The sequence below is a fragment of the Rattus norvegicus genome, chromosome 5 (assembly GCF_021556685.1).
Source record: "Rattus norvegicus strain SHRSP/BbbUtx chromosome 5, alternate assembly SHRSP_T2T, whole genome shotgun sequence".
NCBI lineage: Eukaryota > Metazoa > Chordata > Mammalia > Rodentia > Muridae > Rattus > Rattus norvegicus.
In genome coordinates, this window is record NC_141538.1 from 85,929,859 (window position 1) to 86,074,037 (window position 144,179).

A 144,179-nucleotide genomic window follows, 5' to 3' on the forward strand; every position below is an offset into this window, starting at 1 on the left:
GGATTCCTGGATTTAAATGAGATTTTATTTTTATACAAGTTCCATGTGTATGCTATACTTTGAAAAGTGACCTGGGCATTGAAATCTGCTCTGTGTGCCTAGTCTGGGCCAGGTAGGTATACAAAATCTACCTGTATAACATTTTTTTTTCATAATAATGAAAAAAAGAGGTGTAAAACAAACCAAACTGAACTGGAAATTTATAGCATGATATGATACAAGTAGTATCCACTTGTTCAAAGAAAGACATGATTACATACAATTTTAGTGACGTAGAAAATGGAATCACTAATAATTAAGGGAGATAGGATTTATGGCAAATAATATGTGTGTGTGTGTGTGTGTGTGTGTGTGTGTGTGTGTGTGTGACAAAATGAAAATCAATTATTGCTACACATGTAGCAGGAGCCATGGGCTGATCCATGTTTACTCTTTGGTTGATGGTTTAGTCCCTGATAGCTCTGAAGTTTCCAGTTAATTGATATTGTTGTTTTTCCTATAGGGTTACAACCCCCTTCAGTTTCTTCAGCCCTTTCCCCAAACTCTTTTGTTGGGGTCCAGGACTCAGTCCAGTGGTTGACTGTGAGTATTTGCATCTGTCTTAGACAAGTGCTGGTAGAGCATATCACAGAACAACCTTACCAGACTCCTGCCTGCAGGTACATCTTGGCATCAGCAATAGTGTATAGGTTTGATGTCTGCAGATGGAATGGATCACATGGTAAAGGTGGTTTCTGGATGGCTTTTTCTTTGGCTTCTGCTCCATTTTTGTCCCTGCATTTCTTTTAGGCAGAGATAATTCTGGGTTAAAAATGTTTAGATTGGTGTGGCCCCACTCTTCCACTGGAGCTACGCCTATCTACTGGATGTTGCTGTTGGGTATTTTAACTAATATCTGGTCGCTTGGTCCTGTGGAGGCTTGATACCCCAGAGCAGAGAATTGCTAGAGGGGTGAGGATGGATTGGGCAAGGGACCCACCTTCTTACAGGCAAAGGGGAAAGGGATTGGGTGGGGAATTCGTGAAGGCATATTGGAAGGGGGATAACATTGGAAATGTAAACTAATAAAATATTATAATGTAGGAATATTTACATCTTTGGAAATAGTCTATTATATGAATTGTTGCCAATCCTAAAGAATAGCAAAAGATTTGTCCCCAAATCTACTAACACATAGAAGTTTTAGCTTTGTCAACGGATTATTTTTAGATTTAATTTTATTTGGGACAAGAATCTAACCAATACCTGCTTATTATACAGTTATGTGAAACTATCAGGAGCTAAATTCAGAGTCCACCTAAACAAATGTCATCCACTATTAATTTAGCCCTTTTGTATCTGACAATCATTTCTTGTGAATTACTTTATTCAATGCTTGTCACTGTGAAACAAGGTTGGATCGCAATATCTTCTATTGGAGCAACTAAAGTTTATATTTCAAGAAAAATAAGTATTTTTAGTATCTGATTGGCTAAACTGAAAATCTCATTATTTTCCAATTTATAATGACTTTGCTCATAACGGTAATAGCAACATTAAAAATATGACGTCAAAGACACTTACAATATTTCTCTTTCTCCAGACAAAGCTAAATTCCCTCTGAGAAAATGTCTGTATTCTGAATTTTTACAAATAATATCTGACACTCTTTTTGCTCTGTGAGATCTTGACTGCTCCTAGACTTGAAAATCATTCTTCAGTGTGAACAGTACAGCATGTAATAAGTGAGCAGAAGAGCCACAAACATATACCTGGGTGTTTCTTATATTGTGCTGAATGTCTCTGAGACCTTTGGAAAAACGACATGTTCGTCAGTGTTTTCACTGAGCAAATAAAACTACAATGCACCTCCTGTCTGCCATGTTGACAATTAAAAGTGAATAGAAGTGAAAACTGTTTATAAACTACAAAATGCCTTAACATTTTACATACGATTAAGTTATTGCCAGCATCATAATTGAGTCACTAACTTAGTTGAGAACCAATATCTTTATGGGCAAATTTTAGTTTTAATAGTTAGGTGTAGAGACATTCATTACCAGAAGTGAATATACCTGTGAAATGGCTTTTAATATAGACCGAACAGACATAAATTATGTCTTCACATATGACAGTAACCACTGCTACATCTGGTAGGCTCAATACAAAGTCTGTCCCCAAGGTCTTTAATTACCCAGGGTTTTCCTGAGCAATCTGCAGTCCACAGCCATCAAAACATCTCCCAACACTGGCTGTGATGCTTTTTTTTCTTTCTTCTAAGAAGTCTTTATTAACTCCTCTGCCTTGGCTGGGCCCTGGAGGCCAGGGAGGTGATTAATGGTCCCTGAATTATGATCCAACCAGAAGGGCTGTTGGTAGAAATTTATACTCAGTGTGGTAAGCTAGAATTCTTTCAGCCCAGGTAGTCGACATTCATTGCAGGATTTAATTGTAAGAGTAGTAGTTAATGAGTGCACAGGGGAAGAGGGTAGCCCAGGAGCTGAGAATCTGGGCTGAGGGCCAGTGCACTAGCAGGGAAGTTCCTGGGGGAGGGATGAACCACAGAGTGGACAAACTGCTGCTGGAGAGTAGGCTTCTCATCACTCTGGTATTTTATCAAGGAGGAAATTAAAGCACACAGAGATGATAGGTAAGGTTGGAGGTGATGTGGATGATGATTATTTTGTGCTAAGGACCTCACCTTTTATGAATTAATCTACACGTAGAAAACTTTGCAGGCACCAAAGCTAGTTTTCAAGACAATACTCTAGCATTAGATGTTAGCAACATATTTTACAAGTGAGAAGGTCTGAAGTTAAGGAAGGGCAAGTGACTTATCCAAGATCATATAAAATCCCTCCGTTTTCGGGTTCTGCACAGACTTTAAAAGTCAATGCGGATGTCGCTGAAATTGCTTCAACCAATATTCTTGGCTTTTGTAGCTACTGTATAGCTATCATATGCCTGATACTTACTGTATGTGTGTGTGTATGTGTGTGTGTGTGTGTGTGTGTGTGTGTGTGTGTGTGTGTGTGTATCTTCATATTACAATCCAAGTTTCTCAATGAACAAGATGTGTTTTTGTTTAAGGAATGTTCCCAAGGTTCTGTGGCCAACAAGAGTCAGGCCACAAAGATTCAAACCAGTCTCTGTGCTAGACAGAAAATTATTGCAGCTGCCGTCATGACTGGCTATATATTTTATGAATAACCAACACTATTACTCTAATGCTTAATGCTGTGATCTTATATCATTTTTAACCAATATTCAAGGCTGATGAAATATTGTATGATTTGAACATAATGGCTATTTAGTTTCAATATATTAGAATTAAGGAGTTGAGGCAATAGAATGAGAACATTAAAATGTGTGTATGTATGTATGTATGTATGTATGTATGTATGTATGTATGTATGCATTAGTTTTCCTTAAATCAGTCCAAGAGGATGGAAAAGACCTTGTTTTATTAACTGATTACAGCCTGTATTGATCAACAAATTCAGTAGGGATCCTAAGTTCAATGCTTTATACTCATCCACTGTCTACACTGGAAGAATTCAGGAATCAATGAAACCATATTGTTGAATTTGACTAAAAAATTAGATGAACCTGGCTGCCAAGATGCATGAAAATGTCTCAGTAAACAAATTATAAAAATAAAGTATCAGTTTTATTAGCCTAAAAAAATCAAGCAAGCGAATGTCTTTTGTATGACTGCTGCACAGACCCAAGCAGCCATTATCATTTGCAATTTCATATTTCAATAAAGTTTTATTTATTTTCATTTGCATTATTTGCTGTTGTGGAAACAAGACTTTTCTGACAGCACCAGGTGGTTAGAAGGAGATTATATTTCCAGCACTAGCCTTTGTGCTGACCAGACTTCTGAGTGTGCCTTGTCTTTCCCAGTGCTTCTACCTGGTTATTAATATATGTGTCATTTTCTTTCTAATTGCCAAATTATCTTTTTTCCCAAGTGAAAATAGAAATGTATTCATGCATTCAATAAAAATTTTCTGAATACATATTATGTATCAAGAACTTTTCTAAATGCCAAAGACACGGAGATAATGAGTCAGACACTGAATTCACTTCACAGAATGAGGGATCCAAACAAATTTTTGAGGGTGCATATTTATATGTATGCAATAGAGGGCTAGCAACTCTAAAACATTTCACAGCAGTTTTTAAAAAGGCATACTTTAAAATTTTCATGTGGAAACAGTCCCAAGCCTTTATGGAGTAGGGAAAAATATAACTGGGGTGAAGTATACAGGCAAAGAGGTATGGAAAAAGAATCTAGAAAAGAAAGAAGTCAGGTAGATATCATGGAGAATTTTGTAAGCTACCCCAGGTGTCTGATAGTGTGTTGTAATGGAGCAAGTACAACCAACCACAATAAAAACGTATGTGGCTTCTGCAGGCTATGTCTTTGACAGAGTAAACTAGATTTGTTTGGAAAGATGTTTGGACACCATACAGATTTCTAATTCTATATTACTTGTATACACATAGCTTCTGGCATGTGTACATTGTATAACAAATTGTGGTAATGTATGTAGCTCAGTGTTCTTTATTTTGAAGCTCTTTTATTGAACCATTCAGTGCCTGAAAGAGGACCAATAAAAGTATATTCACAAAAGGAGGAGGGGGAGTACTGCACTTTGAATGTTGTTTATTCAAAATTCCAGGGCAATTCAATACTGAACTGAGCTGAACCATATGGGTGACCACTTCCCTCATACCCATATGTTACCACTGCAATGACAAAATGCCAGTGTGAGGAGAAACTCAAGCAAAGACCCATCAGAGAAGAAGTATTTTCTCCCTGGGGCTATGGGTTTAACTACTACAATTTGTCAACACAGAAGATTGCCTCAGATCTATGTTGTTTTGTGATGGGGAAACAATTTTCACCATGGTCATTTAAGGAGAATGATACAAAAATGAAGACATTAAGAAATGGAGGAAGAAGGGAGAAGGGTATGAGAGAGACAGAGAAGGACAGAGACAGAGGTGACACAGAGAGACAGAAACAGTAAGAAAAGAGAGAAAGAAAGAGGGGAGAGGGAGAGAGGGGGAGACAGAATATGAGTTTTCCCTAGGGTCACAAAGAAACCCACTTACCCATATCCTTAATGATGAGGCAAATAGCACAATACTGGCAATGGGCAGTTTCCGATAAATTCTCCCTTTGGAGCACTTACATTTTGTAGCTTCTGGTTAAATCAGAAAAAGTGAGACATCTCAAAGTATATGCAATATGGAAATTCATTAAGATGAATGGGCATTTGGTAAAGTTATAAGAAAAACATTTACAATTTAGTTTATTTTCACTCTAGTTTGTGCCTTTATTCTCTCTTCTCTCCTCTCCTCTCCTTTCCTCTCTTCTCTCCTCCTCCTCCTCCTCCTCCTCCTCCTCCTCCTCCTCCTCCTTCTTCTCTCTCTCTCTCTCTCTCTCTCTCTCTCTCTCTCTCTCTCTCTCTCTCTCTCTCTCTCTCTCTCTCCCTCTGCCAAGATCACGGGGTTAAGGACAGGTAGGAGGTAGGGTATCTAGACAAAGCTGGACTCTAAGTGGACCATACTAAGGACTGTTCCAATGCAGTAAGAGGCAGCTCGCCAGCGTCCAGGCTCTGGGTTTAAGAAATGCTGAAAGAGACATCAAGTGGCAATTATATCTCCTCCTGTCTCAGTTTTAAGGGTGAATACATTTGTGACATATAACAACTGAACTAAAGCCCAGCTGCTTCTGATTCCACATGCAAGGCTGTGTCACCACCTTTCCTTCCAAGAAAGCCAGGACAGAAGGCATGAGGCATAGTGTTTGGAGTTCTTCCAAATGGTTAGGAGCTGGCTCAAGCTACCTCAATATGCTTACCTGGTGATGAATGTTGTCACTGATACTCATGGCACTTACTGTCTGGTGCTTATGAGAAAGGACAGTGATTTATAGCTGAGTTATGTGTCTGAATTGGGTCGAGAAAAGGGTGCCCTGTGCAAGGCCTGAAGGTTTGGTTTTCTTTGGCTGAAGCAAATTGTGACTATTTTTCTATCCTTGAACCACCATCAGATTTCCCTCTGACTCATTGCTCCTTTTTTCCATTTTTTCCTAATTACTTCTTAAATCTGGCCTGGGTAGTTTTATACCAAAGGAAAAGAAGAAAGAAGAGGAAGAGAATATTTAAATAGGTACCAACACCTTCTTATGGTTTTCCTGTTCATCTATAAAATCATAATCACAGGTAATTTATCTTAATTCACAAATCATGACACTTACCCAGTGTTCATAGGGTTGGTAGGCAAGAGAGTTACAACTAACATTCAGGTCCACCTGGCTCCCAAAATTAGTCCTTTGTATCTTTCTTTACACCACACTTTTCTATATGCCCCATAGATCTCCCTGCTCCTGTCCTGGATACATGTAACAACATATTCATTAACTGGACAGTAATTTTCCATTGTGCTAGAAATTAAAGAATCAAAACTATATGAAACAGAATGCTTACTATGAAACTGATTCCAGCCTGCATTTCCATGTGTCCTGCAGGCTTCGTGCTGATAAAGACTGCACATCAGTAAGTACATCATGAGACAGAACATTTATGCATTCATGTATTAATTCTTTCAGCAAATGTTTATTAAATACCTATTCTGTGCCAAGCATTATTCTATGCCAGCATTTATTAATTCTGGCTGCATATTAAAATAACCTGGTGCACTTAAGAAAAATACTGATCCTTAGCTCATCCAAAGAATTCTATTTAAAACTCACTGGCTTGGGTTCTGGCATCAATATACTTTAAAAACATCCCCAGGAATTGTGGGAGGAAGCTAGGGCTGAAAAACACTGTTCCGGGACCCAAAGGAAATAGCAGTGAATAAACAGGATAAATACTGACCGGATTCATAGGCTTTGTGTACTCCTTTGTCATCTGTAAGATAGAATAAATGGAGAGAGGGAGGAAGATGAGACTGGAAGTCTGGATTGCCATTAGTCATGTTGAGCCTTAAAGGCATTTTGAATTTTCTGAAGGAGGTAGATGATGTGCGAACAGAGATACTTTCTTAATCTTCATTTCAGGAGTCTATCCTGAATAAATGTGGTTTCTTCTGTGAGAATAAAGGATGCAGGGCTTGCAAATATATGTGTGTGTGTGTGTGTGTGTGTGTGTGTGTGTGTGTGTGTGTGTGTGTGTGTGAGAGAGAGAGAGAGAGAGAGAGAGAGCGAGAGAGAGAGAGAGGAGTTAACTTCTAATCTAATGTGTATAGTGTGTATGTGGAAGAAGGGTTATAAAGGGAAAGCTTTGATACAATAGTACACACCAACTCAAAAGAGATGCAATGGCCTGTGAACATATGACATCTGCTCTAGTGAAGATGATGTCATGGGGTCAGATCAAAGAACATATATAGAAGTAGAAGGATCATACAGGGAGATGTTATTTGCAAAATAGAGATGAAAAATCAAGAGTTGTTCTATGTTCTTCACGTAGTTGAATCTTCTTGAACAAAAATGTGAGAAGAAAAAAATTGTGGAGATTCATAATTAGAAAAGGCAGCTAAGCTCAAGAAGCATCCCCGGTCCTGAGAAAAGGTGTCTTTAAAAGTTGTCTTAATTTGAAGCAATGCCTTCCCCTTTGTTAAAAAGAAAGTTTCTTTCTTGCAAAACTTGATGTTCTTGTCCTACAGAACTTTCACGTTTGGTTATTTTGTGAAGAGTGTTGTTTTCTATTTTCTTTCTCATCCCACTTATCATTTAGGTAAAGGAAGACTACTGGCTTGTTTAAGTTACTTTTATATCCAGCCACTGTCAGTGTTTCGGTTCCTGGATTAGAACACCAAGGGTCAGCAGGGCTGAGTGGTTACGTTTATCGGGCATGCTTAGAGAAGGGCAGACAGAGCAACAACAAATACAATGACAATCTTGCTTTACACACATCCATGACATATGTTTCTTTTCTAGAATACCACCATATTTTGAAGATTTTAGAATAGATAAGCAAGACTTGTGTAAACATTAGCCTCTTCAAGAAATCCTTTGCTCAAGTAAATGAGTGTTTCTGTTCCTGGCCCTCTGTTGCTTCTATTACCTAGGATTCTGGCTTCTAGTGCCTTCTGACAACCATCCTTGTCTAAATCCTCATGTAACAAAGGAACCACTCCCTTGTAATTATAAATGTGATGCTTCCATCTATCCATCCATCCTTCCTTCCTTCCTTCCTTCCTTCCTTCTTTCCTTCCTCCCTCCCTTCCTCTCTTTCTTTTATTACTATTGTATTTTTTTACTAGCCTGTCATTACTACCCACCCAGCTCTCCCTCCCACAGTTCTTCATCGCATTCTTCCTTCCCTCTTTCTCCAAGTGGATGTCCCCCCTCACCCCCCCTCCACCTCTAACAGGCCTCCTTACTCCCTGCAAAAACCAACCTTCTCTTCTCCTATGTCTCTGAAGGATATTTCAAGATATTTCATATTATTTTGTGAAACTGTTAACCTATTATAACAACAGATGTAAATGGAGCAAGGAGGGCAGAGCAAGTCAGGAACACCTCAAACTCTTTCAAAGTCTCTAATTCAGAGTTTGCTGTGATGACTAGTCAATTTCTAATTCTGGGCATGTTAAAGACAATTACACCTGTTTTACTTATCGTGTTCTTCCTCTAAGTTTCCACTAGATGTCACACAGACATCCCAAAGACTTATTAGGAACTTGTATCTCTAGCCCCATTTTATAGGTATTGAAGTTGAAATTCAGATAGTGGTTTTACTCCTCTGTGGACTAAAGGCTCAGAGATGTCTCCTGCCTTAAGACACTTAATTCTCAAGAAATGATATAAGGTGAGTACTAGTACTCTGACAAATGCTGATTCCAATGTTTTTTCAGATAGCATCCTTAAATCTTGCTCTGCTGGGCCTCCCTCTGGAAGTAGAATCTTTTTGGCTGACGACTGACTTGGGAAGGCAAAAATGTCAGTGGAAGTGACAGAAGCATTAGAGGCTGGAAGCTTTCAAGTTTTGAGTCTGCTTTGTCATATCTCATTTTTCTTTGCCATTAAACTAACACAATCTGAGATTGAGGCTGTTCAGTCAGCGTGGTATCTGAATGAAAATAACAGAGGGAGAGTCATTGCACTACACAGATATGTAGAAATGAATCCTGACATGTAAGGGTCATTTGTTACACCTCTTGAAGTGACTAATACAGCTTCTGAAGAAACTGAAAGAGGGTGAAGTTGGTACCTAAAAGGGTGAAACTTTATGTCTAAATTATTTTGATCTTCATGATCTTGGCCTTTGTGTTACAACTCATTTTTGAACCATGTTGTTTTTTCTGTATTTTACAGAGATTGCTTTTTTAAAAAATAGCTGTCAACTACTTTTAAATAAATTGAATAGTGTGTAAATTCTCAGGAGTGGGGAGACAATGGGTTAGGGCAGTGACTGATGATTTTAATTGGCCTATGATTTCTCCATAGTTTTCCTTAAATTGTAAATACTATCATGATTTGATTAATGAAAATCGACATTTTCATCCTACAAGGTAGCAGAAGAAGCTCATAGTGGTGGTGGTTGTGCTCCCCTTTGAGTAGCAATGGTCTCCAAGATGCCTGTCCCATTGACATATTATTGATAGAAAGGTGTAATAACACACTTTTGTGTAATGTTTAGAAATGGTTACATAGAATTGGGACTAAGATTAAACACAAAAAGCATTGTAGCAATAAAAGATGAAAGGACATGTACATATTGTACCTGTATAGTAAGGAGGAGGTTTTTTGCTTAATTTTTTTGTACTTCATTTTTTTGGTTTCTTTTAATAGCTGCAAAAAGACTACTTCATCTGGCATCAACAGCAGGGGAGGCACTTGGTCCTGTGGAGGCTTGATGCCTCCAAAGAAGGGTGATGCTTGAGGGATGAGGTGGGAGTGGGTAATGGGTGAGCACCCTCTTAGAGGCTAAAGGGATGGGGATGGGATAGGGGGTTCATGGAGGGGAGATCGGGAAGGGAGATAACATTTGGAATGTAAACAAATAAAATAGTTAATAAATAAAAAGAAAGCTGAATGCATACAAGGAATATGGTAGAAGCTTCCTTCATATCGAACCTAATGCTATTGTGTGTGATAAAGCTATATCATGGAGGGAGTTCATGAGTAAAATTACATACATGTTTTTAACTAAAACATATTTAGACGTTAAAAATCATTTTATGATTCAGTGAGCTTAGTTTATTAAACATTACACTTTTGCATGTTTGTTTCTCTAATTTATGTTTATCTTTTTCTCCTGTGTTCTGTGTGTTTATCATAACTTCCTTTTTATGAACTTTCAATTGCTCTTCAGTGTCTCTTTAATCATCCTCAACAGTATAAGCGATCAGAACATAATTCCTCTTAGAATTTTGTGTATTATGCTTCAAAACTGAGATTCACATTGCCTCAAAAAAGTTGGATGAAAATTCCCTATTGTCTAAATTATATCCAAATCCCCAATCTGAAGATATCCTAGGCCATTCACATTCTAAAATGAAAGCGAAGGATGAGACCTGATTTATCCATTGATCACTTGTACTTACCAAAATTAAACAGCTAGTCTTACTGCAGACACTACTACCCTTCTTCCTCATTCCTCAGTATACAGAAAAGGACCAGAGTTGTTGAACAGGACAGGAGTTATTACTTGTGTTGATACATGGGTTTCCCTTATTTTTTCATGACAGAAGGAAAAAGAAATTCTTTACCTCTTCCCAATCTAGTAGTGAAAATGCCAAGAAAGTATATCAAGTATTTGTAATGTCTTCAAGAGAAGCCTGATAGTTGCCCTCCTTAATCGATAAAAGCCACAGAACCTGGAAGAATACTTTGTAATGGATCATTTCGAAATAGCTTCATATCTGTAAATTATCGGGCAGACTAATTTCTTCTCTAGATAAAATCCCTTCCAGAAATACTGTGCTTCAGTAGTTAAAAGACCAGTCTGGCTCTAGAGAATGCTTGATTTTATATACATACATATATATATATATATATATATATATATGACACTCCTTTCATTTTTCCTTTTCTCCCTCTCTCCCTCTTTCCTTCCCTTCCTCCTTTCCTTTCTGTCTGCCTCTCTCTCACTCTTTCCTACCTTTTCTGTTTTCATTCTCTAAAATTCTCTTAGCAATTCTGCAACTTCCCATGGAAATAGTGCTTACTGGTCCAGTGTTGCTACAACTCTAATGGAAGTAACTAGCTGATTTTTGATTGGATATATCTGAGATCTGCTTTTTAGTATGAGCTCATAATGAGTACTGTGGAACTGATCAAAGGTCCATAACTGGTATGTTCCTAGGTGCCAGTAGTAAATCTCCCACTCTTAATTTCTTCATAAACAAGTTGTTGATATGGTTCCTATATATTAAGGTTTATTCCCACAGACCACTGCTCTCCTCCACATTTGCCAGAGAAGTTTCTCTTTGCAGTGAACAGATGACACATGGCTACTCAAGATGCTGAAAGTCATGCTTAGATGGTCAGCTTTGAAAGGACACACATGTCACTTGTTCCAAGGCCCAAAAAGGGTAAAGAAAGAGTAGAAAAAATGTAAGAGCTGGGTGAAGAAAAGGAGGATCATGAATCTCTGTCTTATATGCAAGACAGACAGAGTTATGAAACGAATGAACTTACAGCATCTGCCATTGCCTGCAATGAAATCTGTACAGTACTGATCCCAGAATCATTTATCATTGATTAGAGAGTGTATCATTGGTGGCCCCATTGTGTCCAGGGAAGCTAATGATAGTTGTAGAATTCTGGGAGAATAAAGAACTCATTGTCTTTAGTGATATTGTTACAGGTGAGTTACTAATGCTCCAGTGCGTGAATTCACTACAATGCCCATGCTAGTGGTCCACATTAAACCCTTGGATCAAAACAGAAAAGAAAGAAAAGAAAATGATGTAAAAGTAAGATTCATTGTAGATGTTGTTAATGAGGGTTGGAGTAGGAAAAGTGAGTGTGGAGGGAATAATATGGCCATGATGTATCAGAAACATCCATAAAATTATCAAAGAATAAATTAGTAAAATACTTCTTTCCATTTTCAACAATCTCAGGAGCAGAAAGGAGCCTGATGCCTGTTCTCTGTCTCCAGTGTCGAGTGACATGTTTCTTACATTACATCGTGTTTTTCTTCTGCACTCTGATGTTTACACATATTACTTGCTGTTTTATGCCATTTTAAAGGCAGAGCGATTAGAAGGAAGAGGCTGAAGTTAAAAAGTTTACAATCCTGATTTCAAGCCTGGCTTTCTCAGTAGTAGCTGGATGATCCTGGGCAACATTTATTATTTACTTATCCACAAAATGTGCATAACAGTAGTAAGAATAACAATGGCAATATTAATGAGGAAATTGCTTATCGTAGTACCAGCATCTCTTACTGAACATTTCAAACAACTCCCTGCGTTATTAATGAATGTAATGAATGAGTATTCAACTCCTACTCTACACCTGGTATTCAAATATGTACTGAGCATTCTCTAGTAAAGAAAAGAAATATTATCTGTGGCATCCTGCTATTTATGGTATAGTTCAGGGTTTGGAAAGATAAAGTACAGATGGATGCCCGAATTAGTTCCTTTGCCTGTTTTTACAGTGTCCTTGTGCTGGAACTGGTTTTACATTTTTAAAGAGTTAGGAGGAAGGTATAAATACAGCAAAAACTCCTATGTGGCCCACAAAGCCTGAAATATTTACCATCTGTCCTTTTATAGAAGAGTTGGCTGGTTTACTGGAACACACAGGCAACACTCAGTAAATGCTTTCCCCATGCCATTTCACAATCTGAAGTTCTTTGCATGGGATTCTGATTAATTTCTATATCCCCTCAATTCACATGTAGGGTTATCATCGGCCATGCAATAAAAATCAAACTTTTGAAATGGACATAGGTCCTGCATGAGTGAACCCTGGGCTTCTCCAGCTTCATCCAATTATACTCTTATCCTGCTGCCCCACTGGATTTCTTTCTGTTCAGCAAATATTGCACACATATTTCAGTCCAGGGCATTGTAGCTTTGTGTTCTACCTGTCCTCTGCCTTTTTGATAATGAATTTTCAATGTGTCCTTCAGGAGGAAGTACCAAAGTCACTTCTCTTGGAAAATCTCCTTGTGTTCTCTTTACTGTATTGCTAGCAGTCTCTACACTGTATCTGCTCTGATTTCTGATACTTATGGCAATCTCATATTCTTCTCTGTGATGCTATTACTGTCACCTTCACAAGTCAGTTTCATGAGGACAAAGGTTCTCATTATCTCTTATTATTTTATAGCATCCTCACCTCACGCTTAATAAATACTAGGTGAATAGATGAACGAATGGATAATATAGTGTCACGTCTGTGAGCCAAATAGGGTAGACAATTTAGGGTAGTCTTTCTGTATGAAAGGGGTGTCCTTTTTTAGGAAAACACATTCCCAGTGTATTTTCTGCAACTGCATTTAAATACCCTCTTCATTCTCCCTGTATAATTAATGGAGACCTAGTGAGCTGTTTGTGTTGATACATCATCTGCACTATATAGAAAATGCATTTGTTACAGAGCTATCTAGGCCAAAGCTAATGAAATGTTTGCAAATGTCCTGGTTTACAAAGAGAAAATTGGTTCACCTGAATGACAAGGTCTGTGTAAGGAGAAAACATTTTTCTTTACAATTTTTGAGGGGTGTTCTGAGAATTTTCCAAACCCCAGAGAAACACACATCAACAGTTCCATACAAGTGGCAAAGACAAGAGGTCACCTTGGGGAAGACAAAGTTCCAAGATCAACATTACCCATGACAGTTTTCATATGAACTTTAGGGTACCTATAAGCTCCTAAATCTGTCCACAGAATGAATCCTTATGTAGTTGCAGTGTCCTAAAAGGACAGGAAACTCCTCACTTTCTCAATGGCATCTGTGGGCAGTCTAGATGCAGAACATAGACTCTTAAGAATTCAGAATTTTATTAACAATACTTGACTCTACATTATAGTTTTGTAAATATCTCTCTTTCTCTCTCTAACCGCATGAGGGTGAGGAGTGGGAGTGGGGGTGTATGCAAGGGTGTAAGTCAGAGAAAAACTTGTGAAAGTAGGTTCAGTCTGCATTGTATAGATTCTGGGACGGAAGAGAAAGTGTTATGTTTGGTTGTGAACACCTTTATTTTCTGATCAGTCTCACTTGCTCAATAATCAATCTCTGTCTCTCTGTCATTACCTTTTTTTCTTTCTTTCTCTCTTTCTTTCTTTCTTTCTTTCTTTCTTTCTTTCTTTCTTTCTTTCTTTCCTTCCTTCCTTCCTTCCTTCCTTCCTTCCTTCCTTCTTTCTTTCTTTCTTTCTTTCTTTCTTTCTTTCTTTCTTTCTTTCTTTCTTTCTTTCTTTCTTTCTGCCATCCTTCCTTTCATTCTAAATAGATTCTCACTCTATGGGCATGGCTCATAGATTTTGATTTACAGAGATCTGTCTGACTCTATCTTCTCCGTGTTACAGTATGCTATTTTCTTAGGATTCCTATTGATGTGAAGAGAAACCATGATCACAGAAACATCTTGAAGGAATATATTTAACAGGGCTTGGATTACAGTTTCAGGGGTTTGGAATCATGACAAGAAACACAGTGGTATGCAGGCAGGGATTTTGCTCAAGATGCTGCTGAGAGTTCTACGTGTTGATATGCAGGTAACAGGAAATTGATTGTCACAGTAGTTGTTGCTTAAACATATGAGACCTCAATGCCTGCCCCTAGAGTAACATACTTCCTCTAAGAAAGCCAGACCCACTCCCACATGGCTACATCTCCTAGTAGTGCCATTTGTTATAAGCCAAGCATATAAAACATGAGTGTATGGGAGTCATACCTACTTAAACCACCACAGCTAACATGCCAAAAGTATTTATTAATTTGTTTAAAAACAATTAATAATAAGGAGCAGAGATCCATGTAAGTTCTGAATAGATAATTCTAACTTCTATCAATAATCTAAAGTGATATGAAGATTAGGTGATTCAAATCCATTATAGAGCTAAATGCCAAGGGCTTCATAGCAAAACATACATAAATAAAAGACTAAGCTCTGACAACTGAATGTTCTTCCTAGCTCTCTATGTTGGACAGTGGGAGGACAATCATTTACTTATTTTTTCTTACCTTGTCATATCAATTTGCATACCTCTTTAGTTTCTTCCTATATGCTTCCTCACTCTCTCATACTATCTTTTTCCTCAACTGAACTTTTACAAACTATTTGTCATATACTATCAGAGTATATCTAAGAAGAGTTTTGAACTCAGTAAATGTCCAACAGGGCTGTTAAATTAGAAAATGAAACTCAAATAAGAGTGTACATTTATCATTTACTTTTCAAATGTATCTTTCAAGGGATAGTGAAGTTAAAAAAAAGCATCTACAAAACCCCAAACAATGGCCAAAAAATAGTCAGAAAATTCAAGAGTGGGATAGAACCACAAAAATACACGCCTATAGAGGGACACACCAAATAGAATAAACCAATTGATTCTGAGAATATAAAGTAGATATCTGAGGATAATGTGACTTTTTATATTCTTCATATTCTGAAACACTTTTATTAAAAGTTTAAAAAAAGTATTGTAAAATAAGTGTATACTTTGAACTCCTAGACAGTAGTAGAAAGAGGTTGATCATATGAGATAATTAGGTTTTCCTGCTATCAAGCTATTTGAAGTTTTTTCAAACCCAGTGACCTGGAGAAAAACAATAAATGCTACCAGATATTATAAGCAACTAAATTATGCTTAACTATATTTATTTCTAGCAGTGTATCTTATCCATAGGAAACTGAGACTTACAGTAAATGACCTTTGCAAAGTATTTGACTTGGAAGTGATTCAACTGGACGCTAAGGCAAGGGATGGAACCATGGCTCTCAAACCCATGATAAATGAATATGCCAGGGATAAGACATTATTAAAATATTTTCATTTGTTTTTTAAATAATTTTCTATATTTTTATTGGATATTTTCTTTGTTTACATTTCAAATGTTAACCCCTTTCCAAGTTCCCCCCTCCCATTCCCTCTCTCCCTGCTTCTATGTACCCCCTCCCAACCACCCCCTCCCACCTCCCTGTCCTGGCATTCCTCTACAATGGGGCATCTACCCTTCACAGGACCAAGGGCCTCTCCTTCCATTGATGCCCAACAATGCTGTCCTCTGCTACATATGTGGCTGGACCCATGGGTCCCTCCATGTGTACTCTTTGGTTGGTGTTTAGTCCCTGGGAGCTCTGGGGAGTTTGGTTGGTTGATAGTGTTGGTTTTCGTATGGATTGCAAACCCTTTCAGCTCTTTCAGTCCTTTCTCTACCTTCTCCATTGGACACTCCATGCTCAGTCCAATGGTTGTCTGCAAGTATCCACCTCTGTATTTGTCGGACTATGGCAGAGCCTCTCAGGAGATAGCTATATTAGGCTCCTGCCAGCAAGCACTTCATATTTATCTATTGCTAGCATCAGTCCCCTTCTGTCCAATAAATTCCATCTCCTCCAATGAAGTTCTTTTCTCCACACTGAGATATGATATTCATCTTTTTATCATTAAGTGATATTTCATCCTTTTCAATGAGACTCCATGTTCTGCAAGGAGAGATTATCTTCTCCAATGAGATGCCATATTCTTGTATGCTTTCCATCTCCAGTAAAAATCCCCACTCTTGAAGGTGATTCTATCCATTGTAGTGATACTTCATTTTCCTCACTGAGATCTCAAGACAGATCTCCATTATAATGAGTTAACTAAAGGCCTGGGGGCTTAGCCAATGAAGCTTTCCTTCTCAGACACTCCTTTCTGCAAAAGGTATTTAATCTCAGGCCTACTCTGAGAAGGGGGGGGCGGTTTTACTCACCCACTTTCTGCCATGGCAATATATGCCTTGAAACCATGGACTGCCTCTTTTTTTGGTGGGGGGATCCACTGAGGAGCCATAGAGAAGCTCTTTACCTACAAAGACACTGCCAAATCTCCCACAGAAGACCTCCAGGCGCTCTCAGTGGCAGCAACTGCCAAGCTCAATCCCACAGCAGTCAAGCCAAGGACTCTCCCTATCCTAGAAGGCTCCTCCTTTCCCCCTTGGGTCCAGGGACCAGATCCAGGCGCACGGGTCCCATTCCATTCTTAGCTCTTTAATGGTGTCCGAGCGGCGCCTAGATGCACAAGAGTCAGAGATGACCCTGGCCTCCTTACGGGCCTGGGACCCTGGAGCCAGCTCTGGCTGTGTCCAGTGCTCAGACCGAACTTCCCCACGCCTGGAGCAGTGTCCGTGTTGGGTAGGTGTGACCAAACTTCCCGCATCCAGCCTCCCCAGTGTACGAGCTGTGTGGTAGAGTGGACACAAGACCCCACCATTAATCCTATCAAAGGTGGATATCTAGAAAATATCCAATGGAGAAACAGAGAATAGATTTATATAGTAGGAAAAAAAGCACAGCTATATAACTTAATGACATATTTATTTATATGTCCAACAATTATATGAAAAAGAAATTCTAGAAGACCTATTGGATTATGCCTAAAAATACCAGTCAGTTCAGAATGGATGTAAAAGGACATGGTGGTTCTGTCAGTTTGGGTTACCAAAACAGTAACGGTAAAACTGACCAGCCAGGCAACTGAAACAAAAAACCTCAAAATAAGCATCTATTGAAATGATAGATTAGGTAAGAAGAATAATTGTCATATGCTTATTATGATGTTAATTGACAAAATAGTTAGAAAGTAAAGATAAACAATTATTAACCAGTAAAAACAGAACCCAAATATTCAACAAAGCAAAGGCAAATCCATGTTCATTTATGCAAATATGGTAATATGGAATCTGTGCTTTGTTCAAATTAACATTTTCATTTTGTTTGCTTAATTAAAGGACCCAAGTATGGAGAAAATCATGCATAAAGTTGGTAAATTAAACAACCTAGTAGGAGCATAATCTTTGGAAAAATAATGTGAAACATTAGAAAAGAATGCATGTATTGATTTTGGAGTAATGTGATTACTTTTGTGAAACAAGGGAAGAAAGGGGAGTTGTAGAGTTCTTTTTGTTTCCTACTTAAACCTTTCTTTTACATTTAAAAATCAAACAAGGGTTATCTTAGATATGTTAAGCTATGAAACTTAAATATACAAACACATTCACGTTTAAGAGATACTGAAATTATGAATGAAATAAACCAAAAAAAAAATAATTAAGGACAGGTTTCATTCAACGAGTACTAATCGTAGTATAGTGACTCTAAATATTATTAGAGTTAAAATATGACTCATTATTAAGTGTCTACTCTAATTTACAGAAATGTTTATGGAATAGAAACACCTTTCCTTGACATAAATGTATCCATTATTAATAAAACATAATCTGTTTTCATATTTACTTTTAGGTAGGTGTTTCCATGTGCTTAGAATCAGTTTGTTTTAGTCAAGGTTACATCTAGAAAAATAGTTCTATACTTTTGCCTCATAATGTAAAACTAACATAAACAATCACTTAAATAGCGATAATTGCAATGACAAAGATATTACCATAAAATCTTAATACACACACATATATGTGTATATATACACACACACACACATATATATATATATAACTGTCAGACCAAAATAATTTGTATCAATAAAATTTATCCTTTTCTTCAATTGCTGAGCCATCTATCCATCCCATATCAATATATTCTAAATCATGATTCTTAAATTCAAATTAATAAAAGCTTCTAATATAGAGTACTTTGTAATTCTGATCAATAACCAAGTTTCCAGCCACATTTTCGAGGACTGAGTTCAGTAACAAGTATTTTGATGCCTACTGCAGTCTGGGAATTGGCCTCTTGTGAACTGAGTTCAGCCATTAGCATACAAAGTATCATGGGATGTCCAGCAACTCAGAGGCTGCAGTGGCTAGAAACAAGAAGTACCAAGCCTTTATAAACTAGTCATAGGTTTATACTTCAAACAACTACTATAACTCTACCCAAATGGACATAATGTGCTAAGCTCACATTTTGTTAACCAAGTTCAACTTAAACCTTGCATGTTTGCTAAATATTATTGCACTAGAAACTATAATTTTGCTTTTGATGTTTTGTGTTTAATATGCTTCGATCAATATCCCATAATGACACAGAGAGAGAGAGAGAGAGAGAGAGAGAGACAGAGAGACAGAGACAGAGACAGAGACAGAGACAAAGACAGAGACAGACAGAGGCAGGCAGAGGCAGATAGGGTTAGAAAGATGTCTTTGATCCTGGCTATGCACATATATAATTGAGTTAGGCAGATAGATAAGCTCACACATATTCACAAAGGCATGTTATCTACCATGGTTTAGAAAAAGTCATTTGGCTGCATAGAATATGCTCTGGTGTGAAGTTAATCCTGCAATCATGAGGTTATCATCTGTGTCAGCATCTTCCACTCTTTGTGCTGGCCATAGCCTTGTCTCTTTTTATTTTTTATTTTCACTATCTATAATGTGAAAATAACAAACAGATCCCAGCCTATTCCTACAGATCCACTTTGATGAGTCTATAAATGTGGGAAAGCAACATAGAAATTGTAAGATCCTCTGCTGCCCTTTTTGGTTGACCCGTGTGGCTTTACAATGACTTTTGAAAAAAGAACCAGATATATAATAAATCAGAAAGCTGGTTATTGTTTGTGATGGCCTGTGTACTTACTTGTCTGCCACCTGTTCATGTCTCCTTGCACAATTCTTCCTGTTCCAAATAATCTCTACTTTACAGCCTAGTTTAAAACATCAAAAGGCACTTTGGTATCCCCCATGTTATCAAATGGTTGCCCCTTGCTGCATCTTTCATGTCATTTCCAAAGCTGAGTTCAGTAACTGAGTCTTTTTTGATGACAGATGATCTTAAAGCAGGATGAACAGTCAGAAGAATGTTTTCCCTGTCAAGATCGATATGTGTTTAACCTTCCTTCTCTCTGTCCTTAGGGGAAGCTCTTTTCTCACCTCATTGGTGGCTTCTGTCCTCACACTTCTTTTCTTTTACCCTTCTACTCTCTGACCTCCACCACTAGGTTAGAATTCTCATATCTTCAGAATTTTTTGCTAGTATGCATCATAACAGGTTATATTGAAATGCTTTTCCCAAACACAGAATTTGATATTGCTGTGGACCAAAGAAATCAAGGACTTACTCTTATAGAGCCTTGGAGGCAAAACACACACTTCAATTCTATTCTGTGGTGACAAGTAATATGACCTCAGGGAAATGATGTCAGATCTATAAAACTTTCTTTTACTTTCTGTAAATTAAAGACAATAATAGCTACCCTGATCATCTTTTAAGAATATGCTTATAAAACTTTAAGTTTGAACAGGCTAGTTTCAAGTAGTATTTTATTTTTTGTTTAAATACATATGCAATTTAAAAATGCGAAGAAGTACTATAAAATTTAAATAGTAGTCTAAAAATTTTAACCTTAATTATCCTTAAAAGCTATCTAATATGATATATTCCTATATACATATGGCAGATTGAATGAGAATGGACCCTAATGGATTATATATTTGAATACATGGTTCACAGTTGATGGAATTATTTGAAAAAGATTGAGAAGTATCACCATGTTGGAGAAGATGTATCACTGGTGATAGACTTTGCAGTTTCAAAGGCCCATGCCATTCCTATAGCTTACGGTTGTTTTCTCAAAATATAAGTTCTTAGTTACCGATCTAGTTTCATGCCTGTCTGTCTGCCCTCTGCCATGCTTCCTGCTCTGGTTGTTATAGGAATGAAGATGTTCTTAAGCAACAAGCAGGCACTCAATTAAAGGCTTAATTTTGCAGGTTTCCTGGATCACTGTGTAATCGCATAGCAATAGAAAAGTAACAAAACAACACATATTTCTGTGCCTCAGTCAACACTCCCAGGAGACAGTTTTCCTTTGAGTAGACAGTAATTGACAGAAACCCAGAGTTAGAATAAGTGGGGAGACCTTGGGATATTTATACCTAAATTAGGTCTCTTTATTGCACCCTTGCCCTCAATGCTCAGGATTTATGTAGAAGATGAGGTCAAAAGATTGTGCTAAAGGTGTTGAATGACTCCACGGAAACAGCATTTTCTAGATTCAACAGGACTGAGGTAAAGATACACTCATGGAGACCATGACAACATGCACAGTCTGTACAGATTCAAGCCCGACAAACTCCCAGTAGGGAGAAGAAATAGTAGGCATAAAAATCACAACCCTAAAGAAGACATAGTGCTATATAGCAAAAGAAATACAATGTGATAAAAATAGTTTCACTTGAAGTTAAAATATGTATAAGGAAACAATATATATTTTATAATATACTCAAAGTATAAAACATACTATGAACACTAAAATATATATATATATATATATATATATCACGTTTTCTCCTTTCCTTAATTCCTTCTTTCTTATGTTCTTTAATCTAATATCAGAGGGGGAATTGAGAGGGGCACAGTAGATGGGAACAGGAACACAGGGACTATATAAATTAAAAAGGAGTCAAGTGAAGGAGCTTGCATGGATCAGTGAAGACCATAAGCCATGAAATGAGAAGTGTGATTAACTCAAACCTCCAAAGCAGAGGTTGGCACACTGCAGCTATGCAGCTGACTTTGGTCCACTGACTGTTCTGTATACAAAGCCTTTACAGAACACAGACACATTTGTTTGTTTACATCGTGCCTGGGCTTGTTTTTGTGATACATGGTAAAGTTGAGTATTTGCAATAATGACAGCTTGGCAGGCAAAAGAAAAATGACTTAATATGTGGCTTTCTCAAAAAGGGGGCAGGGAGGGAAGGAAGGAAGAAAGGAAGGAAAGAAGGAAGGAAGGAAGGAAAGAAGAAAAGAAGGAAGGAAGGAAGGAAGGAAGGAAGAAAGAAAGACAATCCCCCTTTTAAAACAGAGAATATAGATAATACTTTTTGCCATAGTTAGGGTTCTGTCAGAACAGAAAGCAGTAGACTTAGTAAGAGGACTCATTTTGTAAAGGAAGAAGTAACCTAATCACATGAAGCTATAGGAACAATGACAGCGATTGCCTTAGTAAAATCTACCTTGAAACAGAGGTGTGGGTCTGTTGGTATCCAGGGAATCACAGAAATACATGGGATGTTCTTCCTACTCGTTTCACCTGTTTTATCAAAGCTATGTCTTTACTGACTAATACTTAATCTTGAATTCTTTAATTTAAATGTTATACTCATCAATGGTTTACATTGAAAAGATATTGGCATACATTTAGTACACATAGTGATGGGTTCTGTGAATCATATCATGTTCTTAAAATTCATTCACTCATATACTCCTTTTTCTCACTTATTCTTTCTAATTCTCCTTATTTCCCCAGTCTCATTTCTACTTTCATGTTATTCATATGGATGTGTTTGTATACAATGTCCTGAATACGTGTGTGTACATACATATGCATGTGTATGTATAAAACATGTGTATTTTATGTATCATTGTAAAATCTAGGATTTACAGATAAGAGAAATTCTTCCTGAATTTGACTTAAATTAATGTAATCATTTCCAGTTACATACATTATCTTTAAAATGACAGAATCTGTTCTTCTCTGTAGCTGAAGAATACTCTTCTGTATATCTATACTATACTGTCACTGTTTATCTGTTGATGGACACATAGTCAGATTTCATAATGTGGCTACTGTGAATTAATAAGTATTAGACACACCTGATTTGACCAGCCTAGATAATAATGGATTTCCTATATAAGTAATTGCCAGATGTAATTGTCATCTTAGAGACGTACTGTTGAATAAATTAATTCTTTCTACCTCTTACTGAACTTTGGCTGGCTGGGTCAACTCAGCTGTTCTGGCTAAAACTCCTCTCCAAGCTGCCTGATTCAATCTGACTTCTTTGGGTTGCTCACTGAATTGCTCTGCTTGGCCTCAACTCTGACAATTTGTGCTAATCTTGTGGTTTCCTATTCTCTAGTTTTCATCTGCCTCTGCATTAATTCAACTCCACTATAATGTACACACTGCACTGACTTCTAGCTGAATATTGTACCAAACTCCATTCAACGGAACTGACTGAACTCAACTCTCTTCCTGCACTGTGCTTAAATAGATTTTCTTCTCAGAATGGGTATCCTAGCTTTGATTTATTTTGCCAAATCTTTCCCTGATTCATTATTGTGTCTGCCTCTCAATTAGAACTTATTGTTTGGGATTAAGAGTTTGTACTAACAGATTTCTGTCATCAGGATTAAAGGTGTGTGCAATGTCTGCATTCCAGACAGATTCCACAAACTATGAAGACTTTTGGACGTGATTAGAGCAACTGGGTTTCTTAGTTAAAATTCCTCTATATTCTTTCTCATTTGCTTTGCAAATCTATAGTCTCACTGTAAGGCAGTTATGTAGGTACACGCTATGGTCAAAGTTTCTGCAAAGTGAGACTTTCATGTCCTATAGAGTGTTGGAACTTAGAATGGGTCCACAATGATGTCAGAATTTAGCTATCAATGAATTTTACTTTCACGAACCTGAATATTCTATGACTGCTGTAAACATTTTTTTCCTCCCTTGTCACCCATGGCCCTTTAGTCTGGGGCCTGTGGACTTTTAAGATATGCAGCAGAGAGTCTGAATATATGTGGTCCTCTTAGAGCCTACTCATAGAATGAGTGTATATACATGTGTGTGTTTGTAGGATGATATGGCTCCTTTGGTTTTGTTCACTTCTGGAGATGTTCGATCACTCAGATGTTTAAGATCTACCCTGGTATATTGTCTGCCAGCCTGTGTTTTCATAATGCAAAGGGTTTTGCCCTTTTTACATGCTTCAGGTTGGCACATGATGTCTAATACAGAGACAACTTTGAGACAATGTTTGTAAAATTGTCTCAAAATAATGAACTTCACTCTGAGATGAAAATGGAGACTGAATCATCTTTTAATATCTTAAAAATATCCATAGAAAATAATACACTCAAGCCTCACATAAATTCTTCCAAATGTATTCTAGTCAAGTCTATTTAAACACCAGGTATTGGATGAGATGAGACAGTTCTTCACATAACAGAGAAACCACCCTCATTCTTGTTTGGAAACATATCAAAAAGAGTATTGAGCGTAATTCTGTCTTCCTGGAAACCATGAGAACAGGCTTGCTTTATAATTATGGGCGTGTGTCTATACAGCTTCCTGACTGCCTTTTTATTGCTCTTTATGTAATCCTGTGATCCAGCAATACCTAAGCAGTTATAAATCAGAACAACACCTTTTAATTCCTCCTCTCGTTAATTCACTCCTTGATCAGAACCTCTGGGAATCACTGGAGGCTGACCATGTGGGTACAAATCTAGTAACTGCTCTTCCTTTTTATGTTCGCTTGGCTCAGGCACCTTCCATGTCTGATCTTGGTTTTGCCTGGCTATACAATGGACACAATGCAAATAGGAAAACTGATGCAATATTGCTCTATGTAATGCTACATATCAATTATATAAATAATGACAATAGTTGTAATTACAGCACACACTTTATGATTCACAGTTTTTCAGAAGCTAGAAGTTGTAAATCTTATAAAGCAGCTAGGAGCTAATTTGAAGAATGACAAAGTTAATAGTTATAGAACAGTGGGTTTAACCAATATTCCCACACAAATTGAAATTCAAGCCAACACATTTTTATGAGTTTAATAGATTCTGATTAGCTTGCTTTCTCTCATATATTTTTCTACCCCATTTCCTGAGTTGATACAACTTCCTTTACAAGCTAAATTAAATCCCTAAAAATCTGAGCTGAGTATGCCAGGTGCAAATGATGGCCATAAAGACACCCAGGGTTTGTTAAAGTCTCTTGTGTCTGAGCTAACTGTTCCCCCATTTGCAATTCCTGAAAGCTTCTAGACAGTCATTGCTTCTACTCCTATCTACTGGAAATGTAATCAGTCTGAAAGGAAAGACCACAGAATGTGCAGAAAACCAAAATTATACAAGCAGATGAGCTTGCTCATTTTCTTTACTTCATCATTTTCAAAAGTCTCTCTTCAGACTATAATTTCCCCACCTATAAAATAAAGATAATTATTAGCAACTTTTAGTTGGGGCTGTTAATGGTTGATCTTATTGCCAACTTGAGGTGTAAAATTGCAATGGAAATAATCCACTGGGAATATCTATGAGGGACCTTCTAGATTAAGTTTACCAATGGAAGAAGAGCCATCCCAATATGGATGGTAATATTCTATAAGCATGTGTCCTAGACTAAGTAAAAAGAAATTTGTGAGCTGTATATTGGAGAACATCTCTTCTTCATGACCATAGTACAATGGGAGCACTTGAGACAAGCTCTTGTTACCATCATGTTCCTTCCCTCAGTGATAGTCTGTACTATCATACCATGAACCCAAACCACCCTTTTCATTCTTAATTTGTCAGGTAATTGCTTTTATAACAACACATAAATAATATATATATATATATGTATATGAGAAGAATACATATTTTCCCCTTTTGGGGTATTGAGAAATGTTTTGTCATTCAGACATGAAGATCTGAATAAGAAAGGAGTAATTGGGTTGGAGACATGACTCAACTCTTAAAGGCAAAGTTCACAACTAAAATATGAAAGAGTGATCCCTGATGGAATGCTATTGCACAGGGTTTTTTTTGGTATTTATTATACTGATTATTTTATGTATTTACATTTCAAATATTATCTCCCTTTCCAGTTCCTTCTCCACAAACCTTCTATTCCATTTCTCTTTCCACTTCCTCAATGAGCGTGTTCCCCAACCCATCCACCCACTCCTATCACAGCAGTCTATCATTCCCATACCTTGGATCATTGAGCCACAACAGGACCAAGGGGCTCCCTTCCCTTCGATGTCCACTAAGGCAATCCTCTGCTACATATCCAGCTGGAGCATTTTGATGTTTTCTGTGGATAGAACCTTGACTACCATAATTAAAGAAGGTTGGTAGGGAAAAATAGCAGAAATCAAGGCATGAAAATTCTACAAAACAACAATACATTCAGATAAGAGAATGCATTTTAGGACACCTGGATTTTCTATGGTAGAGAAATACAACAGAACATTAAATTAGAATATTGGTACAAAGCCAATATGCAAATAATCTTGAATGCTATTTTAGAGATTTAGAACTCACAGTGCACAGGAGAACTGTATAATAATATGTGTATTTTTACCTAGTGTAGAAATTACTTCAGAAGTCATGTGAAACATGCAATATAAAGTACCTTTCATAGAGAAATCCCCAGGTTCAATTAAACTGGGTATTAAAAGTAGTCATGTACACATACATACACAGGACTGTCACAAATAATAGTCAGACAAAGTATTTTCAAAGAATGAAAAAAATAAGGTTAAAAAATTGAAGGCTAATTTAAAGCAAATTCTTATTATTGATTTTGATTGGATTATTTAACTGTAGAACTCCCTAGGACATTAAATAAACTAATGTTTTTATATGTTCCAAAAAGGCAAAGGATAAACATTATTTCATAGTTCCACATGCCATGATACTTCTTATACCACATAGGATCCATGTTCCATTGAAAATTCTCTGGGACATTATTGCCTTATAAGAGACATGAGATACATAGCTCTGGAGAGTATGTGCTGCGCTGCCCTACCACAGTGCTCACTGGCTGAAGAAGAATGAGGAGTTGGGAAGCAGACCTTGAAAGTAATGTATGCTAAGAGTTAAAGTTGGGACAGTGGAAAGAGTCAAAATGAATCCAGAAATTAATAGTCATTTTCTAGTACTTCTACAAATTTATCCTGAAATTATTAATGTATAAAAATTGACTGGCACTAAATATTTTCTTTTCCTATAATTACTGGCAAGAAATACAGCAAGAGAAGTAGAAAGAGTGAGAATGTTCTGAAATTTACATTTTTCTGCTTCTATGTATATTCTCTATATTTCACTTCTTTTCTGTCTTTTTCTCTTTGTCTATCTTATATATTTTTCATGTTTTCTCATTTATTCAAAGATTTGATATAATGTATCCTTCTCAAAGTTATCATAGATTCATACACATGTTTAATTCATAAAATATTTATAAGTTAAATAAAACAGCAAATGTCAGAAAAAAGGCATTTACAAGCATGCTTTTCAATACAAATTTAAAATTCTGTTAAAGAAAAAAGTCTCCAGTGCTATAACTTAAATGTAGAAACGAAAGAGTTTATAAAACAGATATACTTGTAAATTATTTGTTAAGGAAACCATTTGCTGCTATACATAAAAATAATTATATGGAAATATATTTAAATGCAATTTTAAATTGATTTTGAATGAATTTTAGCTTCGCTTTGTCTGCATTTGAATTTTCCAAATGCCCATATGATACTTAATAAGCTGACAGAATAGGTTCTGCAGAACACAAATTTTAGTATTATATTACTAAGATTATCTAATTTATCTATCTATCTATCTATCTGTCTGTCTGTCTGTCTGTCTGTCTGTCTGTCTGTCTGTCTATCTATTATTAGGCATCCATGTGGTATGAGTAAGTAACACCATTCTTGAGGGTTGAGGTATAGGGAGAGGAGGTTCACTAGGGTTTGCTGCTCAGCTAGTCCAGCTGAGTATGTTCATAGCAGCCTTATTTATAATAGCCAGAAGCTGGAAAGAACTCAGATGCCCTTCAACAGAGGAATGGATACAGAAAATGTGGTACATCTACACAATGGAATATTATTCAGCTATCAAAAACAATGACTTTATGAAATTCATAGGCAAATGGAGAGAACTGGAAAATATCATCCTGAGTGAGGTAATCCGATCACAGAAAAACACACATGGTATGCACTCATTGGTAAGTGGCTATTAGCCCAAATGCTTGAATTACCCTAGATACATAGAACACATGAAACTCAAGACGGATAATCAAAATGCGAATGCTTCACTCTTTCTTTAAAAGGGGAACAAGAATACCCTTGTCAGGGAATAGGGAGGCAAAGATTAAAACAGAGGCAGAAGGAACACCCATTCAGAGCTTGCCCCACATGTGGCCCATACATATACAGCCACCCAATTAGACAAGATGGATGAAACAAAGAAGTGCAGGCCGACAGGAGCCGGATGTAGATCTGTCCTGAGAAACACAGCCAGAATACAGCAAATACATAGGTGAATGCCAGCAGCAAACCACTGAAATGAGAACGGGACCCCCGTTGAAGGAATCAGAGAAAGGACTGGAAGAGCTTGAAGGGGCTCGAGACCCCATATGAATAATAATGCCAACCAACCAGAGCTTCCAGGGACTAAGCCCCTACCCAAAGACTATACATGGACTGACCCTGGGCTCCAACCTCATAGGTAGCAATGAATATCCTAGTAAGAGCACCAGTGGAAGGGGAAACCCTGGGTCCTGCTAAGGCTGAACCCCCAGTGATCGTTATTGTTGGAGGGAGGGCGGTAATGGGGGAAGGACGGGGAGGGGAACACCCATATAGAAGAGGAGGAGGGGAGCCTGGAAACTGGGAAAGGGAATAACAATCAAAATGTAAATAAGAAATACTCAAGTTAATAAAGGAAAAAAAAAGAAAGTTACAGCTTCCATGATTAATGCTGTTTCAAAAGATAGGGGAAGAATAAGTGAGGAAGACAGGTGACCTCAATCTCTGGCTTTACAAACAGATGAAAACATATGCCCACATAATACCACATCACATATACACATGGGTAAGATTCTTACCAAAACAGAGCTAGATGTGTAAGGAGTAAAAACATTTACATAAATCTCTTTATGTACCTACAGTGCCCAATATATGAACTGAAAAGGTAAGAGCTAATGTATTGTGGCAAGTAAGGAAATAACATATTGATCATTGTGTGAATAAATATCAAAAATCAAGAATTTAAGAACTCTAAAGAAAATTGAGGGTAACTTGAAAAGTTAATCAAATCTTAGAAAATAAAAATAATTTGGTAGAGAGGATATGATAATTTGAAATTATAGGTCCAAAGTAGGTGATAACAGTGGGAAGTAATTGTGTATCTGTGTGCAGTTGAGTGTATGTGAGTGTGCATGCGTGAGTGTGAATGTGTGTTTGTGCATGTGTGTGTGTATTGTGCAAATGTATGTACGTATTACGTGTGTGGAAGTAGTTTGGAGTAGTACAGTAAACACATTGAAAATGACTTGTTTCACAAATGATGTTGACTATGAAAAATGATACCAGAAATGTCAAACACAAACAGAAAAATGTTAAAACAAGGGCAAATGGATAATTCTAAAGCTTTGGGTCAGGATTTATTTCACCAGAGTGATATGAGAGATGAGAGCTCACAAATCCAAACAGAAGTGACGACATGAAAGGACTGTGCTTTTGGTTTACCAAATAGATATTTAATGTGGATCTGTAAGCAAAACAGCATAACAATGACCTCAAATTGCAGTGTCATCAGAGTCCACAAGGAAGTTATTAGAGAGGACACCTACAACAAATTTACATAACGAGTATAAACAAAACCATTCCCTTCATCCTGCATGAGCACGTAGGATACCGGAGCCAGAATGCTCTAATTGAACAGGAAACGTATCCAGAGGCTCAGGCTGTTGTGAGGAGATTCTGTGACCAGGGTGTGTTGGGGCAGACAATCCTCATCGCCTGGTGTCCTAATTCATTCACTGGGCAATAAAGGTGATTAAGTCCAGATTACAGACATTACTGAAAGACACTCTGTTGAGGAGGTAATCTGTTCAACATTCATCTTAAACATGAAGTTTTGAGAAGAAAGGCTGGGAGGGCAGTGCCTGCATTTCCTTTACTCTCTTACTCTACTTACTTAGGGTTTCTTCTGAGTTATGAATGAATGAATGATCAAGTTTTTATTTTAAACATCTGGAATAACTTTTCTGTTTTGAAATTGCATATTCTAAGACAAAAATGTCTTATTAAAGGAAGATTATTATTAATGTGCATATTAAAGAAAGAAATATTATATACAAAAGAGACCCTGTCAGTTTAGTTCAAATAGCCATAAAGTGTTTAGGATTTAGACATATAAAAAGCAAATATTTTAAAATGGCCAGCATTTTCTTTATGTTTTTCTTTTTCTATCAAAAATGAGAGAAGTTTATTATCTTGAATAGACTGTTCTTTTTTTCCAAGTGAGTAGGTGAAAGGGCTGTTTCATTAAGAGATGATAGCAGACTCCTTTTCTTACCATTTGTATTGACTACAGTTATTCTTGCCTATAGATATCTCATGCTAATACTCCCAAAGATAAGTTGCATGAATTCTCAAGAAAGGTGACATCACAGACAAACATATCATCAACTAGAACTGCAGAATGTACTTCTTGTCAGAGTCCCAAAGATTAGAAGAGCCTCATCAGAATCTAACGTATTTTTGCCATAAGTAATTCTGGGTCTCAGTGTAAATGCTTACAGGTCAGTTGGCACATAACTCTTAGAAAAGACAAATGAAGGAAGAAAGGAAGGAAGAGAGAGTAAGTAAGGAAGGGAGGGATGTACGGAGAGATACAGAATGAGAGAGAGAGAGAGAGAGAGAGAGAGAGAGAGAGAGAGAGAGAGAGAGAGAGAGAGAGACTGAAGAGTGGCATCCTGGCCTAGCTATGTGAAACTACCAAGAGACCTTTTAGGTATGGCAGTCCCATCTGCATATTGTGAAGTGCATCTTTGGGCTGCCTGTGACTGTCAGCATAATTTGCAAATTCAGGATAAATCTCCCTAAATCTCCAAAGGCCATTCAAAAGAAGGGAAAATCAATCAGGTGTACGAGATGGATTACTCTTTATCAGTAACTGAGCAACTGGATTTGAGGATAAACTTGCCAGAATAGTCACATCTAGATGAGGATCAAGCCTTCTTTATAAGCTACACATGAGGTAAAGGACTAAGACAAACATAGAGACTCTAGATCATTATTCAACCCCTGAATGCACACCTTCCTTTATCCTGGGGTACCTGCTTTGCACTTGACAATTAGATGGAGTTAAACGAGGAGGTTGTAGGCTAGTCATTATTCTCTGTCCCACTACAAGACCATACTACTATCCATGAAAGTAAGACCAGTTCTTCTTCAGTTATATATGTTTGCATCATCTGTCTTGGAGGGGGACATTGGGAGCAAGAAAGTGAATAAGGTATTCACTAATGCCTGGGGCAATAGGACAAAGGTATACTTGGTAAAGTCCTTGGAAGGGTTCTACATCTAGACTTAAAGAAGAACAATCACGTTCACCGTGATAGTAACCTCTTTCAGGGTCAAAACCACTTTCCAGAGTTGCTGAAGCGAATCTTTGTTTTTTCCTAAAACTCAAAAGACAAGCGTCTTCAGAACCTAATTTGATTTTGATTGATTTTTGAAACTTGAAACACTTCTAAACTAATTTTCAGTATATTACTCTTGTCAACGCTTAAAGATTTTGTCAAGAGGAATTTGCTGAACAGACGCAGTAATTTTGTTTCTCATTCTGGCATATCACCCTTAAAGAGGAAACCCGGAGAGGGACTAGCTCTGTTACTACAGCTGCTTCTGTTAGAATATACATTGCAATTACTTGGCTGCTATTCTGGGGGCCGTCTCAAGCAGTTTATGATGCAACTCACAGGAGCTGCAAGTATTGAAATAAGAATCCTTGAATCGTCAGCTTGTTTTGACCTAGACATGGGCTGTAGAAAAGAGACTTGAGGCCCTGAGATGTGATTGATCCAAGGTCATACAGAAACTTAGTGGAAAAACTGGGACGGAAGCGTACATCTTTTAGTCTATTCTTCACCCCAGTTTATCAAGAAACTCAGAAGCCAAATTCTCCCTGCAGTGAACGTGGACCAATTTGAGATAGGATTTATTAATTAAATATACCACGGACTACTTCAATGGAAGAAGAGGCCTCAAATTGCAGTCAATATGTCAATCAATAGATGGTAAAAAGCCACTCTAGAAGTCTAGTCTAAAGCTGTCTCTTACAAAATGCAGAGCTGTGTTAACAGTGTCTGTCTCTTTGTCTTGCCACAGTCAGAAGATCCACTGGGGGCTGTTGGAAGTAACAGTGACATTACAAGATAATAACCTCTGCTCACACCAGTGCTGTGCCAAGAGGGCTGTCCGAGAGTGCTTGCCTTTTATTGCTTTTTGCCACCCAGGGTTTGTGGCATTCGGACAGATGGACCAGCTCATCTTAACAAATAAGCAATAGGGACACACTGTGCTGGCTCCATCATTTGGTCTTTGCTTAAGGCAGGGCCTTCCAAATGCCGAGCTGCAGGTGCCTGGATAACAACATCAGCAGATGCAAAGCAGATCATTATTCAGGCAAGAAATAAAATTGATAAAGGCCTTGCCTGTTATGTGGCCAAATAGCTCAAGGATTTTGATCTGCTGTTAAAAATACCTTGATGCTATCTAAGTTGGCTTTAAACATTAGAAACAGAGGGAGGCAGGAGAGTAAAGAATATTGTTTTAGCTGTTTAAATCTGTTTGCTAACACAGAGCAATCTATAAATGAATAATAATGGATCAAATTAATAAGCATTCATTTGCATGCCTTTATTTATAAATGCATTGTTAATACTTGCCTATGTGTAAAAAAGGACCATTGTTAAAACAGAACTAAAGTTTTTGTTTTTGTTTTTAAAATTTTTGATAAAGAGATCACGAGGAGTAAGCAGCACCCTCATAGCCTACATCAGCTCTAGTCCCTGAGTTTCTGCCCTGTTTGAGATCCTGTCCTGACTTCCTGTGATGAACATCAACTTCCGGGATGAACACCAAATAAACCATTTCTTCCACAGCTAAAAAAAAAAAAAAAAAAAAAAAAAAAAAAAAAAAAAAAAAAAAAGAGAGATACTGAAAATGTTTTTTCAATTAAAAAAATGGTGAGGATAGAGTTACAAGAACTTTCTCTTCCCTTTCCTCATTTAATCTCTCCAGCATTCCCTGCTCCAACCACTTCTCATGTCCTTGACTCACTCTCTCTCAAATACTCTTTTGCTTTAATTATTATTGTTATTTTTTAAAAAATGCATACATATATAAATGCAAGTTGTTGGGTCCATACAGTATGGCTCTTTTGTATATGATTTCAGGACTGAACACTTAGTATTGGATAATCATTTGGGGGAGTCATGCCTGGGAGAGATTAATTCTCTCTCAGCAGTCATTAATTTCCTGTAGTCCTATGCGAGTTATAGGGCATCTCCACAGGTTGGAACCGTGTGAGATTTCTCTCTTACATGGAAGCACATCTATGCTTACTGGTATTGTCATTGTTTGGGTTTTTTTAGACAGCCATCTTGTTGAGGTACTATTGTTGGAGCGTTCCTGTAATTTCTAGAAGATAAAAATCTCAAAAAAAGACTTTCTAGTCCCTAGCTCTTATAATATTTTTGCTTCCCCATTCCTTTTTGTGATGCTCCCTGAGCCTTGAGTCCAGGAATTACACTATAGACAGAGGTTGCTTAAAATATGGAATAGTTAGTCATCCAAGTGTTGTTTTGATGCCCAGTTATTCAGAGTATATGGAAGAGGTCATGAAACCAAGCCATTTGTATAGAGGCAAGGCTGACACCAAAAGAACTGGTTCATTTGCTTTGAGACCCCTAGAAGAGATGCAAGTGGAGACACTGATGCTTTGAAAGTGGACCTAGTAACCTGGTTGGAGAGGGGTAGGCTTTCTTTCTTGGTCTTTAAGAATCCAACCAGAAAGTAATGGATTAATTCCAGTGAGTGACAGGACTTAGACACGGATAAACTCCCTGGAGACAAGTCAGAAGTCCAGGAGTCTAGTCTCCTCTGAGTTTGAGATGTAATTATGAATTAATCTTTTTCATTAATTCCTTCTGTATGGCATAACCCTTTAGACAAATCTCTCATTTCATTACAGCATATTCTTCATTACTGTAAAAACAAAGGAAAAGACGGGACTTAATTATAGGACTCTGTAGGCATACGGCATACCTCTTTAGACAAATCACCCATTTCATTAAGGCATATAGTTGGCTACTGTAAAAAATTAAGAAAAATAATGAACTTAATTGTAGACTTTCTAGAAAGGAAAACTGGGAGGTATGGAGAGGGCAAAATCTCCACTGGCAGCAAGGTACTAGTGGTAACAGAACAGACATAAAAGGCAGCTGTGACAAGTGGAAAATGACCCTCTTGGACACACAACAGTAGTGAGGGGACATGCATGTTAGCCAGAACAAAAGAATGCCCAAGGCCTTTCTTTGTTTTCCTTTGGGCAGAAGCGTAGAGTATCTTCAAAGTCATTCAAGACACAGGCTTTGGTGGAAGGAAGTTGGAAGCAGTAAAGCAAGTTCACGCTTTATTGGTCTAAACAGACTTGTACAACTAGTGATAAAGAAACGTACAAAACTTCATAAAAGCAAAGTCTCAAGAAACTTTCCAGCCTCTCTGGGAAGGCAAGGCAAATACAAATGTAAAGATTTCTAAAACCAGAAATCTGATAAGCCTCACAGGATTCAGGGAGAAATGCACAGTGTAATAGTTTGGGGAAATGGGAGCTCCCTGAATAAGGGTTCATTCAGATACTCCCTAGATGACATAGGGAGTGAATTATACCTTAAATATAAACTATGGGACAGATGGGTGTTCCCAAAGTAATGCCCTTGGCCTTGGGAACTTGTTAGAATGATTCTCTGGCACCAACTCAATACTCAGGGATCTAATCTTGTGGGCGGGGTCAAGCAATCAGTGTTTTAATAAGCTCTCTTATATCGTAGTCCCAGATTATTCTGAGATTGATTAGATATAAACATAACTACGTGGGAGAATTTGGTTTAAAATAAGTAATCACAACTCAGTTAAACATACTTCTGGATGCAGCCACTGGACTTTGTGATTCTTAGTGTTTAATGCAATACTGTTATGTTTTTCCATATCATCACAGACTCCACAGTGTATTCTCTAACGAATCCATTTTTGAGAGAGAGGAGAGAGAGAGAGAGAGAGAGAGAGAGAGAGAGAGAGAGAGAGAGAGCCCATGCCGATGTCCAGGAAGGCCACAGAGGAAGTAAGATACCCTACAGCTAAAGCTGGGTTGGTATGAACTGTGCAACATGCAACATTGGTGCTGGGAATCAAATTGAGTCCTGTGGAAGAGCAGTAAGAAATCTGAATTATTGAACCACCTCTCCAGCTACCACTGAATACATTTTGCTATGCTGGTTACAAAAGTATATTTGGCATAATTTCCTTACTTTTGAGGATGAAGCAACTGAGTATGAGTTACTACTTATAGTCACCAAACCACAGAAATGGTAATTAAGAGAGAAGACAAAGGCATAGGCTTCCGACTTGCAGCACACTCTTTTCTCTATACCTTGTCCTTTCAGCCTTGGGTAAGAACTCTAACTTTCTGACTTTCAGAATTTCCCTGCCATGTGACTAGCATCTCACAGTGCATCCGGGATATTAAGAATGATTTTTGAAACCTTCTGTTGAGGAGGATTCTGGGGATGTTTGTTCAGTCAGTGGGAAAGTGGTGCAGATTAATGAAGTGAAGGCAGCTCATGTGTAATACCTATTATATTCCCCAATTATAAATATGACCTTGCTTAGGTTTCACTCATTATTTGTCTAGGTCCTAAGAAATAGGAAAAGCTATAGAAGAGTAACTTCTGCTTAGGATGATTAAGGAGGGGTGGGCTGATGAAGACAGTTATGATTATTCTAACTTGACTTCATATTATCTCATTAGCCATTAGTGTTCAGGAAAATTCCACACAGCCTTCACCAATTTGCAGAAAAGCTATCAACAATAAATGGAAATATTTCATCTTTGCCCTGACTATGCTTCATTGCTTTATAAGTCCATAGCTAATATACTGGACATATTAATAATGATATATCTATTTATTTCAGCTTCCTAGAAAACATATATATATGTATATATATATGAATATAAATAATCTATCAATCTTCCTGAGTTACTCCAATTCAGTCATATTCAGAGTGAATGGATACTCCTGTTATGCTTGGTTTACCTCCTAAATATTTTTGTTACCTCCTTCTCTAAACCAACAATTAAAGGCATAATTTAAAAAAATATAATGTCAAATATTTTTAAACATCCAGGACTCATTTATAAACTCCTCCGACTTACCACTTCACTCTCAACAAACAGAGCAAAGCTTTGTCCAAATTGTGTTAGACAGCAATATTTCCATTGCCTATAATATCAGCAACTACCATTACTTTCCCCCTAATTTCCAGGGAATTTGCTTCCTTTAGAGAAAGTCATCTCCCCATGGAGGCCACAGTTCCCAGCCTCTGTTGTGTTTCTGACTCTGCTTCCTGCTCACCCCCCTACCCACTGTTAATATCAGATTTGCAGTAATGACTCCATTTTACTGTGATTTTAATTAGAGGGTACGAAGTATCTTTTAATATTCTTCTGCACACTGGAGCTTCCAAGCACTTGTTACCAACCAATGCCTCAATATAATTTAGAAGCTGTGGCTTCATAAGCAAGTCCTCCAGTCTTTAGATATTAAATTTTCAAATTAATATCTGCTGTATGCATCATTGGCGAATATCTTGGCCTAAATTATGCATCCTTCTTAAAGTGAGAGAACAACAACACTGGCTTCTGACAGAGAACCTCTACAGATGAGTTTATGTCTGAAAAGACACCGTTTATTCTTAACCCTTTATTGTTAGAATGGGGGACATCTTTGAGTCCAACATTGTTTACAGGAATATCACAGATGCCAACAATAAGTGCAAAATTGCTGCTATTGATAGTCCTTTAAGCGTTTTTGTATCTGTGTATAGAAGAATATTTTGGAGCACATTATGTTTCTCAAAGTATAAAAAATGTAAGTATGGGGTTGAAGAGATGGCTCAGCAGTTAAAAGCACTGACTGCTCTTCCGGAGGTCCTGAGTTCAATTCCAAGCAACCACATAGTAGCTCAAAACCATCTGTAATAGGATCTGCCCTCTTCTGGTGTGTCTGAAGATAGCTATAGTATATATATATATATATATATATATATATATATATATATATATACACATATACATATATATGTATGTATAATATATATTATATATATATTAATGCTGATTGCATTAATATTAGTTGATATATACCATATTATATATAACATATATTATAATATATATAATAAATAAACCTTTTTAAAAAAAGAAATTTAAGTATGAAGTTAAAGCGACAGAAATCTAACTGTATTAAAAGAAAGAAGCACATGGAGTTAACTGATAATAGCTGCTGTTATTTCTCAAAGAGAGTTTGTACAGTAGATTTGGGAAGATTCAATATTTATTACTTGACTCCATTACAGGGCTGCTATGACAACAACCCAAGGTTTCCAGAGCAAAAATGTCCTTTACTTCTAACTTCCCTCAGTGGGAATATGCTTTTAGAAGCAAACTTTAATGGTTAAGCAGTTTAATTTGAACATGACCAGTTAGCTAACATTAAAAAAATAATAATGACATTTTTGTAGCTTTATTTTTTGAAGTAAGATTTCAGGAAACAAAATATTGAATTACTACTTGAATTCCCAAATAAAGTTCTGAAGCTTTCTCTAGTGGGAGATGGAGCCTATGCTTTTAGTTTAATTTGGATTTAATGGCTTCTGGTTTAAAATCAAACCCTTCACAATATTTTTTTAGCAGCTGCCACACAGATCCCCAATGTAGACATTTCCTCATGTAATGAGCTGACAAATATCTTCCATAAAAGAACAACAAAAATAAATACAAATCTAAAAGCAAATTAAACAAATAAACCCCAAAAGTCATCCTGTAACTTTGTGATGTCACAATGGTGACCATTAGTAATGGAACATGATGAAACAGCAGACCGCAGAGGAGCACTTGGTCCGTCACCTCTGCAGACCGCAGAGCCTTTTTCTGAAGTTCAGGCTAACACATTGAGAAAAGAATTGCTCTCAGAAAATTTCAGAGTATTCCCATTCCTGGGTTTGATCACTCTACGAAAAGGTGCCATTCTTTTTTTCTGTATTCTAAATGAATTATAATTATACCTCTTCTGACACTCAAGAATACTGGAAGAAGACAAAAAAAAATCCAATTGCATTTAAAAGGAAATATAGGTTCCTGAAAGATGAGAGGACAGAACAGCTGTTCTTGCTTGTCAACTTGACTTCAGTCAGAATTAACTAAAAGCCAGGTGACTAGACAAACTATGGGAGGTATTTCTTAATTAAATCGTATGAAGTGGGAAGACCTTCTTTTAATCTTTGAGGTGGGAAGATACACCTTTAATCCAAATCATTTTTAGGTAGGAAGATCCTGAAAGAATAAAAAATGCAGCTAAGAAGTCAGAAGTTTAAAAAAGCCCTAAATACTTCAAATTCCAGACCCTGCCCTCTACCTGTACTAGCTGACCATAAAGTTCGAATAAAATCTTAGAGAATAATCTTGAGAATCAGGAAGCTTCTCCCAGGATCTGATGGACCATAAAGTAAACAATCTTGAGAAACAGGAAGCTCCTCCTTGTGATTTTTCACTGGTATTCTCGACATTTTTCCAATGACACCCTCCCTACCCGCTGGGGTTGAGGTTTCTTCCTTTAAATTCCCCTTGTCTTAGTTACTGGGGGTCGAACTCCACTGCCCCTGTGTGGGATACGAGTCTCGACCCCGGTGCACTAGTTCCTATCAATAAACCTCATGTTTATTACAGCAAGGATGGTCTCACGTGAGTTCTTGGGGGGTAGCATCATCCCAAGACTTGAGTGAGGGTCTCCCCGTTTTGGGGGTCTTTCAATCCATTTTATTCTGGGCCACATTTTTGAATTTAATTACCTAATTAATTATTTATGCATCCCAATATTGCCCCTGTCCTGGTTTCCCCTCACAGAGTCCCTTTCCTCATCCATCCTCCCGTTCTTCCTCCTCCTGGGTATCTCCCCACCCTAGCACATTAAGTCTCTGCAGGGTTAGGTATATCATCCCCACTGAGGCCAGGCAAGGGAGGCCTGTTGGGAATCCAGTTCCACAGACAGGCTGAAGCTTCAGGGACACCACTCTCCAGTTGTCTTGGTACCCACATGAAGACTGAGCTTCACATTTGCTACATATGTGCCTGGGGTCTCAACCCATTATGTACATGCTCCCCCAATTGACACTAAGTTTTCACTACAAAATGAGTTAATTATATTTAATTTTTTCCCCAAAATCTATGTCTCTATTTCTTACTCTTTTCATTTATTCTCTACAAACTATCAAATACTAGTAGCTCTCCTGGAACTAAGGGCAGACTACTTTTACCTTCATATATTACTCATTTACTTAGAATAAAATATAGTTGGCAAACAAAATATCATGATTTTGTGATAAGTTGATAAAAAATTTCAAATACCATGAAACCATGTTCAAAGGAACACTGTATTTGTCTTCTAAAGAAGATAGACACTCCAAACAATGAGCAGAGCATCAGAGAAAGTAGCTCAGGTAAGATGAGAAGTTTAAGTGGAGAAGTGCCACTGTCAGAAGTGATTGTCCAGTGGCACAGTGTCAGAAGGTGCTTGACTTGTAAAGACAGAGAGAAAGCCCTACAGTTGTAATTCATCAGTGTGAGGGAATTGGGCTAGGAACAGCAGGGCTTATAATGCTCAGGCTTTAGTAGCCAGGTTAAGTAATTAATTGTGTTAGCTGATTTCATTAATATTAGTTGATACAGCCTGTAGGTTTTGATTTTTTCTTTTGGTTATTTTGTTTATTTATATTTCAAATGTTAACCCCCTTCCCAGTATCACCTCCCAAATTCCCCAATACACTCACCCACCCCCTGTCTTTACAAGGGTGTTCTCCACCCACTCACCAATTCCTGCCCCACTGCCCTATCATTCACCAACACTAGGGCATCAAGTCTTCACAGGACCCAGGGCCTCCCTTCCTACTGATGCCAGACAAGGCTGTCCTCTGATACATATGCAGCTGTAGCCATGGGTCCCTCCCTTTGGTTGGTGGTTTAGTCCCTCAGAGCTCTGGCAGGTATGGTTGGTTTCTTCCTATGTGGTTGCATACCCCTTCAGCTCAGTCAGGCCTTCCCCTCCCTCCTACACTGGGGTTCCTGTGCTCAGTCTGATGGTTGGCTGCAAGCATCTTCATCTTTATCATCAATAAGACTCTGACAGAGCCTCCCAGGAGACATCCGTATCAGGCTCCTGTCAGCAAGTACTTCTTGTCATCAGTTAGTGTCTGGGTTTGGTAACTGCACATGGGAAGGATCCCCAGGTGGGGCAGTCTCTGGATGGCCTTTCTTTCAGTCTCTGCTCCACTATTTGTTCCTGTATTTCCTTTAGACAGGAGCAATTCTGGGTTAAAATTTGGTGAAGGGCAGGTGGCCCCATCCGTTAACCGAGGATGTGCCGTACCTCTGGATATGGTCTCTACAGGTTCTCTCTCCACTTTGTTGGGTATTTCAGCTAATGTCATCTCAGTTGGTTCCTGGGAGCATCTTGCTTTCCAGGCATATGGGACTTTCTGGTGGCTACCGCCAGTTACCCACCTCTCAATTGTTACACACTACTGTTCAAATTCCTGACTGTCACCTAATCCTGCCCCCAATTTTTTCCACTCCTCCTTCTCTCTTCCTCTCAAGTCCCTTTCACCCCCAATGTTCTGTGTTTATTTTGTTCTCCCTTAGTAGGACTGAGGTAATCACACTTTGGTCGTCCTATTTCTTGATCTCCAAATGTACTGGAAGATGTATAATGGGTTTCTGAGCCGTTTTCCTAATAGACACTTAACAGTGAGTCCATACTATGTGTGTTCTTCTGTGACTGTGTTACCTCACTCAGAATGATATTTTCTAGTTCCATCCATTTGTCTAAGAGTTTCATGAAGTCATAGTTTTTAAGGGCTGAATAGTAATTCATTGTGTAATGTACTACATTTTCTGTATCTATTCCTCTGTTGAGGGACATCTGGGTTGTTTCCATTTTCTATAATAAATATGGCTACTATGAACATAGTGGAGCATGTGTCCTTATTACACCATGCTGCATCTTTTGGGTATATGTCCAGGAGTGATAAAGCTGGGTCCTCAGGCAATAATGTGTCCAGGTTACTGAGGAACTGCTAAATTGATTGCCACAGTAGTTGTATCAGCTTGCAATCCCACCAACAATGGCAGAGTGTTCCTCTTTCCTCACATCCTTGCCAGCATCTGCACTCGTCTGAGTTTTTGATCTTAACTATTCTGACTGGTGTGAGGTGGAATCTCAGGGTTGTTTTGGTTTGCATTTCCCTGATGACTAAGGTTGTTGAACATATTTTAATTATTTATTTACTTATTTATTTATTTATTTTTATATTTTATTTTATTTTATTAATTATTTATTTTTTTATTAACTTGAGTATTTCTTATATACATATCGAGTGTTATTCCCTTTCCCGGTTTCTGGGCAAACATCCCCCTCCCACCTCCCCTTTCTTATCAGTGTTCCCCTCCCCATCCTCCCCCCATTGTCGCCCTCCCCCCAACAATCTAGTTCACTGGGGGTTCAGTCTTAGCAGGACCCAGGGCTTCCCCTTCCACTGGTGCTCTTACTAGGATATTCATTGCTACCTATGAGGTCAGAGTCCAGGGTCAGTCCATGAATAGTCTTTAGGTAGTGGCTTAGTCCCTGGAAGCTCTGGTTGCTTGGCATTGTTGTTCATAAGGGGTCTGGAGCCCCTTCAAGCTCTTCCAGTTCTTTCTCTGATTCCTTCAACAGGGGTCCTATTCACAGTTCAGTGGTTTTCTGCTGGCATACGCCTCTGTGTTTCCTGTATTCTGGCTGTGTCTCTCAGGAGCAATCTACATCCGGCTCCTGTCGGCCTGCACTTCTTTCCTTCATCCATCTTGTCTAATTGGATTGCTGTATATGTATGGGCAACATGTGCGGCAGGCTCTGAAAGGGTGTTCCTTCTGTGTCTGTTTTAATCTTTGCCTCTCTATTCCCTGCCAAGGGTATTCTTGTTCCCCTTTTAAAGAAGGAGTGAAGCATTCACATTTTCATCATCCGTCTTGAGTTTCATGTGTTCTAGGCATCTAGGGTAATTCAAGCATTTGAGCAAATAGCCACTTATCAATGAGTGCATACGATGTGTGTTTTTCTGTGATTCGGTTACCTCACTCAGGATGATATTTTCCAGTTCCAACCAATTGCCTACGAATTTCATAAAGTCATTGTTTTTGATAGCTGAGTAATATACCATTGTGTAGATGTACCACATTTTCTGTATCCATTCCTCTGTTGAAGGGCATCTGGGTTCTTTCCAGCTTCTGGCTCTTATAAATAAGGCTGCTATGAACATAGTGGAGCACGTGTCTTTTTTATATGTTGGGGCATCTTGTGGGTATATGGGCAAGAGAGGTATAGCTGGATCCTCAGGCAGTTCAACGTCCACTTTTCTGAGGAACCTCCAGACTGATTTCCAGGATGGTTGTACCAGTCTGCAATCCCACCAACAACGGAGGAGTGTTCCTCTTTCTCCACATCCTCTCCAGCATCTGCAGTCACCTGAGTTTTTGATCTTAGCCATTCTCACTGGTGTGAGGTGAAATCTCAGGGTTGTTTTGATTTGCATTTCCCTTATGACTAAAGATGTTGAACATTTCTTTAGGTGTTTCTCAGCCATTCGGCATTCCTCAGCTGTGAATTCTTTGTTTAGATCTGAACCCCATTTTTAATAGGGTTATTTGTCTCCCTGCGGTCTAACTTCTTGAGTTCTTTGTATATTTAGGATATAAGGCCTCTATCTGTTGTAGGATTGGTAAAGATCTTTTCCCACTCTGTTGGTTACCGTTTTGTCCTAACCACAGTGTCCTTTGCCTTACAGAAGCTTCGCAGTTTTATGAGATCCCATTTGTCGATTCTTGATCTTAGAGCGTAAGCCATTGGTGTTTTGTTCAGGAAATTTTTTCCAGTGCCCATGTGTTCCAGATACTTCCCTAGTTTTTCTTCTATTAGTTTGAGTGTGTCTGGTTTGATGTGGAGGTCCTTGATCCACTTGGACTTAAGCTTTGTACAGGGTGATAAGGATGGATCGATCTGCATTCTTCTACATGTTGCCCTCCAGTTGAACCAGCACCATTTGCTGAAAATGCTATCTTTTTTCCATTGGATGGTTTTGGCTCCTTTGTCAAAAATCAAGTGACCATAGGTGTGTGGGTTCATTTCTGGGTCTTCAATTCTATTCCATTGGTCTATCTGTCTCTCTCTGTACCAATACCATGCAGTTTTTATCACTGTTGCTCTGTAATACTGCTTGAGTTCAGGGATAGTGATTCCCCCTGAAGTCCTTTTATTGTTGAGGATAGCTTTAGCTATCCTGGGTTTTTTGTTATTCCAGATGAATTTGCAAATTGTTCTGTCTAACTCTTTGAAGAATTGGATTGGTATTTTGATGGGGATTGCATTGAATCTGTAGATTGCTTTTGGTAAAATGGCCATTTTTACTATATTAATCCTGCCAATCCATGAGCATGGGAGATCTTTCCATCTTCTGAGGTCTTCTTCAATTTCTATCCTCAGTGTCTTGAAGTTCTTATTGTACAGATCTTTTACTTGCTTGGTTAAAGTCACACCGAGGTACTTTATATTATTTGGGTCTATTATGAAGGGTGTCGTTTCCCTAATTTCTTTCTCGGCTTGTTTCTCTTTTGTATAGAGGAAGGCAACTGATTTATTTGAGTTAATTTTATACCCAGCCACTTTGCTGAAGTTGTTTATCAGCTTTAGTAGTTCTCTGGTGGAACTTTTGGGATCACTTATACTATCATGTCATCTGCAAATAGTGATATTGTGACCTCTTCCTTTCCGATCTGTATCCCCTTGATCTCCTTTTGTTGTCTGATTGCTCTGGCTAGAACTTCAAGAACTATATTGAATAAGAAGGGAGAGAGTGGCAGCCTTGTCTAGTCCCGGATTTTAGTGGGATTGCTTCAAGTTTCTCTCCATTTAGTTTAATGTTAGCAACTGGTTTGCTGTATATGGCTTTTACTATGTTTAGGTATGGGCCTTGAATTCCTATTCTTTCCAGGACTTTTATCATGAAGGGGTGTTGAATTTTGTCAAATGCTTTCTCAGCATCTAATGAAATGATCATGTGGTTCTGTTCTTTCAGTTTGTTTATATAATGGATCACGTTGATGGTTTTCCCTATATTAAACCATCCCTGCATGCCTGGGATGAAGCCTACTTGATCATGGTGGATGATTGTTTTGATGTGCTCTTGAATTCAGTTTGCCAGAATTTTATTGAGTATTTTTGCGTCGGTATTCATAAGGGAAATTGGTCTGAAGTTCTCTTTCTTTGTTGTGTCTTTGTGTGGTTTAGGTATAAGAGTAATTGTGGCTTCGTAGAAGGAATTCGGTAGTGCTCCATCTGTTTCAATTTTTTGGAATAGTTTGGATAATATTGGTATGAGGTCTTCTATAAAGGTTTGATAGAATTCTGCCCTAAATGACTGCTTCTATTTCCTTAGGAGTTATGGGGTTGTTTAACTGGTTTATCTGTTCCTGATTTAACTTCGATACCTGGTATCTGTCTAGGAAATTGTCCATTTCCTGAAGATTTTCAAGTTTTGTTGAATATAGGTTTTTATAGTAAGATCTGATGATTTTTTGAATTTCCTCTGAATCTGTAGTTATGTCTCCCTTTTCATTTCTGATTTTGTTAATTTGGATGCACTTTCTGTGTCCTCTCGTTAGTCTGGCTAAGGGTTTATCTATCTTGTTGATTTTCTCAAAGAACCAGCTTTTGGTTCTGTTGATTCTTTCTATGGTCCTTTTTGTTTCTACTTGGTTGATTTCAGCTCTGAGTTTGATTATTTCCTGCCTTCTACTCCTCCTGGGTGTATTTGCTTCTTTTTGTTCTAGAGCTTTTAGGTGTGCTGTCAAGCTGCTGACATATGCTCTTTCCTGTTTCTTTCTGCAGGCACTCAGCGCTATGAGTTTTCCTCTTAGCACAGCTTTCATTGTGTCCCATAAGTTTGGGTATGTTGTATCTTCATTTTCATTAAATTCTAAAAAGTTTTTAATTTCTTTCTTTATTTCTTCCTTGACCAGGTTATCATTGAGTAGAGCATTGTTCAATTTCCACGTATATGTGGGCATTCTTCCCTTATTGTTATTGAAGACCAGTTTTAGGCCGTGGTGGTCCGATAGCACACATGGGATTATTTCTATCTTTCTGTACCTGTTGAGGCCCGTTTTTTGACCAATTATGGTCAATTTTGGAGAAAGTGCCATGAGGAGCTGAGAAGAAGGTATATCCTTTTGCTTTAGGGTAGAATGTTCTATAAATATCCGTTCAGTCCATTTGGCTCATGACTTCTCTTAGTCTGTCTACATCTCTATTTAATTTCTGTTTCCATGATCTGTCCATTGATGAGAGTGGGGTGTTGAAATCTCCCACTATTATTGTGTGAGGTGCAATGTGTGTTTTGAGCTTTAGTAAGGTTTCTTTTACGTATGTAGGTGCCCTTGTATTTGGGGCATAGATATTTAGGATTGAGAGTTCATCTTGGTGGATTTTTCCTTTGATGAATATGAAGTGTCCTTCCTTATCTTTTTTGATGACTTTTAGTTGGAAATTGATTTTATTTGATATTAGAATGGCTACTCCAGCTTGCTTCTTCCGACCATTTGCTTGGAAAGTTGTTTTCCAGCCTTTCACTCTGAGGTAGTGTCTGTCTTTGTCTCTGAGGTGTGTTTCCTGTAGGCAGCAGAATGCAGGGTCCTCGTTGCATATCAAGTTTGTTAATCTATGTCTTTTTATTGGGGAGTTGAGGCCATTGATATTGAGAGATATTAAGGAATAGTGATTATTGCTTCCCGTTATATTCATATTTGGGTGTAAGCTTATGTTTGTGTGCTTTCATTCTCTTTGTTTTGTTGCCAAGACGATTAGTTTCTTGCTTCTTCTAGGGTATAGCTTGCCTCCTTATGTTGGGCTTTACCATTTATTATCCTTTGTAGTGCTGGATTTGTAGAAAGATATTGTGTAAATTTGGTTTTGTCATGGAATATCTTGGTTTCTCCATCAATGTTAATTGAGAGTTTTGCTGGATACAGTAACCTGGGCTGGCATTTGTGTTCTCTTAGGGTCTGTATGACATCAATCCAGGATCTTCTGGCCTTCATAGTTTCTGGCGAGATGTCTGGTGTGATTCTGATAGGTCTGCCTTTATATGTTACTTGACCTTTTTCCCTTACTGCTTTTAATATTCTTTCTTTATTTTCTGCGTTTGGTGTTTTGACAATTATGTGACGGGAGGTGTTTCTTTTCTGGTCCAATCTATTTGGAGTTCTGTAGGCTTCTTGTATGTCTATGGGTATCTCTTTTTTTAGGTTAGGTAAGTTTTCTTCTATGATTTTGTTGAAGATATTTACTTGTCTTTTGAGCTGGGAGTCTTCACTGTATTCTATACCTATTATCCATAGGTTTGATCTTCTTATTGAGTCCTGGATTTCCTGTATGTTTTGGACCAGTAGCTTTTTCTGCTTTACATTATCTTTGACAGTTGAGTCGATGATTTCTATGGAATCTTCTGCTCCTGAGATTCTCTCTTCCATCTCTTGTATTTTGTTGGTGAAGCTCGTATCTTCAGCTCCTTGTCTCTTCTTTTGGTTTTCTATATCCAGGGTTGTTTCTATGTGTTTTTTTCTTGATTGCTTCTATTTCCATTTTTAATTCCTTCAACTGAATAATTGTGTTTTCCTGGAATTCTTTCAGGGATTTTTGTGACTCGTCTCTATGGGCTTCTCCTTGTTTATTTATGTTTTCCTGGAATTCTTTCAGGGATTTTTGCGATTCCTCTCTGTAGGGTTCTACTTGTTTATTAATGTTTTCCTGTGTTTCTCTAAGGGAGTTCTTCACATCTTTCTTTTAGTCCTCCAGCATCATGATCAAATATGATTTTAAATCTAGGTCTTGCTTTTCAGATGTGTTTGGATATTCAGTGTTTGGTTTGGTGGGAGAATTGGGCTCCGATGGTGCCATGTAGTCTTGGTTTCTGTTGCTTGGGTTCCTGCGCTTGCCTCTCGCCATCAGATTATCTCTAGTGTTTCTTTGTTCTGCTATATTTGACAGTGGCTAGACTTTCCTATAAGCCTATGTGTCAGGAGTGCTGTAGACCTGTTTTCCTATTTTCTTTCAGCCAGTTATGGGGACAGAGTGTTCTGCTTTTGGGCATGTAGCTTTTCCTATCTACAGGACTTCAGCTGTTCCTGTGGGCCTGTGTCTGGAGTTCACCAGGCAAGTCACTTGCAGCAGAAAATTGGTCTTACCTGCGGTCCCGAGGCTCAAGTTTGCTCGTGGGGTGCTGCCTAAGAGCTCTCTGCGGCAGCAGCAACCAGGATGATCTACGCTGCCCTTTCCGGGAGCTTCTGTGCACCAGGGTTCCAGATGGACTTTGGTGTTTTCCTCTGGTGTCAGAGATATGTGTAGAGTGCAGTCTCTTCTTGTGTCCCAGGCGTGTCTGTCTCTCTGAAGGTTTAGCTCTCCCTCCCATAGGATTTGGGTGCAGAGAACTGTTTATCGGGTAGATCTGTTCAGGTTCTGGTGGTGTCTCAGACGCAGCGGTCCTGCTGCTCTTGGGCCTTCATTTTATTTTATTTTTATACTCCAGATTTTATTTCCCTCCAGGTCACCTCCCCCTACAGCTCCACATCACACACCACCTCCTACCCCACCCCCATGTGTCTCCACAAGGATGTCCCCACCCTACCCATCCTAGTAGATCTCTAAACGTTTTTGGTCCTTCATTCTCTTGTGGGTTAGGTGCATCTTCTCTGATTGAATACAGACCTGGGAATCGTCTGCTGTATATGTGTTGGAGGTCTCAATTCAGCTGATGTAAGCTACCTGGTTTGTGATCCAGTGTCTGAGAGATCTTGCAGGTCCAGGTTAATTGAGACTGATGGTAGTCCTACAGGGTTGCCATCCTTCTCAGCTTCCTTCAACTTTTCCCTAATTCAACCAGAGGAGTAATGAGGTTTTGTTCATTGGTTGGGTGTTCATTGGTTGGGTGCATCTGACTCTTTCAGCTGCTTGTTTGGTCTTTTGGAGGGCAGTCATGATAGGCTCCTTTTTGTGAATGCCCCATAGCCTCAGTAATAGTGTTAGGTCTTTGTGCCTCCCCTTGAGCTGTATCCCACTTTCGAACTGTTGCTTGACCTTATTTTCCTCAGGCTTTTCTCCATTTCCATCCCTAAAATTCCTTCAGACAGGAAAATAAGGGTCAGAGCTTTGACCGTGGGATAGCAACCCCATCCATCACTTGATGCCCTGCATTTCTGCTGGAGGTAGACTCTACAAGTTCTCTCTTCCCACTGTAGGGCATTTCATTTAGGGCCCTCCCTTTGAGTCCTGAGAGTCTCTCACTTCTCTGGTACATTATAAAGGGTCCTCCCAATCCCCTTCCTCCTAAAACCTGTTTATATAATTTTAGCTGGCCCGCAGGACTTCAGTCCTTTCCCCACCCAATAGCAGATCATGTTCCCTTTTCCTTCTACCCCCATCCCCTTTCTATTCCCTGTCCCTCCTTCCCTCCCCTCTTGTGATTCCTTTCTTCTCCCTCCCAAGTGTGTTGGGACTGAGGCATCCTCAGTTTGTTGACCTTTTTGAGTTCTGTAGACTGTATCTTGGGTATTCTGTAGGTTTGTTTGTTTGTTTGTTTGTTTATTTATTTATTTATTTATTTAGCTACTATTCACTTACTAGTGAGAAGTGAGAACATAGCATACATGTCCTTTTGGGTCTGATTTACTTCACTTGGGATGATATTTTCTAGTTCCATCCATTTGCCTGCAAAACTCAGGATATCCTTGTTCTTAATAGCTGAGTTGTATTCCATTGTGTAAATGAGCCATATTTTGTATAACCATTCTTCTGCCATGGTGTTGAACATTTTTTAAGTGCTTCCCAGCCATGCAGATTCCTCAGTTGAGAATTCTTTGTTTAGTTCTGTACTGCATTGTTTAATAGGGTTGTTAGCCCTCTGTTGGACATAGGGTTAGAAATGATTGTTTCCCAATCTGCATGCTGCTGTTTTATACAGTTGACAATGTCCTTTGCTTACAGAAGCTTTGCATTTTTATGAGGTACCATTTGTCGATTATTGACCTCAAAACATAAGCCACTGGTGTTCTGTTCAGGAAGTTTTCCTCTGTACGCAAATACTCAAGGCTCTTCCCCTAATTCTCTACTATTAGATTCAGAATTTCTGGTTTTATGTGGAGGTCATTAATCCAGTTAAACTTGAACTTTGTACAAGTAGGTAAGAATGGATTGATTTGCATTATTTTACATGCTGACTGCCAGTTGAACCAGCACCATATTTTGAAAATGCTATCTTTTTTCCACGGATGGTTTTAGCTTCTTTGTCAAAGAGCAAGTGACCATTGATGTGTGGGTTCATTTCTGGGTCTTCAATTCTTTTCCTTTGATCTACTTTCCTGTATCTGTATCAGTACAATGTAGTTTTTATCACTGTTGCTCTATATTATAGCTTGAAGTCAGGGATGGTGATTCTCCCAGAACTTTTTCTATTGTTGCGAATAATTTTCTCTAACCTCTGTTTTTTGTTATTTCAAATGAATTTGAGAATTGTTCTTTCTAACTCTATGAAGAATTGAGTTGCAATTTTGGTGTGGATTGCATTGAATCTGTAGATCGCGTTTGGCAAAATACTCATTTTTACTTTATTAATCCTGTCAATCCATGAGCATGGGAGATCTTTCCATGAGCATGAAGATCTTCTGAGATCTTCAATTTTTTCCTTTAGAGACTTCACTTTCCTGTCATATAGATATTTCTCTTGCTTAGTTAGTGCCACACAAAAGTAATTATGTTATTTGTGATTATTGTGAAGATTGTCATTTCCCCAATTTCTTTCTCAGTCCTTTTATCCTTTCAGTAGAGGAAGACTACTGATTTGTTAGACTCAATTTTATCTCACCACTTTGCTGAAGTTGTTTATCAACTGTAGGAGCTCTCTGGTAGAATTTTTTGGGTCACTTCTGTATATTATGGTACTATCTGCAAAAATTGACATGACTTCCTCTCTCCCAACTTTTATCTGTTTGATCCCTCTTTGTTGTCTAATTGCTCTGACTAGGATTTTGAGTACTATAATAAATAGGAAGGGAGAGAGTGGCAGCCTTGTCCTTAATTTTAATAGGACTGCTTTGAGTTTTTCTCCATTTTGTTTGATGTTGGCTATTGGTTTGCTGTATATTGGTTTTATTATATTAAGATATGAGCTTTGATTTCCTGATCTCTCCAATACTTTTAGTCTGAATGGGTGTTGTATTTTGTCTAAGACCTTTTTAGTATTGATTGAGATGATCATATGTTCTTTTTTCCTTGAGTTTGTTTATATAGTAGTTTACATAGATGGATTTCCATACATTGAAACATCCCTGCACTACTTGGATGAAGCCTACTTGATTATGGTGGATAATTTTTTTGATGTGCTCTTGGAATCGATTGTGAGAATTTTATTGCGTATTTTTGCATTGATATTCATAAGGGAAATTGGTCTATAGTCCTCTTGATTTGTTGGGTTTATATTGTAGTTTATGTATCAGTGTAACTGTGCTTTCATACAAATAATTGGGTAGTGTTCCTTCTGTTTCTATTTTATTTAATGGTTTGAGAAGTATTGAAATTAGATATTCAAAGGTCTGATAGAATTCTGCACTAAAATAATCTGACTGCGGGTGGTGAGACTTCTAATGATTGCTTTTATTTCCTTGGTAGTTTGGGGACATTTAAATGGCTTATTTGATCCAGATTTAACTTTGGTACCTGGTATCTGTCTAGAAAATCATCCATTTCATCCAGATTTCCAGTTTTGTTTAGTATAGACTTTTGTAGTAGGTTCTGATGATTTTATGAATTTCCTCACTTTCTGTTGTTATGTCTCCCTTTTCATTCCTGCTTTTGATAATTTGGATACTATCTCTGTGCTCTCTGGTTAGTCTTTTTAAGGGTTTATCTCTCTTGTTGGTTTTTTCAAAGAATCAGCTTCTCATTTTCTCAATGATTTGTATAATTCTCATTGTTTCTACTTGGTTGATTTCAGTTCTGAGTTTGATTATTTCCTGCCATCTACTTCTTTTGGGTGTATTTTCTTCTTTTTGTTCTAGAGCTTACAAATGAGCTGTTAATCTGCTAGTGTAAGATATCTCCAATTTCTTTATGGAGGCACTCAGGGATATGAGTCTTAGCACTGCTTTCATCGTGTACCATAAATTTGGGTATTTTCTGCCTTCATTTTCCTTGAATTCTAAAATGTCTTTTATTTTTCCTTATTTCTTGCTTCTCCAAGTTATCATTGAGTAGATAGTTGTTCAATTCATGTGTATGTGGGCTTTCTGTTGTTTTCTTGCTATTGAAGATCAGTCTTAGTCCATGTTGGTCTGATCGAATACATGGGATTAATTCAATGTTCTTGTATCTGTTGAGATTTGTTTTGTGTCCAAGTATATGATTGAGTTTTGAGAAGGTATCATGAGGTACTGAGAATTTAGATTCTTTTGGGGATATGTGTGAAATCTTCTGTAGATATCTGTTAAATCAATTTGCTTCATAACTTCTTTTAGTTTCACTGTGTCTCTGTTTATTTTCTGTTTCCTTATTCTGTCCATTGGTGAGAGTGGGGTGCTGTATCCCCTACTATTATTGTGTGAGGTTCAACATGTTCTTTCACCTTCAATAATGTCTTTGTGTGTGTGTTTGTTTGTTTGCTTTTTTACAAATATGGATGTCCTTGCATTGGGGAAGTAGATGTTCAGAATTGAGAGTTCATTGTGGTGCATTTTTTTTTCTTTGATGAATATGTAGTGTCCCTCCCTTCTTTTTTAAATAACTTTTGGATAAAAGTATATTTTGTTGAATAATAGAATGGCTACTTCAGCTTGTTTCTTGGGACCATTTGCCTGGAGAATTTTTTCTCGGCTTTCTACTTTGAGGTAATGTTTGTCCTTGTCACTTAGGAGTGATTCCTGTATGCAGCAAAATGTTGGATTCTGTTTACGCATCCAGTCTGTTAGTCTATGTCTTTTTATTGGGTGAATTGAGTCCAATTATGTTGAGAGATATTAGGGACCAATGATTGTTGTTTCCTGTTACTTCTGTTGTTAGAGGTGAAATTATGTTTGTGTTTTTCTCTTCTTTTTCTATTTGTTGTGAAAAGATTAATTTCTTGTTTTTACTTGGGTGTTGTTTCTCACCCTGTTTGGACTTTTTGTTCTATTATTCTTTGTTGGGCTGGATTAGTGGAAAGATGTTGTTTAAATTTGGTTTTGTCTTAGAATACTTAGTTTCTTCATCTGTGGTAATTGCAAGTTTTTCTGGGTATAGTAACCTGGGCTGGCATTTTTGTTCTCTTAGGGTCTATATGACATCTGTGCTGAATCTTCTGGCCTTTAGAATCTCTGGTGAGAGGGCTGGAGAGATGGCTCAGTGGTTAAGAACATTGAGTCTTCTTCCATCCATCCTGAATTCAATTCCCAGCAATCACATTGTGGCTTACAGGCATTTCTAATGGGATCTTATGCCCTCTTCTGGTGTGCCTGGAGATAGGTACAGTGTACTCATAAATAGCTTCTCTGGTGAGAAGTCTGGTGTGATTCTGATAGGTCTGCCTTTATATGTTACTTGACCATTTTCCCTTACTGCTTTCAACATTCTTTCCTTGTTCTGTGCATTTGATGTTTTAGTTATTATGTGATGAGAGTAATTTCATTTCTGGTCCTATCTGTTTGGTGTTATGTAGGCTTTTTTTTATGTTTATGAACATTTCTTTCTTTAGGTTAGGGATGTTTTCTTCCGTAATTTTGTTAAAGATGTTTGCTGGCCCTTGAGTTGAGAATCTTCATTTCCTTCTATAGCTATTATTCTCAGGTTCAGTCTTCTCACTGTATTTCTTAAATATTTTAAGATTGGAGCTTCTTGTTTTTTGTATTTTCCTTGACTGTTGTGTCGATATCTTCTATGGTATCTTCTACTACTGATATTCTCTCTTCTATCTCTTGTATTTTTCTGATGACTCTTGCATCTATGACTCATGTTTTCTTCCCTAGTTTTCCATCTCCAGGGCTGTATCCCTTGTGTTTTCTTTCATGTTTCTATTTCCATTTCTGATCCTGGACAGTTTTGTTCAATCCCTTCACCCGTTTGATTGGTTCTCCTGTATCTATTTAAGGGAGTTCTTTTATGTGCTTCTTTAAGTCCTCTATCATCTTCATGAAATGAGACTTTAGAGCTAGATCTTGCTTTATAGGTGTGTTTGGGGATCCACGGTTTGCTGTGTTGGGAGAACTGGGTTTGGATGTTGCCAAGTCAAATTGGTTTCTGTGGTTTATATTCCTAAGTTTGTCTCTTGCCATCTCTTTATCTCTAGTGTTATATGGCCTCCCTGTCTTTGACTGGAGCCTGTTCTTCCTGTGAACCTGTGATCCTGTGATCCTGAATATGTCAGAACACCTGAGGATTCAAGCTGCAACTGGGTGGCGTGCTGTGTGTTTATGGATCCAGAGCTTAGGTTCTAAGGCTGGGCTGGCACAGTTGGAAAAGGCAAGGGCAGGGAATCTGTGTACATGCCTCACAGGGGTCCTAGTATGCAGGTTATTGGAGCAGGTTTTATGATCTTACCTGTGATCCTGGATGTGCCACAATACCTGGGGAGTCAAGCTGCAACTGGGCTATGGGATGTGTGGATACAGGTCCTGAATCGATGCTCTGCTCCTGTCACTGGTGGAAACCAGAAGGTGTGTCTGTCTCTTGCTGGACCGAGAATCTGTGTCCATAGGTTGCAGGGGTTCAGGTAAGTGAAGTATTGTGGTGGGGTTTGGAGTCTTGTCTGTCATCCTGGATATGTCAGAATACCTGGAGAGTCAAGCTGGAAATAGGATTAGATTTTTTAAAAATCTATTTTTAATAAACATTTTAAACTGTTTTAATGATTCTTTTAGTCCATCACCTACCAGAGTTAGTGGGAAGAAAAGGTTAATAGAGCAAAGGTTGCTGTGAACCTGTTTAGAGATATATTTTTAAAGTAAATCTAATATGCCTTGTCAGAATATCATCAGTTTAATAGCAGGAATAAGCAGTGGCAGCTTGATCTACTTGGAAACACTATTTTTACAAATCAGCAACAGCAGGTGGATTCAGAGGAAACTTCAAGGCTTTGCTAATGGGCTCGAATCAGCAGAAGCAGCAAGAAACTACCAGAACACCACCAGATGATTTGGGGCATTTATTTTCTATGAAGTCATAACAAACAGTGATTAACAAAGAGTAATAAGGTATAGTAATACCATTTAGCATTCTCAGCACATACCAGTATTAGCAAAGACCGAAGATGACCAGTAAAGAGTGCGAAGGCTTTCCAACACCATCTAGCATTGCTTACTGTCTTTTGGGCTAGATTTATAGTCTTTTCAGATCACATGTTCTTTCAAACATCCACTCTAGTAAAACATCACATGTCCTTTTTTCCAGGTTGCCTCCAGATAAACATTGTGTGTCCATTTTTAGTAAAGTATCTTCCCACATGTCTGCCTCAAGAAAAAATATTTTCTCATAAAATAGTTTCTAGAAAGATATCACATGACACAACTGAGTCTTTAAAGTGGGAATGAACCAAAAATTCCCACTTTAATAGCTTGTTTCCCTGATTCTGATACAATGATTATGTTAAGGTGTGTTATATGGCTTTACCCATTGTCTGAAAATTATGTACACAGTAATGTCCACTATTGATCTCTCTTCCATAACCATCAGCTTTACTCTGCACTTTTACATTCTATCTTAACAAACGTCTCTACTTTATTCTGTTTGTTTGATTCCCTTCCCTGTTGTTGTGTGTTATTTAGGACACGACCACTACAGCTTATATTATGCCCCAGTTGGAGACTCTTCGCGAATGAAGTGTTTCTTGCCTCCATGGTGTAAGTCTTCTGTAGTGAACCTTTAACAAGACAGTCAATGAACTCTTTCTATATTTTAAGTAACATAATGTATTATTGACTTTCCAGAGTTCAGGCTTCCACTGCTGCCATCACTAATGAAGGAAGTTTCCTAGCCCATAATCTTAATTGGCTTCTCATCTTGTTCAGCTTATTCCTGGAGCGCTCACTCGCTGTGAACTGGCATGGATTGACTCAGCTGCATTTCAAGTTTGAGTGTAATTCCTACTTTAGTAACAGAAGGAATGTGCCTGCAACTTATTTGTGGCACACTTGACAATCTGTCATTTTGTAGATGCTCGTATACTTTGAAGTTTTATTCTCCCCACCATATTTTGACATTTTATATAACAAAATTTAATGATGAATTATAAAACTATATTATAAAAGCCTGAAGAGGTGCAATCTATAACACAAACAAAATCAAAGAAGTTGTTTGGACAACAAGAAAAGTACTGAGTGCTGATGTATTGACTCACTGCTAAGTTCTGCTTATACCCTCAAATCTTTAAAAGACCCTAAGTGCAAACAACTTTGCTTGGCACTTGGTTGTGGCAATAGAGTCAACAATACAAGGTACAACCATCTGTCTTAGGCCATTTGGTCTGTAATAACACTATTCTATATGTTTAATAACATAAGCCTGGAATTTTAGCACACCGTAGATAAAGGTCACTCAAGGACAGTGGGTTTGTATATATTTTAGATGCTAGCATGGCCAAGGCCTTGTCGCCAGCAGATTTACTGTGTGTAAAGTTCTACTCCCAGGTATACAAAGGGTGTCTATTTATTGTGTCTGTACAATGGCACCAAAGATAGGGGTAGTCTTGGGTTTTCTTTAATGAAGACACTACCTTCATTAATGAGGGATCTAACTCCATGACCCAATCCAGCACATCTCCAAAGCTTCACACCTGTTGTCATTTTGTTAGCAATTAAGATTTCAACATGTGAAGTCACAGTCTTCCCTAGTAAAAATATTTAGATATTCTCAATATTATTATGCAAATATTTTGGAAAAGAAGAGCTCACATGTTAAGAACAGAGGGAAATCTTGCAGCACCATGGAAAATGGAGTGCAGGTGAAAGGTGAGTTTCATAAGTGAGGTAAGAAATCCATACTGCAGTGTGGTGAGAGTGAGTCGTAAACTGGGAACTAACAAGGGTAACCCATATGCAAAGGTGTGTGACATCTTTGGATTTACCACAGAGAAAGATGAGACTTGGCCAGATGTTTAATGAAGTAGAACTTCTCTGTAGAACAAAAAAGAATATAAGGCAATCCCTCAGCATAGAACAACAGACTCAAGGAAGCCTCTTCTCTGTTTAGATTCTGAGAGAAAAAAAAAAATCCTCCAAGAATCTGTGAAATTAAAAGCATAATCTTGTTTCACTTTAGTGTGTACAGTTTGAATTTAAATTATCCTTATGGTTTGTAAAACCACATACTTTGCTATTATCATACAAAGGGATCTTGGGTCTCTGGACGTTTTGGGCTCATGAAAAATTCCAACACAACTATTCTATATGGATGTACAAGAAAATAAAATTACTATTTCAAATAAAAAAATCCAAGGATTTTTTTTATCATGAACAAGAAGTTACAGATTTAACCAATAGTACATAGTTATCTGCTGCCATTCCCATCATAGGAGCTCAGGAGACACACGGTAAAACCAGGTTAAAAATCAAGGACATAACTATGCATTCAGATCATCATAAAATCCAAAACAGAGGTAACAGAGCAAAAAATGAAAATTACAAAAAAGTTATCATTTGCAATCAAAATGCATTGCAGTGCTGGTGTGAAAAAGTCAGTTTACAAATAACCTATTGGTCACATATAAAAAACCAAGAACACCCCAAAATAATGATGGCAAAAAAAGTCCAACTTGGCAAACTAAAAAGTTGACTAGAGTTAATTACAGGGTGAGGGGTGATATGCTACTTACAGGAACAAAGCCAACTCAAAGGGAATGGCATCTCTGAAGAGCCTGCCTGAGTCTGGGGATGGTTTAACTCAGGAGAGATGTGTCTCTGGAGCTCCCTGCTTATTTAGCTTACAAGCAGCTCTAGTCAGAGTGAGACTTCCTTTAGCAGTCATTTCCAGCTTTCCTAACCTGTCAAGGTGGCTTTGTGAATTTTGATCATGTAGGGAATTTTCTGGAACTTGTGAGTTATTTAGTTCCTTGGGGCAATGCATTATGATTTGGATATCTTTTACATTCTAAGAGAGAGGAATTTTTGCTGGAACTTACAGCCAGAGTTAATAATATACCTTGAGGTCACCTACGACTTAAGATGTATATCCTGCTGTGTTCTCAACCTGCTTATTTAACCTACTTTTAAGAGAACAATGCAACAACCAACAATGCTTGTTTTGAATTCCCTGTGTCATCAAGTTTTACAACATAAACTTGCACATAGTTAAGTCTTAAACTATGTGCTTTTCCATGTCCTGACCAAATAGTAACCAATAAGTGTTTATATGCATGTTTTGATAATCATTTGCTAAAAAACAGAAAGTAGGCTCATTGTAGCTCATAAATGAATATTCACAAAAATGCCAAATATTGTACATTATACCATGCAGCATTGTACATTATTGGGGAGTATTTACTCATTACCTGGTCATTCAGGGTCAAGTGGAATCAGTGACTTCGTTCTTTGTTATTCTCTGTTTAAGCCTTTGGTAGGATGTCCTTAATACCCTCTGTTAAGTCCTTTGTTAGAGATGATGGAAGACATAAGTTGAAGAAAGCAGAGAATTTAAATCTTGACTCACTCTTGGTCAAACGATGCTGAGGGGAAATACTTTGATTTTTGTGCTTGGACACATTATTGGTGACTTCATTTGTTAATATGTTCAAGATTATCCTTCCTGAGTCTCATAAACTTTGTTTCTTCTTACAAGAAGGAAATGAAAATCAGCAAAATTGCTGTACAACATCAATTCCATTACTGTAGTATGTAAGTCAACTCAATATATGCTACCTCTCTTTTCCCCATATACTTTACAAAATAAAGTAAAATTAAATTAAATAAATTAAATGGGCATAGGATGGTTAGATTGCAGCAAGCATGCCTATCTTTCTACAAAGCTTCCTTCAATTATTCATTTATCATGACAAAGTTTAATCCTTCCATAGAAGCAAATAGCCATCACCAAATGGCCCCTGGAATATTATTAAACTTTATTAAGATCGAGTAAGATTAATTTCTTTATTAGCTCTAGTATTTCTTTCTTTGGAACATATTATGTACATGGAAGAATAGAACTTATTTTAACAGCAAATGGGTAGAGAAAGCCAATGGAAACATTTTCCATTCTAGGATAGCAATCTAAGTGTTATAAAATGGATTAAAGTCTAACACATTCGTATATTTTGGAAATGTAGAAACACTTTAACAACTAGAATAGCAAGCACTGAACTGTATATATATTGCACTTGCTTAATTATCTTAATGTTCATTTTTTTGTTTTTAAGATCACCCATAAGGAAACTGAGGCTCAAAGAGATAGACTGTTTTATCCATAGACAAGCTATCTAGCACCGGCGGCATGAGGCATACTCACTGTATAATTACATTGTGTCATATAGCTGCACCTGCTCTACTAATCTTTATTAATTGATATGTAATGTAAACCCCGTGCTGTTAGTTGTGAAACTTGATGCAAAATATGATTTAATGACACATTTTAACCCTTTTATTTGTATTCTTTAACCTACTTGTAGCATAAAGAATATAACTCAAATGACATTCAAGCCTATCAATCTTTGCTAGGATTATCTGTCCTATCAAAACCCAGCTACTATGTGTTTTCTATTCAAATGTGATGCCATTTTCACCTCATAGAAAAACATGTTTCTCTATTCTCCTCTGGGACATTCTTAGTTGCATGGAACAGTAGTAAGATTTCAGAAAACTAACAGTTCATCACTGAGAAAGAGACAAAGCAGCCAGAAGGGTATGACGGTTATAGAAAACACCTCTCTTTTCAAAGGAGGTATGAGATTAAGTGGGAGTAATGATTTGGGAAATGTTGAAAGACGTTGGTCAAAGAAGTTGGATGTAGAGAGGGATCCTTTGAAAGAGTAATGATAAAAATTAATCCTAAGCAGTACTTGACTCCTTTTCCTTGCTATCCTCAAATCTTTTCATTTGATAACCACTTATAAACATCTGTCTAAAATTAATTCCATTGTTCAAGAAACAGATCACTATTGTAGTTTTGAGCAATATTTGAAGTAAGTTTGATTTTTTTTATTAACTTGAGTATTTCTTATATGCATTTCGAGTGTTATTCCCTTTCCCGGTTTCCAGGCAAACATCCCCCTAATGCCTCCCCCTCCCCTTGTTTATGGGTGTTCCCCTCTCCATCCTCCCCCCATTGCCGCCCTCCCCTCAACAATCTAGTTCACTGGGGGCTCAGTCTTAGCAGGACCCAGGGCTTCCCCTTCCACTGGTGTTCTTACTTGGATATTCATTACTACCTATGAGGTCAGAGTCCAGGGTCAGTCCATGTTTAGTCTTTAGGTAGTGGCTTAGTCCCTGGAAGCTCTGGTTGCTTGGCATTGTTGTTCATAAGGGGTCTCGAGCCCCTTCAAGCTCTTCCAGTTCTTTCTCTGATTCCTTCAACGGGGGTCCTACTCTCAGTTCCGTAGTTTGCTGCTGGCATTCGCCTCTGTATTTGCTGTATTCTGGCTGTGTCTCTCAGGAGCGATCTACATCTGGCTCCTGTCGGCCTGCACTTCTTTGCTTCAGCTATCATGTCTAATTGGATGGCTGTATATGTATGGGCCACATGTGGGGCAGGCTCTGAATGGGTGTTCCTTCTGTGTCTGTTTTAATCTTTGCCTCTCTATTCCCTGCCAAGGGTATTCTTATACACCTTTTAAAGAAGGAGTGAAGCATTCACATTTTGATCATCCGTCTTGAGTTTCATTTGTTCTAGGCATCTAGGGTAATTCAAGCATTTGGGCTAATAGCCACTTATCAATGAGTGCATACCATGTGTGTTTTTCTGTGATTGGGTTACCTCACTTAGGATGATATTTTCCAGTGCCAACCATTTGCCTACAAATTTCATAGTCATTTTTGATAGCTGAGTAATATTCCATTGTGTAGATGTACCACATTTTCTGTATCCATTCCTCTGTTGAGGGGCATCTGGGTTCTTTCCAGATTCTGGCTCTTATAAATAAGGCTGCTATGAACATAGTGGAGCACATGTATTTTTTATATGTTGGGGCATCTTGTGGGTATATGCCCAAGAGAGGTATAGCTGGATCCTCAGGCAATTCAATGTCCAATTTTCTGAGGAACCTCCAGACTGATTTCAAGAATGGTTGAACCAGTCTGCAATCCCACCAACAATGGAGGAGTGTTCCTCTTTCTCCCCATCCTCGCCAGCATCTGCTGTCACCTGAGGTTTTTTTTTTTTTTATTAAATTAAATATTTCTTATATACATTTCGAGTGTTATTCCCTTTCCCGGTTTCCAGGCAAACATCCCCCTCCCCCCTCCCCTTCCAAATTGGTGTTCCCCTCCCCATCCTCCCCCCATTGCTGCCCTCCCCCCAACAGTCTAGTTCACTGGTGGTTCAGTCTTAGCAGGACCCAGGGCTTCCCCTTCCACTGGTGCTCTTACTAGGATATTCATTGCTACCTATGACGTCAGAGTCCAGGGTCAGTCCATGTATAGTCTTTAGTAGTGGCTTAGTCCCTGGAAGCTCTGGAGGCTTGGCGTTGTTGTACATATGGAGTCTCTAGCCCCTTCAAGCTCTTCCAGTTCTTTCTCTGATTCCTTCAACGGGGGTTCTATTCTCAGTTCAGTGGTTTGCTGCTGGCATTCGCCTCTGTATTTGCTGTATTCTGGCTGTGTCTCTCAGGAGCGATCTACATCTGGCTCCTGCTGTCTGCACTTCTTTGCTTCATCCATCTTGTCTAATTGGGTGGCTGTATATGTATGGGCCACATGTGGGGCAGGCTCTGAATGGGTGTTCCTTCAGTCTCTGTTTTAATCTTTGCCTCTCTTCCCTGCCAAGGGTATTCTTGTTCGCCTTTTAAAGAAGGAGTGAAACATTCACATTTTGATCATCCGTCTTGAAATTCATTTGTTCTAGGCATCTAGGGTAATTCAAGCATTTGGGCTAATAGCCACTTACCAATGAGTGCATACCATGTATGTCTTTCTGTGATTGGGTTACCTCACTCAGGATGATATTATCCAGTTCCAACCATTTGCCTACGAATTTCATAAAGTAATTGTTTTTGATAGCTGAGTAATATTCCATTGTGTAGATGTACCACATTTTCTGTATCCATTCCTCTGTTGAAGGGAATCTGGGTTCTTTCCAGCTTCTGGCTATTATAAATAAGGCTGCGATGAACATAGTGGAGCACGCGTCTTTTTTATATGTTGGGGCATCTTTTGGGTATATGCCCAAGAGAGGTATAGCTGGATCCTCAGGCAGGTCAATATCCACTTTTCTGAGGAACCTCCAGACTGATTTCCAGAATGGTTGTACCAGTCTGCAACCCCACCAACAATGGAGGAGTGTTCCTCTTTCTCTGCATCCTTGCCAGCATTTGCTGTCACATGAGTTTTTGATCTTAGCCATTCTCACTGGTGTGAGGTGAAATCTCAGTGTTGTTTTGATTTGCATTTCCTTTATGACTAAAGATGTTGAACATTTCTTTAGGTATTTCTCAGCCATTCGGCATTCCTCACCTGTGAATTATTTGTTTACCTCTGAACCCCGATTTTTAATAGGGTTATTTGTCTCCCTGCGGTCTAACTTCTTGAGTTCTTTGTACATTTTGGATATAAGGCCTCCATCTGTTGTAGGATTGGTGAAGATCTTTTCCCAATCTGTTGGTTGTCGTTTTGTCCTAACCACAGTGTCCTTTCCCTTACAGAAGCTTTGCAGTTTTATGAGATCCCATTTGTCGATTCTTGATCTTAGAGCATAAGCCATTTGTGTTTTGTTCAGGAAATTTTTTCCAGTGCCCATGTGTTCCAGATGCTTCCCTAGTTTTTCTTCTATTAGTTTGAGGGTATCTGGTTTGATGTGGAGGTCCTTGATCCACTTGGACTTAAGTTTTGTACAGGGTGATAAGCATGGATCAATCAGCATTCTTCTACATGTTGACCTCCAGTTGAACCAGCACCATTTGCTGAAAATGCTATCTTTTTTCCATTGGATGGTTTTGGCTCCTTTGTCAAAAATCAAGTGACCATAGGTGTGTGGATTCATTTCTGGGTCTTCAATTCTATTCCATTGGTCTATCTGTCTGTCTCTGTACCAATACCATGCTGTTTTTATCACTATTGCTCTGTAATACTGCTTGAGTTCCGGGATAGTGATTCCCCCTGAAGTCCTTTTATTGTTGAGGATAGTTTTAGCTATCCTGGGTTTTTTGTTATTCCAGATGAATTTGCAAATTGTTCTGTCTAACTCTTTGAAGAATTGGATTGGTATTTTGATGGGGATTGCATTGAATCTGTAGATCGCTTTTGGTAAAATGGCCATTTTTACTATATTAATCCTGCCAATCCATGAGCATGGGAGATCTTTCCATCTTCTGAGGTCTTCTTCAATTTCTTTCTTCAGTGTCTTGAAGTTCTTATTGTACAAATCATTCACTTGCTTGGTTAAAGTCACACCGAGGTACTTTATATTATTTGGGTCTATTATGAAGGGTCTCGTTTCCCTAATTTCTTTCTCGGCTTGTTTCTCTTTTGTGTAGAGGAAGGCTACTGATTTATTTGATTTAATTTTATACCCAGCCACTTTGCTGAAGTTGTTTATCAGCTTTAGTAGTTCTCTGGTGGAACTTTTGGGATCACTTACATATACTATCATATCATCTGCAAATAGTGATATTTTGACTTCTTCTTTTCCGATCTGTATCCCCTTGACCTCCTTTTGTTGTCTGATTTCTCTGGCTAGAAGTTCAAGAACTATATTGAATAAGTAGGGAGAGAGTGGGCAGCCTTGTGTAGTCCCTGATTTTAGTGGGATTGCTTCAAGTTTCTCTCCATTTAGTTTAATGTTAGTAATTGGTTTGCTGTATATCGCTTTTACTATGTTTAGGTATGGGCCTTGAATTCCTATTCTTTCCAGGACTTTTATCATGAAGGGGTGTTGAATTTTGTCAAATGCTTTCACACTATCTAATGAAATGATCACGTTGTTTTGTTCTTTCAGTTTGTTTATATAATGGATCACGTTGATGGTTTTCTGTATATTAAACCATCCCTGCATGCCTGGGATGAAGCCTACTTGATCATGGTGGATGATTGTTTTGATGTGCTCTTGGATTCGGTTTGCCAGAATTTTATTGAGTATTTTCCGTCGATATTCATAAGGGAAATTGGTCTCAATTTCTCTTTCTTTGTTGGGTCGTTGTGTGGTTTAGGTATAAGAGTAATTGTGGCTTCATAGATGGAATTCAGTAGTGCTCCATCTGTTTCAATTTTGTGGAATAGTTTGGATAATATTGGTATGAGGTCTTCTATGAAGGTCTGATAGAATTCTGCACTAAAACCTTCTGGACCTGGGCTCTTTTTGTTTGGGAGACCTTTAATGACTGCGTCTATTTCCTTAGGAATTATGGGGATGTTTAACTGGTTTATCTGTTCCTGATTTAACTTGGTACCTGGTATCTGTCTAGGAAATTGTCCATTTCCTGAAGATTTTCAAGTTTTGTTGAATATAGGCTTTTATAGTAAGATCTGATGATTTTTTAATTTCCTCTGAATTTGTTGTTATGTCTCCCTTTTCATTTCTGATTTTGTTAATTTGGACACACTCTCTGTGTCCTCTCGTTAGTCTGGCTAAGGGTTTATCTATCTTGTTGATTTTCTCAAAGAACCAACTTTTAGTTCTGTTGATTTTTTCTATGGTCCTTTTTGTTTCTACTTGGTTGATTTCAGCTCTGAGTTTGATTATTTCCTGCCTTCTACTCCTCCTGGGTGTATTTGCTTCTTTTTGTTCTAGAACTTCTAGGTGTGCTGTCAAGCTGCTGACATATGCTCTTTCCTGTTTCTTTCTGCAGGCACTCAGCGCTATGAGTTTTCCTCTTAGCACAGCTTTCATTGTGTCCCATAAGTTTGGGTATTTTGTACCTTAATTTTCATTAAATTCTAAAAAGTCTTTAATTTCTTTCTTTATTTCTTCCTTGACCAGGTTATCATTGAGTAGGTCATTGTTCAATTTCCACGTATATATGGGCATTCTTCCCTTATTGTTTATTGAAGACCAATTTTAGACCGTGGTGGTCCGATAGCACGCATGGGATTATTTCTACCTTTCTGTACCCGTTGAGGCCCGTTTTTTGACCAATTATATGGTCAATTTTGGAGAAAGTACCATGAGGAGCTGAGAAGAAGGTATATCCTTTTGCTTTAGGGAAGAATGTTCTATAAATATCCGTTAAGTCCACTTGGCTCATGACTTCTCTTAGTCTGTCTACGTTTCTGTTTAATTTCTTTCCATGATCTGTCCATTGATGAGAGTTGGGTGTTGAAATCTCCTACTATTATTGTGTGAGGTGCAATGTGTGTTTTGAGCTTTAGTAAGGTTTCTTTTACGTATGTAGGTGCCCTTGTATTTGGGGCATAGATATTTAGGATTGAGAGTTCATCTTGGTGGATTTTTTCTTTGATGAATATGAAGTGTCCTTCCTTATCTTTTTTGATGACTTTATTTGAAAATTGATTTTATTTGATATTAGAATGGCTACTCCAACTTGCTTCTTCCGACCATATGCTTGGAAAGTAGTTTTCCAGCGTTTCACTCTGGGGTAGTGTCTGTCTTTGTCTCTGAGGTGTGTTTCTTGTAGGCAGCAGAATACAGGGTCCTCGTTGCATATCCAGTTTGTTAATCTATGTCTCTTATTGGGGAGTTGAGGCCATTGATGTTGAGAGATAGTAAGGAATAGTGATTATTGCTTCTGGTTATATTCATATTTGGATGTGAGTTTATGTTTGTGTGCTTTTATTCTCTTTGTTTTGTTTCCAAGACGATTAGTTTCTTGCTTCTTCTAGGGTTTAGCTTGCCTCCTTATGTTGGGCTTTACCATTTATTATCCTTTTTAGTGCTGGATTTGTAGAAAGATATTGTGTAAATTTGGTTTTGTCATGGAATATCTTGGTTTCTCCATTAATGTTAATTGAGAGTTTTGCTGGATACAGTAACCTGGGCTGGCATTTGTGTTCTCTTAGGGTCTGTATGACATCAGTCCAGGATCTTCTGGCTTTCATAGTTTCTGGCGAAAAGTCTGGTGTGATTCTGATAGGTCTGCCTTTATATGTTACTTGACCTTTTTCCCTTACTGCTTTTATTATTCTTTCTTACTTTGTGCGTTTGGTGTTTTGACTATTATGTGACGGGAGGTGTTTCTTTTCTGGTCCAATCTATTTGGAGTTCTGTAGGCTTCTTGTATGCCTATGGGTATCTCTTTTTTTAGGTTAGGGAAGTTTTCTTCTATGATTTTGTTGAAGATATTTACTGGTCCTTTGAGCTGGGAGTCTTCACTCTCTTCTATACCTATTATCCTTAGGTTTGATCTTCTCATTGAGTCCTGGATTTCCTGTATGTTTTGGACCAGTAGCTTTTTCTGCTTTACATTATCTTTGACAGTTGAGTCAATGATTTCTATGGAATCTTCTGCTCCCGAGATTCTCTCTTCCATCTCTTGTATTCTGTTGGTGAAGCTTGTATCTACAGCTCCTTGTCTCTTCTTTTGTTTTTCTATATCCAGGGTTGTTTCCATGTGTTCTTTCTTGATTGCTTCTATTTCCATTTTAATTCCTTCAACTGTTTGATTGTGTTTTCCTGGAATTCTTTCAGGGGTTTTTGTGATTCCTCTCTGTAGGTTTCTACTTGATTATTAATGTTTTCATGTGTTTCTCTAAGGGAGTTCTTCACGTCTTTCTTGAAGTCCTTGAGCATCATGATCAAATATGATTTTGAAACTAGATCTTGCTTTTCTGGTGTGTTTGGTTATTCCATGTTTGTTTTGGTGGGAGAATTCGGCTCCGATGATGCCATGTAGTCTTGGTTTCTGTTGCTTGGGTTCCTGTGCTTGCCTCTCGGCCATCAGATTATCTCTAGTGTTACTTTGTTCTGCTATTTCTGACAGTGGCTAGACTGTCCTATAGGCCTGTGTGTCAGGAGTGCTGTAGACCTGTTTTCCTGTTTTCTTTCAGCCAGTTATAGGGACAGAGTGTTCTGCTTTCGGGCGTGTAGTTTTTCCTATCTACAGGTCCTCAGCTGTGCCTGTGGGCCTGTGTCTGTAGTTTACCAGGCAGGTCACTTGCAGCAGAAAAGTTGGCTTATCTGTGGTTCCGATGCTCAAGTTCGCTCGAGGGGTGCTGCCTACGATCTCTCCGTGTGGCAGCAACCAGGATGATCTGCGCTGCTGTTTCCAGGAGCTTCAGTGCACCAGGGTTCTAGATGGTGTTTGAGATGTGTGCAGAGTGCAGTCTCTTCTGTTTTCCCAGGCGTGTGTGCCTCTCTGAAGGTTTAGCTCTCTCTCCCACAGGATTTGGGTGTAGAGAACTGTTTATCCAGTCTGTCCCTTCTGGTTCTGGCGGTGTCTCAAATGCAGTGGATCTGCTGCTCCTGGGCCCTCCTCTACGGAGACCCAGAGGCCGTATACAGTTTCCTCTTGGGCCAGGGATGTGAACAGGGGTGGACAGTGTTGGTGGTCTCTTCTGCTCTGCAGCCTCAGGAGTGCCCACCTGACCAGGCGGTGAGGTCTCTCTCCCATGGGGTTTGGGAGCAGAGAGCTGCTGTGGGCAGGGATCTGCCGGTTTTGGACCCCCCCTGCTAAATACCGGAAGTGCCCGGTCCTAGAGGAATTTTGCATCTGTGTTTCCTGAGTTCACCAGGCAGGTCTCTTGCAGCAGAAATGTTGGTCTTACCTGTGGTTCTGAGGCTCAAGTTTGCTTGTGGGGTCCTGCCTTAGAGCTCTCCGAGGCGGCAGCAACCAGGAACATAAGTTTGATTTTTAATGGAGTGCATCCAAGATCTGGCCAGAGACTACCTCCTAAATTGGGTTAAAGGGAACAGCTTGAGTTCATTTCTAGAGCCCCTTTTAAGAAAAAAAAAGTTGCAAAGCAGGTTTATAGATAAGAGACAATGGAGCAATAAGAAAGTACAGAAAAATCTCATAAACAGCATGTGGTCACTAAGTGATTAAATTAGGCAAGGTGAGGGTAGGTTAGGGAGAATTATTCTATTCCCAAAAAAAAGTCAAGGTCACGTGTTGAGTTTAGGTCAGACTCTAGGAAACAGACTTAAAAACAGCCACTCAACTCTTAAAATGGAGGGAGGCAGGTTATTTACTGTCTTTCCTGAAACCCTTCCCAGAGAGCTGGTGTTAATTTTTGTTGGGTTTCTGTTACTATTACTAGGTCACAATTGCATCATTTCATTACTATCTTCTGAGAGCCTTGCATGTGGCTAGTAAGAAGATATATTCATTCTTTAAATTTTTCTCTTTTTTTATTGGTTATTTTATTTATTGACATTTCAAATGTTTTCTCCTGTCCCAGTTTCCCCTCCATAAGTCTTTTATCTCCTCCTCCCTCCCTCTGCTTCTATGAGGGTGCTCCCCCACCTGCCCAACCACTCCTACCTCAGTGGCCTATTGTTCCCCTATCCTGGGTCATCAAGCCTCCACACGACCAAGGGGATCCTCTCTCAGTGATGCCAGATAAGGCAGGAGGATATTTTTTTATTTGATGTATTATAATATATGAACATAGTAACTGCATAAGGTAATTTCACATATGTTAGGAAGCTGAACTAGAATTCAAGTCTCAATTTTTTTCTCTCTGATCCATGCTTTAACAAAGCATCATTTTACATCAATTATGCTGACCAAAAAGTGTAAGGTAACCAACACCACCACCACAACAAAAGGATGACAACATGATGTTGATAAGTAAGAGGCTAATATGATAAAAATGCTTTATCTGGTAACATCCATATATAATCTTTAAAGAAAGATAAAGTGTGGTAAATTCCTTAAAATTCATTTCACTAGCTAGTTTGTTTTCTCTAAATCAATGGTGCTAAGTTTTACTTTTTCCAGACATATCTTGTAAGAAAACAGTTCTACAGATTGCATACTGGAAAATTCTTTATAAGCTGATATCTCCCTTGAGCAAAATCTACATAATGACTGTTGCCAAAGTGTGGCATTTTGAATCTTGTACCACCTGATCAGCCCTCTTGTAGAGTGTTATTTTAGTTGGAATTCTTATTATACCTGTATATGCTCTCAACTTCACTGAACATCTGTAGGAATTTGTATTCCTATAACTCTAGGCTGCATCATGATACTAATAATGTTCATAGTTCATTTTCTCAGGAATCTTTAGCCCCCCCTTCACACTTTTATTCATTAAAATTTAAGAACGTTTGTTATTCTCAATCAGGCATCTTTAAAAGAACAATCGAACTGGGATTTTTAAGGACTCTTCTTTAACAAAACATCAAAACCAAAAATATTTGAAAATGTCACTGAAAGAGATGCTTATAAGATTTGAATTAATATCTTTGTCACATTGAAACATTTAAAATTAATCTAAGCTTTGTACAGTGACCAGTTGTTATTTAAAATAGTTTAGCTTCACAGATTTGGACTCTGCATACAAGTAAGATTTGGAACTTGCTTCTCTGTACATTTTCCACAATCTATTGGTCCCCGCCACAGCAGTGCTGACCAATAATGCAATGAAATGGGAGAGAGGTTAACTTTGGGAAAGAACAATGTTTCACATAGGTGTGGTTGAAAATACCTGAATTCTAACGGGAAGTGAAGGCAGGTTTTGAATAATATTTGGTCCTGGGAAATCTAATGGAATTCCTGATTTTTCTCAGTGTGTTGATTGAAAAGAAGGGAAAAAGATGAACCCTCTTCCCCTGTCCTGTTGTAATTTTGGAGTTCCAGCTATTAACACTCTGCCTTTGCTCATAAAATGTAAGAGAAAAAGTGACCTGGGAAAGGATTCAGCCTAAGGATTTTGAACTCTTTACTTGTTTTGTAGGCCTTCATGAGATGGGGAAGGACCTCTGGGAGTCACAACTCCAGATTCCTTTTTTTCATTTCATCAAAAGCAACTGGGAGTACCTATTGAGAAAAAGAAATCTTTACTACACTAGAACTTCAGTCAACAATCTGTTAGTAGTGTGTGCCATCACCTTGGTCACTGGTCCTCAAAGAACTTTTTTTCAAATTTTTAAAATATATTTTTTGAGTTTATGACATACTTGCATCATATCATATCTTACTTTCCTTCATCCCAACCATTCCGGGTACACTTTCTCCCATACACACCCCTATTCTCTTTCAATTCACAGCTTCTTTAAATATATGGAGGCTGAGAGGAGATGAAATTTGACCTGGGAACCAATCTGGCACCAAAGCAGTGTAGTTCTTTCCACTCTTGGCTGTTAATGCCAAGGACAGAAGAATACAGAGATTTTACTGGAACTAAAGGATAACCAAGCCTTATGAACCATTTCTATTATAGGTTTTTAAGGTAAGTAGCTGTGATAAGAGTGTCTTCTAAGTTGAAGGCAAGGTCAAGCCTAGCTGACAGTAATTCTAGATAAGTCATATGGAAAATCCCTTTTCTTCCCCAAACCCATTCATTTGCCAATACTACTAGAATGAGCAAATGAAAGAATCAGTAAACGTGTTCCCTCTCTCTCTCTCTCTCTCTCTCTCTCTCTCTCTTTCTCTCTCTCTCTGTGTGTGTGTGTGTGTGTGAGAGAGAGAGAGACAGAGACAGAGAGAATGAGAAAGAGAGAGACAGAGAGATCAGTCTATAATCCCAAAGGTAAACTCACACAAGCAAATATTAGGATTGCCAGATGTGTGAGAAGCAGCACAATGACCGGGACAAAAGAAAGAGCTCATAGGAACAGCAGATAATAATTATGGCAAGTATCATTTCCTGCACTCAATATAACGTAAAAGGAAGTGTCTCAATAAGCAAAATTAAGAGATTGTACAAAATAAGAACAAGAACCTCTGGAAATAATACAGTAGTGACTATATAATTGGAATTTTAGAGGTCCCCGAAAAGCTTGATAGTGGAATAAATAAACTGAAGGAAAACATAGTGATCTAGAAGATGGATTTCTAAAATCCTCTCAGAATATATATCCAAGAGATGCCATGTAAGAACCTACAATCTAGATTGCACAGGTCTGCATGAATGGGGGCTCAGCTATCTGCTTTGTAAGTATTCACTTGAGAATATTAGTCAAAATCATAGAAGATAACAGCCTAGTTCTTAACAAATGAATGATTATTGCAGTCGCAATGTGGGGAAAAGTAAAATTTACCTCTGTGTCCCAGGAACCTGAGATTATATCACAACATAAGTGCAAATTAAATTTCTATATTTAGCTTAATTACATTTCAAACATGAGAGATAACAATGTTTGCAGAAGAAAGGGCTTATAAAATTGTCAGCATAATTATTATTTGCTTTTGAAATATTGTGCCACAAGTTAGTCCAGGCTAGTCTCAAACTTACTCTAAATGTAACCCAACCTAGATTTAAATGTGCAAATTTCATGCATGATCCACACCCCAAATGCTTTCATTATAAACATAGATTACCACATCTGCCTCAACAAAATGATTTCTACAGAGAAAACATAAAATATATGTGAGGAATCATGACTACAAGTCACTAATAATAGATAGCAAACAATTATTAATAATGGAATATTGCTACCCAGATTTGATATTAAATATACACACATACACAATTTTTCTAGGGAATACAGAATTAAAATGCAAATTCTTCAATCTGATGGTAGAAGTTCGAGACAAGAGTTAACTCAATTTTTCTCTCTACTAGTTAGAGATTATAGGTGTGTCCAGTTGTGGATAACCTTAGCGGTGGACTAAGCAATGATTGAAAACAGGAATAATTATGGCAATACTAAATTAATGGAAACTAAACATACCCTCCCCACGGTATCTATGGAGAAAGTATTCCTAGAACCCACTCCAATCCCACAACATTCACAAATATTCAAGTCTCCTGTGTAAAACTACCTGGAATGCACACATAATCTATGCCCCTATTCTGATGTACCTTGAAGCATTTATGAATTAAAATTGTTAACATGATCTAGTGCTCAGAAAATCTTTGCTATTTTTGTACTCTTGGGCACAGTAGCTAAGATGAACACCTAAACATGTTTGGTATTTGGATACTTTGTATGTCTATTTGCAATCCATAGTTTGTTGAATTGATGAAGGTAGAGCAGACATATACAAAAGAATTACTATAATCTACTAATCCAGAATCATGTCATAGAGACAAAAATTTACTAATTTTTCAGATGAATGGGTAGGACACTAACAGGAATATTCAAGTGGGTAAAAAAAAAAACAATAACAAGGAGAGCCTGTTTTGTACTATTTCTTCAAGAGACATTTCTTTCAAAATAGAATGGAAAAACATATACCAGAAAATAAACATGAAATTTCAGTTTAATAACAGATAAACCGAAGTTTATGGATAAAATTTTGTATACAGAAAAGAACATTTCAGAGAAATAAATCTGATAATATACTGTACTGGCTAGTTTTATGTGTATACTTGACACAAGCTGGAGTTATTACAAAGAAGGAACCTCACTTGTGGAAATGCGTTCATGAGACCCAGATGTAGGCCATTTCCTTAATTGTGATCTAGGGTGAAGGACCCAGCCCATTTTGGGTGGTGCTATCCCCAGATTGGTAGTCTTGGGTTCTATATGAAAGCAAGCTGAGCAAGCCAGGGAAAGCAAACCAGAAAGGAACACCCCTCCATGGCCTCTGCATCAGCTCCTGCTTCCTGACTTGCTTGAGTTCCACTCCTGACTTCCTTTGGTGATAAACAGCATGGAAGTAAGCTGAATAAACCCTTTCCTCCACAATTTGCATCTTGCTCATGATGTTTGTGCAAGAATAGGGACCTTGACAAGACAAATTGGTACCAGGAATGGAGTATTCCTGTGACAACCTGACCATATTTTGAGGAGGAATGTGGAAGGACTTTGGAACTTTGAGCTATAAGAGTCATTGGGATGTTAAGAGCTCTGTGGGATGTTCTGTAGGAGCTTGGAAGATAATGTTGAGAACATTGCAGAAGATGGAAGCCTGTCTTGTGAAGTTTCAAAGGGAAGATTAAAGACTCTTATCAGGGTCATGTTTTTTGATAGCAAATATTGTGTGGTTTTGGTTAGCTGGGGCTGAAGTATCAGCTGTGATTAACAAGAGACCAGAACTACTAAAGAGAAACTTTGAGTTACTGGGGCTATTGATGCTGGTCAGCTGGAGCTAAGAAGTTAGTGGTGATTAAGAAGAGACAAGCATCATTAATATGACATCTTCTGAGAAGTGTTTTCTGAGAGCACAAAGAGGCTGTGTTCCAGAGAAAGCCAAGGTTGTACTTTGTGCTGTGGCTGGGTTTGGTAGTGTGTAAGAGTCACCTGGGTGACTAAGACATACACCAAGAAGAAATATTTATGATTTTGTCTCATACTATTATTATCTATCTATAAAGATTGAACAAATACAGTTCCAATAAACAGAAAATTTTTATAGTGACTTTGTTCTCTCATCAAGTAAAAAAAAACATTAGAATTCTTTAGTAATCATAAAAACTTGAAAAATATTCTGTTTGATGAAAGAAATTGAAAATCAGGGATTTCAAAAATATTTCCCATTTCTGTGGCAAGATAGTGGTGTGGAGTATGAAATGACTTGGCCAAGGCTATTTGACCAAATAGCCAAATAGGTCTAGGTCTCAGTGCCAAATGGTTATCTGAGTCCAATTTCTCAAATCCTTATTAACAGATTCCATCAGCTAAAAATGCTTATCAATTTTCACCCAAAGATAAAAGTTCATTTCAGTAAGACATAAAGTGTAAAATGTGATTAGAACTAAAGCAGGTAATAAGGAGCCTCTGCTACCAATACTATCTTTCTACTCTATCATGAAGCCCTTTAATTTGTCAACGAACCTCCGGAAGCCTGGGAGCACACTAGACCCTGTGGAAGAGGGACGAGGAATATTTTCTCTCTTCCAATGCTTCAAGAGCAACCATTTTACCTTGTTAGCATGTTACCATACTTTCTTTTTCTTTCAATAGTGTTGGGTTGATTAACAGTACTAGTTATTCTACTGGGAATAATAACTATCCATGATCCAAGATAATTCCCTTGACTTTTGGAGACTCACTGCTATCTTAGAGAGATTCTGATCCATAAGGAAAAGGATATATGAAAAGTGTGTCAAGTTAGTGGAAGAAAGTGGGGAGGAGATAAAGGAGAAAGAGGGGGTGTGTTTTTTATTGAAAGAGCAGCACTTGCTTGTTTTTGAAGAATAGGAGAGAAAGTATAATAGATACAAGGTTCTAGTTTGGAAGCGGCTGAAGCTGGGAAGTACCAAAAATTCTTTTGCTATTTTAGTAAGAAAATAAGAGAACCACAAACAGGAAGCAGCAATAGTGTGGCCAAGATGACTCAATACTTAGGGCTAGAGGGGGAAGGCAAACTACCATGGCATTTTGAAGAGGTAATACCCTAGGGAAGACAATGATGTTTCTAAAAGTCTAAATAGGACTCAACAGACAGTGCCAGACACTTGCATAACTAGCCTGACAATGCTTCACAATCTCCTGTCTTACCCGACATGCCAGTTGGTTCTGTTCCCTCCACTGACTCATGCCAATTCAGTGGAAGTCTGGTTGTTTTTTCTGGATCATCCTGCCTCTGCTGATTTGTGTTTGGTGTCCTGACAGGACTGAACTGGATTGCTGGTATGCTAACAAAAAGAGATTGGAATTGCACCACAGAACTATCTCTAAACGAGTGCACATCCCTTTGTCCTATTACCATCCTTTCTCCTCTACCTTTGGACAGTGAGCTAGAAGCAAAGGAGGTGTAGAAGTCTTTGAGAATCCTTATCAAATGTAGGTTTTGAAAATCTAAGCCTACACTAGACAATCTTATCTGAGATGGGATCAAAGCATTTATGAATGAATGCAGAGTGAATTTTACATCATTGCTTTCACCATGATTTTCACTGATACACTATGAAGGATACTGAAGGAGTCTTGAGATTTGTAAGTGATTCTAATGCCTGTCAACAGCATAACAGGAGTACCATGATAGGAGACCACACACACACACACACACACACACACACACACACACACACACACACAAATGCTCTAAAAAGAACTGTGTTTTTACTTTCAGTAAGTTGAAGGCATGGAAAACACTCCATAACCTCAATGTTTGAACTCTTTTGAGACAAAAATACAACGTTTGTATGAGTATGAATTTCATTCATTCATTATTTATAACCAAAGAAAGCTAAAGATAAATAAGTCAAAAATAATTTTAAAAGATCTGTATGGCAATTGAGAGTAGTTTTTCTTTTGTCAGAGAAGTTGTTTTAATAATATTGAGTTGGGTTCTACTAGTTATAAAAATCCAACTCTTCTCTTTGAATTTGTTTTCTCCTCTTAAATTAGAAGAGATAAAAAAAATTAGAAGAGACTAGACTACCTATTCAGTGAGGTTTCTTGAATCTTACTCTGCTCAGTATATTACTGCTGACCTGTATAAATTTAGAGGTTCATTTTAATGCATTACATAACACTAGACTTTAGAAATTACAAAAATGTTGACATATGAAAGAATATTATTTCAAATAAATAATCTTGTATTGCTTTCATTTGGCATCAGTCTCCAGAACATATATATTCAAGCTGTCTATTCTTTTCATCTCTCTACCTACCCATCTCTTTATTTATCAATTTTAATAATGTGGAAAAACCATTAATACTTTTATTGCTCTTTCATTAGGAGGAATTATCAAAGCTTACTCTAATCTATGTGGTAAGGCAGATACAGAATTCAAAGCTAAGTCCTTCTGTTCTGCAAATTCAAGCTCTTAAGCTACTCACTGTGCTAGTCTGTCCAGTCAGAGTACACACTGAATTAAAACATGTTCCTAATTAAAGCCCTAATTAAAGATGTCTCTGTGACCTAGTATCTTTTTAACCTTGATGAAAAGAACCATGTATTGGTGACCAGAAAAGATAATATGGTAGCTCTTAGGGAAACATGTAGCTGACAGTCCAGTTTGAAAGCCACTTTCTAGACACCTGTAAACAATTGATTCCATTTTTCCTAAACAGAATATCTACTGAATTATGCCATCAGTGTGATCACTGGGCTAAGTAAAACTGTACCAAACGGACCTAAATTTATATAGATACACACATTCAGCAATTTCATGGAAAATTACTTCTAAAATTGCATCCCTAAAAGGGGCTCCCATCAATAATGCTCCTTGTGGCCACATAAATTCCTTCCACATCTTTTGCTTTAGGTAATTAGATGCACTGGAAAGCATCTGGCCTCTTAAAGGTAGACTAAGTTAATGAAAACATAGTGGGACTTTTAACATAATGACTCTAAGATTGCTGTGGACACAGTTCATGTTCTTCAAACCAAAGAAGAATGTATCTCTAATGAGAATTTGACCTAACCTATAAAATCACCATAGGGATAATGATCATAAACATTTAAACATCAATTTGCTATTTGCTAAATGCATCCAATTCCATGTATTCTTGTAATCATCATAACAACTGTGCGAGGTAAATGGAAAAGACCTTCAACCTTCATTTTATGAAAAGGAAAAAAAGTTTCAAATGGGTTAGTTTGGTTGAATGCATAGCTGGAACATAGTTTACTTAGGCATTGAACTTTATTGGTTGGAAAGGAAATATACTATGTTTTTGATATCTGTTATGGATTGTGACCCAAGTCAGAATAATCCATGTTCTTTCATTATATGATAAAGTGTATATCACCAGTAGGTTCTTAATCAGTAGAGTGTGCTCAAGAGAGAATGAGAGAGAAAACGAAAGTGAGCTAGAGCTTGTTATTCAAAGTTACATAGACGTTATCAAGTAATCAAGAATTGAAATGTGATGTGTTCTTAGCTTACCCAAAACATTGATGGGAAAGATGTACAAGTGTATTTCAGGTGTTTTTTTTATTGATATGACATATACCTATGGTTAGATACCTGTATTTTATCAAGAAATAAGGTTGACTTAATTCACAGTTTGGGGGATTATCAATCCAAATAGTTTACTGCCTGCTCTGATTAGGTCTCCTATGTATATTGTGTCATAAAGACTATGCTGTCAAAGGGTCCTGCACTAGAATAAGTGATCACATGAGGAAACAGAAAGCAATCTAGTGTTTAGGTTTGCTTTTCCAGGTTGCTCTCTAGTAGTACTTACTGTGATTCTACAATAACTATCAAAAATTCATCCTAAAAGACCTCACTAACTTCTATCCTCTTCTACTTCTTAATGTTCCCTGGCTCTCAGAACTCCTAAACTGAGGCAAAGTTTATACCACATGACCTTAGCCAAACCATATTCAGAAAATTTAAGGATAGAGGTTAAAGTCAAGTTCATATGAACACAAAACAGTTTTATTCACTCCCTCATCAGAATAGAGTTTTTTTTAAATCTAATGGTATCTTTTTAAACTATGTACAATTGAACATTCAGAGGCCATGAGTAGGTATATAGAAGTCTACAGTATGACTAAAGACCAGAAATTCAATCAAATTCTACAAATATTGATCTTGGTCATGTTTGCACAAATCCACAAACAAAATTCACATCAAATTGTCTTAATTTCTGTTTCCAGGCTGATGGTTTACTTCTTCGAAGATCAAATATGTACCATTCTCCTCCTTTGGCAATAAGCACCAAATATAATGATAGTAGGTAGGAAGATGCTACAACATAGAGCAAGAGCAGTAGAATATCATAAGAAAACTAAGCGGAAATCTGAACAATTTTTAGTCTCCTTCAACCTCCTTGATCACAGTGCCTTTTTCAATTAAAACCCTCAGAAACTTGAGGTATCATTAGTAACAGAATTCAAGGAACTTTAGGGGGAAAAAGTCTTGTATATTTCTGCCTCATTGATTCTCTATCTCATTTCCAATCTCATCTGAAAACATATCTTTTTCTCTCCTGACCGCATCTGCTAATTACCCTCTCCCACAGCTATTATTTAACTGAAAATATGTGATCACTTGAACAAGAGTGTTTAACTTCATGGGGTTGTTGAGATGTTTTTAATAGTATCTGAATGAAAGCATACGGGTATGAAGCTCGTAAGTGGGGAAGGGCTTTATGAAAGTCTGCATCAGTCTCTTAGCAGTTTTAATCTTTCAATTGGACTTTCCAAACTCTACACCGAGGAGACTGAGGAAGTTTTGGATTAATAGCTTATATTAGAAAAATAAAACATTTGCAACGTCAATATAAAAAAATACATTTGTATTATTTATGGTGTTTGGCCAAATCACACTGAATTTTTCTACTGCTTTACCGAAATATCCAACACACTGTCCTAAATTCCATTGTAAATCTTAGGTTTTACACATTGACTCATGCCAGAGGAAGAAAATATACAACTTTAATATTTAAAGTTTTTTTTCAAATTTGGAGGAACTTTTGCATCTCAGATTATTCTATAATTAAATGATATCCTGGCCTTAAAATATCTCACAAAATACATTCAGTTGGTTAACCTATGCAATTCTATTTTTTGTTTCATTGTTCTGCTTTTATTGGTTTGTTTGTGCTGAGGCAGGCTTTCTCAGTTTAGTTATAGCTACACTGAAAACTAGAATTCACTCAAGGTTGGCCTCAAACGCAGAGATCTCACTGCCTCTGCTTCCTAGTACTGGGAAAGAAGGTATATCCCACCACCATCCAACAACGTATGCAGTCTTTACTAATAATTAGAGAGCCTCTTATTAACAGAAATGCAAATTACAGGAGTGATGAGACATTGATTAATATTGTTTCCTAGCAACATAGAAGGTAGGGAGTTGTCTCTGCATGAATTTATTTCACCAATATAATGTTATAAAGTTTACAAAGTACTTGCAAACCTGTGATTGTATGTGGTTCCCCAAGGAGCACTGTACAGAAATACATTGCAAACTTACCACTGAAAAAGTGAAGAAACTGTGATTTAAGTAAAGCTTGATTCTTTTAGATTTTGCATGGAGATCTCTGCTGCAAAGTTCTCTACTGCTAATGCCACCAACGAATTGTTATGCCTGCTTATGTTTCCTCAATATATGCCTATGAATATTAGCAGAGAGCAAATCCTTAGGTTTTTGTATTTTCCATTCAGAGGAACTTAGTAATGTGTCAAGTTGACTACTCTGTATCATTAAGTCCTCAATACATTGAGTAAATGATTGCTTGAGGTGGAAAGGAGAGTGCTTTATCCTTGGGACTCTCCCTATCTCTTCAAACTCATCTTTTAAATAATTTTTAGATGTTCTGGTAAACAGATTGAAAAGTAACATTTGATGACTTCATGTGCTCCTTAATACCTAGAATGTGCCATGCTTTTCTTGCTCCTCAGAATACCATTTTTTTCTTCCTAGATTGCTCTGCTGAAATCATTCTTGACAGTTTTCTCTCACAAGTGACAATAATGGTCCTCACAGCTATACTCTGAGTGATCTCATTCTGAGAATCACAGCACTCAATACTACATGTGGGTGCACTCGTACAAACCCCTGTTTAATTCTATAAGATCATTTTATTCATAAAAATTAAAATCTATGAAAAATTAAAATTTATAAAATCTTGAAATGGTAGCTTTTAAACCACTGTGATAAAACCACTATGAACAGGACAACAAATAAAGAACATTAACTGGTCTTATGGTTTCAGGGGTCCATGATGGAAGGTCACCAGTATGGTGGCAGGATCAGTTTGGAGCTCAGACCTTGATTCAAAGCAGAGGGCAGAGAAGGTACAATAGGGAAAACAAAAATTTTCTGAAACTTCGAAATCTGACTCCAGTGACACACCTCCTCCAAAAAGGATCTCACCTCCCAAACTTTCCCAAGCAGTTCCACTGAGGGCCAAGTAGTAAAACATAACTGTCTATTGGGGACACCAAGCCAGCTTCAAAAGTTTTGACTCAGAATTGTTCCTGTCAAAAACAAATGAGGGGACAACAATGTAACAGAGACTGAAGGAATGGCCGACTAGAGACTGGCCCAACTAGGGATACATCCCTATTACTGTGTTTGCATATAGGATCCTACCATGGCTATCCTCTGAGATGCTCTATTAGCAGCTGACTGACAGACACACATAATTATAACCAACAAATGGACTGGGAAAAGAGCCTAGCAAAACTGTCTTGTGAGAGGCTCTACCCAGCAGCCAATGAAAAGAGATGCAGATACCCACAACCAAACACTAGATAGAGCTCAGAGAGTCTTGCAGAAAAGTGGAGAAAGGATTGAGGGACCTGAAGAAGAAAGGGACTCCATAGTAAGACCAACAGGGTTGACTAACCTGGATTCATGGGGGCCTTCCAGACACTGAACCAACCACCAACAAAAGAGAGAGCACGGGCTAGAAATAGGACCCCTGCACATATGTAACAGATATGTAGCTTGGTCTTCATATGGGTTCAATAACTGGAGCTGAGATTGTCTCTGAATCTGTTGCCTGGCTGCCTGCCAATCACATTTCCCTATTGGGCTGCCTTGTCTGCCTCAGAGGGCGAGAATGTGTCCAGTACTGCATTAACTTGATGTGCTAAACTGGGGTGAGGGTGTGCAGTGAGGGTATGAGGGTGTGCAGATATGAGGGTGGGGGAGTGGGTTGGGTAGTGTGTGGGAGGTGAGAAGGGTGGAGTGGTGAGGAGCTGCATGAGGGGCTATTGGGAGGAGAGGGTCACTGATATTGGAATATAAAGTCAATCAATCAATCAATCAATCAATAAATAAACGAGTCTATGAGAGCCATTTTCATTCAAACTACAAGTACATGATTAGAAAGTTGGGCGAAGTATCTGACTCCAAAGTGTGAGTTCTTTACTACTTTGTTTATTATGAGTAAATTTCCAGCCTTCCTTAAAAGTATTATAATGAATTTGCTCTATCTCTAAGCTCATTCTTGACTTGTCAGACGGAAAACAGCTCTGACCGTCACAGTCATCTTGTATGTATGTTTAAGGTGGTCCTGTGTACATTTTTCTTCTATGAACAAATGTGATTATTTTAAAAGTTTATTTCTGATGCTTAAAAAAATCACTAATTCAGACCTAAACAGCAGCAGAATTTCTAAGCCTAGTATAATATCAGTCTGTTAACAGGTTCTCAATAAATAAGTCAACTCATATTGTGCTGGCTAAAGCAATACATTTTGTTGGAAGACAAGTGCCAATCAGAAAGTCAAAAGGACCCCACAAAATAGAGGAATGTAGCAGCAACTGGTGAAAGCTGTATTTGTCCCATGTTGATGTGCCCTGATTTAACAGAAAGAAAAGATCAAAAATTGTTAGGAAAACTGGAGACAAAACACAAACAAAGCTCAATCTCTTCTCTTTGCTGTTTCTGTCTTTATCTGTTTGCTCTGGCATTGTGCTGATACACTGCAGCTTCAGGTCAGAGCTCAGTTCACCTGGGCTTAATTGGAAAGTACTTGGGCTTCTCTTGGGGATACCGTAGGGAGAACTGACCGGAAGACCTTTGCTATCAATTTGAAACATAGCAGTATGAGAATTTTAAAACAAACAAAGCCCCACTGTGTTCTTGTAGAATGCCATCTATTTCTCATGGCTATGTCTGATACCTTCTTGCTTTCAGAAAAAAAATACACCTTTCACTGATTTATTTCAAAGGACAATTTGGAAGTGATGTGCAAAGCAGTAGATCTAGTATACCAGTGGACACAGCTGTTTGTCTGCAGATCTTGGCATATATGTCCATCTGTTCTGATATCATCAACAAGGATTTCAAGTTCTGAGAATCTCTTTCTCCGTTTTTATCCCGTAAAAGTATGAGTTGTTATTTTACCTGCCAATTGGGAGGTCAGCAATTTTGACCCAATAGAGGCCAAGGAAATGCTTTCTTGATGGTTTGGCTTACTTTTGTGCTGTGCATATCACTGTTATTACCATGAAAATATGCAAAGTACAGCCAGCAGCATTTATAGGAGAACTGAGTTACTCCTGTTGCCATAGACCAAGACAACTGGATCTTTTGTCAGCCTACCATCTCCCTGACTCTGAATCACATAGACATATATGAGATAAGAATTGAGGTCTCAGAAATATTTACATAAGAAAACAAATGCAAAGGAGTAAGAAGTATATTAATTCTAGTTTCACAGTGAAGAAATACTATGGGAAGGAAGAACAAATTCATTTTGTCTCTGTTTAGTTGGTGAAATTATGATAAGCATGCGAATTATATAAAGAAATAAATGTTGAATCAAACATATTTCCTTGTGAGAGGAATTTTTGTAGTCACAGCAACTGTGTACATGGGTATTTTTATCTAATTCTGGTTCTATAGTTGAGTGACAAGGAAGACATCAGTGAAGACACTGACTTTAAGGTAGAAAAGGGTCTTCACAAGGTTCTGTAAGGCATTCAACCAACCTGAAGCCACTGAGGGAAATGAATATCCTGAACTGGGCACAGGAATAGACAATGACTTCTTTCAAGAAGGTACAGGTAATGCCAAAATAAATGCTTCACTGCCCATTATTACCGGCTTGCAGTTGCAACTGGTGGGTTCTGAAAGGGGAATCAGGGTGGGGACAGCCAGGAGCTAAAGATATTATAGGTAATGGTGAGATCTGCAAGAACATACTCTCTCAGAAGACAGCATTAGTGAGACAGTTCATTTAATGGGGAAGTAAAGACTATTTAAACCTTCGAGGGTGGGTAGGGACATTCAGGCTGAGTGTACATCATTATGCAGGGCCCATGTGCTGTGGGTGCTTCATTTGCAGAAGGAGAAACTCCAGGCGCTGCTGGACATAACCTTATAATGGGTGAGGAAGTTTAACCTGGCTACCCAGCTATTTGACTTTCTTTAGTGGCCAAATGTGGGAATGCTGGGCTTCATTCACAAGTAGTTCAAGGGCAAGGAAGAGGGAATTGTACTCCTATTGATCTCAAGATGAGATTTCTGGGGTTTAGACATCCCTTGGCCCCATTCTTCATCTAGGAATGCTCTCCACTCTTTCTACCATTCCACAGTTTCCTGGCCACACAACTACTGTTTGTGATCACTGTAAATCATTAGTTAGAAAGCACTTAAAAATAAATAGAAGATAGAATTGTTCTTTAAAAATATGTTATCTAGCCAAGTTTAACTTTGAAGGAAATCTGCCTTAAAGATGGAATCTAGACTGGGGAGAAATTATGTATTTAATTTTAGGAACCGATGCAAAAATTACAACATAGGGTGTTTCAGAGAAAACTTATTAGTATGACAAGGTGGTAATAGCTGAGGATTGAACTAAGCTAGGGCTCTCCTGGGTAAAATATCCATAAACATGCTTATGCTCACAAAGCAAGTCTTGGTTCAAATAAAACATTTCCAACAGAAGAAATACATGTAGAATCACGAGTCTCCATGTATTAATGTATATTACTATTAATATATATTGCTATCTAGTAATTGATTGGTAGATACTATAATGGGAATTAATAACAGCAGTGTTGTGGTCAATATTATTTGGGGGTTTTTAGCCCCACCTTTGATCACTTAGTTCTCAAATAAATGGCAGGAAAATTTATATTGCTAATATCCTTTATATCCAGCATTAGAGATGGGCTAATATCAATTCTCTGTGCTTTTTTTTACTTCTCTATCATTAGTACTAAGATATCACTTGCGATATTCTGCCTGGCATGCTCCTGTTCTGCATGATTAGCTTTCAAGACCATGTGTCCACAATCCATCTACCCCGTGGTGCCTTTATTCTTCTCTTCTCTCTCTTCATGGTTTCTGTCTCAGATCTCAAGCCTCGGAACAGAAGCCTGCCCTACTTCTCCTCTGCCTACTTGTAGGCTGTAGGCATCTTTATTCAACCAATAATTGAAAAGGAGCATTCAGCACTTCATTTATGAAACAAGTTTTGTAAAACAAACACTGTCATACTTGAGAATAGACTAGTTTAGAGGCAACTAGACTTTGGGACACAGAATTTAGCATTGTAATTCATAGCCACAGTCCAAATCTCAACACAAGAGAAGAGAAGAGAGGCTAGGTTTGCTAAATATCAATTTAGTTTATCAGGTCCTGACTTTTCAAGGATACTGTACACACTGCAATCTAGGATTACTCCTAGGTACAGGAAATATATCATTTAAGACTTCAAATGAAGGTATGCAGTCTTTCTAGATCTGAACAATCTGTAGGGGAACTGGATTTCACACAGGTAATCCACACTGCTGCTTTGGTCACCCTGTGACAAAAAAGTAAGAAAGAAAGAAAGAAAGAAAGAAAGAAAGAAAGAAAGAAAGAGAGAGAGAAAGAGAGAAGGAAAGAGAAAGAAAGAAGAAAGAAAGAAAGAAAGAGAAAAAGAAGGAAACAAAGAAAGAAAGAAAAAGAAAAACAGCAGGAGAAAAATATACATGTATTATTATTAAATCCTCGAGAGCTTCCAAAATTTCCATAACAAAGGACACTACAAATCACCAATAAATTCTGGATGGTCAGAGATACTGAGATCTCAGTCCAACTACCATTTTATCCCCTTGCTTCCTGCTTGTCTCAACAGGTTCCAGTTTGTCTTTATTTTTATATTTCTCCACTTCACATCTGTTCTTGCTTGTTTATTGTAACTTAACAGAAGCTAGAGTCATTTAGGAAAAGAAATTCTCAGTTGAGAAAATGCCGCTATAAAATTTGCAGGTAGGCAAGACTAGTACATTTTCTTAATTTCTTATATATAAAAGATGTCCCCTCCCATTGTGGGTAGTACTATCCTAGGCAAGTGGTCTTGGGTGCTTTATGAAAGCAAGATGAGCAATCCTTCAGGAGAAGGCAAACCAAAACCAGCACTGCTCTATAGCCTCTCTGTCATTTCCTCTGAATTCCTGCTCTGAATTCCTTTAGTGACTGACTATGATGACCTGGAACTGTAAGCTGTACACTCTCATTCTGAAACACGTTTTTTGTTTGTTTGTTTGGTTTGGTTTGCTTTGGTTTGGTTTTTTTGTCATGGTGTTTTGACAAAACCACCACAGAGATTTCACAGAAATGAATAAAACAAAACAAAACTAAGTCTTCCTCCATTTTTACTTCTGGAGCACCTGCCACATAAAGATTAGTCTACTATAGTCCATCCCCAAACCTAGTTTATACTGTATGTGTAAGTACACTCTGAATTCTATATGGCCGACTGACTTAAAAGTAATCCTTAATTCTATACCACTGCTAATAATACCACTTCTCTACTCAAACCTTGATTTGAAGCTCCGAAGTTAGGCTTATGACAAGCTCTTCAAAAATACAAAGAACATGCTTAAAATCTTGATTATAAGATCAAGCAATGATTGGCTTTATAAACCCACTTTATCAGTGCATTATTAGTTGCATAGTATATATTTGTATGACTGGTAGATGTCAATATGTATGCCTATATTGCATATTCTCACATAATGTGTTAATTAGGGTTGGTGTGATTAACCAATAGAGTACTGCAAAAAGCATTACTATATCTTTCATAATTTTATGGAAAAAAGACAGCTCTGTCTCTTCTTATCTTGACATATTTCCTCTAGGGGAAGGCAGCAGTTCAGACAACCTTATACCCCATGTCTAATCATTAGATCACATCAGTCCTAGAAAGTTCCTTCTATGCAAAACCATACAAGAATTAGCTGTTAAACATCTCAGAGATTCCTAAAGAACCTTGAGAAATTATGTAAGGAAATATTTTATAGTCAGATAGTGAATCTGGGCATATTTTGCTATGTAGCAATAAGTAGCCAGTCACTAATGCAATGCTACAGTGTATAAGTAGCAAAATTAATAATAAGTTTCATTAAAACTAAGTTGGTGATAACTATAGAGTCAGTTTCTTCAGGTTGTTGTTAAAACTGTGAGCTTAAAATATATCTATAAAATTGAGCTGAGTATTTGGCATGGAATACATAAACATTGCTCCTAGGCTCCTGGTAGCATTAAGATTGGGCTACTAATCATATTTCAAGTATGACATTTTGTGATTCCTTTTCTTGAGACTATAGTAGTCAGTGATAATCTTTAGTGAGATGCTAAATTTTGTATTGCCTGCCACTTCAGATAAGGCTGAGTATATAGTAGGTCACAAACCTTGTATTTGAGCTCTATTAAGGTTGGTTTTCTATGCATAGAGGGAGGCCCCAAGGAAGTGTCCAAATGTTAATTCACAGTAGCCAAAAGCATCAGGTCATGTAGATCAACCAATGATCTAAGGAATGGATAAAATCACAGTTTGAGAATGAAAATCTGTTGCCTTCTTGATTCTCTGGACAATTAACTCAGGAGGATTATTGGAAAGTTAAAAAAAATCCTGGATACCTTCCCAGGATTTGATGGGGCACACAAATTGAATGGCATTTAACATATCTAATTGTTAATGAAATAGAGTATTAATTGTGGAGTGCTAATTCTTTCCCTTCAGCAAGAAAGTAGCTGCTGCTTTGACTACAAGCATTTGCATTTGGATAATAAAACACTGGGGCTTGAAGGAGTTTTCTAGATGAGCTCAGACTTCAACTTTCAAAAGGGCAAAAATAGGATTAGAAAGACTGTAGGTATACAGGTGGACCTCAGGGCTCAGTCATGGTGAATCTCTTCTGAATGCAATGTGGACCGAGTAGGAGAAGATTTGAAAGAACGTGGAGCATCTATAGTTTCTTCTTTATCTGTTTTTTTTATGTAGCTGCTTGGGTGGGTGAATCATGAAGAGGGAAGTTCCTAGGCCAGCATTGATGACACAGTGAGACTCTGTCTCCAAATAAACCAATAAATAAGTTAAAACAAGTTTAGAAAACCAATATAGAGAGGAAGGAAGGAAGGAAAGAACACAGCATATAACTGTACTTATAAATAGACATGTTAGTATTACTTTGGACTTAATCAAATTTATCTTTCATTGTTTTATGAAAGAATAATCTTCAATGAGCTAAATAGTAATGAAAATCATATTCTCAAGCTTCAATTTTCTTTTGTGTAAAATAGAAATAAAAGTATTTTGTTATCAAGTATTAAGAGGATTGTGAACATGTTTGCCACGGAAGATGTATGTACTGATTGCAGTTTCTAATATTACTTTACATGTGAATTTTCAGTGTTATCTCCTGTATGTAAGGATTAAACAAAGGTGTTTTTTTTCTGTCAAAGAGGTTCATCTGCATTGAGCTATACTTAAAATAATATATTTAGTTTTTTCTCACTAAAACAAGTCACACGGAATTGTAGGAAAACAAATGATGTTTTTTATAACAAACATTACCTTTGAGCATTGTGCTCTCCCAGGGACATATCTTCTTGATTTCAATCAGTGTATTCATTTTATACAGTAAAAGAAGATAAGTCTAGAGGCAATTTCAGACGAGGGTGGTCAACTGTTTCTGTTTAATGTTTAACAGTTTTAGAGTGTCTATCTGGTCATATAATCCTTTAATAGGAATCCTGCTTTCCTAAAATTGTTCATTGCCCATTGAAAGTCATTCTTCCCTCTAAAGAGTTTTGGGGTTTTCATTTTTCTTCTCAGTGTTTTCCCATCAATGCACCCCTACTTTTGAGATAGCTAAACCTAGATCTTGTCCACAAGATGAGATAATATAAGCTGGGTGTGGCCTGAAATCTTAGTACTTAGAAAATTTGAGGTGAGAGAAATGTGCATTTGAATCTAGATTAGTTTATATAGTGAGATTCTTGTTTAAGAGCCAACCCTAATCTTTACCAAGACAAAGACCAAGAATGTCTTTTATAAATGGATAGGAAGTCTCATAATATATAGAAAATATAGTCCTAATTGGTGTTCTAGAATAGTAACAGTAGAAGAAAAAACACTCACTGGTGGGTAAAGTCACCAAAAAGTAGAAATGCAGTACAGATCCGGTTGACTTAGATGTTTTTTTAAAATGAGGTTTTTAAAAGGTCATTATAGATAGAGGAATGAATCAAAAAAGCACAAACTTGATGCCTAGTGCTCATTACTTTTAGCTACTCATTGTTGGGAACCCAAGATAGATGAGAAATTTTATGTATATGGTCTCTACTTTATTCATTGGACAAGGAAGCTTATATTAACCTTTTATTTTCCAGTTTAAGGCATTAACGCTTAAAGGACTTAACTTTTACATAGCTCTCTGATCATTTAATTGTGGAAGAGGAGTTATGTCTTGGAACTAAACCTTCCATAAGCAGAAAGGTTGGTTGTGAAAACTATGTACAAGTGGCATTGAGGATTACATATAGGCTAAGCTTTATTAGTTTATTAGTAGTTTATTCTGATGTTTGTACATTGTAATAATGGTGGGGAGTTTGCAAGAGGCCGATATGCCAACTTAGAACAATATGTGAGCCATAGATTTTAGATACAGTTTGCAAGTCTCCCTCTCCCTTGGGTATCACCTCCTCTTTCACCATGTTGGTCAGTGTCACTCAGATTTTGATTATCTACATTTTTAGATAGGGTTTATAGCCATGGATGTCCTAGAAATGCTATGTAGATCATCCAGCTTCCCATTCACAGAGATCTTCCTGCCTTTGTCTCCCAAATGATGGGATTAAATACATGTACCACCCATTAACTGCACATGTTACTCTTTCTAATCTTTAAAAGGGAGAACATGGAGCCTTCACAGGACCAAGGGGTTCCACTCCCATTGTTTTGAGATAAGGAAATCTTCTGTTATATATCCAGCTGGAGCCAGGGGTCCCCATGTGTACTGTTTGGTTAGTGATGTAGTCCCTTGGAGCTTTAGGGGTTTGGTTGGTCACTGTTGTTCTTCCTTTGGGGTTGCAAAACTCTTCAGCTCCTTCAGTTCTTGCCCTAATCTGTATTGGGGTCCCTCCACTTGCAACTTACTGTGACTTAGTAATGCCTAATGTGGTGACCTTTGTCTTTCATAGGACAGGTTTTAATGCTTTCCCTTCCACTTCTAAGAAAAATCCCAATCAGAACTGGGATTTCTGAACCATGTAAACAAGAGCCTTAGTCTGGCTGTTCTCTATGAGGCTCTACAAGCTGCTGACTGAGACAGATACAGATACTTATAATCAACCATTGGACTTAGGTGGAAGACTTAGAGGAGGGATTGATGAGGATAGCAACCCCATAAGAAGATTGACAATGTCAACTAGCTGGCACTCCTGGGAGCTACCAGAGACTAATCCCTCAACAAAAGAGCATACATGGCCCCTGGCACATATGTAGAAGCATACTGCCTTCTATGGCCTTTGTGGGAAAGGATGAGCCTGTAGAGAATTGATGCTCCAGGGAAGGGTGATGTATGTCGGAGTGTGGGTTAAGATAGTGGGTGGGGTGAGTGAGAGAGCTCCTCCTCAGAGGCAAAGGAGAGGGTGAATGGGGGAAAGAATTCTTAGAGGGGGTACTGGGGAGGGTGGCAACATTTAGAACATAAGTAAATAAAGCAATTAAGTAAATAATATTAAAAAGGCAGAATATGCTTACTCTACTTAGTCTCATGAAGTTCTGGCTAATCAAAATATTGTGTAAAATAATTTTCTAAATCCTCATGCACATATGGAAATTAGAAATGTTCAATTAATGTCAGTGGGCAAAATCCCCACTTGTCTAGAAGATAGAGATATCCAAAAAATATACATTGGGATTTACATTCTACATTGAGCCAAGAAGACTGCAATAGAATGTTTAGAACAGTGAATGGGAGGGCATCTGAACTGCCTCTCATTTCTTCTACTTATAATATTAGCTATGTGACCTCAGGCAGTTATTCCTTCACTTCCCTGATCCTTAATTATCTCCCTTGCTAAATGAGGGAACTAATCTAAAATATAGAAGACAGTTACCTAACTATGGCTACAAATTGTATTCCTCTGGGCTTCTTTGGAAAGCAGAGTCACAGGAGGCATCTCGAATTAATTGAAGTAAATTTTCTGAGGACAATAATAGGCACTGACTCTTTTGAAACCCTCCAAGTGATTAAAAATGTAACCTTGTTTAAGAGCCACTCATCATTCTAGATGACTTTTGAGTCAGGTCTAATCTAGTACGCCGAGCTAACTATGGCTTATCTAGTCTGAGAAATCAACACTTTGTATAGGTAGAAAATGCTATTAAGGATTATACATCTTCTTATACAGAACACTACAGATGGATAGCTTAAACATTAATTTCTCACTGTTCTAGAAGTTGGAAAACTGAGATCCTTTAGTGGCAGGTTGACTTCACTGTAGGGATGAGCAGAAGACTGCTCCCAACATTTCACTTAATTTACAGGCTCTCGTTGGCATTTCTTGGTTTGTGAAAGGATTACTCTGATCTCAGCCTTCATCTTCACATCACAATCTTTCCATGTGTGCTTATTTTTGTCTGCATTTCCCTCATTTACTAGAAAACCGCTTAGACTGAGTTAAATTCAGCATAGTCAGATTCAGTGTAAACACATATTAACCAAGACAATTAACAGTGACCTTCTTTCCAAAAAATGTCTCAAGGTAATGTGCTGGGGCTTAAGATTGCAAAGTGTGAATTGATTCAATCGTTAAAAAGACTTCTTTGCCATATTTAATTTTTGGCAATTACAGTTATCAGTTATTTGTTATATACCAAAATACTTGACAGACTAAATTTAAGGAAGGAAAATTTTGTTCTAGAACGCAGTTGAAGAAGATATATTCCATCCAGGTGGTAAGAGTAGAATACTGACTGTCATACTGCACCTGCTGTCAGGAAGCAGAGCATAAACAGAAAATGAGGTAGGTTTTGGAAATCACGAGGCCTGTCTCCATCTTTAGCATCTTTAGCAAGATTCCACCTTTCCAAGATTTACAGGTATTTTTAAAAATAGTGCCAACAACTGGGGACCAGGTATTACAACATTTGAGCCTGAGGGGGATCATTCACATATAAACCACAATAATGAGAAAATACATGACATGTAGAATGTGACCTCCTAAGGTCTCCACCCATAGCTTATTACAGTGAGACTGTAGATAAAAACAGCAAATGACATAGTGGCATGCTCAGTCCCTCCATTCATGTGTCCACTATTCTATCCAGCACATCCTTAGAATTCTCTTACCTTCCCCCAAATATATCCTTTGATAATTCCTTCCCATGACAAGAGACTCTGACGACTTCACTTGCCAGGGTGGGGATTTTCCATTTAGCCCCTGCCAACTGCCTCTAGTTATTACAATGCAGCTCAGGATGTCTCACTCTGGCTGTTACATTATCATTCCTCGTTAGAGACTCCTCCAGGGCCTAAGACATCCCTGCACTGACTGTATAATTACAAAGTCAATTTCTAAACAGGCATTTGCAAATAAGTCAATTTAAATACCGAGATTTGCAAACAATAATTAAGCAGTAGCTTCTTTTTTAATATCTCTGTATATAATTAATGCCTGTGGGCTTTTCATTTTACCTTGGAACTAGATAGTTTGCAAGTGTTTGTTGAGCTAAAGTGTTCTCTGAAAGCAAATCAAAGCATGGAGTAGATTGCAAGTGATTGAAGAAAGAATTTTCTTTTAGTTCCATCATCCTTGCTTCATTTGACTGGGTATGTGGTTCTCATCAGTGCAGACAGTGATTAGGTAAGGAAACCAAAGCAGAGTCATTTTCTATAGCAGAAACAATAAAAAATAACAACCAAGTATTCTGTCCCACGGGAAAGTGGTTAATCTTCCCCCTTAAACCTGATGGACAGATTAAGAGATACTTCTCCAATATGTCCCCTTTCCCCTTATAGGAACATTTTAATAGCTAAACTTTATATCTATAAAGCTAAACTATAGCCACCAATGGTATGCAATAGTTCATCCTTAACCTAGCTTTACTCATAATTTAATGATACCTACACACACACACACACACACACACATATATATATATAAATGTGTACACATGTTCACACATCACACACACATACACTCACACACACACATATACACACACTCACACACACACACACACACACATGCACACACACATACACTGCACTGACTGTATTGCACAAATCAGTTGTACAATGGGTTGTGTTCACCTGTTAGATAATGTGATGATTCTCTCTGACTTTTCCTTGGCTTGTCTTTGAGACAATTGTATATTAACCTTTTGGGTGCCAGAAAGCAAACAAACAAAGGAGCAAACAAACAAACCACAAAAACCATCAGGAATAAGGGTGTAATGGAAATAATGCTGTTGATTTAGGACAATTAAGCACAACTCTCTGAAAATGTTTTTATGCAAGCTGCATGCTACAGAAAGAGGAGTTGGATGAATGCTAGCTTAGTCTGGTTTATATCTATGTCTAAATCTAAGAATGAGAGTATTAATGGGTGGAGAAAGGAAGGAGTTGTGTAATATATTAGCAATATTGTAAGGGAGATATAAAAAAGAATACAGACTGTAAAACAAAACATGCCTAAAGTCAGGATAACAAATCAAGTATGCTATGAGTGTACACAGAAGCATGGAATAGAATCTATGAGAACTTGCAGCTTAGGTTGACAAGTTTGTCCTGATGTCTTAAGGGCAAAAAACGAGGTGTGGAAAAGTTTAAAGAAGGAATATCCTCATTTTGAATTACAGTGCCCCATCTGTGTTCTTAAACCACTCTGGGCAACATTTCGTAGGGACTCCACTCATCTTTTCCAACTCTCTTCCAAAGATATACTTCTTATTATTTTAGCCTACCTAGGTAGCTTGTCCTTAGAATCTATTCATATGTAGAACAAAGATGAGGTATTTTTAATTTTAGTAGGACTCCCTAATAAGAAGCAACATTCCTATAATTGATGTTTCCAAACCATTTTGTTCACATTTCTTCTAAAATAACTATTTTATGAATATTTATTTTAATGTATCCATTGCTTTAAAGTTTGTAAATATTAATAGTATGTTGAAAATTGATCATTATAACTATCATAAACTCAAGCAGCAGATAAAACTCAAGAGTGTTTTTAATAGAAAATTACCTGTGGATGCTGAGGCAGAGGACAGGGAGTTTTGCTTGTGTGATCTCCTCAAGTATATGTGGCTCCATCTGAAGAAATTAGCCCAGAGGAAAGGGGCTTCTATGCAGATTTCCTTAATGTAGAGGGTAATGAATAATGTTAGTATAAAGGGTCAGTAGACTGATAGCCCTTGGTCAGGAACTCATATTCTCAACTTAAACTAGAGGAAAAGAAACACACAGAAGCAAACAATCCTGCTTTACCCCTTAAAAATTAATGTCTTTCCCTTTTTCTTTTCATGTTATTGGAAACACAGATTTAATCTAAGTCTAAAAACTGCTTCATAGAAAAGCTTTCTATACGCCACTAGAAACAAAGGCCAACCTAGGAGATTAATGAATTCATCCATTATGGTGATATTTTCTGATGGGTTCATGTTAACTTTTAGGTTTAAACAATAAACAATAGGGTTTAGTGACTTTAAATGGAATAGGTGGTAAGCTATTATGTGACTGTTGGGATCTGAACTTAGTTCCTCTGCAAAGGGAACAAGAAATGGCTCAATAAACTCTGAGCCATTCCTGCCTCTTCTACCCTCTCTTCATGCCCCCCCCTCTGTCTCTCTCTCTCTTTCTGTCTTTGTCTCTGTCTCTGTCTCTGTGTCTGTCTGTCTCAGTCTCCCTCCTCCCTCCCACCCTCTGTGCATGAGTCAGAGTCTTTCATTATAGGTAAGGATGGATTACAGGATTGTATGAACTTGCTGTATTTCCCAGGCTCAAGAGAAATTCTGAAATTCAGGTTCTTCCCTGATCATGATCATGATTATGGAAAATGGGAGTATGCCACTGATTCTGGCTCTACTGAGCACTTCTTAGGCATTGGAGGAAACACACCCTTATACAACAATACTAGTCTAAGAGATTATTGAGTGAAAACGCACGTAATACTAACGAAGAGCCTAATCAAAGGGTGAACTAACAAAATCCTCTCCAAGCTGGGAACCCATTTCAGAAATAAGTCGGTAGGTATGACTGGATGCCAAAATTCAATGATTTTTTAAATAAGTTATTGAAAGATTTAACCGTTCAACTGAAATGAAGATAGTGCAGGAACATGACTAGTTTTGGTGGCTGATTACTTAGAATTCCATTAGGGCACAGACTTCAGCAGGTAATCCCACTAACATATTACCTGGTTTTGTCACTCAGTGATCTCTTCACTTTTACTCATCTTTTTACAACCTTTTGGTTTTCTTTGATAAATTCCACCTAAGTACAAAATAATGCCAGAATGGGGACCAAAACGTATGAGTGTAATAATAACAGTGTGGTCATCATTGACCACGTTTAGTCCCACTTCCTAGGAGTAGCTTTATGCCTCTATTTACTTGGCTTATTAGAAATGGTGTCATTTTATTTTATATTCTACTCCTCCAGTATTTTGTTGTGTTTTACTATAGTTTGTCTTTCCTTATTTTCATTGCTCTTTTTCTTGCCTCTTCTTTAGTTTTTATTTCTTTTTACAATACTTTTAAAAGTTGTATTTTTAACACACTGAGGTTGGTCACTTGATTTCCTTTGGACTTAAATTCATTTCAGTTTTAAATTTTAATTCATGTAAAATTAGAAAGCTGTGGTACAAGAACTCAATACTAATGATTGATGGAAACGTTTAGTTTATTCACTTTACTGTGATATGATTTTTTTCCTCTACCTATTCAGTGCAGGCTTCTATTTCCCTCTGTGTTTGTTTTTTTCATGAGTGCTTTTTTCCCACTCATTTTGGTCTAATAGTGCATTTTCCTAGTACTGTTTGAATTTCCTTGCTTTTAGCTCATAATACAGTTTGAAGCATAAATACCGTCTCCTCCTGCTTTGTTTTAAAGTATCTATTTCTGATACCCCTGGAACCTTAATTCATTATCTGATTCCAGACAAAGCAGCACCATTTTATTTTGTTCCCTACAATCAACATGTCAAGCTTAAGGTTAAGTGAGCAGAATGCATCTGAGATAAATTTAGAAATCAAGTCAATATTCAAACATAGAAGCCATCTTCCCAATACCCCCATCTAAAAAGAGTCTTAGGTTTAGAGATAAGCTTGACTAGATGCTACACATCCTCTGTGTATTTCATTTTCATACCATTTGTTGATTGATTTAATTCTTTAATGCCTAACTATGCCTCAGCTCCTCAATAATATCCATTGTTTAACCCTCTGCACTTACACATTTGTATAGCCTAAAAGAACTATGTATCTATCATAAAGACATAAAAATAATTCCCTTCATGAAGTCAATTATTTAGTTAATTACTCTACATGGATCATTTTTAAAAAGTAAGGATGGGAAGCAGAAAATATTTCCATTTGAAATATTAAAATGAGTCATTAGAATTTGTCCTATACTTACTGTAGTAATTACTTTTTTGTTGCCATAATAAACGTACAATGGCAATAGAAACTATTGGCGAAAATTCAGAGACCATGATTTCAACCATGGAAAGCGAGAATTAACTAGAACTAGACTCCTGAAGTTTGTTCTCAGTGATATTCATCTTCAACAAGGCCTCGCCTTTTAAAAGTTCAATAATCTCTGGAAATATCAGCAACAACTGGAAATCAAGTGTTCAAACACCTTGGATATTTTCCATCCAAACTCTCACACTTATGCTAAGCTCACCCTCTTTATTTTTCTGAACCTGTATTTTCATTCATAAAATGAAACAGAAATGTTCTCATTTAACAAAATTTTGCAGTTTAGCTGGAGTCATATTTGCTTTTTTCAACCTTGCTGAACTGTTTTCAGTCTTTTTAACAATGAAGAACAAGTGCCAAGGATGTAAATGTTGCTTAGGGAAGAAGCATCAATTTCACTGCTTTAGATTTTACTTAGCGGACAAGAAACCACCATCAATATCCGTGACAATTACATATACCTCTTTCTTCCTCTTTATATGTGTGCGAAACCCATAACTTAAAGCCTTTGCTGCTATTCAGCACAAAAACAAATAGCAAAGCAAGTCTGTGTGTGATGTATTTTAGCAGAGCAACTCAGACTTGCCACTATTCTGTTAAATTATGAAATCTATAACTTGATGGAGTCAACACTTTTGTTTGGAATAGGGAAGCAGGTAAAGTATATGCAGTTACTAAAGACCACACACACACACACACACACACACACACACACACACACATACACACACACACACTGATGCACACACACAGTGCATTTGCTGAAATAGTTAAGAGTAGGTATCCTTTGCAAAAGGTTTAAGGATGCTGATGCAGCAAAAACAAATGTTTGTGTTTGGCCATGGTGGAGATGGTGACAAATTATAGGACCTTGGCCTTGAGCCTTAATGTAATCCATTCCTAAATAAATCATAAATCTAAGTGGGTAGTGGCAAAGTGGAAAGAATACCAATTTAGGCTAGGTGGTATCTCATGGGCAGTGGTAGGAAGGATTGATTGTGGGGTATGAAGTGATCAGGGACAGATGCAGGAGTAGACTTGTATAGAGTCTGATGAACTCCTTTCTCTTCTAGACTCAGATGGATCCTGACAAAGCTGCCAGACTTCCGTAGGGTGAATGAGAGATTGCTGCAGAATTAGCCACAAGGACAGACATTCTGCTGCCTCCTAAATTTTCTTGGATGAAGGAGTTTTTCATCATGAAAAAAATGCTGAATTGCTAATGTTTGGGCTACTTTCATGATTTCCTCACTTGGAAGAACTCAAAGTCAGTGTGAATTTTTCACAGGACTAATGGCTGCCTGGAGTGGGAAAAGATGTGGCAGTGAAAACACTTAAGGAAAGAATGCTGGGTTACTTGGAAGAGGATACAAGGGAACAAAAGTGCATGGTTCGTAAGTATTGTTCATATATGGTCAAAGTTTCTGCTCTGTAAAGGAAAGAGTTATTTAAGTGAAAAACAATATGAAATATCTCCCCATAGCTAGAGTGGTTGCAACCAAGGGAAAAAAAGGAACAAATGCTAGGAAGAATGCGGATGGATGAGAAATCCCAAATGACTCTCATAGATTATTTGAGGTAGAATGACAATCTTAATTGTGTAAAACAGTATGGGGACTGTAGCTTCTTGTTTCATAAATGTTATTATGCTATCCCCAAACTGCTTACATGAGAGTGTTTGCACATAACTTCTGAGAATCTGTCCCCAGTTGGTTCTAATTGGCAAACAAAGATGCCAATAACCCATACCTGGAGAGGACAGGTAGAGGCAGGGTTTTAGGATTTACTTGGCTTGAGACCAGGAGGAGAAGAGAACCAGGAGATCTGCCATGGCAGGAGAGTACAGAGTAGAGGGGAGATGCCAAGCCTGAGAAGAATGCAAGATAGAGAGGCATAGCACCATGTGAGGGAGCTGGGAGATTGCAGCCCAGAGGGCTGCTCAACACTGTCTAGAGCAGCAAAGATAGAACATAGAATTTCTAAGTAATAACTCAGGATTTTTCACTGGAGGTAAATGCTAACAGGATGGAGGTTAGGCAGTGGCACAGCTATTGTACCATTTAAGGCAAATTAAATTAAGATATAAAGGCTGTGTGTGTGTGTGTGTGTGTGTGTGTGTGTGTGTGTGTGTTTCATTCAGGAACACCAACAATTGAAGCAGGAAGAGAACCTATCACTGGAATTTATTAATTTAATATTTCAACAGAGGCTCCTTAAAATATACAACTAGACATAGAACTGTCATTCAATGGTCCAGCAGTCCCTATACTTGACATATACTCAAAGGAATTAAAATTAGTATGTTGAAGGGGGAGTTTCACTTCGCATATTTATTGTAGCACTAGTCTTAATAATCAAGGCATGTGGTCAACCCAGGCATCTATTATGGTTGAATATATAAAGACTATGTAATGTATACATCATGAAATATTTTTCAGCAGTCAAAAGAATTTATAGCAATATAGAGTTTCAGCAGTGTTACTCTGTATGTGTTAACAATGTTGTTCATAAGAAATATGGGTTATTACATGATAATCTCAGTGTTGGTTACATGTTAATTCCTTACAAAGTTATTTTTGAGGGAGATTTCAGTACCACTCAAAACAACAAAAGCTATCACTATTAGCCTTCGTGGCCCATGATCATAAGTTGGTAAGACACTGTTGCTAAAGACACATCACATGTTGGTTACAGCACATGGAAAAAATAATCTTGAACTGACCAGAAGTCTTATCTTCATGGAAACCTTTAATAGTATTGGCAGGTGCTATGCAAACTGCTTGAAAATAAAAAGTTATCAAAAGTTGTACTATATACTTAAGTGTGTGACATAGTGCTAGAGAAGGAGCAGAGAGGTCTACATGTGGATCAGAAGGCAGCAGGAAGTGGACTGACAATGAGCTTCTCATTTGAGACCTCAAAATCCACTCCTTAATGGCATACCTTCTCCAACAAAGCCACATATAATAATAGTGTTACTCCCTATGGGCCTATGTGGGCCATTTTCTTTTAAATCACCACACAATGCATGCTACAACACTGGACCACTAGGTAACTAGTACCATATGTGCACTAGTTCTAGACTACTAAGCATATATCAGTTTTTGGTTGAATTTGATGCCTACTTCACAGGAGGGAATTTATGCTTTATGTAGTAACTTGACCAATAACCTTTGGCAATGTTGGCCTTAAATTGCAGTAGGAAACTGACTATTGCTCTAATGCTAAATGATCATATTTTCAAACTGCCTTCTAAATATGTTTATGTTTATAGGTTTGTGAAACTTTAATCCTGGTAGGACCGATATCTAAGATATAGATGAGACATCTATTAAGTTTTCCCTACATCAAAGATCAAGGGATATCTACAAAGAAGAGAGAGAAAGAATCTAAGAACAACAGAATGCTAAGGAGTGCTATTAAATGTTGTCACCCATTCATGATGTATGGATGTTGTACACATAAACCCTCTCGATGTACACTTACATGTACAATGCTTGCACAACATCAAGCTAGCAAAAATTTCCAGCATGATGTATCCAGGAGGTACTGTTAATTCTCCATTCGTAGTTGAGATGCTAATAGCACCTAGTGATTTTCAGAGAAAGAAGTCAATTTTCTTGGAGGTGTGACTACTAGTTCATTACAAATGCCAAAGTAGATGATCCCATATCCAGGAGGAGATGGATTGCATTAATTGGTCTCAATGGATTATAAATAAAGTGTAATTTAGAAGGCATATTTATTAGGAAGGACAGAGGGGGTAGGAGCAGAAAAGAATAGGGGATACATACGGTCAAGATAAATTCTATACACATATGACATGTTTAAATCATAAGTAAGGTATCCTTTTTTTATTTTTTCATTTTTTTTATTAACTTGAGTATTTCTTATATACATTTCAAGTGTTATTCCCATTCCCGGTTTCTGGGCAAACATCCCCCTCCCCCTCCCCTTCCTTATGGGTGTTCCCCTCCCAACCCTCCCCCCATTGCCGCCCTCCCCCCATAGTCTAGTACACTGGGGGTTCAGTCTTAGCAGGACCCAGGGCTTCCCCCTCCACTGGTGCTCCCACTAGGATATTCATTGCTACCTATGGGGTCAGAGTCCAGGGTCAGTCCATGTATAGTCTTTAGGTAGTGGCTTAGTCCCTGAAAGCTCTGGTTGCTTGACATTGTTGTACTTTTTGGGTCTCGAGCCCCTTCAAGCTCTTCCAGTTCTTTCTCTGATTCCTTCAACGGGGGACCTATTCTCAGTTCAGAGGTTTGCTGCTGGCATTCGCCCCTGTATTTGCTGTATTCTGGCTGTGTCTCTCAGGAGCGATCTACATCCGGCTCCTGTCGGTCTGCACTTCTTTGCTTCATCCATCTTGTCTAATTGGGTGGCTGTATATGTATGGGCCACATGTGGGGCAGGCTCTGAATGGGTGTTCCTTCAGTCTCTGTTTTAATCTTTGCCTCTCCCTTCCCTGCCAAGGGTATTCTTTTTCCTCATTTAAAGAAGGAGTGAAGCATTCACATTTTGATCATCCGTCTTGAGTTTCGTTTGTTCTAGAGATCTAGGGTAATTCAAGCATTTGGGATAATAGCCACTTATCAATGAGTGCATGAAATGTATGTCTTTCTGTGATTGGGTTAGCTCACTCAGGATGATATTTTCCAGTTCCAACCATTTGCCTACGAATTTCATAAACTCGTTGTTTTTGATAGCTGAGTAATATTCCATTGTGTAGATGTACCACATATTCTGTATCCATTCCACTGTTGAAGGGCTTCTGGGTTCTTTCCAGCTTCTGGCTATTATAAATAAGGCTGCGATGAACATAGTGGAGCACGTGTCTCTTTTATATGTTGAGGCATCTTTTGGGTATATGCCCAAGAGAGGTATAGCTGGATCCTCAGGCAGTTCAATGTCCAATTTTCTGAGGAACCTCCAGACTGATTTCCAGAATGGTTTTACCAGCCTGCAATCCCACCAACAATGGAGGAGTGTTCCTCTTTCTCCACATCCTCGCCAGCATCTGCTGTCACCTGAGTTTTTGATCTCAGCCATTCTCACTGGTGTGAGGTGAAATCTCAGGGTTGTTTTGATTTGCATTTCCCTTATGACTAAAGATGTTGAACATTTCTTTAGGTGTTTCTCAGCCATTCGGCATTCCTAAGCTGTGAATTCTGTGTTTAGCTCTGAACCCCATTTTTTAATAGGGTTGTTTCCCTGCGGTCTGACTTCTTGAGTTCTTTGTATATTTTGGATATAAGGCCTCTATCTGTTGTAGGATTGGTAAAGATCTTTTCCCAATCTGTTGGTTGCCGTTCTGTCCTAACCACAGTGTCCTTTGCCTTACAGAAGCTTTGCAGTTTTATGAGATCCCATTTGTCGATTCTGGATCTTAAAGCATAAGCCATTGGTGTTTTGTTCAGGAAATTTTTTCCAGTGCCCATGTGTTCCAGATGTTTACCTAGTTTTTCTTCTACTAGTTTGAGTGTGTCTGGTTTGATGTGGAGGTCCTTGATCCACTTGGACTTAAGCTTTGTACAGGGTGATAAGCATGGATCGATCTGCATTCTTGTACATGTTGCCCTCCAGTTGAACCAGCACCATTTGCTGAAAATGCTATCTTTTTTCCATTGGATGGTTTTGGCTCCTTTGTCAAAAATCAAGTGACCATAGGTGTGTGGGTTCATTTCTGGGTCTTCAATTCTATTCCATTGGTCTATCTGTCTGTCTCTGTACCAATACCATGCAGTTTTTATCACTGTTGCTCTGTAATACTGCTTGAGTTCAGGGATAGTGATTCCCCCTGAAGTCCTTTTATTGTTGAGGATAGCTTTAGCTATCCTGGGTTTTTTGTTATTCCAGATGAATTTGCAAATTGTTCTGTCTAACTCTTTGAAGAATTGGATTGGTATTTTGATGGGGATTGCATTGAATCTGTAGATTGCTTTTGGTAAAATGGCCATTTTTACTATATTAATCCTGCCAATCCATGAGCATGGGAGATCTTTCCATCTTCTGAGGTCTTCTACAATTTCTTTCCTCAGTGTCTTGAAGTTCTTATTGTACAGATCTTTTACTTGCTTGGTTAAAGTCACACCGAGGTACTTTATATTATTTGGGTCTATTATGAAGGGTCTCATTTCCCTAATTTCTTTCTCGGCTTGTTTCTCTTTTGTATAGAGGAAGGCAACTGATTTATTTGAGTTAATTTTATACCCAGCCACTTTGCTGAAGTTGTTTATCAGCTTTAGTAGTTCTCTGGTGGAACTTTTGGGATCACTTAAATATACTATCATGTCATCTGCAAATAGTGATATTTTGACCTCTTCTTTTCCGATCTGTATCCCCTTGACCTCCTTTTGTTGTCTGATTGCTCTGGCTAGAACTTCAAGAACTATATTGAATAAGTAGGGAGAGAGTGGGCAGCCTTGTCTAGTCCCTGATTTTAGTGGGATTGCTTCAAGTTTCTCTCCATTTAGTTTAATGTTAGCAACTGGTTTGCTGTATATGGCTTTTACTATGTTTAGGTATGGGCCTTGAATTCCTATTCTTTCCAGGACTTTTATCATGAAGGGGTGTTGAATTTTGTCACATGCTTTCTCAGCATCTAATGAAATGATCATGTGGTTCTGTTCTTTCAGTTTGTTTATATAATGGATCACGTTGATGGTTTTCCGTATATTAAACCATCCCTGCATGACTGGGATGAAGCCTACTTGATCATGGTGGATGATTGTTTTGATGTGCTCTTGAATTCGGTTTGCCAGAATTTTATTGAGTATTTTTGCGTCGATATTCATAAGGGAAATTGGTCTGAAGTTCTCTTTCTTTGCTGTGTCTTTGGGTGGTTTAAGTATAAGAGTAATTGAGGCTTCATAGAAGGAATTCGGTAGGGCTCCATCTGTTTCAATTTTGTGGAATAGTTTGGATAATATTGGTATGAGGTCTTCTATGAAGGTTTGATAGAATTCTGCACTAAACCCGTCTGGACCTGGGCTCTTTTTGGTTGGGAGACCTTTAATGACTGCTTCTATTTCCTTAGGAGTTATGGGGTTGTTTAACTGGTTTATCTGTTCCTGATTTATCTTCGATACCTGGTATCTGTCTAGGAAATTGTCCATTTCCTGAAGATTTTCAAGTTTTGTTGAATATAGGTTTTTATAGTAAGATCTGATGATTTTTTGAATTTCCTCTGAATCTGTAGTTATGTCTCCCTTTTCATTTCTGATTTTGTTAATTTGGACGCACTCTCTGTGTCCTCTCATTAGTCTGGCTAAGGGTTTATCTATCTTGTTGATTTTCTCAAAGAACCAACTTTTGGTTCTGTTGATTCTTTATATGGTCTTTTTTGTTTCTACTTGGTTGATTTCAGCTCTGAGTTTGATTATTTCCTGCCTTCTACTCCTCCTGGGTATATTTGCTTCTTTTTGTTCTAGAGCTTTTAGGTTTGCTGTCAAGCTGCTGACATATGCTCTTTCCTGTTTCTTTCTGCAGGCACTCAGCGCTATGAGTTTTCCTCTTAGCACAGCTTTCATTGTGTCCCATAAGTTTGAGCATGTTGTATCTTCATTTCCATTAAATTCTAAAAAGTTTTTAATTTCTTTCTTTATTTCTTCCTTGACCAGGTTATCATTGAGTAGAGCATTGTTCAATTTCCACGTATATGTGGGCATTCTTCCCTTATTGTTATTGAAGACCAGTTTTAGGCCGTGGTGGTCCGATAGCACGCATGGGATTATTTCTATCTTTCTGTACCTGTTGAGGCCCGTTTTTTGACCAATTATATGGTCTATTTTGGAGAAAGTACCATGAGGAGCTGAGAAGAAGGTATATCCTTTTGCTTTAGGATAGAATGTTCTATAAATATCCGTTAAGTCCATTTGGCTCATGACTTCTCTTAGTCTGTCTACATCTCTGTTTAATTTCTGTTTCCATGATCTGTCCATTGATGAGAGTGGGGTGTTGAAATCTCCCACTATTATTGTGTGAGGTGCAATGTGTGTTTTTAGCTTTAGTAAGGCTTCTTTTACATATATAGGTGCCCTTGTACTTGGGGCATAGATATTTAGGATTGAGAGTACATCTTGATGGATTTTTCCTTTGATGAATATGAAGTGTCCTTCCTTAACTTTTTTGATGACTTTTAGTTGGAAATTGATTTTATTTGATATTAGAATGGCTACTCCAGCTTGCTTCTTCTGACCATTTGCTTGGAAAGTTATTTTCCAGCCTTTCACTCTGAGGTAGTGTCTGTCTTTGTCTCTGAGGTGTGTTTCCTGTAGGCAGCAGAATGCAGGGTCCTCGTTGCGTGTCCAGTTTGTTAATCTATGTCTTTTTATTGGGGAGTTGAGGCCATTGATATTGAGAGATATTAAGGAATAGTGATTATTGTTTCCCTTTATATTCATATTTGGATGTGAGGTTATGTTTGTGTGCTTTCATTCTCTTTGTTTTGTTGCCAAGACGATTAGTTTCTTGCTTCTTCTAGGGTATAGCTTGCCTCCTTATGTTGGGCTTTACCATTTATTATCCTTTGTAGTGCTGGATTTGTAGAAAGATATTGTGTAAATTTGGTTTTGTCATGGAATATCTTGGTTTCTCCATCAATGTTAATTGAGAGTTTTGCTGGATACAGTAACCTGGGCTGGCATTTGTGTTCTCTTAGGGTCTGTATGACATCAGTCCAGGATCTTCTGGCCTTCATAGTTTCTGGCGAGAAGTCTGGTGTGATTCTGATAGGTCTGACTTTATATGTTACTTGACCTTTTTCCCTTACTGCTTTTAATATTCTTTCTTTATTTTGTGCGTTTGGTGTTTTGACAATTATGTGACGGGAGGTGTTTCTTTTCTGGTCCAATCTATTTGGAGTTCTGTAGGCTTCTTGTATGTCTATGGGTATCTCTTTTTTTAGGTTAGGGAAGTTTTCTTCTATGATTTTGTTGAAGATATTTACTGGTCCTTTGAGCTGGGAGTCTTCACTCTCTTCTATACCTATTATCCTTAGGTTTGATCTTCTCATTGAGTCCTGGATTTCCTGTATGTTTTGGACCAGTAGCTTTTTCCGCTTTACATTATCTTTGACAGTTGTGTCAATGATTTCTATGGAATCTTCTGCTCCTGAGATTCTCTCTTCCATCTCTTGTATTCTGTTGGTGAAGTTTGTATCTACAGCTCCTTGTCTCTTCTTTTGGTTTTCTATATCCAGGGTTGTTTCCATGTGTTCTTTCTTGATTGCTTCTATTTCCATTTTTAAACCTTCAACTGTTTGATTGTGTTTTCCTGGAATTCTTTCAGGGATTTTTGCGATTCCTCTCTGTAGGCTTTTACTTGTTTATTAATGTTTTCCTGTGCTTCCCTAAGTGTGTTCATGTCTTTCTTGAAGTCCTCCAGCATCATGATCAAATATGATTTTGAAACTAGATCTTGCTTTTCTGGTGTGTTTGGATATTCCATGTTTGTTTTGGTGGGAGAATTGGGCTCCGATGATGGCATGTAGTCGTGGTTTCTGTTGCTTGGGTTCCTGCGCTTGCCTCTCGCCATCAGATTATCTCTAGTGTTACTTTGTTCTGCTATTTCTGACAGTGGCTAGACTGTCCTATAAGCCTGTGTGTCAGGAGTGCTGTAGACCTGTTTTCCTCTCTTTCAGTCAGTTATGGGGACAGAGTGTTCTGCTTTCGGGCGTGTAGTTTTTCCTCTCTACAGGTCTTCAGCTGTTCCTGTGGGCCTGTGTCTTGAGTTCACCAGGCAGCTTTCTTGCAGCAGAAAATTTGGTCTTACCTGTGGTCCCGAGACTCAGGTTCGCTCCTGGGGTGCTGCCCAGGGGCTCTCTGCAGCGGCAGCAACCAGGAAGACCTGTGCCGCCCCTTCCGGGAGCTTCTGTGCACCAGGGTTCCAGATAGTCTTTGGCTTTTTCCTCTGGCGTCCGAGATGTGTGTGCAGAGAGCAGTCTCTTCTGGTTTCCCAGGCTTGTCTGCCTCTCTGAAGGTTTAGCTCTCCCTCCCACGGGATTTGGGTGCAGAGAACTGTTTATCCAGTCTGTTTCTTTCAGGTTACGGAGGTGTCTCAGGCAGGGGTCCTGCCGCTCCTGGGCCCTCCCCCACGGGAGCCCAGAGGCCTTATACAGTTTCCTCTTGGGCCAGGGATGTGGGCAGGGGTGAGCAGTGTTGGTGGTCTCTTCCGCTCTGCAGCCTCAGGAGTGCCCACCTGACCAGGCGTTTGGGTCTCTCTCTCACCAGGTCTGGGAGCAGAGAGCTGCTGCAGGCCTGGGGTCCGCGGGTGTTGGACTTCCGGTAAACAGAGAACATGCCCGGTCCTAGAGAAATTCTGCTTCCGTGTGTCCCAAGCTCACCAGGCAGCTTTCTTGCAGCAGAAAATTTGGTCTTACCTGTGGTCCCGAGACTCAGGTTCGCTCCTGGGGTGCTGCCCAGGGGCTCTCTGCAGTGGCAGCAACCAGGAAGACCTGTGCCGCCCCTTCCGGGAGCTTCTGTGCACCAGGGTTCCAGATGGTCTTTGGCTTTTTCCTCTGGCATCCGAGATGTGTGTGCAGGGAGCAGTCTCTTCTGGTTTCCCAGGCTTGTCTGCCTCTCTGAAGGTTTAGCTCTCCCTCCCATGAGATTTGGGTGCAGAGAACTCCCTGGAATTCTTTCAGGCATTTTTGCGATTCCTCTCTGTAGGCTTCTACTTGTTCTCTAAGGGAGTTCTTCACGTCTTTCTTGAAGTCCTCCAGCATCATGATCAAAAATGATTTTGAAACTAGATCTTGCTTTTCTGGTGTGTTTGGATATTCCATGTTTGTTTTGATGGGAGAATTGGGCTCCGATGGTGCTATGTAGTCTTGGTTTCTGTTGCTTAGGTTCCTGTGCTTGCCTCTCGCCATCAGATTATCTCTAGTGTTACTTTGTTCTGCTATTTCTGACAGTGGCTAGACTGTCCTATAAGCCTGTGTGTCAGGAGTGCTGTAAACCTGTTTTCCTCTCTTTCAGTCAGTTATGGGGACAGAGTGTTCTGCTTTCGGGCGTGTAGTTTTTCCTCTCTACAGGTCTTCAGCTGTTCCTGTGGGCCTGTGTCTTGAGTTCACCAGGCAGCTTTCTTGCAGCAGAAAACTTGGTCTTACCTGTGGTCCCGAGGCTCAAGTTAGCTCGTGGGGTGCTGCCCAGGGGCTCTCTGCAGCGGCAGCAACCAGGAAGACCTGTGCCGCCCCTTCTGGTAGCTTCAGTGCACCAGGGTTCCAGATAGTCTTTGGCTTTTTCCTCTGGCGTCCGAGATGTGTGTGCAGGGAGCAGTCTCTTCTGGTTTCCCAGGCTTGTCTGCCTCTCTGAAGGTTTAGCTCTCCCTCCCATGGGATTTGGGTGCAGAGAACTGTTTATCCGGTCTGTTTCCTTCAGGTTCTGGTGGTGTCTCAGGCAGGGGTCCTGCCGCTCCTGGGCCCTCCCCCACGGGAGCCCAGAGGCCTTATACAGTTTCCTCTTGTGCCAGGGATGTGGGCAGGGGTGAGCATTGTTGGTGGTCTCTTCCGCTCTGCAGCCTCAGGAGTGCCCACCTGACCAGGCGGTTGGGTCTCTCTCTCACGGGGTCTGGGAGCAGAGAGCTGCTGTGGGCTGGGATCCGCGGGTGTGGGACTTCCGGTAAACACAGAAAGTGCCCGTTCCTAGAGGAATTCTGCTTCCGTGTGTCCCAAGCTCACCAGGCAGCTTTCTTGCAGCAGAAAAGTTGGTCTTACCTGTGGTCCTGAGGCTCAAGTTTGCTCGTGGGGTGCTGCCCACAGGCTCTCTGCAGCGGCAGCAACCAGGAAGACCTGTGCCGCCCCTTCCAGGAGCTTCAGTGCACCAGGGTTCCAGATGGTCTTTGGCTTTTTCCTCTGGCGTCCGAGAGGTGTGTGCAGAGAGCAGTCTCTTCTGGTTTCCCAGGCTTGTCTGCCTCTCTGAAGGTTTAGCTCTCCCTCCCACGGGATTTGGGTGCAGAGAACTGTTTATCCGTTCTGTTTCCTTCCAGTAAGGTATTCTTTTAAGTTGACAGATAGGGAAATGTTTAGTTGCTGCTCTGTTTTAATACTAGAAATGACTGTATATTAAAATATAATATTTCCTCCAGGGTATTGAATGTTAAACTAAAGATCTTAAATAATTAAAATTCTAAAATAATGCTGTAGGTCAAATATTTGGTTATAGTCTGGGAGGTATATTTTGTTGGATATTTGAGGTAAAAAGTACTAAGTTCAACACTGATCCCGATAAAAGTCCTCATCTTACGCCTGAGCTAAGGAAGGATCTACTTTTATTGTAACTGAAATCAATGGACCTATATAGTTTAAGGAGTAAGTGTGCGCCAATAAAAACAACTATTCTTTTGAAATGCCTTGAAATCATTCTTAGTTATACCCCGTGTCATAACTCAATAAATGTGTCATTAGGTCTCATGAGATGCTGAAGATCAATCTATAATATTATTGTCATTGATTTTCACAATTGATATCAAATGTAGATATTCATTACATAAATCCTAGGGACAGTTTGTATGGAACAATGAATGTGATACATTTGACTCAATAGGCCTGAATCTTCAGGAAAGATGCCTATTGGTAGATAAAAAGCAGAAGAAGGCAGGGAAAGCTTTTAAATTGAGTTGACAGAACTGACATTAGAGGATATGAAGGAAGAAAACTATCAGGAAGAAAATCGCAAGGAGATTCTCAAAGAGAAAGGTCACATGATTGGGGAGCCCTGTATGGATAAGTACTAGTACCAGTTAGGTCCACTAACTTGCTAGAAGAATCTCATTGGAATTATGGCCTCAGAGAAGACTGCTCTACTTGAAAGTCACAGATGGTGTCATTTACCAACATTTTTAAGAAGCAGTAAACAAGTGTTCCTCTTTCCCCAAAATCTCTGTCAGCATTAGCTGTCATGGGATAGTTCTTAAGGACTAGCTATTCTGATAAAATCTTAATGCTATTTTCCATTTTATTGATTAATGGCTAAGGGTGTTGTATGTCCGACTTTTGTGACTTGGCAATTTATGTTTCATATTTTGAGAACTGCACGTTTATAATGATTTGGGGTAGAACTTACATTCACTTTAAATATTTTATACACTACAGATAATATTCCTCTGTCAGCTGTAGTTAGTAAATACTTTCATCTTAAGATATAGGTTCTCTTCAGTTAACTGTTTCCTCTGCTCTGCATGCAGAAGCTCTTTAGTCAAAGACTTTCATTGATCAATTTCTAGAATTATTTTCTGAGTGACTGGATTTTTCAGAGAGTTGTTTTCCCATGTGTATATTTTGAAATATTTTACTTACGTTTGATTTGAATTTAGTATCTTATATTAATATATTTGATTGAATTAGAGTTATTTTAGCTTAGGGAGACAACTGAGAACCTAGCCACATATTTCATTATATATGAACATCTACTTTTGCTGACACTATTTGCAGGAGATGTTGTTATTTGTCCAATGTTTGTTTTAGATATCTTTGTCAAAATCCAATAACTTCAGGTGGAGAGGAAGCTCCATTTTAAGAACACTGGCTGCTCTTCCTACAGGACTGGAGTTCAGTTCTCAGCAACTACATGGTGGTTTACAATTGTCTATAGCTCCATTTCTAAAGGTTCTGACACCCTCTTCCACATTTTTGAGCACTAGGAACACATAGTAAACATATCTAAATTCAGACTAAATTCAGTCTAAGTCAGACTATTAAGACTATATAATATAATATGAAAATAAAAAATTTAAAAAAATCAGGTAGCTGTAGTTGTGTGGTTTCATATTTGAATTCCCTACTCTATTACATTAATCTATATGTCTGTTTTTCGCATGTACTATTTTTGTTTTTGTTACTCTGGTTCTGTAAAAAAAATGACATTAGGTTTTTGGTCCATACTGTGTCAAATCTATAGATTACCTTTGATAATATAAATCATCTTCAAAAATTATTTCTAGTGCTCGCTTTGGCAGCACATATACTAAAATTGGAACGATACAGAGAAGTTTAGCATGGGCCCTGCTCAAGGATGATACGCAAATTCGTGAAGCGTTCCATATTTTTTCATTGCAGCCTTATTTATAATAGCCAGAAGCTGGAAAGAACCCAGATGCCCTTCAACAGAGGAATGGATACAGAAAATGTGGTACATCTACACAATGGAATATTACTCAGCTATCAAAAACAATGATTTTATGAAATTCGTAGGCAAATGGATGGAACTGGAAAATATCATCCTGAGTGAGGTAACTCAATCACAGAAAAACACACATGGTATGCACTCATTGATATTAGCCCAAATGCTTGAATTACCCTAGATGCCTAGAACAAATGGAACTCAAGACGGATGATCAAAATGGGAATGCTTCACTCCTTCTTTAAAAGGGGAACAAGAATACCCTTGGCAGGGAATAGAGGGGCAAAGATTAAAACAGACACAGAAGGAACACCCATTCAGAGCCTGCCCCACATGTGGCCCATACATATACAGCCACCCAATTAGACAAGATGGATGAAGCAAAGAAGTGCAGGCAGACAGGAGCCGGATGTAGATTCCTCCTGAGAGACACAGCCAGAATACAGCAAACACAGAGGTGAATGCCAGCAGTAAACCACTGAACTGAGATAGGACCCCTGTTGAAGGAATCAGAGAAGGAACTGGAAGAGCTTGAAGGGGCTCGAGACCCCATATGTACAACAATGCCAAGCAGCCAGATCTTCCAGGGACAAAGCCACTACCTAAAGACTATACATGGACTGACCCTGGACTCTGACCTCATAGGTAGCAATGAATATCCTAGTAAGAGCACCAGTGGAAGGGGAAGCCCTGGGTCCTGCTATGACTGAACCCCCAGTGAACTAGATTGTTGGGGGGAGGGCGGCAATGTGGGGAGGATGGGGAGGGGAACACCCATAAAGAAGGGGAGGTGGGAGGGGGATGTTTGCCCGGAAACCGGGAAAGGGAATAACACTCGAAATGTATATAAGAAATACTCAAGTTAATAAAAAAATTATTTCTACTACCCCATGAGCATAGATTTTTTTCATATCTAGAGGCATCATGACTTTTTCTTTCAATATATAAAATTTTTCATGATACAAAGGTTTCACTTCCCTGGTCCATTTTTTGAGGCTATTTCAAATAGGAGGTGTTTTGATTTGTGTCTCAAAATTCTAAATATTGGTATATAGAAAGACTATTGAATTATTCTATAGATTGTTTTCTTATTGAAAAATTTTATTTACATTTAAAATGTTATTCCCTTTCCTGGTTTCCCAGCCATAAGCCCCCTATCACCTCCCCCTCCCCCTTCTTCTATAAAGGTGTTCCTCCTCCCCTACCACTGCCCCCTTCCCACCTCACTGCCCTGACACTCCCCTACACTGGGGAGTCTAGTCTTGGCAGGACAAAGGGCTTCTCCTTCCATTGGTGGCTAACAAGGCCATGCTCTGCTACATACGCAGCTAGAGCCATGAGTCTGTCCATGTGTCCTCTTTGGGTAGTGATTTAGTCCCTGGGAGCTCTGGTTGGTTGGTATTGTTGTTCGTATTGGCTTGCAAGCCCCCTCAGCTCCTTGAATCCTTTCTCTAACTTCTCCAATGGGGACTGCATTCTCAGTTCAATGGTTTGCTGCTGGCATTCACCTCTGTATTTGTCACGCTCTGATTGAACCTCTCAGGAGACAACTATAGCAGGCTTCTGTCAGCATGCACTTTTTGGCTTCATCAATATTGTCTAAGTTTGGTGGCTGTATATATATAATCTGGATCCCCAAATGGGGCAGGCTCTGAATGGCCATTCCTTCAGTTTTTGCTCCAAACTTTGTCTCCATATCAATTCCTATGAATATTTTTGTTCCCTCTTTTAAGAAGGACTGAAGCATCTGCACTTCGGCCCTCCTTTTTCTTGAGCTTCATGTGGTCCGTGGATTGTATCTTGAGTAATTCTAGTTTTTGGGCTAATATCCACTTATCAGTGAGTGCATACCATGTGTGATTTTTGTGATCGAGTTACCTCACTCAGGATGATATTTTCTACTTCCATCCATTTGCCTATGAATTTCATGAAGTCATTGTTTTTGAAAGCTGAACAGTACTTCATTGTGTAGATGTACCATATTTTCTGTATCCATTCCTCTGTTGAAGGGCATCTGCATTCTTTCCAGCTTCTGGCTATTATAAATATGGCTGCTATGAGCATAGTAGAGCATGTGTCTTTGTTATATGTTTGAGCATCTTTAGGGTATATGCCCAAGAGGGGTGTAGCTGGGTCTTCAAGTAGTGCAATGTCCAATTCTCCGAGGAACCTTCAAACTGATTTCCAGAGTAGTTGTACAAGCTTGCAATCCTACCAACAATGGAGGAGTGTTCCTCTTTTTTCACATCCTTACCAGCATCTGTTGTCACCTGAGTTCTTGATATTAGCTATTTTGACTATAGAATTTTGAATATTTTTTTTGTATTCCACTATCTTGAGAATGTAGCAGTTGAAGGAATCTTCTTGGGAGTTAAGAGGGTTTCTAATATAAGATTGCACCATTTGTCAATACAGGTATTTTGACTTCTTTCCTCATCTTTTGTCTTCCTTTTATTTATGTTCAATACTTTAAAAAAGTTTATCCTTCTACTAAGACAGAAAAATGGTCAGTGGATGACACAGACTAATTAAAGTCTTGAGTATTAGCTGATTTGAAGAAAAAATTCCTGATAATTAAATGCTACTTCTGAGATACTCCACCAACCAAATTTTAGATGCAATGTATTAGGGATTTCATATAAATTTAACCTCTGAAAATTAGACATAACTTCATATAAAATATCAGCAAGTCTTAATTTTGAATAATAATTAACATTGTGTGACTCATCCAAATTAAAAACAATTCATCAAGACTTTAATAATTCTTAGTGAATTATAAACTGTCTGTGATAAGGCCACAGAGAAGCATGGCTTTTGTTGTTCAGCAGGAAGACCCTGACAGTCCTAGTCATGATTAATATTTTATAATGAGGTATATTTTAAAAATCTATGACTCTACGATTTCTCCAAGGAACTCAACAATATTCAGCAATGACTATAGTAGCAACATAAAAAGAGAATACATGTACACACACACACACACACACACACACACACCTCAGTTGTGTATAAAGTTTGCAGTTAACTAAAGGTTGGTGGGTAGAGCCAATACGCTGGTAATTATATAAGTCTACTGTGTAACAAGGTTGGGGTTATTTACACAATATAATTTGGTGTGGACTGTCTGACTAAACTTCCTAGGAATGTAAGAAAACAAGAATTTACAATTTAGTTGATAGCTTCACACTGACAGAAAACTCATATGACTTGCCTACTTCTCCAGAGTACTGGGAGTTTGGTAATTGGTAATTGGGCAGCGGGCTATAGGAGATAGCTTGCAGGACCAGAAATTCCTAAGTCAGGTCAGTGTAGTTGCAATTTATAGCCAAGATTTACAAAAGTTTTTACACTTTCTCACCTGTGTGAGTAGCAGTATGGACTGTTGCTATTAGTGAAGATAATTAGAGAAAAGTAAAAGGCAGGGTGAGGAGATTATGATAACATTTCTCTAGAAACAAATTAAGAAGTAAATCTCAGACTGAAATTACAGATAGAGTATGAGAATACAAAGATGGTAAGTAAGGGTATATTAAGTCTTCCTTGAATTCTTTTGCCCCAATGTGACCCAGTTAAGCATATTTACATAACTTCCATTATATATCTCTGTGGAACTTAATAGAATCACGAATGTTTTCCCTTGTAGAAAAAAGAGAGAGCTAGGACTGGGAAATGCTACTACAAGAAATACATTGTTGCTTTTCTAGAATTTCCAATTCTATTATTATTGGGTTTGTTAGAAATAACATGAATAGTTAGGTTATTAAAGGATAGGTCCTAGAAGATCTCAGAACTTCCCACTCTAGGACAAGAAAGATTAAAAAGAAGGATTTATTCAAGATTCTGAAGAAAGAAATTGAAGAAGACCACAGAAAATTGAGTGACCTCCTATGCTCACGGATTGGCAGAATTAACATAGTAAAAGTGGCCATCTTGAAAAAAAAATCTATAGATTCAATGCAATCCCCATCAAAATTTTAACTCACTTCTTCACAGAGATAAAAAGAACAGTACTCAAATCAAATTCATCTGGAAAAACAAAAATCCAAGTATAGCAAAAAAACCATTCTCAACAAAAAGAGAACTGAGGGAAATTACTGTTCCTGATCTCAAGCCGTACTACAGAGCAATAGTGAAAAAACAAAACAAAACAAAACAAAACAAAAACAAAAAACAAAAAAACCCCAAAACATATGGTATTGTTACAGACACATATAGGTAGATTAATGGAATAGAATGAAGACCCAGAAATAACCCACACACCTATAATCACTTGATCTTTGAAAAAGAAGCCAAAATCATCCAGTGAGGGAAAAAACCCCCAGCATATTCAACAAATGGTGCTGGTTCAAATGGCTATAAGCATATAGAAGAATGCAAATGGATCCACTCTTATTCTTATCTCCTTGTGCACAGCTCAAGTCCAGGTGGATCAAGGGTCTCCACATAAAACCAGATACTCTGAAACTAATAGAAGAGAAAGTGAGAAAGAGCCTTGAATACATTGTACAGGAAAAAAAAATTCCCAAACGGAACACCAATGACTCATGTTGGGAGCGATGTCCTTAAAACCCTCCATTATTAACATCATAGTTAGAAAGTATGGCTGGGTTCATGGAAAATCCCCAGCCAGCTGCAGAAGACTAATAATCTGGAAGTCAGGATGAATAATGGTATGACAAAGTTGTGACCTGGCTGAGAAATGCATCTGACACCAGGATGCCCAAAGATATGACCTGTAACCTTTCTAAGAAACCAACATTCTACTGACTAATGATATGACAAACCTGTAATCTTTCTGAAAAACCAACATCCTGTTGACATCATCCGACCACAAGAGAGCTGTTTCCTTGACCTTCATAAATGTTTCCCACTCCCCCCCCCTTTTTTTTTGAAGAGCCCTCACTTTCTTTACCCAGACTGAATATGGTGCTGGTCATGTTTGGGCTGGTGTTCTCTCTCTTGACAGTTGGCTGGGAGAAGATGCCTTCACTGTCATGCCCACAGTCTCCTAGGTGATTTCAAAATCTTTTAAGTTGGTAGTCATGATTACCCACGACAGCCATAAAACTCTTTGAGTCTACTATTTATTTACTATTGATTGATTGATTGATTTAATACTTCCAGTGTATTTTAAACCACCTTCTGTCAATTCCATATAAAACCCTAGCTTTTGTCCCAAGTATTCAACAAGGTAATCAGCCACTAGCCAAGTGTAGCTACTCTACATTAAAATTAGCGAGTGTCCTAGTTTGGTTTCTATTTCTGTGCTAAAAGGTGGACCAAGAACAGTTTGGGAAGGAAAACATTTGTTTGGTTTATATGTCACTGTCACTGTCACAGTCAACCACTGAGGGAAGTTAGTGCCTACTGTGTAAATAATGCAACAACTGTAGATTTAAGTAGTTTGGGGATGAGAACCATCATTGTGTTGGTCTCTCTCTCTCTCTCTCTCTCTCTCTCTCTCTCTCTCTTTCATCTTTATTTAATTGGGTAATTCTTATTTACATTTCAAATGGCCTGGTTTCCAGGCCAAGATCTCCCTAACCCTTCCTCCTCCCCTTCCATATGGGTGTTCCCTTCCCCATTCTCCCCCCATTACTGCCCTCCCCCCAAGAATCACGTTCACTGGGGGTCCAGCCTTGGCAGGACCAAGGGCTTCCCCTTCCACTGGTGCCCTTACTAAGCTATGCATTGCTACCTATGCAGTTGGAGCTCAGGGTCAGTCCATGTATAGTCTTTAGGTAGTGGCTTAGTCCCTGAAAACTCTGGTTGGTTGGCATTGTTGTTCATATGGGCTCTCAAGCCCCTTCAGCTATTTCAGTCCTTTCAGAGAACTGATTCCTTCAACGTTCCCTCCTCTTCCTGTTACCCCTCTTATGGTAAAAAATTAGCCATGGGAAAAAATAATATTGTTACCTTGATCAGACTTTTGTCTTGTGTTCTTCTTTGCATCTCTTGTCCCCCCATTCTCTTCCAGGTACCCTCTGCACTCTTTGACTGTCCTGCAGGATGGGACAACTGGAATCACAAAAATCCCTCAAAGAATTCGAAGAAAACACAATTAAACAGATGAAGGAATTAAAAATGGAAATAGAAGCAATCAAGGAAGAACACAGGGAAACAACCCTGGATATAGAAAACCAAAGGAAGAGACAAGGAGCCATAGATACAAGCATTACCAACAGAATACAAGAGATAGAAGAGAGAATCTCAGGAGCAGAAGATTCCATAGAAATCATCGACAAAACTGTCAGAGGTAATGGAAAATGGAAAAAGCTACTGGTCCAAAACATACAGGACATCCAGGACTCAATAAGAAGATCAAACCTAAGGATAATAGGTATAGAAGAGAGTGAAGACTCCCAGCTCAAAGGACCAGTAAATATCTTCAACAAAATCATAGAAGAAAACTTCCCTAACCTAAAGAAAGAGATGCCCAAAAGCATACAAAAAGCCTACAGAACTCCAAATAGATTGGACCAGAAAAGAAACTCCTCCCGACACATAATAGTCAAAACACCAAATGCACACAATAAAGAAAGAATATTAAAAGCAGTAAGGGAAAAAGGTAAAGTAAAATATAAAGGCAGACCTATAAGAATCACAGCAGACTTCTCGCCAGAAACTATGAAAGACAGAAGATACTGGACAGATGTTATACAGACCCTAAGAGAACACAAATGCCTAAAAGGTTACTGTATCCTGCAAAACTCTCAGTTAACATAGATGGAGAAACCAAGATATTCCATGACAAAACCCAATTTATACAATATCTTTCTACAAATCCAGCACTACAAAGGATAATAAATGATAAAGCCCAACATAAGGAGGCAAGCTACATCCTAGGAAAAGCAAGAAACTAATAGTCTTGGCAACAAAACAAAGAGAAGAAAAGCACACAAACATAACCTCCCATCAAAATATAAATATAACAGGAAGCACTAATCACTATTCCTTAATATCTCTCAATATCATTGGTCTCAACTCCCCAGTAAAAAGACATAGATTAGCAAACTGGATATGCAATGAAGACCCTGCATTCTGCTGCCTACAGGAAACACACCTCAGAGACAAAGACAGACACTACCTCAGAGTGAAAGGCTGGAAAACAACTTTCCAAGCAAATGGTCGGAAGAAGCAAGCAGGAGTAGCCATTATAATATCGAATAAAATCAATTTTCAACTAAAAGTCATCAAAAAAGCTAAGGAAGTGCACTTCATATTCATCAAATGAAAAATCCACCAAGATGAACTCTCAAGCCTAAATATCTATGCTCCAAATACAAGGGCACCTACATACATAAAAGAAAACTTACTAAAGCTCGAAACAAACATTTCACCTCACACAATGATAGTAGGAGATTACAAAACCCCACTCTCATCAATGGACAGGTCATGGAAACAGAAATTAAACCGAGATATAGACAGACTAAGAGAAGTCATGAGCCAAATGGACTTAACAGATATTTATAGAACATTCTATCCTAAATCAAAAGGATATACATTCTTCTTAGCACCTCATGGTATTTTCTCCAAAATTGACCATATAATTGGTCATAAAACAGGCCTCAACAGATACGGAAATATAGAAATAATCCAATGCATCCTATCGGACCACCATAGGCTAAAGCTGGTCTTCAATAACAATAAGGGAATAACTCCCACATATACATAGAAGTTGAACAATGCTCTACTCAATGATAACCTTGTCAAGGAAGAAATACAGAAATTAAAGACTTCTTAGAATTTAATGAAAATGAAGGTACAACATACCCAAACTTCTGGGACACAATGAAAGCTGTGCTAAGAGGAAAACTCATAGCTCTGAGGGCCTGCAGAAAGAAACAGGAGAGATCATATGTCAGCAGCTTGACAGCACACCTAAAAGCTCTAGAACAAAAAGAAGTAAATACACCCAGGAGGAGTAGAAGGCAGAAAATAATCAAACTCAGAGCTGAAATCAACCAAGTAGAAACAAAAAGGACATAGAAAGGATCAACAGAACCAAAAGTTGGTTCTTCGAGAAAATCAACAAAATAGATAAAACTTTAGCCAGACCAAGGAGAGGACACAGAGTGTATGTACAAATGTACAATGCCCCAATGTATAACAAAGACACATGCTCCAATATGTTCATAGCAGCCTTATTTATAATAGCCAGAAGGTGGAACAAACCCAGAGGCCCTTCAACAGAGGAATGGATACAGAAAATGTGGTACATCTTCTCAATGGAATATTATTCAGCTATCAAAATTAATGACTTTATGAAATTCATAGGTAAATGGAGGGAACTGGAAAGTATCACCCTAAGTGAGGTTACCCAACCACAGAAAAACAAACATGGTATGCACTCATTGATAAGTGGCTATTAGCCAAATTGCTTGAATTGCCCTAGATGCACAGAACACATGAAAATCAAGAGGGATGATCAAAATACGAATGCTTCACTCCTTCTTTAAAACCCATTCAGAGTCTGTCCCACATGTGGCCCATACACATACAGTCACCCAATTAGAGAAGATGGATGAAGCAAAGAAATGCAGGCTGACCGGAACCGGATGTAGATCTCTCCTGAGAGACACATCCAGAATACAGCAAATACATAGGCGAATGCCAGCAGAAAAACCACTGAAGTGAGAACGGGACCCCCGTTGAAGGAATCAGAGAAAGGACTGGAAGAGCTTGAAGGGGCCAGAGACTCCATATGAACAACAATGCCAAGCAACCAGAGCTTCCAGGGACTAAGCCACTACCTAAAGACTATACATGGACTGACCCTGGACTCTGACCTCATAGGCAGCAATGAATATCCTAGTAAGATCACCAGTGGAAGGGGAAGCCCTTGGTCCTGCTAACACTGAACTCCCAGTGAACGTGATTGTTGGGAGGAAGGCGGTAATGGGGGAGGATGGGGAGGGGAAAACCCATATAGAAGGGGAGGTGGAGAAGTTAGGGGAATGTAGGCCTGAAAACCGGGAAAGGGAATAACAACCGAAATGTAAATGATACTCAAGTTAATAAAGAGAAAAAAAACCCAAAAATACAAACAAACAAACAAAGGAAACCAATGACTTCATGAAATTTGCAGGTAAATGGATAGAACTAGAAAATATCATCCTGAATGAGGTAAACCAGTCACAAAAGACCACATGGTATGTCCTCACTGATAAATGAATATTGCCCCAAAAGCTCAGAACACCCATGATACAATTCACAGATTGTATGAAGCTCAAGAAGAAGGAAGATCAAAGTGTAGATTTTTTCAGTCCTACTTAGAAGGACGATCAAAATAATCACAAGATATGTGGTGATGGGGTGGAGGACTGGGGCAAGATAGGAGGCAGAGGAAAAAGGCCGGACAGGATCAAGGATCAGGTGTGGGAGGAGACAGAGAAGTACAGAGAATCAGGAAATTGAACAGAGGTGTGTAGCAGTTGGGGATGGGGAACTGGGGGTAACCACCAGAAAGTCCTACATACCAGTCAAGCAAGAGGTTCCAAGGATCCATTGGACTTACATTAGTAGAAATATCCAACAAAGGGGAGGAGAACCTTTAAAGACCATATTCAGAAGATAGGTAAGGTCCCCACTTGAGCGATGGGGCCACCCACACATCTCAAATATTTTGACCCAGAACTGTTCCTGTCTAAAGGAAATGCAGGGACAAAGAGGGGAGCAGAAACTGAAGGAAAGCCATTTGGGAATCTATCTCATCTGCATACACTAAAGCCAGATATTATTTCTGAGGACAAGAAATACTTGCTGACAGGAGCCTTGTATAGCTGTCTTCTGAGAGGTTGTGCCAAAATCTGCCCAATACATATGCTGATGCTCTCAGCCACCCATCAGACTTAGCACAGGGACTCCAATTGGGGAGTTAGGGAAGGACTGAAGGAGCTGAAGAGATTTCAACCCCATAGGAAGAACAATAATATCACCTAACTAAATTTAAAAATCCAATACTAAATAAGTAATATATAGATGAGAAAGATCTATAGTGGCCAAAGAAATGTGATCCTGTCTTTGGGGACATCTGAATGGGTGTGATTGAAGTTTAGTATTCTGACAGTTCCTTGTTTTCTCTTCTTACAGACAGTGAGTGATATGTGGAACAGAAACAAAGAAGAGGATATGTTATCATGTTTTCACCTAGACCGAAAGAGTAATTCCTTTAGGAGCAAAGATCCATAGCAAAAAAGAAAAATCCAACAGGGGATGGACTTGGAAGAATGAGCTTTCTAGGCAAAAAACCTTTATAAACATTGACATCTCATTGAAATAGGAAAAAAATTAGAAAAAATATGTTTCTTTAATATTAATTTCAACGTGTTTTAGAGACAAGAGAATGAGTGGAGATAAGCAACATTGGTGGGGGGATGTGAAAATCTAGAAAATACCATAGACCAAGGAAGTGAGAGATGCTAAGGACTCGGTGGAGGTGACCTTAGGCAACATGACCAACATTGGAGAGAGGGAACTCAAAAAAATCCACCTCCAGTAGATAGACAGGGCCTCAAGTGGAGGGACAGGGTTACTAATCCACAGTCAAAATTTCTCACCCAGAACTGTTCCTTTCTAAGAGAACTGCAGGGAAATAAATGAAGAAGAAACTGAAGGAAAGGTGGTCCAATGTCTGGCCTAATTTGCAGTCTATCTCATGGGAGAGCACCAAGGCCTGACACTGTTACTGATGCTATGACATGCTTACAGACAGGAGCCTAGCATGGCTCAACCAGCAGCAAACTGAGACAGATGCAGATACTTACACCCAATCATTAAACTGAAGTCAAGGACCTTTATGGTTGAACTAGGGGAAGGACCGAAGAAGCTAAGGTCAGAGTGACCCCTTAGAAAGAACCGCAGGCTCAACTTACCCAGATCCCAGGATACTCCCAAAGACTGAGCCACCAACCAGGAGCATACATGGGCTAGTCTAAGGCCCCTGGCACAAATATAGCAGAGGACTGCCTGGTCAGGCTTTAGTGTGAAAATATGTGCTTAATTTTAGAGAGATTTGAGGATCCAAGGAGATGGGAGGCCTGGTGGAAGGGACAGAAGCATCCTCTTGGAAGTAAGGCAGAGGAGGAATGGGATGAGGAACTATGGAGGGGTATCCAAGAAGGGAGGCAATGATGGGGATGTGAGGAAATCAAATAATAAAAATTGAAAAAGCAAGAAAGACAATAATTAAAGATTTAGAACGTTTTCTCAGTTTTGAAATACTTATGAATATGAAATTATATTCCTTTTCTCAAGATGATATCATGGTAAGGCAACTCCTAGAAAGCTCCTGTTTTATTTTGATTATACTACCATAAATTGTAGCTGAGCATTTTTTCCTCAAAGAAAATTACATTAAAATATAAATTGTGGATTTTCACACTTATCTGGACATATTAATTCTAAATCAAGGAAAATAAGATAGACTATTTGAGAATCATATCAGCTATAAAATGGGTCACAAACAGGTTGTTGATGGAAACCACAGGATGACCAAGAGCCTCAAATAACATGTAGTATAACAACATCCAAATTCCACCTCTTAGCCAATCAGCATTTGTTTTGCAATCTGCAGGACAGAAAGCTATCTCTTCTTGGAACCCTTCCAGTGTTGAAGAAAACTCCCAATTATGAGTTTGGACTGTAATTTTAATTGTAATGCCTCTTACATTTCACCAAAAATAGCTGTCAGTGAAAACAATTATTTCTATTTGTTCTATTTGCTGAGTACTATCCAACCTGGTTGATAAGTTTGACCCTGGCATTTGTACCTTGGTTTGGTACAAGTCAGAACATACATAACCCTATGTTCTGACTTGAGTAGCAAGAATAAATCCTAAACCATAGGTTTATTCTGACAAGAAACAATGTGTAGAGCCAATAGTACAATCCCTTACATATATTATCATTTTTTATTCCTATATGATATAGTAGTATCCTGATGTTTCAAAATAGAATGTTACTATAATATCAAGCTCAGAAGCAAATGATCCCAAATGATTTCTTCATTCAAATTTTTGTTTTGGCATTATATGATCTAAGCAATGCTTCTCTTTCTTGGAGTTTATCTTTGTCCCTTTCCTCTTTAACTGTAGCCTGCTGTGGCCTTCACCCAGCAATTCCTCTGAGTACTTGAGATTCTGTGACTGCTGCCTTTGCATTTTATGCTTATATTTTAACAATCTGATCTTGATCTTCTTGTACTGTTTGTTTTAACATGACAGTCCAGAAGGACAGGACTGAAGCTTGAAAAGTAGCCCTGTCCTTTATAGCACCACTTAATTTTGAAGGGTAAAAACAGTTTTGATGTGACTGATGAAAACAGCTGAGTCCTTTTAAATAGATGTGTACAACAAGGCATTCTTTATCTTCACAGGTATTTTCTCACAGTTTTACCTATTTGAATCAACTGAAAAAGTGACTTCATTTACTAGTTATTGTCAGTATCAAGGGCTCAACTGTTTCGGGGTATTATTTCTTGCGGAAAATATTCTATGAGTCCGTTGTGTTTGGGTAGCATGGTAGACAAGGCTCAGAATTGCCCTTAGAAAATTGGCAGTTGTCTGCTGCTAGGAATGCTATCAGCCCAAAACCTCCAGCTTTGATCTTCCCCATTGTCTGTCTTTACTACTGAGAGCTGTGTCGGTGAGGTCAAGTTCCTCTTCAAATGATCACATGTGGTGATTAATTGAATAGAGTTGTGAAGGCCTGACTATGCTCAACATAGAATCTGTGATGGGCGGTGCTCACTCTAGAGATCTCCGCCATGTGGTTGGAAGATCTGTGGGTTTTATAGCCCTAATTGTCTTCTGAGAATTTCTACCTTTTTTATTTCACAGGCATTCTTTCTTAAGATAGGCCATCATCTCCAATTTTTTCTGTCAATCTTCTCGGGGGAAGTGAAGCCGTGACAAGAATCATTGTCTTCATTGTGTTTTGCCTCACTCCACTTAGAAGTACCTCCAGCAATAAGGAAATAATAGTTAATATGACCTACGTATTTTACACTATGCAATTGATTGAATTTGAGTTGACAGAGCTATAGGGATATAGTTTAAGTAAAATCCTTAAGATGGTGGGATAAGCCATTTGTAGCCTGAATTGCACTTGACAAAGTTGGAATTGTTGTCCAGTTCCTTTTCCTTGCTGGTTTACAGTTTATTAAGCTACTGAATAGTAGGTATTGCTGACTTAGATATTAAGACGATCCAGGTGGGTATGGTCATTGAGGAATGATAGTAAAAGATACATTGGAGATAAAGGAGAAAAATGAGGCTTTCTCTTTAACACACACACACACACACACACACACACACACACACACACACACCACACCAACTGGAGAAGGCAGGGTTGGAAGTTCACAGAACAATATACATGAACTCACTGGACTTTGAAGACCAATAATAAAGTCTCAATACTTCTTGTTGGAGACACGTCAATAGTAATACTGAAAAAGAACTATTCCTGTTGCATGATACATGACTGAAGGACAGAAAATAATAGCACCATCCCTACCATCACTGCTGCAAGATCAAGGACCCAATGGTTTTCAATGGTTGCAATAATAATTGTAGTCTCACTCTCTATTGTAGGAAACAACATATTTCTTGGAACCAGGAGTTTTGTTAACCAGGTATTACAATAATAGTACAATCGCCAAAGAAAACTGTGTCTGTCTGTCTGTCTGTCTGTCTGTCTGTCTGTCTGAGTGTGTGTGTGTGTGTGTGTGTGTGTGTGTGTGTGTGTGATGTGTGTGATTAAGTAAGCTTCCATGGCACAGACAGAAGTACACTGAGCTCTGCAAAAGGCCTGATTTATTTAGATTTTCATTAAGATGTGCTGAAACACAAACTGTCTCTAGTTACCCAAGAAATGTAATTAACGACTTTCTTAGATTTCTACTTAATCAATGCTACTTCTCCCCATATTTGGTTAATTGAACTGTCACCCTCCACTATAGTTGGTGGTGTGTGGATACTTTGGGACAGCAGCATTCAAATTCAAGGTGACATTTCTTCCAAAGTAAATTCTTTACTATAATTATTATTTCTCTTTTATATGAATTATGACTTTAATTAGTATCCATGTCTAAAGTATATTTAAAATCATGATTAAAAAGTTATAAAGTGCCTAACTATTTTTCATAAATACATAAAATATTGTGGAATCAGAAGTCCGAACTTGAATTTTACTTTTAGATAACAATAGATAATTTTGAGAAAGTTCTTTCTAACTTTTATTTTGTCTACTAGAGTTAGTGTTGATATTTTCCATAGTGCTGTCAGAACTTAGAGGTGTTTCTTGAATAACAAGAGACACAGAGAAAGTCTCTACCAGTTGGTACTCCATCCTAGGTTAATTATTAGCATTACTTCAACTCCACATTTTATAATTTGGTACAAATATAAAACTAATTTCAAAATTCCCTCTATATGGAATGATCTGGTGACTCTTGCAGAAAGGGAGTATGTCTGTGCTTGGAAAGTGGATAAACATGGGGAATAGCTATTGTGTTTCTCAGCCTGTCCTTCAGTAGAACTGCACTGATCTTTCTTCCATAATTACTTTGTACCTTCAGTGTCTCTGAGCTACTTATTGTGAAAAAAGCTGTGGTTCACATTTCTTCCTACGTCATGCTAATGGCATAAATAAGTCTTCATTTTGAATTTTATGACTAACCAGGAAACGGAGGGCATATGTATATCATCCTTCCTTCAACAGATTTCCTGAAAGTGTCTAATATACAAGAGTTGCCTAGCCATTTCAAATATCTTTCCCACACTACCCCCTGAGTACTTAGTGATGTTCATGGCAATAAGACCCATGATGTGTGAAAACACTTGTCAGAAAGTCATCCTAACCAATACTGAATTCTCCTTGTGCAGGTTACTACTCACGGACCTCTACCACAATATGGCTTCAGCAGGCTCTACCTAATGAAACACGTCTTAGAAGCTCCTCTGCCATAAATGAGCTTATCCTCAAGTATTATGGTGAAATCTCCCTTAGAACTTTTGTTTTTTTTTCCTAGATGGACCTTTGGCAGATCATAGTCTGCCAAGACATAGTCTTTAGTCTCAAAGAATCACAAACCAGGTTAAAAGACTGACATGCAACAAAAAAATTATGTTTGAAAACCAGGTGTTGGAATCGTCCATTTCTTCATTCTACATTTTTTTTTACATTTTTCACTTTTTGGATTATAGGCAAATGGTTGATTCTAAACTCACTTTATCATACATAAATAGAAGCAGCATCTTACCAGATGGCATAGGTTATATGATCAGAAAGCTCTCATGGCCTAATGCAGATGAAGTACCTAGCCATGTTCTTGTAGTAAGTGTTCAGTAAATAGTAAGAACAGTATTGATTATTAAGATATTATTATAACAGATAATCACTATTAATATCAATTCAAAGTATGTCAAGCAAAGAGTATGAAGAGGATTGATAGCATAGAAAATTGAGACAGGAGATACAGACAAAGGTGAGATTATCAAGGGCTTTATGGAGCCTCCATGGGCAAAGTAGGATTATTACAGAGTTTTAAGCCATGGACTTTTAAACAGGAGAAAAAATGTATCCTTCAACTTCTAAAAGACCACTTGTCCCTGAGGTGGACTTTAAAGTGCCTGCAAGTCCAGGATTGGTTAGCTCTCATATTTCCCCCTCCTTGATGTGTCATGAAAATTAAAATGAGGACAGTTCAGTTAACTGAGTGTCTGTTAAATTAATGAACCCGTTTGCCTTCAACACCTGGTAATTATATCTTTCAATTAAACCAACTCTCTAGCTGTCTATGATCTTATAAATTAACTCACTGCCTTATATCTTTCTAAGTAGGCAAACCTTTGCAGGCCTCAACCCCAGGAGACTAGAAATACAGAGTAAGTCAGGTAAAAGAAAAGAAAGGGACTTTTTCACTCCACTTCTACTGTTACTCATAGAAATCCATTAGTTTCTTTCAACTTAGCCTTGCTACCAGAGCCAAACATATGTGGTTTTGCCATATAATTATTGTAATTAAGTTTGTGACATACTAAGGTATTAATTTAATTTAATAAAAATCTTAACTTGAACAGTCTGGTGTCAACTATTATTCATATAATTCCTTCCTTCCTTCTTTCCATCTTTCTTTCATTCATTTATTCTGCTTTTGAGATCAAGGAATGCTAGAAATAGGTAAAGTTTTTTTTTTAATATAATTGCAGGTACATGGGTTTTGAGTAACATGCTAAGAACCTGCATGGGAAGACAGTATTTATATACATACCACATAAACCCAACTCAGAATTGATCCAAGACATAACTATAAGTCCCAGATTATAAATCTACTGAAAGACAAAATAGAGAGAAATTATTCAGGCCTTTCCTTTTCTTTCAATAATAGGAACTACAAAAACCAGGAAATAAAAAGGGTGTGCTCATGGTCGTTTAACACAGTAATAAAGTCTCTACTGAGAATTGAATAAGACGTCATTCTTATTCATTCTGATAATGAATTTGCCATTTTGTCTATATCCTGAGACTGTGGGCATATGAGTTCAAAGGTGCCAAAGTAGTTAATCTGATGAAGGAAACTTTAAGGTGAGTCAGCATTCTGATGTGGCATAGTTATCGCTAAGTTGTAGCAGTTCTGAATGCAAGAATGCATTGAGAACCAGGAACAAGAGATAGAGAAACGGCTAAAACATTTCCTTTTAAAGTTCAGAAAAGAAGTGTTTTCAAAGAGATTAACACCACTGAAAAGAAGTCCAAAAGCTAGCATTGGGCAGTACTAATGGACTGACTGGGAGGAGCTCGGTAGTTGGCCAAATGCCAGTGATGGCAGAAAAGATCAAGAATATGAAATAGAACCTCATTTGTAATAGTTTTACTTAAGAAAAAGAAAAAGTGCCTCTATGCTTTATTCCCTGCGGAGAGTCAGTTACTAAAGTGTATGCCCAAGACACATTCCATTTTGCTCAGCCACCTAGGGGCTCACAGTCCCATATAGCCATGATCCAAGGTGCTCACGCTGTTGCTCAGAATGGATTGCAAACATTCATGCCATATATATGATGTCTGTTTTTCAGGAATGCACAGTGCAAGAGTTATGACGTCAAGGATGCGTCCAGTGAGATTTGAAAAAAAAAAAGCCTGTGAGGCCAGATATTGTGACACATAGTGAGAATAGGCCGATCATTAAGTAGAGAATTGAATACAGATGGAGCACAGAAAAATCAAGAGAGATGAGGTGATATAAAAAGAAAGGATCAGGGTTGGGGATTTAGCTCAGTGGTAGAGCGCTTGCATAGCAAACGCAAGGCCCTGGGTTCGGTTCCCAAGCCCCGAAAAAAAAAAAAAAAGAAAAAGAAAAAAAAAGAAAAAGAAAAAAAAAGAAAGGATCAGACTACGTGAGGTTTCACAATGATGTTGAGGAGTTTAAGGTTGTATCTTTTAAGGAAGTAGAGATCTTAGAATGATGTTTAGGTGTTTGAGGCTTGTCTTTTGCAATTAGATGAGGCGAAGGAGCTTTCCTGTGTGTTTTAGTCAGAGTTATTTTATGAGCTCTTTAAATAATGACTTTACATGTAACGCAATGAAGAGACATGTGGAAGGGAATTATGTTGGAAGCCTAAAGGCAAGTTTGAAGACCTTTGTGAATGTCCAAGGTAACTAGAATGGGATTGAAGATATTGAGAGAAATGCAGAGGTTCATGCAGCAAGGATGAAGTGAAAGGATTGACCAGTTAAGGATAACAAGGAGAGGAAAATTGAAAGATGTCAGCTTGCTTTCCTTCCCGTGCTAGTATTTCTGTACCATGTTTTTCTGGTATTCCACATTGTAATGCATCACAGTAGTAAACAAAACAGACCTGAAGTAAAAGACAAGTATAAAATATTAGAATTTGATCAAACGGAGTCTAAGGTAAGACACACCCACATATATAATACCAAATATTTTATGTTAAACATTTTTATATATGTTTGGTATACGAACTTTTAACTGTTTATACAAACATATAACGCCTGAACTATGACACTGATTTTAGTCAGTATTTTGTCTGATAATATATAATGTATATGATAGCCACATAGAAGAAATGAAGATATATATTTAGAAAATTTAAATAGCAACTTTATAGCTCTTACAATCTATTTTCAGTTCTAAGTAATCTCTAATTCCAGTACATAGATAAGAAAGCAGAAATTTAAAAAGTAAATTGGAACAGGAGTGTAACTCTAGGTGTTACTAATTCTACTCATTGAGAATTCACAAAGTTAAAAACAAATTTATCATAAAGTATAAGGTTTCAAATAGGTCATATTATTCATTCAAATATGTTATAACACAAATTTTATTCATATCATAAAGTTGATTTTTCAATTCATAAGTTATGAAGATGAGAGAATAAAAATGTCTTAGGGGAAAAAAAAAGAGAAAACTAATCGGTGATTTTAATGCCTCCTATAGCAATGTGATCTAGGCAAAGTATCTTGGAGTAAACTTGCAGAAAGTGTCATTTTTAACTCTCCATATCATAATTTCTTCTTATAACTGGGATAGTCCTGCTGCCATTTCTTCCCAATAACTCATACCAGCACAGAGAAATTTGATATCTGGGACTCTGACCCTAATGTCATTCTCTGCTTCTAGAACCTCCATGGTATTTTTCTTTATTTCTTAATTCATTAGTGCCGTCTGAACCACAGTTCCCTATCTGGTTTCCTTCTCACAAAAAATTACAAAAACCCAAGTTTTTGACCTCTTGCATTCAGCACCAATGTAGGCAGGAAATTCAACAAAGTTTTTTTTTTTTTATTGGATATTTTGTAACTGAAGATTAGACTGGAGCAGAATGTGGAAGACAAGATTCAGGACACAGACTACCTATACAGATCAAATGAGACATAAAGACCTGGGGAACAACATGGGTAAATTAAACTAAATTAAATATGTACAATCTTTCTTAACATCAAAGACTTTGGAGTCAGACACGTCTGAGTTTGCATATCAGTTCTCTCCATTCATAAACCTAAGGTGGTAGATGATTTGCTTACTTTCTCCAGAATGTAGTTTTCCATCTACAAAGTAAACAAAAATTTAATGAAAAACATCCGAGCATGAAATATTTGGTACCCTGTGTAGGACAGCATAGTTTTGTTTTCCATGCAGATTCAGACTTGGATTTGACTACTCACTTAAAAATACATTCTCATTTACCTACAGAAACGATGTTTTAATTGTAACAGTCTTGATTTAATTATAACATTGTATTGAAATTTTATGGCTTCAGTCACACAAAAATGCATTATTCTGGATTAAGCGCTGCACTGTTTCATGGGTACTCATTACTCATGGTTCCAAGCATGCTCATATGTTGCTTCACAACTGTTATCATTCACATTTAAAATTTTAGTTCTTTAGTGTGTGCGTGCACCTGCCAAAGTGCACATGTAGAAGAAGTCCCAAAGACAACTTTTGAGAAGGAGTTCTTTCTCTGTTCACCATGTATGATCTGGGATCAAACGTAGGTTGTCAGGGTTGATGGAAAGGACTTTTATTTCTGAAGCCATCTTGCTCATCCCATCTTCATTTTTGAACGATAAGGTCACTAGTTCTGTGAAGTGGCAAATGCAGTATTTATTATAAGCTTGAAGATCTAACTGTAAATTATGTCTCTTCAATTAGTCATTTGATGTTCTATAATGCAAGAGTTTTGTAGTAGCCTAATAATATTTTGTAATCTTTCTATCACTTGATTTCTTTGGTTTTAGTTGGATGCTAGATATCTTTCATTATAAATTAGTAATAAAAAATCTGGAAAACACATCAATAAAGTTAGTTTGAGCTATATCTTGTACATATTCCAATAAAAAAGGTGGCTTCTTGGAAATGATAATTTTTGTTTTTCTGTAAGATAATCTATCCTTAGATATAGTAAGTTCATGGCAAATACTACTTACCATACAGAGCACGTTTTCTGTGCAACCACAGGTTTCAGAAACAGATGGCATGTGTTCAACTGTACATGTCAGAATTAGCTCTGGGAATAACTTCTGATCAGAGAATAAAGGAAATTAGGAGGTGCAGCAAATTAAAATGGGGCAAAGGGCCTATGCCAGATGGGACTCACATCTCTTTTAGCTACAATGTGTATACATGTGCCCATGTGAACATTTAAGTATCTGCATGTCTGTGTGTGTTTGCTTGTGTGTGTGTGTGTGTGTGTGTGTGTTGTGTATGCATGTGTGTGTGTGTGTGTGTGTGTGTATGTGTGTAGAGAATGTTGCCTTCAGGTATACAAATACATATATATATATATATACAAAAGATACCTACACATCTAAGTGTTCTTTATTAATCAAAATGATTATTCCATGATATCTAAGAAGTCAGACTAACAAATCTATCAGACTTTCAGTCCCATCTGAATATGCTTGGTGAATATAGAATCATAAGAAATTCACTTAACATTTTAAATGATCTACTATTTAAAAAAGTGATCCAGAAAGATTCTCGTTACTTTCTTTTGTATCTACATGAATACATTTTTTACATCTAGTACTTCCTGAACAAAGAAAATTAATTTCCTACTTTAGGTAGTTTATATTGTAAAATAATCATGAATTTGTACACTTTTCATTTTTTTCTTTTTTAAAATTTTTAATTATATGTTTTATATATTCACATTACAAATGTTATCCTTTTCCCCCCTCTTCCATGCCCCACCCCTGCTTCTATGAAGATGCTCCCACTCCCACCCAACTACTCCCACCTCAATACCTGGCATTCCACTACACTGTAGAAAAGAGCCTCCACAGGACCAAGGGCTTCTCCTTCTATTGATGCCAGACAAGACCATCCTCTGCTACATATGCAGCTGGAGCCATGGGTTCCTCCATGTGCACTCTTTGGCAGGTGATTAAGTTGGTGGGAGATCTGGAAGGTCTAGTTGGTTGATTTTGTTGTTCTTCCTATGTGATGGCAAACCCCTTCAGCTCCTTAAGTATTGAGGTAGATTGGAACATATTATCTGTTTGGACAATAGTTTGTCTTGTGTTTAATATGAGACGAATCCCCTAACCTATTTAGCAAAAGACCTTTAGTGTTTTTATTTCTACTTTCTTTCTTATAGATACCAGGGATGTTTGTAGGAGAACAACTATGTTTGGCAAGCTGGAGGACAAGAAATTTCTTTAACATGAGTTAAATCTCAGTAGTTAAAGACCTCTGAGACAAAGACAGCACATAGGCATATGTCAGTGACCACAGTTGAGTAAATGAGCTAAAATAGGACCAGAAGAATATTTTATCTGACCATGTATGAAATTGCTCATCCATAGACAAACTTCCCTAATATATAATGTTTTATTAGATAGCAAATCAGATATTTGGTTCTATACCATATTTCCAGGCTGCTTTCTGACTTTACATCTTAAGTAAAATGGATTCTAGTTATTTCAACCAAAGTTAATTATATTCAAATGTAGATTATTATATACACAGTGAACATTCATTACTTGGTTTATCTATAGTAGATAAGAAAGTTCTTTAATACACACCTATATAAATAAACATTATATATACAATATATGTAACATATGCATGTTACATATACAATGTATATTATGTGTGTGTGTGTGTGTGTGTGTATAGGCTCCAGTTATTTGTTCTTATATCACCATAGTAAATGGCTTTCTTCTGTAGCATGAACACCTGGAGGTTTAATAATCAGATTTTCCTGGACATTTTCCTTTATCACTATATTCCAGTTTAGTTTTCAAGCAAGATGTGTACTTCTGATATATTTGGATAGTAGGAAAAAAGAGAAAGCATTATTGCTTTAGCAGTAGGTGGTGTTGGGCTTTCAGAGAAGATATGTGACATATTGTCTGTGGTTCATATACATCCTGCTATAACTTATATAACTGCAGCTCACCAAGCAGTTCATGCACTTGGTAAAAATTGTTTAAGATTCTTGAAATTGATCAATTCCAAAGAAGTATTAGCACTATCCATGACCTTTCAGCCATTGCCCTTTCTTTATTGATATCCTTCTTGTTTGAAATACCTAGGTTTATTTTCTTTGCCTTACTGAAACTTGAGATTTTTAAAAGATCTGAAGCTTGAAATGTCCAAGTTCTGAAAGATTTTTGTTTTAATTTAAAAGACAAAAAATTCAATTTACTACCACCTCAGAGCCTGTGATGTCTAAAATAAATCTGGTAAATATTTTCTTGCTGGCTAAAGACATTTTAAAGAGTTTTAACTCCTTGACAAGGGAGAACCTCTTAAGTCTTAGCCTACTCACTGAACTCTCATGGATAATACTGTCAGAGTTTTATCCTAGAAACATGGCAGGTATACATGGTATTACAGAAACACACACACACACACACACACACACACACATACACACACACACGTTTTTGATGCTAAAACTTTGCAAAAAATTGACAACATATTAATTTTGGAAGACATAAATTCAAACAATAACAGGATTCAAAATTGTTCCTTGAGTTTAGGATTTTTTAAAATGTATATGTAAATTGGTGATTTTATAATGTTAAATCAAAATTTACATATCATTTGAATAGTATGAATTTTTAATACTATGAATTTTATTTTACTTTACATTTAAATATGTTTTAATGAAAATTTAATGTCACTTTCCTTTCCTTTTTTCCCTCCAGCTCCTTCCAGATACCTTCCCTCAATACTTCTCTCATCTCCTTGCCTCTCAACTTGATAGTTTTTCTTTGATTGCTATTATTACATATGTGTGAGTGCTTATGTATATATGTATGTAGATGCAAAATCATGTGTAAATACTGTCTGCTGAGTCTTTTTTTTTCTTTTTGATGGTGTACACATGGTTTTTATTCTGCTAGCTCTAGATTGGTCAGCCAGAAAGGAACACAGCTCTGAGAGAGGCTATTTCTGTTTCTCCCAACAGTTACTAGCTGCCTGTTGTTCTTTGTCCTTGGAACAAGAGCCTATGAAGATTTCCCCTATTCATGTCAACAGGATCATTGATATTTCTATTGTTCAGTCTTGTTTATGCAGGGAGAGCAGTTTCACAGCAGATTTACTAGCATCCTAGTCCTTGCAATCCATCTACTCTTCTTTTACAATACTGAGTCACGAATGCAGGACCTGTAATGTAGAGAGGTCTGATGGGACTTGGATCCTCACAATCTATAGATCTCTATGTTGTGTTTAGCTGTGTTTTTTTGTGATGGTTTCCATGGGCTTTAATGAAAAGGTTCTCTTTTATCTTTCTTTTCTAATTCCCCAGTCATTTCAAATATCTTTCCCAAACTACCCCCTGAGTACTTGGTGATGTTCATGGCAATAAGACCCATGATGTGTGAAAACACTTTTCAGAAAGTCATCCTAACCAATACTGGATTCTCCTTGTGCATGTTACTACTCACAGACCTCTATCACAATATGGCTTCAGCAGGCTCTACATAATGAAACACGTCTTAGAAGCTCCTCTACCATAAATGAGCTTATCCTTAAATTTTATGGTGGAATCACCCTTAGAACTTTTATTTTTTCCTAGATGGACCCTTGAGTTTCAATCTGCTTAACTATTTCATAAGTGGATTAAATGTGATAATCTCCATGTCTTTACAGATGAGTTTTCAAATCTGGAGTTGCCACTGTGAAGGTTGCAAATTGTAATTTGCTTTCATACAATTCACTCATTGGCACTATATTTTTCATCTGTTATCCTTTTATTTCCACTTTTGTTTGCTCAGTGGCACTGAAGATGTGTTTCAGTGAGTTCTGAGTGTCATACATGAAACTGTAACACTAGTATCCAGCACTGTTCTAAGAACTGAATATGGACTTAAGTTATGTTAAACAAATTGCATGAAAACAAAGAATAAAATACCATATTAAAATATAAATATTTTGGTGGCTAATCAAACTGATAACAGGGTTTTTATTTGGCTACTGATTGGGATAATCATAAGTAATAATAATAATTATGGTGGAAATATTTCTAGTTTTCAACATTTACTACATGAAAGTCATCAAGAAAGAGTAGTAATGTGTTAGGTCAATTACTACAACAACTTCCACTGCTATCCCACTCCAGTTTTTGAGGACAATTGTAGCCTGCAAATGTTGAAGGAACTGCTCAATATTTTACATCCTGGTAATTACAGCCAGATTTCAACATTAATTCTGACAGCTTCTGCCCTTAACCACTGACCTGGATGACAGTGTTTCTGTTACCAATGGTTACTAACAAATATGTGATAACAAGAAGCTAAAGGGTTATTAATTCCAATGACTGAAGACTCTAAACCCAATGAATTAAATAAAAATCATGCCATATCAATTCTAGTTCTGTGAATGATATATGAGGCTTTATCTCTCTAAATCATGAAACATCACAAGGCTTTTATGTCCTTATTAGAGATAAAGGTCATTTCTTGTATTTAATTAACACTGGTTTTCTTCTCTTTTATTCTTTACAAAACTATGGAGAAAATGGTTCTGTCTATGTCGTCTGCTTTCCTTTTGAGCATATAATAATTCTCTATGGTACCTATACCCTTTGATGATGATGATGATGGTGGTGGTGGTGGTGGTTATTTTAGTTTTTACAAAAGAAAAGCTATGAGAGGTCATAACCTCTCTGCACTTATCCCAACACATCTTTGTATTGGAGGCATTCATATTAATACCACTAAATTGAATAGAATATTTAAAGAAGTATACAGATGTTTTAGAGATGCCAGTATGTTTTCCCATTGAAACATAAAATTTGATTCCACATCAGTTAGGTAATCAAATGTTCCTCTTTTGACGTAAGGTAGTCCCTTGTTAAATAGTCAGCTTTTTCTTCTCTTTAGAAACAAAAAACAAACGAACAGAAAACAAAAAACAAAATACTCCTCATCTGTTTATTCAATCGCACCTTACAGAACCTACTTCTCTAATGTTTTTCTGCTTAGATTCTACTTTGTCCAAAGGAAGGTGCATCCCTGTTCATGAATCATAAGTAAAAGCCAATTACATTGTAACTAAATCTGCCATAATATTATATTGTATCAGACTTTTGGGACTTTTATGGTCCATGAAGTCCTAAATCTGCCTGAATAGCTAAGGATAATGGAATGGGATGTACTAATGCTAAACCCACATTGATCCAGTGACTTCACTGGATAATTTGGAAGTAACTTATTGGCCCTTGAGATTCATCATTATAAGTGTCATGAGGTACAGAATTAGTTCTTAAGTAAAGAGAGCATCATGAATTGCAAAGTTGCAGATAATAACACATAGTTGTTATCATTGCCCACGGGCTTGGAATGGTCAAGTGGGCCAGCTGCCATAGTCTTTTAGATTCTGAACTCCTTGAGGCCAGTGAAGTAGCTAAACAACTTGAGGTGCTTGCTGTCAAGCTTGACAACCTGAGTGACCTCTCAGGATACATATGGTGGATGTAGTGGACCATCTCCTTCACAATGTTCTTTAACCTCCACAGTACATGTCTTCACTCACACACAAATAATAATGTTTTAAAATTAATAAAATATAAGTATTAATTTTGGAATAAGATATTTCATATTGATAAATCAACATTTATTATTTCATTATCTAGAATTACTACCAAAGCATCAAAAATATCTTATATACATGTTTATTTAACAAATATTCAATAATGTTCCAGGAAATCAAGGCAACATAATGACAAAAGTATGGATAATCAGGAAAGGAGTCAAAAGAAGTTTATAATCCAAATGGTTAGGAAGTATATAGATACACTGGTGGAATTTGAATAATAATGTTTTCCAATCTATAGCATCAAGTGGGGAACATAATTAATTCAAAAGATTAATTAATGTTAGCCCTAAAATTTGAGCAATTTAACCCAACAAGTGTTTGTTTCTTGCTCCAGCACATATTAGGTGAGCAGGGATGCTATGCAGAGGAGGATCTCAAATGTGGTACATTTATGAACCACATCTGGGCTAGGACCTGTAATGTTCAGTCCTTAGCTATGCATGGCATGCAAGACTAGACTAAAGGAGGCACTGAGCAGCAACATGGAATATTAGGTCATGCCTGACATATTGTGGGCAAGGCAGGAGAAACCAACTTCAATCACATGGCCTCATTTAAGCAAAGGTAATAAGGGAGATGTAGTGTTGCCATGTGCCTGAAAGGGAAAGGAAACAAGCTTGGCAAACTCACAGATTGCCTCTATCATAGGAACCAAATGAAATAAAGTACTTGGCATACTGCCTGGCACATAATAAACCTTCAATAAATGCTATCTATGGCTAGCATGGGGATTTTAATTTGCTAGAATATAATGTGCTTTGACTGGATAGGTATTTATTGAGAAGAACATTTTGTTTTGTGTCAATCCATTTGACTATAAGAATAGCAACACCACAGTGCACATGCTTTACCTTTTATTGTTTATGAAGCCCTTAGAAAAGATTTCATTTTATTTTTATTTTGCCTATACTATAAGGTGGGCAGGTAATATTCCTACTTTTAATATGAGTGAAAATACACATATTGATCATGCTATAACACATATTAAATGACAGAGACAGCATTTGAGCAGGAGAGATGTTTTAGCAGTTAAAAGATCTTGCTGCATTACTATGAGACCCCGAGTTCACATGCCAGCATCAATATAACAAGCCACACTATAGCAGACACTTGTTACTTTAGGTCCAAGTGATGCAATGACATCTCCTTGTCTTTGTGCAGGGACACTGAACACATATACACCACATATACCCTGAACACACATGATCATAACGTCCATAACACACACAAATACACACACACACACACAAACACACACAAATTAATCTTAAAAGATGAAATATATGATCTGAGAGAGAATGCAAATGTGGTACTACACTGTCCAAATAACTGAAGTCTATGGCTGCTTCCTATGATTAAGAGTCTACCTATGATTCAAGGAAGATTCAGGCTGTGAGTTTCCTATGCCAGCTCTTTACTATGATCATGAATCGAAATGTCCTTTAAAACTTTCCGATGGTTTCTTTTTTCAGAAGGAGGTCGAGCTCTGATGATATGATTAGCTTACTTATTTTTGAATATGTTATAGCATTGTTGAAGGATTTTGGAAACTGAATCCTACCCAGAATAAGTTGAGGTAATACTTATCTGCAAATAATTTAAAATACATAATTCGTGATGGAACTATAGGTGTTATTGCAAGGATAGAAGACAAGGTAGTGATAGATATATTGCATTTGAGAACTTGGAAGTTTCCAAATGCCTCGCTCATAACAAAACAATCATTTCTCTGGACACTCTAGATATTTGAATTATTTAAGATTTTTTTCACCGTGATGATACAGTTGCTTGGCCCAGTGATTATTGCAGAACAGGGACTGAATGAATATTTGGGATTAGGAAGAGAATAATTTTGAAGTTCATATTAAAGCTATTAGTTAGACATGATCATATAAACGTATTCTCTATGCAAAGATGTCCTAAGTGTAAAGCTGTGATGCTAAGCTACTGTAATAGAGAGGTGGAGGCTGTAGTGTGCCCTACCAAAGCAAGAAAATGCATGCATAGAATTACTACATACCAAAAAATGAGGGTATTGCTCACCTAACACTGAAACCCTTTCAATTCTAATATTTCCCATAGTTGACAAAGGCAGTTCATGAGAGGCACTAAGGTGGGCGTCTGGAAAAGGAACTTCTGCCTTGCAAGCTTTATTCATAGGGCATGTCAAACTTCTTGAATAAAAGAGAGACACTGTGGAGCTCATTCTTTTCTGACACTAGACTCTTGTGTTCCTCATGTTTTCAATTCCCTAAGTACTGCATCCTCACATAGTGAAAAATAGAATTTTCCTTTGACATCTTTTTGTCATTTTTAATTTAAAACACACCATATTTGGGTTGTCTTATAATTCCTCTCAATCATCTCATATTACAGAAAATGATAATTTTTGGACAGTTATTTTATTTTTGATCATACATATGATTTTATATATATATATATACATATGTGTGTGTGTGTGTGTTTGTATTAGAATACATACATGAGTATAGGTGTCCATGTAGGCTGTAAAAGGCCATCATATGCCTTAGAGGTTACATTACATGTGATTGTGAGTCAAAGTCAGGTTCTCAGCATAGGAAGTATGTGTTCTTAAGCAATGAATATCTCCATCCACATTATATTCATTATATATATAATACATATAATGTATATTATGATGTATAACTAAGGCATGTAATATTCTGAATCCAATTAGCTCACCATTTTAATATTTATTATTCTCAGTGCTCCACTGTTCATGCTACCTTCTCTGGTTGTCAATGCATCAGCTGGAATCCCTGCCCATGAATAAGTGAAGGGCAGCAGAATGAGGATCTGGTGAGTGTCTTTCATGGTATATTTCTACATTCTGCACAATAGAAAGTTGTTTGACTTGTGGTCAGGGCACTTTCATATGGGAAAAATGATTGCATAGTCCAACTCCTTTGTGGCTCTTATCTGACTTAGGTTGAGGTTTTTGGCAGTCACCTAGTGCTGGAAAGAAGACAGAGTGAAGTTCATGGTCAACCAAAGCCTTCTGACAGGTGAGATTGATGGTTTGTACTTCTTACTTTTACCACTACCTTGGTTAACTTGGGTTAATTCTTTTCTAGTGCATCTGTGGTGACCTTCCAATTGCATATTTATCTGTATTCTAACAGGTTGCTTGACTCTTCTCTCTGTTGAAGACTCTTCTTTTTGTCCCCTTGGCTTTCTGATCATTCTTTGAATTTGGAAATAATACCACATTAACAAGACAAGGCTGAGGAGGTTAAAGACAGATAATAATTTGATAACTTGTTTGAGATTCTGAAATATTTATTCAGAAAGCTTCACTTTAACGTGAGCACAGTTTTCCAATATTCAAAATGATGCATAAAAAATTTATTTCTAAGCATCAAAACTAGTGTCTCCATATCTATCACACAGAGTAAAGAGAGGCTGGTTTCCATGTAAAGACAGGTTGGTGAGAATGTTCTTAAGATAGATGGTAGATGATAATCTAATTTTCTTGTAATCATCTTCTCAATATGAAGTTTACCATCCTAGGAATTTATGCTTACCCCTAAACATGAGTCGCATAGACCCTCAAGAGCAACACAGACATTCACAGAGGAACAGGTCTTGAATCAAGTAGCTGGAATTCTTTATGGTCCATGGATGACATAATACATTTTGCAGCAAAGATATTACGGAACTGATGTGAAGGGATGGCCTCAGGAATTCACCTGTCTACAGTGTGGACAATATCCATCCTGCTTTGTTCAGTTGTATTTCATTCTATTCATTCTTCCAGATACATGAAGTGTGGCTACTGATTATGACTTGACACTTTCTTATACTTATCATTCATAAATCCAAATAAAACACGTTGTTAGTTCTCTGTGATAAAACCATTCATTTTGTCTCTGATGCTGACCATTTAAGTCTAGACATGTCTATTGTTTGAAACTTAAGCTACTTTATATTCCACTGCAGCCTTGATGTAAACATATGTCTTGATTGAACCATTTTCTCATTTGGGAAACAATCACTTGGCACCTAACATGTGGCAAACATTATGCTCGGGGGTTGAGGTCGCATCCCAATCCATTGTCTCCTTGTGTAAAAATGGAGTACAGCATATCCAGGATTAGCTCTGTTGTGCTGCTTTGGATTCCCCAAGGTGATTAGTGCTTGGAAATTCAAAACTAAAAATGATTCATAGAAGCACTGAACTGAAATTAGTTTTTACCTTATTATCCTCTTTGGGGTACTTCCCTACAAAACCTTTTCTTGAAAAAGTAACATGACAGGACAATAAAGATAGAAATAGCCAGTGAACTGAAACATCGACCCAGTTATTAATTTCTGGATAGGTCCTTATGGTCTTATGTGCTTTGAAAATTTACCCAGAGTTTCTTCCTTTGCCAAGTAGCCATGGATTCATAATATTTTCTGTCTGATAAATATAGAAATAATGGAAAGTTCTTAGTACATACAGCAGGTTTTCAAAAAGGGTAAAGTATTAAGATAGCAAATTATTTTTATCTTTTCTATGCCTCAGATAGTCAAACTACTCTAAAATTCACAGTTCACAGTCATTGGGTAATTTATTATTTCTCCTGTGCTTTGAAATTGCAATCTTTTTTCCTTCTCCTGATGGAGGCCTATCAATTTTCTATTCAAGTATTTCTTTTCAATAGACTTTTATATATATATATAGGAAAGCCTGAAAAAATATGATTTGCTGCATTAGTCTGTGACATTTAAATTATAACAAAATTGTATTATATTATGAATATTGTTTTTAAAATTTTCACCTTATCATATTTTAGAGAATAAACATCACACAAAGACACAGTTCAGACTTCTGGTCATGTCATAATATAACCACAGACATGCCTTTTATTTTATTAATCTGTTTTCTTATTATAGGCTATATCTCTTTATGACCATCACACACACACACACACACACACACACACACGTGCCATTTTAATTGTAGAGTTGTTCTTTAAAACTTAGTTTCTCCTTGATAATTTTATATATGTATAACATACATACTTATTATTAACATCTCTTTAATCTCCATCATATCTTTACTACCATGTTTTTTCTACAATCCCCCTTTGGAATATGATGGGTTGTTATTTTTATTCTGATTTCAACTCACTGCTTTTACTGTTGTGGTTTTCATTAGTCTAATCAGTATTGAAGCTGAGTATCTTTAACAAGAAAGCAGTCTTTGCAATTTTTTCTCAGATGTGCACAAAATAATTTGATTAATTTTTCTTTTTGGCTGTATCTCTTTTTCTTACTGTTTTGAAGGTATTTAAATTAATTATCCTTTAGCAATTAAATAGGCAATTATCTTTGCTGAATCTGGCACCTGCCTGAAAAATTTATTTATGCTATTTTTTGCATTAAAGATTTATAATGAATTTTCAGATAAGAATCTGCAGTAGGATCTTAGCCTCAAGTTGTGGGAGGCAAGCAACAGCAATGACAATAGTGTATATAATGCTTTAAGAGTCACTTAGACACTTTCTTCCTCCACTATCAAAAATACCTTGAAGGCAGTTATCCCTTTCCTGGTACACAGGTTTTTATTAGTCAATGGCTATTGGAGAGAGTACGGTTATGTCATGCGGCATAACTGTATATAGATATAGATATAGATATAGATATAGATATAGATATAGATATAGATATAGATATAGATATAGATATAGATATAGATATAGATATAGATATAGATATATTAGATACATTTATACTATGCAGCCACTTTAAGCTCATAAAATAGCTTCCTATTATTTTTCAAACATCCTTTTTGTTTTGCCTCTCCTTCCTCCCTTCTATAGAACTTCCTTCCTCTTTCCAGTTAAGTACCCTCTCTATAATTTTTTTCCTTTTCCCCGGTATAGCACTTATATCTAACTACTACCATTTTTTACACTCTTGCCACATCTCCCTTTTAATTTCCATTATACCCAAATCTAAAGATTTCGAGCTAGGATCCATAAGTAAGAGAAAACATGCTGAAGACAGCACACATTTTACTCACGGGACTTGGATGACAGGAACTGGAACTGACCTTAAAGCCTTTTCCCTGGATAATAACTCTCACAGTTTCTGAAGGAGCTAAGTATGTTGCTATGGCTGGAAAAAACAAACAAACAAGAAACAAACAAACCCAATAGTCCAATCTATTTGTAACACCTTAAAGACAACAGTGACCTGGGAGGTCAATGATTTAATAGTGGCCCTTCAGTCTTGGAGGTAACTGACAGCTATTTAACTGGAGCTAAGGACCACTCCATGTGAGGAAATTCATGCCTGCTATTGTAAATATAGAAATTACCCATCGCTGGAGACATTTTATAGGCTCTAGGGGAGAACTTAAAACTGTCAATTTCCTAACTCAATAGTTTCTAACTCTCTTCTCAACACATATCCACAGATATTCTTAGCTCTAATCCTATTCAAAGAAACTCCATTTTGCAGCATTCTGAGGACACTATAGATATCCAGAACTTGTAAAAATTGAGATGATATATGACTGGGTGTTTCCTAGATTCAACTGGTGCATATAGTGCAACCTCAACACTGAAGGCCCTAAAGTAAACACATATATGTAGGACCAAGTCTTAATGGAGTCAGATCAGCAGTCCTCAGCCTCTCCCCACCTCTGTCTCTCTCTCTTTCTCTCTCTCTCTCTCTCTCTCTCTCTCTCTCTCTCTGTGTGTGTGTGTGTGTGTGTGTGTGTTTATGTGTATGCATTGTGAATTTGAGAGGGAGTAATAGGAGGATAAGGAATGCGTGTAATTAAAACAAACGCAATACTCATATTATATTATCTAAAATATCAAAGCCAAGGATAAGGTGAATTGGTCTGAAAAAACCTCTATTAATGTTTATTTTATAGCTTATTATTTAGAGTTCTTAATTTTTAGAGATATTTATCTTATAGCAATATATCCCTCTAAATGTTTAATATTTGTGTCTTTTCCACTTGAAAACTGAATATGCCTTTGGTTCACTCTGGTTTAAGATGAGATGCAGAGGCCAGACTACCTTTCACACTGAGGCTGTGCTCCTAAGTTCAGAAAGTTGGACAAGCACATGCTATGCAGAGAGAAATTACATTTATTTTACCCATCTATCAGTAAAATTTCCTCTTCAATTTGATTTAATTGACTGTAATTTAATTTTTATTTTTAAACAGGTTTAAGAACCTTGAGATTGTAATTTTTAATGCTTTTTATAAGGTTTAGCAATTATATGGATAAAACAGCTTTAATTGGAAGGTAAAGAACTGGGTTCTTATCAGTAAGTTAGCCACTACTTTTAAAAATAGAGGTGCTCAAATAATAGGGCAGAGTGAGTTGCTCATAACATAAAATTAGAGTAAGGAAGATTCATCTTGCACTTCTGGTTCAGCTCCTCAGTACTTTAGTACAATTCTTAAATTTCAACTTTCTCACCTAGTACATACCTACCGAATAGTTAAAATGTTCATAACAATTACCCTGTGTTATTTGTTTACTTCTTTTACTGGAGATAATATTAAATTTTTCCAATTATTTCTCAGCAAGCATTAAAATGACAGATACTGAGTAGGTTGTCAACATTTATTTTTTATGTTATAAATGGTAAGCATAGATTTCATTTCAATAAAAACTACTTCTATTGCTTTTTAAACAAAATTCTAGCTAAATCTTGAAACATGTACTAGAAGATATTGAAAATTCTCTCCATTCTTAGGTTTCTTATAGGTCAGGCAGAATGGCGAGTTTCTATAATCACAGCACTTGAGAGACTGAGTCAGGAAGATCATGAGTTCAAGGCCAGCTTTTGGTGATGTTTTTTCTCAGAGACGAATTTGTTTTTATGGTAACTCTCTGACAGAGAACGAATAAATAACATCACTTTACAGACAAGGAAACTTAAAAAAAGAGAAGTGTGTACTTGGCCAAGGACTCATAGCTAATTATGGAAGGAGCTGTAATGAATCTATACAATGTGATTTCTGACTTTTTCTGTGGCTGTGATAAAATACTACAACAAAGAAACTTAAGGGGTGAAGGATTAATACAGGTCACAGCTCAAGGTACAGTCTACCATAGTAAGAAAATCAGAGAAGCAGAATTGAAGCAGGTGGTCAGAGCATACTCAGAATCAGAAAACAGTCGGCTGAACTTTCTGTTTGACTCATTTTCTCCTATTTTATACAGTTCAGAATCTGCTGCCTAGGAAATGGAAAGAACCATCCACAATTAAGATAAGTCTTTCAACCTCAGTCAACCTAATCAACGCAATGCCCACAGGCATGTTCAGAAGCCTGTCTGGTAGTTGGTTCTAGATTTTGAAAACTGAAGATTTTTGCCCATCCTCACTGTTTCCAAGGTCAGTGTTTTGGACACTATTTTTTTTTATTTAAAAAACTTCTCTCATACAATACATTCTAACCACAGGGGAAAATATTTTCTCTTCCCTTTACTCCTTCCAGGTCCCTCACACAAGTCCCATCTCCCTCAGATCCACTACTCCTCCATTTCTTTCTGAAAAGTCACATCTCTCAAGAACAGCAACCAAATGGCACAATAAGATACCGGAAGACTGGGCATATCCCTCACACCAGGGCTAGGGCAGATGACAGAGGAGAAGGGAAAAGGTGCCAAAAGCAGGCAAAAGCATTAGAGGGACCCTACTCCTACTGTTTTAGAAGTCTCACGAATCCTCAAGCTTACAGCGATAACATGTATCCTGGGGACCTAGCACGGACCCATGTAGGATTCATGACAACTGCTTCTGTCTTTATGAGCCACTGTGAGCCCTATTTTTGGGCTATGTTATATGGTATCTTCACACCATCGAGCTATAACAATTCTTCCTTGCCCTCTTCCACAGGGGTTTCCCCAAATTCTGTCAAAAGAGACCCAATGGATATCTCCAATTTAATTTCTCATTCACCCTAACATGCGACTGTGGGTCTAAGCATCTGCTTGTGTCAGCGGCCAGATGAAGCCTGTTGTAAGATATAGGGCTAGACACCGATCTATGCGTATAGCAAAATACTATTAGGAATCATTTTATTAATTATTTTCCCACTCCAGTTCTCTGGGCTATCCAGCCTCTGGTTCTTGCTCCTGTAGGCAGTATTAAGCATGGGCTTCTGTTTGTGATGTGGGCCTCATATTAGAGCAGCAATTGGCTGGCAACACCCAGCAGTTGTAAGCCACCATCGCCCCACCACATTGCGTGTAAGACTGATAATAGGTTGAAAGTTTTGTGGCTGGATTGGAGTCCTAGTCCCAACAATGGAAGCTTTACCTGGTTATAGAAGATGGTTGGTTCAGGCTTCATATCCTCCATTACCAGGAATTCTCATGAGGGTCATCCTCATAGATACATGGGAGTTTCCATTGTATTAGGTTTCTACATCATCTCCTGCCAAATGCTCTCCAATTCCACACACTTTTCCCTGTAATATCTCCATTCATTCATCCTTACCACCATTTGTTTCTCCTATTCCTATTCCCACTGAACCCGTTTCACCTATAAAATATTTCTATTTCTCTTTTTATTTTTATTTATTTATTTATTTATTTATTTATTTATTTATTTATTTATTTATTTATTTATTTTATTAACTTGAGTATTTCTTATATACATTTCGAGTGTTATTCCTTTTCCCGGTATCCGGGCAAACATCCCCCTCCCCCCTCCCCTTCCTTATGGGTGTTCCCCTCCCAACCCTCCCCCCATTGCCGCCCTCCCCCCACCAGTCTAGTTCACTGGGGGTTCAGTCTTAGCAGGACCCAGGGCTTCCCCTTCCACTGGTCCTCTTACTAGGATATTCATTGCTACCTATGAGGTCAGAGTCCAGGGTCAGTCGATGTATATTATTTAGGTAGTGGCTTAGTCCCTCCAAGCTCTGG

The 144,179-nt window shown here is 37.8% G+C and overlaps 1 long non-coding RNA gene and 1 other non-coding gene across 2 annotated transcripts; both read left to right on the forward strand.

Annotated features, from left to right (window-relative positions):
- The first annotated feature begins 8,700 nt into the window (after positions 1-8,700).
- On the forward strand, positions 8,701-117,587 carry LOC148005851 (uncharacterized). Its single transcript, XR_015620947.1, has 3 exons — positions 8,701-8,816; positions 95,646-95,962; positions 114,670-117,587. It is a non-coding gene; the product is annotated as an uncharacterized LOC148005851 (long non-coding RNA).
- Positions 108,513-108,619, forward strand: LOC120103186 (U6 spliceosomal RNA). The gene has a single exon (XR_015621627.1). It is a non-coding gene; the product is annotated as a U6 spliceosomal RNA (small nuclear RNA).
- Positions 117,588-144,179: the final 26,592 nt, after the last annotated feature.